General features: G+C 39.4%; 1 protein-coding gene across 1 annotated transcript; it reads left to right on the top strand.

Annotated features, from left to right (window-relative positions):
* The first annotated feature begins 19252 nt into the window (after nucleotides 1-19252).
* On the top strand, nucleotides 19253-128150 carry CAB39L (calcium binding protein 39 like). The gene is made up of 11 exons (XM_049778834.1): nucleotides 19253-19326; nucleotides 37272-37341; nucleotides 90271-90417; nucleotides 91946-92110; nucleotides 103917-104035; nucleotides 108294-108462; nucleotides 114189-114248; nucleotides 116005-116070; nucleotides 120938-121081; nucleotides 125772-127049; nucleotides 127254-128150. Exons 4-10 carry the CDS (start codon nucleotides 91979-91981, stop codon nucleotides 125949-125951), a joined length of 870 nt encoding a protein of 289 aa, XP_049634791.1. The 5' UTR covers nucleotides 19253-19326; nucleotides 37272-37341; nucleotides 90271-90417; nucleotides 91946-91978; the 3' UTR covers nucleotides 125952-127049; nucleotides 127254-128150.
* The last annotated feature ends 677 nt before the right edge of the window (nucleotides 128151-128827 follow it).

Genomic DNA, 128827 nt, shown 5'->3' with positions numbered 1-128827 from the left:
AAATTCAAGGTCTGGTCCTTTGCAAGGACAGGCCTTTAAGTCACTCAAGCAGGTCCTCTGAGATCTACCTTGCTTTGACTTAAGTATCAAGTTCTATTGTTTCTCGCAGTCTCAACATCCTTTTAAACAAATAGCAATTAAAAACTACTCTATTACTAGAAAGTTTAAATCCTTAAATTTTCCAACAATGTCAATTACATTGTAATATCAATTACAAAATAATGTCAATGCCAACTCCCCAATTACTTACAAATGGTGTTTTTCCACTGGCAATATTTATTTATTTATTTGGGGGGTTACACCCGATGATGCTCAGGGGTTACCTCTGGCTATGCGGTCAGAAATCACTCCTGACTTGGGGGACCATATGGGACACTGGGGACCGAACTCAGGTCTGTCCTGGGTCAGTCACTTGCAAGGCAAACACCCTACTGCTGTGCTATTGCTCCAGCCCCCAGGCAATATATTTTTATAAATTATATTTCACATGAATAGTATAAATATAAAATTATTATATTCTATGTCGATTGATAAAGTGATTAAGAGAACCAAAATAAAACTTAATTTGATTTGTAGAAAATAAGATTACTGGGGCCGGTGAGGTGGCGCTAGAGGTAAGGTGTCTGCCTTGCAAGCTCTAGCCAAGGAAGGGATCCCCCTGCATCCCTATGGTCCCCCCAAGCCAGGAGCAATTTCTGAGCGCTTAGCCAGGAGTAACCCCAAGCATCAAATGGGTGTGGCCTGAAAAACCAAAAAAAAAAAAAAAAAAAAAGAAAATTAAGATTATTTTAAAAATTTAAAAACCACCAAAAACCACTTTAGATTTAGTTCTTTTTAATATTCTTGCATTTAAGTTCCTTTAGGGCCCTGGGATGTGCTCAAGTGGGAAATAGATGCTTTTGTATTTGCAAAACCTGGATTTGATCTCTAGCCCTGAAGGCTACCCTGAGCACTAGCTCTGATAGTCTCCAAATACAGCATTTGAGCTCCAGGAGAGAACAGTGCTAAGCTCCAAGACAGTGGACCAAGTTAAAGTAAAATAAAATTTTGGACAAGAGAAATAGAGTTGAAGGGATAAGGTATTGTCTTGCATGCAGTTGACTGGGTTTGATTCCTGATACTACCTATATAAGCCCTAAGCACTGCCAGGAGTGATTTCTTTCTTTTTTTTTTTTTTTTTTTGGTTTTTCAGCCACACTCTTTTGATGCTCAGGGGTTACTCCTGGCTAAGTGCTCAGAAATTGCCCCAGGCTTGGGGGGACCATATGGGATGTCGGGGGATCGAACCGTGGTCCTTCCTTGGCTAGCGCTTGCAAGGCAGACACTTTACCTCTAGCGCCACCTCGCTGGCCCCGCCAGGAGTGATTTCTGAGCATCAGAGAGAAGAGGTTATCCCTAAATACAGCTAGTTGTGGCCCCAACTCACCCACACTCTCTAATTTTTATTTCCAAGTGGTACTAAAGAATATAATGAAAGGCTGTCTTAAAGACTCTGTTCTTCTAAAACTATACTAATACTGAAACTATAATTTGGGAAATAAAAGGTTTCTCTAAAATAGTTTAGTAGGGTTGCTAAGGTGACTCAAAGTGCTGGGGCTCATGGCTTGCAGGCAGAGGTCCCAAGTTTTACTCCTGGCAATGTAAGCTCCCTAATCACTACTCCCTAATCATTTCACCAGGGTGAAGACCTGGTGGCCCTAGCACCAATGGGCCTGAGCTGTGCATGACTGAGCCAATTGTTGTACTTCAGGCCTATAGCTCTAAGCTAAATGTCTCCAAAAAGCAGTCCTCTGGGCCCCCTGAGCACTGCTCTGGGAAGACCCTTCCTGAGCACTGTTTGGGAAGGACCCTTACCAAATAAAATAAAATTGCCTGATATTATTAGGTCATACTGTCATAGATCCAAAACTCTAAGGTTCCAAATTATGGTAATTAAATAACTGATTTATTGCCAATATTTATCAGTATTTATCAAATATGATCATCAAAATATATAAAATTCTATACTTCCCCAAACACATTAGCAAATGGATAATTAAGATTTATAGAACAATGATTTCTGATAAATTAATTTTTCTATTTCATTCTTAAAATAAATGACAAGATTCAGCACTCATTTTTCACCAGTCTCACTCAATTCCTCACAGTTATGGATATCCTACACATTTTTTTAAATTTCTTTTTTTTTTTCCTTTAAACATCTTGATTACATATGTGATTGTGATTAGGTTTCAGTCATGTAAAGAACACCCCCTTCACCATGCAACATTCCCATCACCAATGTCCCAAATCTCCCTCCATCCCACTCCACCCCCACCTGTACTCCAGACAGGCTTTCCAGTTCCCATCATTCATTCACATGATTATGGTAGTTCTCTGTGTAGTTATTTCTATAACTGGCACTCAGCATCTCTTTGTGGTGAGCTTCATGAAGTGAGCTGGAAGTTCCAGCCCTCCTCTCATTGCTCTCTGAGGATTGTTGCAAAAATAACTTTTATTTTCTTTAAAACCCATAGATGAGTGAGACTATTCTGGCGTCTCTCTCTCTCTCTCTCCCTCTGACCTTATTTCACTCAGCATTATAGATTCCATGTACATCCATATATATAGGAAAATTTCATGACTTCATCTCTCCTGACAGCTGCATAATATTCCATTGTGTATATGTACCACAGTTTCTTTAGCCATTTGTCTGTTGAAGGGCATCTTGGTTGTTTCCAGAGCCTGGCTATTGTGAATAATGCTGCAATAAGTATAGGTGTGAGGAAGGGTTTTTTTTTTTTTATTGTATTCTTGTGTTTATCCTACACTTTCTATGAATGGCAATAGACACCTTCCTCTAGCTTCCATCCAATGTATTAGTAGCAAAGACAGCAGGTAGTTTTATCACCCAAAGTTCTCTTCTAGTTTTCTTTTTATAATTTTGGTATGTTAGCTTTATTCAATGACTTCTCAATTTAATTTGTTTACAGTTGAGAAGATTAAAGATATAATCATATTCTGAAAATGAAAAAAAATCCACTAAAACTATTCCACCAGAACACAACTTTTATTTTAAGTTACTTTTTACAAGTGGGTTTACAATGATTTGGAGTCTTGAACACTATCTTTAATGAGAGTTTTTGTTTTTTAAGGAAGATAGATTTATTCTTTTCTTTCCCCACAGAGGTTTAGTAGGATAGGTTTTCCCTACCTCTGGGTAGGCAAGATATTTTATTTAATATAGGACAAATTTATATGACTTACCATTATAGATATTATACCATATTATTTTTAGGTCGAGACCTGGTATAAGTAAGGAAGTTCTGCTTCAAATTAAGAAAATAACACAAAGTACCCTAGACTGGGATGGACATACCCTTTATCAGCATTGCATTGTTTACTTATAGTTGCTTCATTCACTAGAATCATTGCTTGGATATATTTCTGTTAAGGAAAGAAAAAATAAATAAAAACAATCAACAGTGGCATCACTTTCATTTGTGCTGCTAGATTTGTGGCAAATATACAAAATTTCCTCAATTAATCTTCACAACTTCCTTTGAGAGTTTCTTATGGTTATAAGCCTTAGAGACAAATAAATTTAGGCTTAGCAGTTAAGCTAAGTTGTGAGTGCGGGGAAGGATATGCTTGAATAAAGACTGTTAAAGTTGAACACAGACTGATGAGAAACAAACTTGGAGTGTTGAACTGAATGCTTATATAGACGGTTCTGTTTAAAGTGGGCAAAATAAAATACATATACTTTGTGTGTGTGTGTAGGTGTGTTGTGTGTGTGTGTGAGTGTGTGTGTGTGTGTGTGTGTGTGTGTGTTGTGGTGATGCAACTCAGGGCTTCAGAGTGCTTTTAACTGCTGAGCTATATCCTCACCTCTAAATGTACTTATATGTATATTACTTTAAGTTGTATTTGAATGGTGGATTAATAGGTAATTTTGTTGTATTTTTCTATATTTACCACATGTTTGAATATATGCAGACATTCCTTTTTCTGCATAACATTCCTTTGTCTGCATAGTAGGGAAATAACTCCTACAGTTTCTTCACCACCAAAAAATGAAACAAGAATATTAAGAGGATATGAGAGGGTCATGGAATATATAGCCTAAGATCGAGTAACAAAAAGATGAAAATCAAACTGTAGATATAGCTCAATAGGCTAAGTAGGTAGAATGCAGTGGTTTGCTTGCAAGAGAGCCAGCACCACTGAGTATAATCCCTAAGTACTGAGCTAATCCTTGGGTACCTATATGTGTGACCCCCCAAACCAAAAACTGGAAGAGAGAGATCTATTAGATATTATTCAAAGCAATCATCTTTACCCACTTTTACAAATTGACCATGGTAAGGTAAACCAACTTTAAATAGAAGTAGAATATGTATGCTCACATGCACACACATGCTCACATACACAGATAAACAGAACTGCTAAATTCTGGGACTGGAGTGATGGCACAGCAGTAGGGCATTTGCCTTGCATGTGACTGACCCAGGACAGATCCCAGGTTCGATCCCCTGGCATCCCATATGGTCCCCCAAGCCAGGAACGATTTCCGAGCACATAGCCAGTAGTAACCCCTGAGCATCACAGAGTGTGCCCCCCCCCCAATAGAACTGCTAAGTTCTTAGATAAAACAATATTTGATTTAGAAGGAGGGACAGATTCACTCATATGAAGAATATAAATATTGTAAGGGAATAACAAATGGCCAAAGCAATAGTACTGAGAGCTGGTCTATGGAACTGAACTTGGGGGAATAGGACAGGAAGGAAATGGAGGAGGGAGGACTGAGAAACAAGTAGAGAGAAGTGGATACTCTGGTGGAGGGTGAGGTATTGAAATATTTTTTGCATGAAATTCTATCACTAACAGTATTATAGATCATGATGTTTTCAATAAAACTATTTAATTATTTGACCTTTGGGGGACTAGAGCAATAGTATAGTGGGTAGGGCATTTGCCTTGCATGCAGCTGACTGAGATTTGATATTTGGCATTTCATATGGTCCGGAGGCTACTAGGAATGGTCCCTGAGCAGAGAGCCAGGAGTAAGCCCTGACACTGCTTGATGTCCCCAAAACAAAGAAATAAAACCCCCAATATATTTCACCTTTCTTCCAAAAAAGAAAATAATTGGGGGTGGGATTGGGTCCCACTAAATAGTGTTCAGGGCAATTCCTGGGTCTGTGCTCATCAATGATGCCTGGTGATTGCCTAGGGGTGTCAGGGATTCAAGCCAAGGCATTATGGGATGCCTTAACCCCTACATGTTCACAGGTCATATTTATTTATTTATTTATTTATTTATTTATTTATTTATTTATTTATTTATTTATTTTTGGTTTTCGGGCCACACCCGGTGGACGCTCAGGGGTTACTGCTGGCTATGCGCTCAGAAGTCGCTCCTTGCTGGGGGGGATCATATGGGATGCTGGGGGATTGAAACCGCGGTCCGTCCTAGGCTAGCGCTGGTAAGGCAGATACCTTACCTCTAGCGCCACCATGCTGGCCCCAGGTCATAATTATTTGACTTTGAAAACAATACTCGGGGCATAGAATTATATCTTTTTTTGTTTTGGTTTTTGGGCCACACCCGGCGGGTGCTCAGGGGTTACTCCTGGCTGTTTGCTCAGAAATAGCTCCTGACAGGCACAGGGGACCATATGGGACACCGGGATTCGAAACCAACCACCTTTGGTCCTGGATCGGACTGCTTGCAAGGCAAACGCCGCTGTGCTATCTCTCTGGGCCCCTAGAATTATATCTTTAATGATAATATTTAGTATTAAAATATTTTAGTATTATAGTATATTGAAAGTTTATCTTAGTTCTTGTCTTTTTGATTTTTTGCCACATGTCAGTAGTGTTCAGGGGTTATATTCTGATTCTGCATCTCAGAAATTCCTCCTGGTAGGCATGAGGGACCATATAGGATGCTAAGGATCAAACCTGTGTCCATCCTGGGTCAGCTGTGTGCAAGGTAAACGCCCTACCAGCTGTGTTACCACTCCAGCCCAAGAGTTTATTTATTTTTGTTTTTTGGGCCACACCTGGTGATGCTCAGAGGTTACTCTTCACCATGAGCTCAAAAATTACTCCTGGCTTGGGGGCCATATGGGACGCCAGGATTTGAACCACCGTCCGTCGTGAATTGACTGCATGCAAGGCAAATGCCCTACCACTGTGCTATCACTCTGGCCACCGAAAGTTTATTTTTTAACTCACCTTTATTTGTGGCAGATCCATTTTTTTATCTTTTGTTTCAGTGCCTGTAACACATTTTGTTACTGGTTCAAATATGAAATCTATTTTTCCTTCATCTTCCAGCTCTGTCCAGAAAGTTTTTTGCATCACCTAAAAGTAAATGAATAGCCCTAGAATTATTAGAAATAGGATATAATTCCTTAAGTACATGATGATTCAGAAATTCCATTTGGTTTATTATTTAATAGGTTATGTCATTTAATAGGATTCTCTTCCTTGAAGATAAACATTTTGGTCATGATATCGCTATAAAAATAAGTCAATATATAATCAAAGAATATCACTTATATTTCCATAATAAAATACTTTAAAAACTTTAGTGATACTATTTATAATTGAAAAATGAATGGCTTTATCCAAGTATATGTATAGAGACAAAAGTAATAAAAAAGTTTTAGAGCTATAACTCCTCTGAGTATAAATATCGAATGGCTTCAAAAAGAAACAGTCCACTGTTGAAGATGTCTAATAATACTTTTAAGATTCCTTCTTTTTTAACTTTTCTTTTAAACCACTACATGAAACAAAATATTTAGTTTTAAAAACTTCTATAGATGAACTATTTTTGTTTTGCTTGTTTTTGGGCCACACCGACAGCACTCAAGCTTACTCCTTGGCTCTGTGCACAAGTTCCATTCCTGGCAGTGCTCGAGAGACCATATGGGAAGCTGGAGATAGAACCCGGGTCAGCTGTGCTATCACTTCAGTCCATGAACTAACATTTTAGATGCTCAGCAACACCTTAAAATCCTTTCATAACTAAAAAAATAATTAAACCAGCAAGTCAAATCTCACTGTGTTTAAAACAAAAATCCCTAAAGGGTTTTTGTTCCTGGGAAGACTTGCAGCATATCCAATGATGCTCACAGTTACTTCTGGCTCTACATTCAGGAATTACTCCTGACAATGCTCAGGGGACCATATCGGATGCCAGGAATCAAACTAGGTTGGCCACTTGCAAGGAAAACACCCTGCTCACTATATTATCAGTCTGTTTTCCCCAATACCTAAAGTATCAAATATGATTTATAAAATGTTACAATGCACAAAACATTTGTAGTTGATAGGATCTTTTTTTTTGTTTTTGTTTTTTTTTTTGTTTTTTGGGTCACACCCGGCGGTGCTCAGGGGTTACTCCTGGCTGTCTGCTCAGAAATAGCTCCTGGCAGGCACGGGGGGACCATATGGGACACCGGAATTTGAACCAACCACCTTTGGTCCTGGATCAGCTGCTTGCAAGGCAAACACCGTTGTGCTATCTCTCCGGGCCCCGTTGATAGGATCTTAAACTAAGCAGGTACACAAAAATAACTACATAGGAATTAAGCAAGTTTATATGAGAATCAATTGGAAGATTAAAACATGCTGAAAATTAGTTTTTAAAAAATTAAATTTTTTTGGGGGGGGCCACACCCAGTAATGCTCAGGGGTTACTCCTGGCTATGTGCTCAGAAGTTGCTCCTGGCTTGGGGGACCATATGGGACACCGGGGGATCGAACCGCTGTCCATCCTCGGCTAGCGCAGGCAAGGCAGGCACCTTACCTTTAGCGCCACCGCCCGGCCCCAAATTAAATTTTTCTTAACAAAAACTAAAAACCCAGGGACTGGAGAGATGGCATGAAGGCAAAGGCGGTGTTGCCTTGCATGCAGAAGGTTGGTGGGTCGAATCCCAGCATCCCATATAGTCCCCCGAGCCTGCCAGGAGCGATTTCTGAGTGTAGAGCCAGGAATAACGCCTGAGCGCTGCGTGGTGTGACCCAAAAACCAGCCAACTAACCAAACCAACCAAACAAACAAACAAAAAAACCTAAACACAGGGTCTGGAGAGATAGTACAACAGCAAAGATACTTGAGCTTTGCCAAGTGATTTTCTTGAGCATAATTTTATTATGCCCAAAAGCAAACAAAAAATTAACCTTAGGACCTCTAATGTAGAAATAGGAATCTTTATAAAACTTATGCTTCAGAGTTCCAGCTTTCTCTATTAAAGTCAATTTACCCAAAGGGGAATCTCTGCCTAATTAGGGCTGCTGGCGCCACTGTAATCTCAGGAGAGGTTCCTTTCTCGCTTGTTAACTAACGTTCTGACTTGACATGTATACAAGACTAATTCCCCATACACAACTTAGACATCTGAACAAATGCAATGTGAACAGAAAAAAAGAGAAAATGTGCTTAGGAGAGGGAAGTGGAGCCTTGTGAGGGGCTTGAGGGCCTGTGTGCCATCCTAAGCAATTTCACTGTTTTATGGAAAGTAATAAGAAGCCTCTCAAGTTAAGCTCAGGAAAAAATGTGGTGCAAAGCCTGTCCATAGAGCTATCTCTTTGGCCTGGCTTTATTTGTTGTTATTTATTATTTTCTTTAAAAAAAGGGGAGAGAGATAGGGACAACAATCAAGATATCTGAAACTGAGTTCTCAATTTCCATTTCCTATACAGTAAAATATGAAGATATTATCCATAAAAGAAAAGATTTTAGGAATTTAAATACATTTTAATTAAGAATATAAAGTAATCACTAGACTAAAAGAAAGCCTGAGAATCACAAGTCAAGATAATTGTCTAGGGGGCCAGAGTGGTGGCACAAGTGGTAAGGTGTTTGCTTGTGCACACACTAGCCTAGGACGAACTGTGGTTCAATCCCTCGGCGTCCCATAAGGTCCCCTGAGCCTGCCAGGAGTGATTTCTGAGCGTATAGCCAGTACCCCCTGAGTGTCACTGGGGTGTGGCCCAAAAAACCAATATATATATATAAAAAGATAAATGGTCTAGCAAACCAAAACCATGATCTGTATATTAACTATGTAATTTTACATAGTTTGTTAAGACTGCTGAACTATTAATTTACATGATACTGCAATAAACACAAAACTTTATGTACTTAAAAAAAAACAAACCAAAGATGGGGCTGGAGCAGTGGCACAGCGGTAAGGGATTCTGCCTTGCCCACGCTAGCCTAGGATGAACCACAGTTTGATCCCCCAGCATCCATATGGTCCCCCTAAGCCAGGAGCAATTTTCTGAGCACAGAGCCAGGAGTAACCCCTAAGAGTCACTGGGTGTGGCCCCCAAAACCAAAAAAAAAAGAACAACAACAAATAAAACAAAAACAAAAACAAAGAACATTAAAGCATAAAAGGTGGATCTTAATAACTGAAAATTTAATAATTAAGAGGTCAAACTTTATTTTTTTATTTGTTTGATTAAATTGCTGTATATAAAGTACTGGGGGGTTGAGCCAGGTATGTAAGGCAAATGTTCACCATTGATCCATAGTCCTAGGACAAGTCTTGGCCTCTAATTCTATTTTTAATAAAAGGAACCAGACTTCATTCAAGAAATGGTTGACTGGGGCAGACAGAGAGGTCATCAGGTAGGGGGGCCTTTGCCTTGCACGTGGCTGACTCATGCTTGATCCCCTGGCACTCTATATGGTCCCTCTGTCCTCCAGGAATGATTTCTGAGTGCAGGGTCAGAAGTAACTCCCTGAGCAACTCTGGGTTAAGTCCTCCAAACAAAACTCAACAAACAAAACAAACCAAAAATAAGAAATAGTTGATTTTAAGACTAGAGCAGAAAAGTATAAGATAAGCCTGGCACACCTTGCATCTTCTAGTATCAGAAGTGCTAAAAACAAAATAAAATAAATCCACCAACATTGATGCACTTAAAACATTCAAGAGTAAAACCTTCTAATGGCCAATCCTAAGACAATTTGAGCAATAAAAATAAGACAAAACTGGGGCCGGAGAGATAGCACGGAGGGTAAGGCATTTGCCTTTCATACAAAGGTCATTGTTTGAAATCCTGGCATCCTATATGGGTCCCCCGAGCCTGCCAGGAGCGATTTCTGAGCATGGGAGCCTAGGAGTAGCCCCTGAGTGCTGCCAGGGTGTGACCCCCCCAAAAAAACCAACAACAAACAAACAAAAATAAGACAAACTATCAGTAGTGAGAATGATGTGCATTGGTGAAGGGGGTTGTTTCTTTGTATAACTGAAAGCCCAACTACAATCATGTTTGTATTCAAGGTGTTTTAAATAAAAACATTATTTAAAAAAATAAGACAAAAACTGTAATTACAATATAGTACTATATTAGTAACTCGAAGGTATTGTCAGAATTCCTAAGTCCACACAGCTATAGAAAAAATGATTAAATAACAGGGAAAGATGATAACCTTTTCCTTGTAGAAGAATATTCCACATAATATATAGATAATCGCATTCTCAAAGAGGGGAAACATAAACCCTAATCTTTAAGAGTGGGACAATGACTGCAATCAAAAGTGACCGGTGGGAAATAAGAGGGATAAAAAGAGCAATTTGGGGCATGAACAATAGCACAACCATAGAGCATTTGCCTTGTACTGAGCTTGACTCAGGAGGGAACTGGGTTTGATCCCTGGCATCCCAATTGGTCCTCCAAACCAGAAGTGATTTCTGAGCACAGAGCCAGGAATAACCCTGAGCACTGCCACTACCAGATGTGATCCAAAAAAAAACCAAGGAAACAGGAGTAACCCTTGAGTGTCACCAGGTTGTGGCTCCAAAATCAGAAAACGAGGAGAAAAAAAAGAGAGAGAGAGAGAGAGAGATGAGAGGAGAGAGAGAGAGAGAGAGAGAGAGAGAGAGAAAGCATTTTACAGTAGATAAAGTAGATTATAGAGTATCATTAGGGTGATCAAAAGCAATACATTGTGGGGGAGTAAAGGGATGGTTGGGTCATTACCTAGTTAAGGTCAGAGATCAATTCTGCTGGTGCTCATGGAGTTGCATGAAGTGCTTGGAAGTGAAACTAAGTCAGTTATATGCCAGACAAGCTCCTTATGGACTGTATCATTTCTCTAGCCCCAAAGTTATTTTTTTAAAGTACATTCAAGTATTGACTTCCCAGTAAAAATACACAATTATAAAAGATGGTTAAAATTGTTAGCTATTACAAGAATAGAAATTTAATGGTATCTATAGAATTCAGAGAAATCACCTGCAATGAAAACCTTTAAAAACAAGAAAATTCAGCTTCATTAAATACATACTCAAAAAGAAGAGTTTAATAATTTTACTTACCATTTTTTTCTCCCATCTCTTGGTATTGTTTATGAATACTAAGTCTTTAAAATTAATTTTTATCAAAGAATTGAATCACTTTAATTGGAGAATAAAAATAAAATCCAGTGGTATTCTTCATGAAATGTGCTGTGATCAGAGAAAATATATCAAAGAATCATTTTAAGCCCAATAATCTTTTGAAACCTGAATTTCCAGAGAAACTGAGTTCATAGAAACTTTCAGACATTTTTTTTAGTCCAAACTAATGCTAAGTCCAAGCATCTTCATCAGTGATGATTTCATAGTTGTTAGGCTACTGAAAATATCTTTTTTAAAATAAAATAAACTCCATTTTTCTGTCCATAAGTGCATGAAATACCCTGTAAGGAAAAACAGAAATAGTGTATATTTGTAAAAATCAAAGTCTAAGAATAAAGAAGCTATTACAATGAGATATCACCTTATACCAGACTAGCACACATCACAAAGAATAAGAACCAGTGCTGGCATGGATGTAGGGGAGAAAGGGACTCTACTTTATTCACTGCTGGTGAGACAGTAAAACTTGGTACCAATCTTTTTGGAAAATAAATAATCATTCCTCAAAAGACTAGAAATTGAGTTCCCATATGACCCAGCAATCCCACTCCTAGGAATATACCCTAGGAACCCAAAAACTTTGCAGAAAAGCCCTGCATTCCTATGCTCATTGCACTAAGATTCAAATGGCCATAATCAGGGAAACAACCCAAGCGCTTGAGAATAGATTGAGTGGATAAGAAACATCTACACAATGAATTATGCTACAGTCAGAAAAAAAAAAGTCATGAAACCTGCTTATATTTGGATAAATAACTAGAGTATTATGCTGAAATGAAGAGAGAAATGAAAAAGAACAGGAGGGAAGCGGGGTGGTGACTGGGTGGCGGACATGCACACTGGTGAAGGGTGTTGTATATTGTATGACTGAAAGTCAATCATGAACAACCTTGTAACTGTGAAAAGAAACGCCAACTGTATATGATCAACCTTGTAACCACTTGTATTTAAATAAAAGTAATCTTTTAAAAAAGGCATATAAGGCATCTGCCTTGTACACGCTAACCTAGGACAGACCACAGTTCAGTCCTCCGGCGCATCCATATGGGTCCCCCAAGCCAGGAGCAATTTCTGAGCACATAGGCAGGAGTAACCCCCTGAGCGTCACCGATGTGGCCCAAAACCCCCCTCCCGCAAAAAAAGAACTGTTACATTAGACATACTCTTTCAGCATAATATTAACTATCATCAAAATATATACTAGTTGCGCCGGAGAGATAGCATGGAGGTAGGGGCTTTTGCCTCGCATGCAGAAGGACGGTGTTCAAATTCCGGCATTCCTATATGGTCCCCGGAGCCTGCCAGGAAGTAGCCCCAGAGCACTGCCGGGTGTGATCCAAAAACCAAAAACCAAAAAAAAACCCAAAACATAATTAGTTGGAAAATGTAAATCAGACTAGTAATATAAGAAGTTAAACTATTCAATTTAAATTTGCTAGTATAAACGATCTTTATTTGTGGGGGTAACGGAGCTTCCATACAATGCTTAGAGGCCACTGCCAGTGATTTCTAGCCAATGACAAAGTAAATTCTATGCTTTGCTAAAGGTGAGATGCTGCTTGGACTAGTGGTGTTAGGTATCACTGGGGATATACCCTGTAAAGTTTAAAGGGGACTCAGGGACACAGCTGGAGGTTCCCTCAGGAAACTCTGGATGCTTGGGAGCTATTTAATTCCAGTGACTAAATTTAGGGATCAGTTCTCTGAACTATCTCTCTTGGTTCCATTATCCCCACCTTATAAGATGATTTAAAAATTTTTTTATAATGAGGATAAAAATGCTAACTACATTAAAAGAGCTGACTCTCTTGAGAATAGTGGCCTTAGTATATATAAAGAATCCCAGTGAGGTATAACATGTATTAATCTTTCAGTACAGACACTTTAAAGAACAGAATTTTTAATTTTTAATATTTTTACTATGCTGTACTTTCTGGTCTAGTCACTAATATTCTTCTGTAACATGACTTTTAAGTTGTTTGTATAGTAATACTTTGTTCAGTAATCTATATTAAAGTACACTAAATATTTTAATATTTTGAGTTATGGTAATAATTCAGTGGGACCAAGGGACATATGCCTTCCATGTGTAGGGAAATAAGTTCAAGTTGAATAATACTGGGAATCAATCCTGCACCCCCTTTACCCACTGCCTGGATTTCCTCAATATTTAATAATCAGATAAAGCCCTATATAGTACATTTAGAGTATTCCTATTTTTTCAGTATAATAAATTATTCTGGAATATGCTATATAAAATATGACTTTTCCCTAAGAAAGACACCTAGAAGTGCTGAACAGATAGTACAGCAGGTAGGGTGCTTGCCTTGCACATAGGTGATCTGGGTTTGATCCCTAGTATCCCATATGGCTGATCTTGGTTTGATCCTCAGAGCCCCACCAGGTGTGATTGCTGAATGAAGAGCCAGGTGTACCCTCTGAGTACCATCAGGTATGGCCTCAAAACTAACAAAACCAAAAAAAAAAAAAAAAAGTGCATCAGACCCATATTGGATTCCCAGCATCTAATATGGGTACCCCCAAGCACTGCCAGAAGTGATTCAGAGTCTAGAGTCAGGAGTATCCTCTGAGCACCACTGAATTGGCTCTAAAAACAAAGACACACCACCTACAGGTGGTTATAATAGGTCAAAATAATATCAACAGAATTCTGCTTTCTTAATGTTAGCTAACATATCTCCTCCTTTTCTTTACCAAATCACTGAAATGATAGAACACATTAAAAATAAATATGCTGGGGGCCAGTAGAGATAGCATGGAGGTAGGTTTATTTTTTATGCAAAAGGTCATTGGTTCAAATCCGGCATCCCATATGGGTCCCTGAGCCTGCCAGGAGCAATTTTTGAGCGTGGAGCCAGAGGTAAACCCAGACCTGCGCTGTCCGGGTGACCGCAAAAACCAAAAAAAAAAAATAATAAAAACCTAAAAATGTAAAGAAAATTCTCTATTATGTGGCCCAGAGAGTGATAGCACAGTGGTAGGGCATTTGCCTTGCACATGGCAGACCCTGAATGGACCTGGGTTTAATTCCTGGCATCCCATATGGTCCCCTGAGCATGCCAGGGGTAATTTTTGAGTGCAGAACCAGGAGGTAACCCCTAAATGCTGCCAGTTGTGGCCCAAAACCAACCAAACAAACAAACAAGAACAAAAAAAATTGAAAAAAAGAAAAGAAGAAAAAGAAAATTCTCTATTGTCTGAGTCCCCCTTTCCTTTCTGGGGAAAGGAAACAGATTGGAAAGCTGCAGAGAAAAATGTCAACCATCATCACAAATAGCCAAGGGATAAGCAAATCTTCTCAAAAGAGCTCAATGTACAACCAAAATTATCAAAACTTCTGAGTATAGAAGACTTAAGACCTCTAAACTCAAAAGAATAGTCTATCATGAAGGAAAATAAACAGCATCCTGAAAATAATTTTTAAGACAAATGTTGTATTTAATATCCTCAAAGAACTAAGGATATCTCATCCATAAAATAATAGTATACTCTTAAAAACAAATTAGGCAGCTTATATAAAAACATTTGAAGGGCTAGAATGATAGTACGTGGGTATGGGCATTTTCCTTGTATGTGGCCACTCATATTTGATTCTCAGCACCTAATATGGACTCCCAGAGCCCAACAGGTGTGATACCTGAGAAGAGCCAGGAGTAACCATCTACTATCGCTGGGTGTGGCCCCAAAGAAAGCAAAAACAAACAAACAAAAAAACAAAAATCCCAAAATTTCAAAGACTGGGGCTGGAGAGGTGGTTGCAGTGGCGGTTTGTCTTGCACACAGCTGATTTAGGACAGACTTGTTCGATCCCCTGGGTGTGGCCCAAAAACAAGAAACAAAAAAATCAAAAGACCACATCTGAGTAAATACTCAAAAGATGACAATAATAGCAATGACCTTATTGATGAGCTAGTTAGTAGTCTGAAAGCTGACATCATTGGTTCAGTAGAACACAGTAGAGAATTAATAAAAGGGATAAAATGGAGAGAATGGAGAAGAGATTAGAATGTCTCAAAACTGGAAAATTCAGTTTTCCAAACAAAGAACACTGATTATCAAGCATGAAAAAATTCCCCAAACTATGAGCAAATTTTAGCATACAAGTTTCACTAACTCCAGAAAATTTTATTATCTCAAAGAATGAATACTAGCCCTAATAATCAGATTTCTTGACAGAAATACTTGATACAAAATGTTAAGGGAAAAAAAAATGAGCTCAAAATACAATTTCTGCCAAGTTATCTATCAATCATGATGATAAAAATTTAAAAAAGAGGGGCTGGAGAGATAACATGAGGTTTACCTTTCATGCATAAGGTCATTGGTTCGAATCCCAGAATCCCATATGGTCCCCCGACTGAGCATGGAGCCAGGAGTAACCCCTGAGCACTGCCGGGTGTAACCCAAAAACCAAAAATAATAAATAAATAAATAAAAAATAAATAAAAAGAAATTTACAAATATTCAAAATGCTTCTCAGAGGTATTCTGAAGAAAATAAAAATATACTTTATGAGTAAAAACTAATACAGAAGTACTGAGGAACAAGAAACAATAATGAACAAATAAATGAACAAAATACATTAATACTAAGGGCTTATGTGTCGGGGGACATACCTAAGTGGGGACTCAGTGCTTATTCTTGGCTCTGAGCTCCAAACCACTCCTAGTGGGTTCAAGGAACCACAAAGAATGCTAGGGATGGAACTGGATAGGTAGATAGGTGCTCTACCTACTATAATATAGCTCTGGCCCCAATATTATGGGTTTAATAACAAATGATAAATATAAATAAAATGAGTTTAATGACAAGTGGGGGGGAAGGGGAGGAAAAACTCTGCAAGAGCATAAACTATGAGAAATTATGTTCTTTTTTTTGGTGGGAGGGAGGAAAGTAGAGGGGGTTCTTTTTCTGATCAGATTAAAGGTCCTATAAGTTCTTCAGAGGGAAGATGTTAGAAACATAATTGAACTTAGGCTTGGTGCAGGAAACGATATAGACATAAAAACATTGCCAAGTGAATAGTTATACAAAATTAGATTATCATTTTTAACAGTTACCATGTATCTGTCTCCAAAGACAGAGGCAGACTGGAAACACAGAGATAGGGAGATAAAATCTACTCATGAAAAAAGGAATGGGAGGCTATTGTATGGTCTTTCGTGTGTTATATGGGTAGTTAGATGGGGGCTTTGAGGATTGTGGATTGTGTTCCTTATTATAGCTCAAAGGAGAATGTAGGTTTGCATTCATGTTATTTCAAAGCAGGACTGACCTGCATTTTAAAACTTTCTGTTATATAATGTTAAATTGCTTTTCAGAAAGCTTCAACTATTTTAGTTTTACATAAAACATAAATACTATAAGATAGTCAATTATTATTTATATTTGAATCCAGGGCTTCACTGTAATAGTTTATGTTTTAGTGCCACAGCAGGCAGAGCTCGGGGGAATACTCCTGGCACTGAGGTCAGAAATTACTTCTGGCAGGTGCGGGAGACGATTCTGGGATGCCCGGATGGAACCTGGGTTGGCCTCGTGCAAGGCAAAAGTGCCCTACCTGCTGTGCTATAAATCCAGCCTCCAATAGTTAATTTTGTTGTTGTTGTTTTTAGGGTCACACTGTGGCGGCATTCAGGTTACTCCTGGCTCTGCACTCAAAATCACTCCTGGCATGCTGGGGGTGTGGGGGAGGACCAGAAGGGATGGCGGGAAATCGAACTGGGCTCGTTCTAGGTCTGCTGCGTGCAAGGCAAATGCCCCTACCACTGTGCTATCGCTGTGGCCCCCCCAATAGTTAATTAAAAAAATGCTCTCCACACTGTTTGTTCACGTCATCCTTGAATTAAAATAATGTAACTAGGGCCAGGAGTGATCTCCGAGTGCAGAGCTAAAAGTAAGACTTGAACAATTCTGATGTGGCCTAAAACAAAAACTAAAAAATGATCCTGACAAAAGTAGTAACATTTAACTTTTGAATATTTTTGCAAAACAATATAGTAAAGTGTAAGAATGTTCTTCATTCATTACCTCATCCTCCAGAGAAAACTAGTGTTCATATTTGGGAGGCATCAAAGGGCACTTTTAAATTTTGTTCATTTCCCCTTCCTGCGATTTTCACTTTGGCTGTTCAATTAACGCTTCCTCTTCGATTTGTAAAAACAAGCTCTTAATACCATGGTGACCAATTTCTCCATTTTAATTCTAACAGAAGATTTACTGAACATAGGCCAAGTGTCATTAAACTGCACGATAATTACACATGATCAATTAGTAGGTCTCTTTCAATGTGAAAGCTAAAGCGTGTAGCATTGTGACAGAAACACAAAAATGAAGCCAGCAACGAGTTTCAGAGTTGTCCTTTATCTTTCAATATTTATTTTCCTTTACTGCTTAAAATTCTTCCTTTTGTGTGTTTTTTTTTTTGGGGGGGGTCACACCCAGTGGCGATTGCTCAGGGGTTATTCCTGGCTCTGTGCAGCAGAAATCGCTCCCGGCAGGGCTCCGGGGACCATATGGATCGGGTCGGGTCTGTCCCGGTGGGGCATGCATGCAAGGCAAAAAAAAGTCCTACCTCTGTGCCATCACTCCGGCCCGCTTCTATCTGCATGATCTCGTTAATAAATACACAGAGACGTAGCTGACTTTCCCCCGTGCTTGGCCACGAGCATAGTTAGCTACCTATCTAGCATCTTAATTACTCATTGTGCTTGGCTGTGGCTAATTCAAGTCCGGGGCCGCAACAATCGCCGTCTCAACTCCGTTGGACAAAGGACAAAAATGTGCATTGGACGAATGACTGAACCTGCATAGAACTGGTGGAATCTTACCTGAGAAATGGGCCAGTAGTAGTTGAAACCTTCGGCCTCAGGAATTTTGAGCCTGTGGTGCATTCATTGCCTGCAGCCCCTTCTGTTATAACAGCCTCGGATTGGTTTTCTGCGGCTGAGGAAGAGACCGAAATGCGGGTTGCAAAATTCAAAAGTGTGCCCGGGGGAAGTGGGGGCGGGGGGAATCCCCTAGTCAGTAGAAGTGCACGTGGGTGTGACCCTTCGTCGGTAGAAATGCACGTGGATGAAACGATAAAAGGGGGTGCTCCAGAGCTGTGGGGTCCACCTGGCAAATGCACTGTTGCATTCGTCCCCAAGACCCCAGGGACCAGTGCAGACGATAGATGGCTGGCCTCCCACGCTGTGTCTCCACTACATGAGCTCCACTGCGTTATTCTCGCAGCCGGTCAGATCCGCAGCAAACTGAAGGCCAGGCTGGGTCAGTGTCTCCCTCCACGCGTCGGGTTCCTCCTCTGCACGTAACCGAGATCTCCCGCAGGGCCCCGGGGTGTCGTGTCCGTCCCCCCACACGGGAAGTGCTTCACCACTTCCTACATAGAAGGACTCCACCTCAGCCACAATAGTCCCTGCACACAATGCCTCAGGTCGTGGAGGGAAGGAAGAAGACCTTTCAATAAATAGTTCAGGCCTCAGCTGAGTAGTAGTAGTGCTGAGTACTACAGCACGCCGATCCCAGCAGTGAGAATGAGCAGAGGAGCTGGAGGCTCCACCTCAGCCCGAGCCTATTGGTTGCACACACACACACACACACACACACACACACACATACACACACACCTCAGGGTATCCACCCTTTGAGAGCACCTAGTGCAGAGCTGTTCCGGTGTCACGAAAGCGCTTCGCTGATTGGTTGACGGAACTCTCGCATAATCTCGCGTGATCTTGATGGACCAATGAGAATCCCCGCAGTCGTGAGGTCGGCTTCGCTCGGGCTGGTGGTGGCGCAGCTGTTTCCTCCGGTAGGTGCTCGGCTGCCATCTTGTGTGTGGCTGTGGGGATCGCTCTGTGGTGGTTGCAAGCAAGCTCGCTTTAAAGCAACTGTAAGGATCCCCCGAGGGAGCCGTGTGGGAGAGATTGGGGGGAGGTGAGGAGACAGAACCGGCCCCCCCACCCTCTCGCGTTTGCATCTAATGGGAATCGTTTTGTCCTGGGCTTCAGTTGTAGCTCCGTCTAGGGAGACCTTTGGATGAATGGGTGGGTGGTGGTTGAACTCAGGGTTTTTTGAGTTTTCATTGTGAGGGGAGACGGGGATGTCTTCCTACTGATCCTTTGGGTTCCAGGGAACTGTTGCAGTCATTTTATTTTTCAGGAAGCTCCTCTACCACCTACTATGTCTAATGGATTGTGTGATTGAGAAAGGCGTTGAAGGCTAGTAATGGGGAAGGGAAAGGAAGAGGGAAATGCATCACCTATGTGTGTGCCCTCTGGTTCACCAGAGACGTTTTTCATTTCTTGTCGTTTTTCTAGGCCCGACCCCTCTTATCTAGGGAGCGGTTTTCTCGGTCGTTTTCTCTGACTCAAGCAATTCTTGGGATAGCAGTCGCTTTGGGGAGCTTTATTTCATTGTATGCAGCCAGCATTCCTGCACCCTTCCTTTTGGAAACTGCTAAAGGGATTGGTAGTCTTTGCTTAAACCGTGCTAATAATAAGGGGGTTGGTAGTCTTTGCATTACCGTGCTAATAATAAGGGGGCTGGTAGTCTTTGCATTAAACCGTGCTAATAAAGGTACAGTTTGATCGGATTGCTCTGGCCAGGACCTGTTGAAGATTTTAAAAAACATCTGGGTCCGCCTTGCATGCTAGCTTACTTGTTTGCTCGCTTCGTCATGGGTCCGGGGAGCTTTTGCTTCTTGCTTTATTTATTTATTTATTTATTTATTTTTTTATTACGGTGTCAGGGTTTATAGTCCTTAAATGTTTATGCTATGGGCGTAGGCTGTTACTGCACCACACCCGCCACTGAAGTGGCGCTCTACTTCCATGGCTGTTCCAGGGGCCTAGCAGAGTTGACCCCTGCCCGCTTGCTCAACTGAGTTTTGTTATCAAGGTCTCAAATTTTATTTGTTGTCAGTGTGCCCTGGGATTAAAAGCTGAGCTCTATGCCAGTCCCCCAGAATATAAGGCTTTTTTTCGGATATTGTCTTGTGGTCCCTTTCTTTGTTTCCTTATATACTAAGAATGAGGTGGTATTTTTTTTCCTCCTTTACTTTAATATGATTCCCCTCTAGTTTATGTTGAGCCAACGGCAAAATATCTTGTTGCTGAGTTATAATTCATTGTGTATATTTTCACAATTTTATCTGCTCTGTATCCACTCATCTTTGGCACATTTGAGATGTTTTCAGACTTAGGCTCTTGTAACTAGTGCTACAGTGAACATAGGACTGCATGCATCTTTTTGAGGACCCATGTGTTTACGTTTCTCGGGATAAATACCAACAAATAACATTGTTAATTCATATGGTAATTATTTTTAGTTTTTGAGAATTCTGCACACTGTTTCTACCAATTTACAATACCTTCTGCACTGAATCAAATTTCAGCGCTGGCTGTCTCTGGCCTTGACAGGAACCTTTCTCACTGGTGTGAGGCTATAGAGCTCATTGCCTTTATATTATTATTATTATTATCATTATTATTATTATTATTATTATTATTGTTATTATTATGTCTTTGGGCCACACCTGGTGGTACTCAGGGGCTTACATCTTCTTGTTTCTGCACTCAGATATCACTCCTAGTGGGCCTTGGGAACCATATAGAATGTCAGGGATTGAGCCTGGGTTGGATGCTTGCAAGGCAAGCTACCCACTGTACTATCTTATCACTCAGGCTCCAATAGCACATTGTCTTTTCCATTTTTATTTTCTTCATAAGCAGTGATGATAGTCACTTATTCATGTACTAGTTGGCCATCTGTGTATCTTCTTGGGAGAAATTTCTAGTCAACTCATTTTTTAAAATAAATTGCTATTTTAAAATGTCAGGTCATTTTTTAAGTTGTTTTTATGAGTGGATATGTATACATATGCACATATGTATATGAGGGATATTAGCTCTATCAGATGTATATTGTTCAAATAATTTCAAGGGAGGCTTTTGTAAGGATAAGTATCTTCTATCTAATCTTTCTAGAGTGAGAGAAAGGAAATGAGAGAATGATTCCCTTTCATCATCATTATTATTATTATTATTATTATTATTATTATTTGTTTTTTGGTCCACATTCAGCTGTTTTTGGGGGTACCTTCCAACTATGCTGTAACAGTGGTGCTTGGAGATGTAGTAGTGCTAGGGATCAAATCTGGGCCCCCAGCATAATTAAGCATGCACTTAGCCCTTTGAACTACCTCTCTCATTCTCCCTCAGCTAAAAAAAATTTAGAGGGACCAGAGAGATGGTAGAGAAATTAAGGTATATGCTTTACCTACACTAGGCATGGGCACTTGAACATTACCAGGCGTGACCCTGAAGAGCCGTTTCCCCTATTTCTGTCAGGTTTGGTCCTAGGAACCCTTAATAACCTGTATTCTCAATCACTAGCATTGAATGTGTAATCTGATTGGCTCAGGATTTTCTGGAGTGTACTCTCAGGCTCCCTAAACACCACTTGGTTAGCCCCCTTCCCCAACATACACTACATACAAAGGAGAAATAGCATTGTGTGATTTCAGGATAAATTTTATGAGATCTGAAAACCGAACTGTTAAAAGATAGTATTTTTTAATTAATTTTTTGAGTGACTTTGATTTGTGTGGAAGAAAGGATGCATATACTTATTATCTCATTTCTTTTCTTTCTCCGTCCTTCCCTTTCTTCCTTATTTCTTCCTTCTTTCTCTTCCCTACTATTCTATCACTCTGGTCCAAGGTTGAGATTCATGTGGTTAGTCCATTTGTAAGAACCTGAATATAAGATGCTACTGATATAAGATATAAGATAGCCAGGTACTGTGACTTACAAATCTCTTTGGAAGGCAGATCATTCTCGTTATTTTAGGATATGTGTCATCCATGTTCTGATCTTGGAATGTTCATTAAAGAACCAATTTCCTCCATTTTGAAAGCTAGTCCATCTCAATACTTTTGTTCAGTCATGGGCTATTATCATGTGAAATATTTAATTTGGACAGACAGGTCCAAGTGTAGTCAGACTTCTGAATAGGATAGTCTCCATGCTTAATTCAAGTAATTAAGTAATTAAGAAAAACCAGAGAGACATTTGCTTTGGAAAGCCAGAGCCAAATATTGAAAAGAATCCAAATCTAATTCAGCTCACAGATTAAAAGCAAAACTTCAAAAATGATTAAGAGGACTAGAATTATCTTTATAAAAATGATATGTAACTGCAGCACATTTTAAAAAGTGTATATTGAATCACTATGAACTACAACATTATAAATTTACTTATAATTGGGTTTCAGGTGTATAATGTTCCAACACCAATCCCTTCACCAGTGTCCTTCCTCCACCCTGTTTGAATCCTGCTCCACAGTAAACCTCCTATGGCAGACACATTTTTTCCTTTCCTTCAGCTTTCTTCTCCCTTTTGGGCACTGTGGTTTATAATATGGTTACTGATAGTGTATCAGGTATGTCCCTTTGGCTGTTTGTTAGCACCCAGTCCTCAGAGTCTTCTCTCTTTCATCGTCATAATATTCTCTTACCTGATTTCTCCTTTCCACTTCTCCCCTCTCAGTGGCAATAGTTTTTCCCTGACTATGTTTCTTTATATCCTGCACATGGGTGGGATCATTATGTGTCCCTCTTCTGACTCAGCTCACTCAGTGTGATACTTTACAGATCCACCTATTTATCAGCAAACTATATGACTTTGTCTTTTTTATGACCAAGTATTATTCCAATCTGTATTTCAATATATATTATTCCAATAAGTACATGTATTATTGTTTCTTTATCCAGTCATCTATTCTTAGGTACTTGGATTGTTTCCAGATTTTGGCTAGTGTGAAATACATTTTTTTTTTTTTTGGCTTTTGGGCCACACCCGGTGATGCTGGGGTTATTCCTGGCTCTGTGCTCAGAAATTGCTCCTGGATTGGGGGACCATATGGGATGCCAAGGGATCGAACCTCGGTCCATCCTAGGTCAGTCTTATGCAAGGCAAACGCCCTACCATTGCGCCTCCACTCTGGCCCCTGTGAAATACATTTTTATCCACATTCCTAAGTACAGTAAGAATAGAAATAGCCATATAATCTTTTTAATTTGTTGTCATTTTCATTAAGAAATTTACAGTCAAGCTTTTAGTGACTTCTCATGACTCAGGAGGCCTTTCTTTCTCTGTTCTTTTTTTTTTTGGGGGGGGTTGGTCCACACCCAGTGATGCTCAGGGGTTACTTCTATCTCTGCACTCAGAAATTGCTCCTGGCTTGGGGACCATAGGGGATGTCAGGGTTTGAAACCAGGTCTGTCCTGGGCAGCTGCAAACACCCCCACCACTGTGCTATCGCTCCAGCCCTTCTTTCATTGTTCATTTTTCAGATGTCACCATCTGCCTATAAGCCTTGTTTCTTGAGCTTCCATATGTCCTGGGGTTTCTGGTCTTACCAAGCCACAACCTTTGCTGACCTCTTGGTAGAAAGGAACCTTGTGAATAAGATATCAGACTGTTGCTACTTTCTAGTCTGAGATAAATGTTTATATGTGTATATAATTTTAAATTAAGGCACCATGATTTACAAAGTTGTTCATAATACAGTTGTTTCAGGTATATGGTATAATCAGCACCAGTCCCAGCACCAATGTGGCCTTCCCTCAACCAATACACCCAATTTTCTAACTACTCCCCAGCTTGACCCCTTAGCATATAATAAATTGATTTTATATTGCTTGTTTCTTTTCTTTTCCTTTCTTTTCCTTTTTTGTTTTTGGGCCACACCCAGCAGTGCTCAGGAGTTTCTTCTGGCTCTGTGCTCAGAAATCTCTCCTGGCAGGCTCAGGGGAGCATATGGGATGCTGGGAATTGAACCTGGTCCATCTGGTTCTGCCGTATGCAAGGCAAACGCTCTACTGCTGTGCTATCATTCCAGCTCCTATATTGCTTGCTTCAACAAAACTGAAAGGAATGGCAAATGGAATTTTCAGAAAATATTTGAATAGAAGTCAATTTGTGATGATTGATTCTGATGGTATTTTTTTTGGTTTTTCGGGCCACACCCATTTGATGCTCAGGGGTTATTCCTTGCTAGTGCTCAGAAATTGCCCCTGGCTTGGGAGGACCAGATGGGACGCCAGGGGGATCAAACCATGGTCCTTTCCTTGGCTAGCGCTTGCAAGGCAGACACCTTACCTCTAGCGCCACCTCGCTGGCCCCTGATTCTGATGATTTTAACCTATGTAAATAAATTCAAATCATTTAATACAACATAATATAATGCCTATTTACTTATTAAGTTTTTAATTCTGGTATCTAAAGTACATTGCATTAAATTCGAGTCTCATTATGGTAATGCTCATGTCTTCTCTATCACTGATAACAGTTTAAAAAATGTAAGTTTTAGTAAGGGTGAAGGGAATTAAGAACATTTAAAGATTTAAAGGGGGAAATCTGTATAGGCCTATAAAAGTACAGTGTTTATTTATTTATTTATTTATTTATTTTCGGTTTTTGGGGCCACACCTGTTTGATGCTCAGGGGATACTCCTGGCTAAGCGCTCAGAAATTGCCCCTGGCTTGGGGGGACCATATGGGACACAGGGTGATTGAACCGTGGTCCTTCCTTGGCTAGCACTTGCAAGGCGCCTTACCTCTAGCGCCACCTCTCCAGCTCCAAGTGTTTATTTTTTTTAAACTTCATTTATTGATTCATTGATTGATTGGTTTCTGGGCCACACCCATTGGAGGTTCAGAGGTCACTCCTGGCTCTGCACTCAGAAATCACCCCTGGCAGTCTGGGGGACCATATGGGATGTATGGAATTGAACCGGGTTTCTTCTGGGTTGGCCGCATGCAAGGCAAACGCCCTACTGCTGTGCTGTCTCTCTGGCCCAAAAGTACAGTATTTTATCCTAAGAGAGAAAATATTGGTTAGGCAAATGAAATTATCTAAACTTAAATCAAAAGAAAGTCAGTAGTGATTATTATATGGTGTTATTAATGCATTGAAGATCGTCTGTACTGTTTTGTGCTAGTTGAAATTTCTGTGTTATTTAGGTTCATTGATCTTGGTGGTTTAAATAACTTTTTTATCAGATTTGCTGTGATGACAGTAATGTAAATTTGGAGTCATATGGCTGCATGGTCCAGGATCTATAGATCTGGAACAATTTGCTTGCCTGGCAGTTTGATAAGGTCAATTTGTGGGCTGCTCTGTGGGACTGTGTTGGGTGTGACTGAGGACTTAACTGTACCTTTAGGCCGAGAAAGTAATCTACCTGCCCACATCTGGAGAAGGTCTCACACGCAGTTGTAGCCTGGACCAGTCTACCTGGGAAGATTTGGTGATATTGTGTTCTTTTGAAGATTAATTGTGGAGCTGGGCCATTTAGTAAAATAAATATTAATTTCAAAAGCAGTATGCTTTCTGACATTGCAGTTAAAGCTCGGTAACAACCATTAACTGCATTATCTATTACAACAAAAGAGTAAGATTTCTTCCAAAATTTATGTGTATACAAACGTTGTCATGATAAATAAAATACTAATTATTGGGGTAGAGAGATACTATATGCATTAAAACAAGATGACTACAGTATAATCCTGGACACTATATGGTCCCCCAATACTGTTGGGTTCTATCCCAGCATAGAACTAGGGGACCATGGAATGCCATGATTGAACCTGGGTCAGTCTTGTGCAAGGCAAAAGGTCTACTTGCTGGCTCAAATCTCTTATAATTTTTAAGAATCCATTTTTCCCCCCAGTAGCTCTATAATATCCTTTATTAATTTATAATCTGGAGTATCTATCAGTCTTCCTGTGACTACCTATAGAGATTAATATTCATTAGAATCATAATATAATAAAAATTTAGAAGTGATTCAAGCTATTAAAAATATACATCGTTATAACACCTTTTAAATGAATTCTGTTGTGACCAAATATTGAATAAAATTTAATTTAACATAATGAAATTAAACACTGCTCTCAGGTCCTACTTGGAATGCTTACATTTTAAAAGTTAAAGAAGAGGCTAGAGAGATCGCTCACTGGGCTAAGTATATGCATTGCAAGAATCCTGAGTATTTACATGTCCCCTGGACACAGAGCTTATACTAGTTCCCAAGCTCTGCTGCATATGACCCCCAAACCAAAAATAATACCAAGTAGTGATTAAAGGCCAGGGATATAGATGAAGGGGGTGGAATACATGTTTTACGGTCAGAGTCCTGGGTTCAATACCTGTACATGGTCTCAAGCATTGCTAGTAGCATCATCTTAGCACTATCAGGTATGCCAGCTATGTGCCCAAAAGGAAAAATTAAAAAACCCACTGAGAAGCAACAAGATAGAAAAATTAAAAATGAGTGATAATAATGTAATAATAATAATAATGTAATAATGTAGACAACCTGAGCCTATCTATTTTAATCTTAAAATAGATTATAAGATGTGCTGGAAAGGTTGCTGTAAGAACTGAGAGTATACTTTGCAGATAGGAGGTTTGGCCCATGAGCACCACCTGGAGTGACTCCCATGCACAGAGTTGGGGTAGCCCACAAGCACTACTGGGTGTTGCCTTCCTCCAAATAATAAAATATATTATAAGCATAGACACTGTAGCCTAGCATACATAAAATGCTGAGTGGGCTGGAGTCATAATATAGTGTGTAGGTGCTTGCCTTGCACACAGCTGACCTGAATTTGATCCCTGGCACCACATACGTTCCTCTGCACCTCTATAGGAGTGATCTCTGAGTACAGAGCCAGGGATATGCCCCAAACAATGCTGGATATGACCGAACAACAACAACAAAAATCAAAGAAAAATAAGAGAAACAAACCATTAGATTTTGACTACAGAAAAGTAGATAAAGGGAGCTGAAGGGATGTCCAGTAGACTATAATAGAGGGTTATTGGTACATTGGTAATGGTATGATGTGTTTACATACAAATGAAGAGATGATCCTATATTTTAAGATATACAACAAAAAACAGTATAATATCAACAAAAATTAAGCTGCATATAAAGCCCAATTTCAATCCCTAGCACTACATATAAACTCATTCACTTAACTAATTAATTTTTTTATTTACTTCTACTTGACAAAAAGGAAGTTTCTGCACAACTATAATTCTTGCAATTATGTAATTGAAAAAAATCGATCTATCAATTATTCATGCATTTTCTATTTTTCTTTCTTCTTTCTTTCTTTCTTCTTTCTTCTTTCTTTCTTTCTTTCTTTCTTCTTTCTTTCTTTCTTTCTTTCTTTCTTCTTTCTTTCTTTCTTTCTTTCTTTCTTTCTTTCTTTCTTCTTTCTTTCTTTCTTTCTTTCTTTCTTCTTTCTTTCTTCTTTCTTTCTTTCTTTCTTTCTTTCTTTCTTTCTTTCTTTCTTTCTTTTTCTTTCTTTCTTTCTTTTTCTTTCTTTCTTTCTTTCTTTCTTTCTTTCTTTCTCTTTCTCTTCTTTCTCTCTCTCTCTCTCTCTCTCTCTCTCTCTCTCTCTCCCTCTCTCCCTCCCTCCCTCCCTCCCTCCCTCCCTCCCTCCCTCCTTCTTTCTTTCTTTCTTCTGTTCTTTCTTTCTTTCTTTCTTTTCTTTCTTTCTTTCTTTCTTTCTTTTTCTTTCTTTCTTTCTTTTCTTTTTCTTTTTCTTTTTCTTTTTTCTTTTTTTTTTTTTTTTGGGTCACACCCGCAGCGCTCTCGGTTTACTCTGGCTCTCTGCTCAGAAATCGCTCCTGGCAGGCTTGGGGGATCATATGCGATGCCGGGATTCGAACTACCCTCCTTCTGCATGCAGGGCAAATGCCTTACCTCCATGCTATCTCTCTGGCCCCATATTTGTGCATTTTCAATCATAGGCTATATTATGATTGATGACAACTCTACATTTCTCCCAAAAATTATAGTGCAAAGAGACTATAGAGATAGTAAGGCATTTGTCTTGCAAATATCTAACTGGGTTTTGATCCTCAGCACTATGTAGGGTACCCTCAGTATCACCAGGTATCACTTCTGGAATATCATGGCTGAGTAACGCTAAGTGACTCCAGGACTTGACTCTCCAGTTTAAAAAAAAAAAAATATTTATATAATATATATATACATACATATACATATATAAATTATTTAAAAACCATATATCACATAGTTGGCATAGTTGATCATAATACATTTGTTTCCAGGTAAGTGGAGCAAAATAATGAAAAAAAAAAAAAAAGAATGGGCCAGAGAGATAGCAGAGTGGTAGGGCATTTGCTTGCATGCAGCAGATTCAGGATAGATGGTGATTCGAATCCTGGCATCCCATATGATCCCCCGTGCCTGTCAGAAGTGATTTCTGAGTGCAAAGCCAGGAGTAACCCTTGAGTGCTGCCGGGTCTGACCCCAATACAAAACAAAGCAAAGAAAAAGTATAGCAACAAGAAAATTAGAAAATTTTTGTATCTTGCAAAGAGGTCATGATTAAATCATTGTCAGAAGGTTTAGGTTTAGTAAGCTCTTGCTGTTATTTGATCTTTTTGTTACTTCTTTTGTTTCTGAATATTAGGTGGCTTCAAATACACATTGGCATTTAAATTGGTGTTTTGTTTGTTTGTTTTTTGGTTTTTGGGTCACACCCGGCAGCGTTCAGGGTTACTCCTGGCTCTATGCTCAGAAATTGCCCCTGGCAGGCACAGGGGACCATATGGGATGCTGGGATTCGAACAACTGTCTGCATGAAAGGCAAACGACTTAACTCTATGCTATCTCTCTGACCCCTAAATTGGTGTGCTTTTATGGTGATGAAAGTATTAAAAAAAAGTTGGAGTTGCTCCAGGAATTGCTGTCCAGGAATTCCAAGCACTATTGCTGATACTGCAGCTTTTGTGTGGCATATTTTCAGTTGCCAGGCCTTCAGGGATTATGAGAAGGATGGGAAAGTTTCTACACTCACTCCAAAAAAGTCCTGATATCAGCCCAAATACTGGCATACCTGGAGTTTTGATCAGATCTGTATCTCTGGAGAGAGTTGTAGATGAGTGGTGATGGTGGGCAAAGTCGCAGTTGGTGCTGCTTTAGCAAGGCAGAGACTTGGTTGGCCCTCTCCTTCTGAGATTTCCATTTTGAAACTGTGAGTCAGTGGAGGAGGGAGGAAGGGAGGGAGGGAAAAGGGAGGGAGGGAGGGGGAGAGAGAGAGAACATCAGAGAGAGGAGAGAGAGAAACGAAAGATTATTGTCATGCTTACCTAGAAAATTTGGTTGAACTAAAACTTTAACCCAATAGTTTTTCATTTTTCTTTTCTTTTACATTTTTTAAAAGATGGAATCACTGTGAGATACATAGTTACAAAGTTGTTGGTAATTGAGTTTCAGTTGTACAATGTCTGAGCACCCATCGTTCACAGTGTACACTATGTTCATTGAAGCACTATACACAATACCCAGAAGCTGTAAATGACTCAAGTGCCCAAGAACAGATAATGAAACTATGGATATTAATACAATGAAATATACTAGAGAACTATCAGAAAAATTGAAGTCATAAAATTTAATTATTTTTTATATACTATAGTTGCATAAATATTTGTCTTTTTTCTTTCACATACTAATATTACCTATTAAGAAATGAAAATATTGTAAAATGATGGAAAATGTAAGAGAAAATCCATGTTTTTTACCAGGAGAAAACACAATGAGTAAAAACATTTCATCTGATGACTGAGGTCTCCCACAAAACATTTACCTGTCAACCTAAGTAAACAGTCTTGCAATAGTTCTGCCTGAACTAAATATCCTCCAAAAAACTTTTCTAGGGATAAAGTCTTAATCTCAAATTAAATTGTCACGTAGACAATATGAAAGATAGAATAAGTGAATTTTCTGCTCAGGAAATGAGGGAAAAGAAAACCATTAACATAAAGCTGAAATTCAAGGTTTTTAAGGGAGAGAGAATAGATTTAGTGACTATAAGGAATGTTGAAGAAAGACATGAAGACTAAAAAAATGAAAAGTTAGAGTTGGAGAGATAGTACAGTAGGAGGAGACTTGCTTTGCATGTGCCAACCCAGGTGCAATACCTGTCACATCATATGGTCCCATGAACACCGCCAGGAGTGATCCCTGAGCACAGAGCCAGGAGTAAAACCTGAGCACAGCTGGGTGTGGCCAAAAAAAAAAAATGAAAGAAGTTTAATCTGTGTTAGGGAAAAAGCTCAAAGGGTGGAATTAATTACTTGCTTTGCATGCAGGAACCTCAAGTTTTCTCCCTGGCTACATGGTCCCCTGGATGTGACCTTATAAGGAAATACATGGGGCTGGAGTGATAGCACAGTAGTAGGGCATTTGCCTTGCACGCAGCTGACCCACAAGGACCTGGGTTCGATCCCTGGCATTCCATATGGTTGCCCAAGCCAGGAGCGATTTCTGAATGAATGAGTGTCACCAGGTTTGGACCCCACCCAAAAAATAAAACAAAAAAACAGGGGAAATAAATGATGCCAACTGTAATTAGAGATGATTAATGAAGAAAAGGTTTTTTTTTTTTTTAAAGCAGAAAGTTATTGAGAGAGGTATGTAGTATTAGAGTTCCTAAGAAAAATAATTTATCATAATTATTCCATGGAAATATCTTGAATGTTGTAGCAGACATAAATCAACATATTGAAAAAGACTACTTGGAAAGTTAATTCAGGATGGCCAGCAATAAATCAAGTCTTGTTAAAACTTTTTTTGTTTTGTTTTGTTTCTTGGTCCTGGCATCACTCAGGGGCTACTCCTGGCTCTATGCTCAGGAATCGTCCCCAGCAGGCTCTGGGGACCATATGAAATGCCAGGATTTGAACCACTGTCCTTCTGCATGCAAGGCAAACACCCTAAACCTGTGCTATCTCTCCGGCCCTCAAGTCTTGTTAAAACAACTGGACTTTAAGTATATTAAAAACTCAAGGCAGGGGGGCTGGAATGGTGGCACAGTGATAGGGTGTTTGCCTTGCACATGGATGACCTAGGACGAATCTTGGTTTGATCCGTGTCCCATATGATCCCCGAAGCCAGGAGCGATTTCTGAGCGCATAGCCAGGAGTAACTCCTGAGCATCACCGAGTGTGGCCCAAAAACCAAAAACAAAAACAAAAAAACAAAAATCCTCAAGGCAGGAAAAATGACATTTTTTGGTTGGTATGTAGCTTGAAGGGAAGGTGCTGGTGCCCTGTCATCCTTAGGGGTTCTAGCAGGCAGTATTTGTCCTGAGTTGTCTTGTTATGATGCAGTTTGAGATTCTGCCCCAGGAATCTATAATGGAAATGTGCTTGCTCATCTCCAGAATGGCAATAGCATGCATTCATTAGGTTCTCTAACCAGACCAAGGAAAGACTTTAGAATTTGATGGAAAGAGGCAGATTGTCTCTGGAGTTAATTCTTACTATGTTAAAGGATTTGAACATCTTGATTAAGGAAATCTTTTCTTAGAATATGAAAAAATAACATACACATCTACCCTTACTAGAAAATTGTGCCACATATTATGAAATCTGCAATGTTTTACATGATGTTTTATAAAAATAAAAATTAAGAAAATAAAAGGATGTGGAACAAACTTCTCAATAGCAACATGCAAAGTTATAAAACAAAGATTTTCTAGAATTTCTCAATCCCAGAAAAAATTAAAAGAGGGATTGATTTCACTAAATTTTTTGTTCTGTTTATTTTGTTTTTGGGCCAACCTGCATATGTTCAGTGCTTACTTTTGTTTTTTTGTGTTCAGGCATTACTCCTGGCAGTGCTCAGGGAATCAAACCTGGGTTGACTGCATGCAATGCAAGTGCCTTAACCACTGTACTGTTGCTCTAGCCTCCATAATTCCACTATATTTAAAGTCATGTTTACATGATTTAAAAAAAATGCCATGAGTGGAACTGGAGAGACAGCACAGCGATATGGTGTTTGCCTTGCATGTGATCGACCCTGGATGGACCCGAGTTTGATTGCATCTCATATAGCCTGAGCCTGCCAGGAGAAATTTCTGAGTACAGAGCAGCCAGGAGTAACCCCTGAGCATTGCCGGATGTAGCCCAAATTCTTCCCCCCTCCAAATGCCATGAACAAAGTTGAAAGAGAAATGATAAAGCTAGTATTTTAATTTGTATTACAAAGAGCTAATCTTGATTTTTAAAAGTCCCATAAAATAAATGACTTTATTATTTATTATGACTATTAATAGGAAATAAAAGGGTTTAAAATATGAGGCTGGCGAGTTGGTAGAGGTAAGGTGTCTGCTTTGCAAGCGCTAGCCAAGGAAGGACCGCAGTTTGATCCCCTGGCGTCCCATATGGTCCCCCCCAAGCCAGGGGCAATTTCTGAGTGCTTAGCCAGGAGTAACCCCTGAGCATCAAACGGGTGTGGCCGGAAAAAAAAAAAAACATGAAGAGTTTGTAGAAAAAAATGCTGGAACGAAAGAGTTAGTATAGTTGGTAAGGCACTTATCTTGTATGTGATCAACATGGGTTCAACTCCCAGTACCACATATGATCCCCTAAGTGTAACACCAGGAGTAAGTCCTGAAAATCATTAGGAACCCAAAAACTTAAAAATAAAAAATGATGGGCCGGAGAGATAGCATGGAGGCAGGGCATTTGCCTTGCATGCAGAAGGACGGTGGGTCAAATCCCAGCATCCCATATGGTCCCAAGAGCCTGCCAGGAGCGATTTCTGAGCCTAGAGCCAGTTATAATCCCTGAGTGCTGCCGGGTGTGACCCAAAAACCAAAAAATAAATAAATAAAAGTAAAAATTGAGGAGACTAGAGCAATAGCATAGCAGGTAGGGCAATTGCTTTGCATTTGGCCAGACCAGTTATAATTCCTGGGATCCCATGTGATCCCCTGAACCTGCCAGGCGTGATTTCTGAGTGCAGGGCCCGAAAAAACACCTGGGTGCCACCAGGTATGGCCCCTCAAAATCGAATATAATTAATTAAAAAAGAAAAATGCAGATGACATGTTATATATTAATTTGCCATATACGAGAAGTATATGTTATAGATAAACTAAAACTTGTAGCTAAGTTGAAGCTTTTTCTCCGCTCCAAAATTATAAATTTGGATTATGGAGAAACTTACACTTTGATTCATTACTGTTCAGGATATAAAGCCTGGGGAAGATTTTTGACAATATGTAGCAAAATGACACATGGATTTGTTCGTTAGACATTTAATTTCTCATAATTTGTTCTGTAGACATTCTACTGTCCCAAAATTTAAACAGGCAATTTTAGAAAGTCAAAATAGCATTTCCTTTATTAGAGTAAATGATTGGGACAACTAGAAATAGACTGAGTTCAGGATATCCAACATTGGAACACCTTTTCTCCCACTAGGTGCCTGGAAAGTAGTTTAAAGTGTCAATGTGCAATGCCTCACATGCCTGAGGTCCAAATTAGGTCTGGGCAACTTTGGTCCCCTGAGCACTAATGGGTATGGTCTTTGTGGATCTTCAACTCCACCAAACATGGCCCTGGTGGCCCCGACACCTATGCTGAAACAAGAACTGTTTCTTTTGTTGTTGTTGTTGTTGTTGTTGTTGTTGTTGAAATAGCACTGTTTCACTGACCCTTTAGACACCGCTAGTTCAGACCCCTTGGGTCCTGGGAAACTCCACCCCCAATAAATAAATGTCGAAAATCTCACAAACTGAAGCAGAATGATATGTTTAAAAATTATGAGATGTGGGGCTGGAGAGATAGCATGGAGGTAAGGCGTTTGCCTTTCATGCAAGAGGTCATCGGTTCGAATCCCAGCGTCCCATATGGTCCCCCGTGCCTGCCAGGAGCAATTTCTGAGCATGGAGCCAGGAGTAACCCCTGAGCACTGCCGGGTGTGACCCAAAAACCACAAAAAAAAAAAAACAAAAAAAAAACAACAACAAAAAAAATTATGAGATGTAACTAGGAGGGAATAAGAACAGGACCAACATGAGAGATTTCTATACGTAGCATGGAGAGTTTTGTGACCTAGAATCTTGTATGTTTTCATAGTCACACATAAAATTTTGGGATCTAAGGAATGTGACTTAGTGGTAGAACCTTCTGTGCATGAGGTGGTGATTTTGTATCTCAGCACCATCCTTCATTGGGAGTGCAGTTCCTGCTGGCATTGTCAGTGTCAATCCCAGTGCCACAGTGTTTGAATCCCAGTGTACGTCAACTAGTGCATGTAAACACTGAATACAAGTGTGAGATCTTTGGACATGGCAATATGGATAACAAAGGGAGTGAGGGAAATTAAATAAGTTAAATAGGTAGTATGGAAATAAAGATTAAATAGGAACTGAAACAAGTTTATATAATATAATTCTAGCATTTTGGTGTTGTAACTACACCAGAAAGCAGCTCAGGAACATAGATTTTGGCATAAGACTTCAGCCTTCATGGTGAAATATATTTTAAATTAATATTACAGTGCTATTTTAAGTATATTGTCGCATTAATTGTTGAACAAAACCAAAACTTTGTCAAGGCTATAAATTTAGAAAATTTTCTCTGGTCCTTTAACATATTGAACAAAGTGAAAATCAAGTACAGAATTACATTAAAGAACAGCTACCATAATATAGTACACGTACGGTGGCCATTTTATTTGTACTCTATATTTACATATTTATGTATATAATACGCATATATATGCTATGGTTTTTAGGTTTTTTGTTTTTGTTTTTGTTTTTTGTGTTTTGTTTGTTTTTTGGGCCACACCCAGTGATGCTCTGGGGTTATTCCTGGCTGTGTGCTCAGAAATCACTCTTGGCTTAGAGGACCATATGGGACTCCAGGAATCAAACCCAGGTCTGTCCTGGCAGCCATGTGAAAGGCAAGCACCCTACCACTGGGCTACCACTCTGCCCCCTGGTTTTTGACTTTTACAATCAGTCATTGAGATTTTTGCTATTATTTTCCTAAGAGGTTTGGAGAGGTCAAATAATCAAATAATTTGCTCCAGATTAGAGAGTTACTAAGTGGGAGGTTGAAATTTAAAACCAAATCCATGTAATTCCAAAGCCTTTACTTTTTCTACCACATTATTGCAGGATATACATCAAATATTGAGAAGAAAGACCACCAGGAGCTAAATATTCTATTTAAACCTGTACATGCTGCTCCGAAAATAAAGATGCAGACCCAGAGTCAGTGCTTTATATGTTCTTCATGCAAGAGCAATGTACTAAAGGAGAGAAGTGTAAGTTTCCTCTGTTTCTGATGGGAAAGTACAACAAACACTTGTCAGTTTTACATAAGTGTTGGAGAAGGAAATTTTACAAGTTGTCGTTGATGACAGAAATTAGTGAAAGATGAAAAATGAAAGTTAGAAGATAAAGGGAAAAATTTAGTAGGCATGAGTTTCCATAATGCTGTTAAAAGCATAAGTAATCTTTAAAATCTCTTATTTTAGAAGTCTAAGTTTTGCACAATCTATTGGTAAACATTGACTTTAAATAAGTTGTTTCCTCTTATGGAAAAAAGAACTAAATGGAGATTTACTCTACATCTTAATTTGTTTTTATTTCCTCTGATAATACAATATTTTCACTCAATTTGTTTGAAAGAAGCAAATTGAAACTTTTATATAGGGGTGAGATGTTACTAGGAAGCAACCCCCTGGCCTCAAACACATGGTGCATACATTTTGCCACTGAGCTATAGGTCTGGCCCCCAATGCTAATTTTTAAAGGTTAACCACCTAAAGATGTGGAGACATAATACATAAGGAGAAGCACTTGCCTGGCATATGTCTGAACCAAGTTTGATTCCTGCCTCTGCATATAGTCCCCTGAACACTGCCAGGAGCGGTCCCTAAGCAAAGAGCCAGGAGTAAGCCCTGAGCACTGCTGAGTGAAAAACAAATAAACATGGGGCCAGAGTGATAGTACAGTGGGTAGAGTGCTATGGCCAACATGGGTTTGATCCCTAGCATTCCATCTGGTCCCCTGAGCCTGCCAGGATTGATTTCTGAGATCAAAGCCAAGAGTAACTCCTGTGCACCAAACAGTGTAGCCCAAAAATAAAAATAAAACAAAACAACAGCTTTTAGGCCAGAGCTATCTAGGCTAAAAGTGGTATTGATATTGTTTTACAAAGAAACCAGAAGTGGTTTTTGTTTTGACTGAAACCAAGTTATAAATTGTAAACCAACAATTTGCCTCTTTTTTTTTTTTTTTTTTTGGTGGTTTTTGGGTCACACCCGGCAGTGCTCAGGGGTTACTCCTGGCTCCATGCTCAGAAATTGCTCCTGGCAGGCACAGGGGACCATATGGGACGCTGGGATTCGAACCGATGACCTCTTGCATGAAAGGCAAACGCTTTACCTCCATGCTATCTCTCCAGCCCCAATTTGCCTCTTTTTAATCACATGTCAACATTTTTTTTTTTTTTTAGTTTTTGGTCCACATGGCAGTGCTCATGTGTTACTCCTGGCTCTGCACTCAGAAATCACTCTTGGCAGGCTCTGGGACTATATAGGATGCAGGAGATTAAACCTGAGTTGGCTGTGTGCAAGGCAACACCCTACCCTCTGTACTATTGCTCCGGCCCTTTATTAGGTGGACAGTTGGTTTACAGTTTTGTTTATATAATAGTATATGACATTTATTATAAATTACTTTTGTGTGTGTGACGCAGGACAGTTTTTATTGAAACTTATTGAGAAAGTTTTGAGAGGTGAGAGAGGGGGAAATAAGTGTGTGCTTTAAGAGAAAGGACAGGCTTTTCTGGAGTGGAAATAACCAAGCAAAGAAATAGACAAGCAAGTGAAAGATATGTTCAAGAGATAATGACAGAGACTTAAAGAGCAAGCCTATTGTACATTTTAAAAATTAATTTTGCAACTTTTCTTTTTTTCAGAGACTGTGTTAATTATCAGTAAAGGTTGAGAAAGTTGAAACACAGTTCCACATGAATTACAACTTTTAAGGTAAGCTAATTAATGTTCCTCTTAAGATTCTAAATGCTCTTAACAGAATTGTGCACTATAATAACACAATAAAAATTTATCAGTAATATTGGGACCGGAGCAGTGGTGCAATCGGTAAGGCATCTGCCTTGCCTGCGCTAGCCTAGGCAAAAATAAACTTATTGAGAAAATTTTGAGAGGTGAGAGAGGGGGAAATAAGTGTGTGCTTTAAGAGAAAGGACAGGGGGCCGGGCGGTGGCGCTGGAGGTAAGGTGCCTGCCTTACCTGCGCTAGCCTAGGAGACGGACCGCGGTTCGATCCCCCGGCGTCCCATATGGTCCCCCAAGCCAGGAGCGACTTCTGAGCGCATAGCCAGGAGTAACCCCTGAGCGTTACCGGGTGTAGCCCAAAAAAAAACCAAAAAAAAAAAAAAAAAAAAAAGAGAAAGGACAGGCTTTTCTGGAGTGGAAATAACCAAGCTAGCCTAGGACAGACCGAGGTTCGATCCCCCCCAATGTCCCATATGGTCCCCTATAGCCAGGAGCAATTTCTTAGTGCATAGCCAGAAGTAACCCCTGAGCATCACCAGGTGTGGACCCCCAAAAAATATTATCAGGAATATCATTCAGATTTAAATTTACTAAGCATTTGCATAAATATTAATAGATTTTAAAATTTTAAATACATTTTTTTTAATTTAATTTTTGTTTTTTTGATCATACCTGGCAGTTCTCAGGGGTTACTCCTGGCTCTGAGCTCAGAAATCACTCTTGGCAGACTCGGGGGACCATATGGGATGCCGGATTCGAACTACCGTCCTTCTGCATGCAAAGCTTGCTATCTCTCCTCTGGCCCCTAGATTTTTAATTTTTAGCAATATGAATTGTTAAGAGATATTGAATATGCATCCTCTAATTTAAGTATCTAATTTAATAGTTTCACTAATTTTATTTGGCTTTGGTCCATATCCTGCAGTGCTCAGGATACCTCTGACTCTGTGACTCAAAGATTATTCCCAGCAGTATTTGGGGTACCCTGCGAGGATTTGGTATCAAACCTGTGCCTCGCTGAATTCAAGGCCAGAACCTTAAATCCTATAATATTGCTCTCGCACCTCAGTCATGGAATTTTGTTTTCCTCTTAACTTGTGCATGTAGAACTGTAGACTGGAGAAAATTGCTTGGATTCCTGCAGAAGGTTGAAGTCCTGATCAGACCTTGAAGAGGCATATAGCTTTGGGTGAAGTTAAAAATCTCCCCTCAGAGATGCAAATCACAGCAACAATAAGATACCATCTCATGCCACAGAGACTGGCACACATCACAAAGAACAAGAACAGTCAGTGCTGGCAGGGATGTGGAGAGAAAGGAACTTCTATTCTTTGCTGGGTGGGAATGCCATCTTGTCCAGCCTTATGGGAAAACAATATGGAGATTCTTTTAAAAAGCGAGAAATTGAGCTCCCATACGATCCAGCTATATACTCCTAGGAATATACCCTAGGTACACAAAAATACGATTCAAAAGTCTCTTCTCACACCTATATTCATTGCAGCACTATTTATAATAGCCAGACTCTGGAAAACAACCAAGATGCCCTTCAACAGATGAAAAGCTGAAGAAACTTTGTTACATATACATAATGGAATATTATTCACCCATCAGGAGAGATGAAGTCATGAAATTTTCCTATACATGGATGTTCGTGGAAATTGTTACGCTGAGTGAAATAAGGCCAGAGGGGGGGAGAGAGACACACACACAGAATAATCTCACTGATCTATGGGTTTTAAGAAAAACAAGAGACATTCTTTTTTCTTTTTTTTTTTGGTTTTGGGGCCACACACCCGACAGTGCTCAGGGTTACTTCCTGGGCTGTCTGCTCAGAAATAGCTCCTGGCACAGGGGACCATATGGGACACTGGGATTCGAACCACCACCTTTAGTCTGAATCGGCTGCTTGCAAGGCAAAATACCCGCTGTGCTATCTCTCCGGGGCCCAAGAGACATTATGTTTATAATGCCCAGAGATGACTGGAAGGACCAGCTCACAATATGAAGCTCACCACAAAGAGTAAGTGAGTGCAGTTAGGAAAATAACTACACTTACTACTACCATAACAATATTAATGAGTGACAGAAGTAGAATGCTGTATCGAATCCAGGCAGGGGGTTGAGGAGGAGGGAGATCGGGGGCATTGGTGGTGAAAATGTTGCAATGTTGAAGGGGTGGTGTTCTTTGTATGACTGAAACCTAACTACAACCATGTTTGTAATCACAGTGTTTAAATAAAGACATTATAAAAAATAAAAATCTCCCCTTGAAATTTACCCAGAAGATAGTTCATTGGCTTAATGTAATTGCATAGCGAGCAAGATCAAGAGATACAAACTCTGGTGCTTCCCAAGTGCATGAAATGATCAGATGATAAAGAAGATGAAGATGGCAGTGATGAAGGTGAAGTTGTGTTTGCATTTGATACAGCCCTGAAAAAAGCAGCTGTTGTTGATCCTGCTTCAAATGACTAAGACAATAATAAAGATAAAAAGGAGGAAGATGCAGTAGCACAGCAGGTAGGGCATTTGCCTTGAATGGTCCAACTCCAGTTCTATCCCTGGCATCCTATATGGTCCTCTGAGCCTGCCAGGAGTGATTTTTGTGTGCAGAGTCAGGAGTAACCCCTAGTGCCAAAGGGAAAGGCCAAAAAAGGGAGGAAGATGAAGAGAACTTCAAAGAAAGAACCTACTGATACTCATTCTAGCCAAAGAGGAGAAAGTTCCTACAAATGCTTTTCCTTCAGTGGCTAAGAGTTCAATAGAGGAGGAGGAATATAAGGATGAGGAAGATGAAGATGAGGACAATGAATCAACTAAGTCTTTCAGTCTGTTGGAAGTCTGAACTTCCACAAATTTTCTCCTGAAATAAAAATGGTTGTCAGAAGTCTTTTTGCTGAACACGACCTTGCTGTTCTAGATGTTAGAATTGGTATATCAAGGGAAATTTGGCTTTGTGGATTCTGAGTCAGCTGAAGATCAGGCAAAAAAACTTTGGAACTCATTTATTTTGTAAATATGTCTTTAGCAGTAAACATTAAACAAGAAAAACCTATTAAAAAAAAAAAAAAAAGAGAGACACTGGGGCCCGGAGAGATAGCACAGCGGCGTTTGTCTTGCAAGCAGCCGATCCAGGACCAAGGTGGGTTGGTTCGAATCCCGGTGTCCCATATGGTCCCCCGTGCCTGTCAGGAGCTATTTCTGAGCAGAAAAGCCAGGAAACCCCTGAGCAGCGCCAGGTGTGGCCCCCCCCCCCACCCCCAAAAAAAAGACACTAAGGCCAAGATGCAAAAATGCTTTTTGACTAAAAATCTACCTTACAGAATTGCTCAGGATAAATTCAAATAAGTGCTTGAAGACTCTAGGAATCAGATTAATCAGCAAGGGTGAAAGAAAAGAAATCGCTGGCATTGAAATTAAACAGAAGCTGATGCAGAGAAATCTTAGAAGAAAAGCAAGGAGCAGAGGTAGATGAATAATCCTTTCCTGTATGAGCACTGGAGAGAAAGGACAAAACTCAAGAATACAGAACTGAAAAGAAGAGTACTTGGAGTGGGGGATATCAAAAACTGATTTTAAGCAACCTTTCCTAGAGTACAGCAGAAGAAAGTAGCCCCAGAAGTTGAGGAGGCAACTTTTATCAAATTGCCCAAGCATCAGAATAGCAAGTCAAAATGGTTTGTGAGAGGAAACCACACAAGAGCCATTAAAGAGTCATTTGATGGTTCCATTTGAGCAAGGATTGTCCCCTGGTAGGGGAGGGAAGTTGTTCCTTCAAAGGGTTTAGTTTTGTTGAACTCATTAGTGAGGAAGATTCCAAAGCTGCCTGATGTGCTTGAAGGAGATGTTCAGTAGAAATTGCTTTCATAACTTGACTGTATGATCCTTAGCCTTCCAAACATCTCAAGACAGGCTCAAGGTTGGGAAGGGCTTCTCTGAAAAGGATATTTGTGTATGTGCTTTGTCTAATGGAAGGAAACCCTGACTTCCAACATTCTTAAAGAGAGCTTTAACAACACATATTTTTTTTTTTTTTTTTTGGTTTTTTGGGCCACACCCAGTGACTCTCAGGGTTACTCCTGGCTATGCACTCAGAAGTTGCTCCTGGCTTGGGGGACCATATGGTAACAGGTCACAGCCCCCCACCCCAGATTAAGGAAGACAATACAAAATAGAAAGAAGCATCAGAAACCCCAAATGTATAAAGCAGCAGACTGAGAAAAAGCATTTAGCTGATAACATCTCCCTTGCAGGAATAAGGAAAAATGACTCAGAGTCCAATGTGTACACTGTAGAGGGTAGAGTCCAGAGTAAGTGAGAGTCATTTCCTGCTAAAAAATAGAACCAAGTTGGGGCTGGAGCGGTGGCGCAAACAATAGGGCATTTGCCTAGGATGGACTAGCACTCTGGCCCATGTCTGTATTTGAAACTAATTTTGGAGTGATGTGTTATGAAGCAACAAAGAACTAATAGAGCAACTTCCTACTGCAAGGCTCCAAGCCTAAGAGGAGAGAGATGAGGGAAAGGTAGAAAACAGACATTCATTGAGCTGCTGAAGAATTCACATGATAACTGCTCACCTCCCACATTTATATGACTTATTGAAATGCCATTTTTTTTCTTTTTTCTTTTTTGGATTTTGGGCCAGACCCATGACGCTCAGTGGTTATTCTGGCTCTGCGCTCAGAAATCACTCCTGGGGGATGGAACCCAGTCAGCTGCATTCAAGCAAATACCGATTCATTATGCTATCAGTCTGTCCCCCCAAAAAATCGATACTAATTTTTTTGCTGGGTTGGGATAACCTATGACCTTTTTAGGGTGGAGGGGTTAATTGGGCCATACCTGGTTGATTTTAGGGGCTTACTCCTGGTAACCTAGGACGGGACTGTGGTTCGATCCCCAGTCGTCTCATATGGTTCCCCAAGCCAGGTGCAATTTTTTTTTTGCAAAAATGACTTTTTCTGGGCCTGAGAGATAGCACAGCGGCGTTTGCCTTGCAAGTACCAATCCAGGACCAAAGGTGTTTGGTTCAATCCCGTGTCCCATATGGTCCCCCGTGCCTGCCAGGGAGCGATTTCTGAGCAGACAGCCAGGAGTAAATCCCTGAGCACCACCGGGTGTGGCCCCCCCCCCAAAAAAAAGACTTTTCTTTTTCTTTTTTTTTTTTATTAATTTTTTATTTTTAATTATGAGAACAAAGATGCAAAGAAAGAGGACAAGGTAAAGTTACAGTGGAAGGACAATCACCCATAAACAGAATTCTCAGTAGTCCCATTGCTGATATCTTAACTTTGAACTTTCAGCCAAAGAACATTAAGAAAAATAAAACAGATCCCATGTACAATCCCATGTACTTTGTCCCTCAAGCCCCCAGATTGTAGTACATAATATTTCTTAGCAGCACACAAAGCAATCTAAAACCATAAAACTTATGTAACTCCTTAAACATTGAAGGCAAAGTACTTTTTACATTTCCATGCACATGCATATTAGTTTAAGTTAACCTCAAAAGTTTAAGTGGGTTTTTTTCTTAAGGATTAGAGTCAAAGAAGCACAGTAAAAACGATGTTAGAGTGGCAATTACTGTTTGCATAGGCCCACCAAAATATGAGGGACATGGAAAGGAAAAGCCTTGGCCTAAATACAAGGATACTCTACCCCTGAAGTTTCCTGGCATAAGACCAACTCTAGGCTTCAGGCAAACTAGTTTGTCCAATCCAGGTCATTGTCTGTAGTGCCAATACACTTTTATTTTTCACACAGTCTCTGTTGTTGGTATTATATTTCTGTATTAATGATCCTGGAGTCTGCCTATTTTATATTGCAGTCAGGATGGTGCAGAGAGTCCTCTCGTTTCACCTCATAATTAAAGGGCAATGCAGAGAACCCTATCCTGTAAGCAGGTCGTTGTTGTTGTCAGGTCTTTTTAGTGTTAAGGGAAGTCTCTTTTGAGCAGGTCGATGTCAGAGCCGTGGTACAGTCTTCCCTGATAGAGGATTGCTTCAGGTGTTGTTTATAAAAAACCTTGGATGTTTCGTAGATAGCTTCCCTGGTTCAGGGGTAAATGGAGGATGCCCATTCTTCTGAGCCTGTGCTAAGTCATTATATCAATGTTCAGGTGTAAGGTCCCCATTGCACTACGAGATTAGTGTGTTCCAATCTCTATTAGATAAGAACTTATTTGTATGTATAGTATTTTTCCATTTTAATTGTGCCTATGCAAACAAGGAACAATGCCACGTGGCATTATTGGCGCATATGGGGGCCATAAGAACAAGTCCAACAATCCCCATGACATGGTTCAATCATAAGCATTAAACAGAGGTACTCTTCCACCAAAATTCCTTATTGAACAGCTCACAAAGAGAAGACAAGATAAAAAGTGGTAGAATTGTCATGGTAAAAGAATATTTAGAAAGAGTTATAGCTGTTAAAGAAAATACACATAAAATATTCAAAAGACATATGTGTCCATTTTATGTCTTTTGAAATAGTTGGGGGTTGTTTAATCCAATGCACGACTTTGGTCTGGATTAGAACTGTGTAGTACTGAAGTTAAAAAAGGGTAAATGTGGAGTACTGATGGTTGGGGGTGAGAGAGTTAAGGAGTAATAATGAGCTTTGTAGGGGTGTGCGAAAGGGCGGAATCTGTTGGGGCAGGAGGTCGGTCTTGGTGCCTAACAAATTAAAGAACTGAGGGTAAAGAGGGTTAATTAAGGGGAAGATAACAAATCCAAATTGGGAGATGAGGGAGTAGAAGGGGCTCTGCTGTGGGGGAGAGGAAATATAACAGAGGGGCTATATGCTTTGTTGTTTATGGATTAGGCTTGGCAATCAGAGAGGGACTACTGTATAGGAAGTCATGTCTACATATACACTTGATTTTAGAGACCTATTTGAATATTATCCTCCAAATCTAGGGAATTCCATTTTTTTTTCCTAGAAACAGTCGAGAATTAAGAATATTTTTGGGTGTTGTTAAAAAGTACTTATGTCGTGCGGGCACATTTGAAAATGAATACTAGTAAGAAAAGAACTCCTGAATGAGGTCCAGTATGCATAGGGGAGGAATTTTTCTCCCCCACTTTCCCCCCAGGGCCCGATTTACCAGGCGTGGCCCTGAAGACCCATCTGGCGTGGGGGGGGGATCTCAATCCCCTGGACTAAGTGGTCAGCCCAGGGGGGCCTAAGGCTAGCTGTCCTGCCCAGAGCCCCCAACATACCAGCTGAAGAGAAACAGAAGAACTGGCATGTGGAGTCTTCTGGGTGCAGCCCCTGCCTCTGTAGTTTGTGGATGCACAGGGGAGGAATTTCTTGCCAGGAGCAATTTTTTGAGCGCACAGCCAGAAGTAAACCCTGAATATCACTGGGTGTGGCCCAAAAAAGCAAAAAAAAAAAAAATTCTTTTTATTTAAGCACCATATTTATAGCTCTGCACTCAGTAATCACCCCTGGCAAGCTGGGGGACCATATGGGTATTTGTATCGAACCGGGTCCCTCTAGTGTTGGCTGTATGCAAGGCAAATAAATGCCTACTCCTTTGCTATCTCTTCAGCCCCTAGCCTCTTTGTCTTTCACTGCAGAAAAGAGTTTCAAAAAGTGATCTCAAATATTTTTATTTAGAGGACCATTTTATTCTGAATGTGGAATTCTCCAGAGAGGAAGAAAAAATGAGGAAAGGCCAAAAGTAAAAGAAATCTTAAAAAGGTAGGTTTTCAGGCAATGCCAGAGAGGTAGGTAGTACAGGGAGTAGGTTGCTTGCCTTGCATGAGGCTGATCCCTATTCAATCCCAGCACCACCTGCAATCCTCAAGCACTGATGAGGGTCCCTCTTGAGCAGGAATAGTCGATAGGCACCTCTAAATGTAACCCCAACACCTAAAATTTAAAATAAAAAAGACTGGCAAACATATGATAGAATGCTATAAAAGCAGGGGTCTCAAACTCAATTTACTGGGGGCCGCAGGAGGCAAAGTTGGGGTGAGGCAGGGTCACACACATAAGGGATTTCGCTTACCGAATGTTCGCAATAAAAAATTGCATTAGTAAGAAAAAAAAATCACATTAAACATTTGCATACCCCAAACAAAACTGCTCAGGGTATGCGAATGTTTAATGCGATTTTTTTCTTACTAATGCAATTTTTATTGTGATTATTCGGTAAGCAAATAATCTCGAATACTGCGATATTTGAAGGCCGGCCCGTGGGCCACAAAATGTTGTATAGAGGGCTCAAACGGCCCATGGGCCGCGAGTTTGAGACCCCTGCTATAAAGTATAAAGAAGATTATGTACCCATGCTGGGGTGGTTGAGCTGTGTCCCCAGGAAACTACTAAGTTTTTCCTACTTGCCTTGAACTCTCTATACAGGCAAAAGTCCTTTACTAGGGCATTGTCAGGAGTTTGATTATCTTAATTTCAGCCGGGCTTGGTATCTGTTGGATTGTCTCTTGAAGGGAGGTCTAGCCATTGAGTTAGGTTGGGCTCCTGAGTTACCTTAATTTGGGGCATCAGGCTAGTCTTAAATCTGGACTGAGTTTATTTTGCGAGTTTTAAGGCGAGGGATAGGTCAAGGCAGGACAACTTCTTTTTGCCTCATGTCTTGGTCTTTCTGTTTTGGTTATGGCTTTTGATTCTTTGCAAAACGTCCTTTCTGACTATCTACTTTAGTGTTATCTTTTGTAGTCATTGCAAACAAATTTTAACACTATGAAATAGTCTCTTGTAGAGAACTGCAAATGGAGTGGAAAGGAAAAACTTAAAAAAATATATTTACATATGTAGTATAAAGAATAAAAAGAAGCTATCAATAGGTAACTATACGACTATCTAGGGGCCACACAGTCATTCTGTTTGGCATGAGCAGGTTCAGAGTTGGCTTGACATTTAGGGATTAGCTGAACATTCTGCTTCTGACCAAGCATAGTGTTTAAAGAACTAGAAAGTTGAAATATTGCTAATGTGGTACCTAGGAGAAGGAGCAAGTAAATCTTGGGCTTAGAAAGTTTTTTACACATTGGTGGTTCGAGTCCTGGCATACCATATGGTCCCCTGAGCCTGCCAGGAGCGATTTCTGAGTGTAGAGCCAGGAATAACCTCTGAGCGCTGCCGGGTGTGACCCCCCCCAAAAAAAAAAAACAAAAAAAAACAAAAAAAAATAAAAGAAGAAAGTTTTTTACACATTAATCAATATTTAAACAATTTTTTTTGTTTTTACACAGTGTTCTATTTGCTCCAATACATATGATGATCATCTCCTCCTTTTCCTCCTTCCCCTCTTCTTACTCTTCTTCCTCCTTTTTTTCTTTTTCCCCTCCTCTACTACTCCCCACCTCTGCCCTCCCCTTCTTCTCCTCCACTTAGACACCTTTTTAGCTGTGTTAGTTTTCTGATTTCATTGTTAACTCTTCACCACCCACTCCCATTTACTTTGTCCAGGGCAATTTTGAAGACAACTAGTTAGGTACATTGGAGACTGTACTTCTATTCTATTTGGCTTTGTTTGATTCTTTCATAAGTATACAGAGGTTGGTTAAGAGGTGTTTTTTTTGTTGTTTTTTTTTTTGTTGTTGTTGTTGTTGTTTTTGGGCCACACCCGATGACACTCAGAAATTGCTCCTGACCATATGGGACACTGTGAGATCAAACCACGGTCCATCCTAAGTCAGTGTGTGTAAGGCAAATGCCCTACCACTTGTGCCACCATTCTGACTCCTAGTTATGAGTTTTGAGGAGGAAGATACAAAGGTCAATGCTGTTTTATGACATGACTTTTGTGTGACATCAGTGTCGATACTGACCTTGATGACCTGAAGAAGGCAGGTTGTTTGTTAGATTTCTTTGTTATTAGGTTACCACCATCCCTTTTTCATGATGAACTCTCAAATGAAGTCACTGATTATGGGGTCAAGGAGTTTTGCTCAGGGAGAGAGCACTAACTTGCTTTGTCCAGGGGTCTCAAACTCAATTTACCTGCGGGCCGCAGGAGGCAAAGTCGGGGTGATCCTTGAGTGCAAAGTCAGTAGTAAGCCTTGAACATTGGGGGGTGTGACCCAAACAACTAAAACAAAACAAAACAAAACAAGATTCCTCTAGGGCAGGCCACAAAATGTATGGAGGGCCACAAACGGCCTGTAGGCCACGAGTTTGAGACCCTTGGTATATGTGAAGGTCTGGGTTCAGTTTCTGAAAATGGCAAAAAAGAAAAGTGGGGAATTAAGGTCCACTTAATTATTGGGAAATTTTGCTTCAGAGATGCTTTTCTTCTCCCCAATTTTCTTATTCAATTATTTATATAGTGTGGTTTCATCAGTATTATATTTTATAATTTTTTATTAGTATTGGAGTTGTTTCCTTTTTCTTCTTGTTATGAAAGAATAAGAATGCCAATTTGTGGTTGGAGACATAGTACGGTAGTTATTTTCCTTGCACGAGCCAAGCAGTATACAATTCTCAGCCCACCATACAGTTCCCCACCTCCAGGATTGTTCCCTGATAGCAGAGCCAGGATTAAGCTCTAAGCACTGCCAGGTATGACACAAACTATCTCCCTACCCCTTGTGTATGAAAACAAATGCTATTCTTGATTTAACTTGGTTTGTTTCATATATTTTGGGTCAGGGAATTCTCTTTTTATTCTTTAACAAAGATGTGAAATCTTTACTCTGCCAAGAGCCATTTGGATTTTTATAGCATCATTTGTGGGTAGTACAGGCAGATGGGCTGCTGGCATCTGGTAAGCGTCTATATCTGTTCCATCAGTGTACCAGTACTAGACTCCAAGATTTTGTAGGCCTATTGCTGAGCATTGCCCCTGGTGCTTTAGAGAGCACACTTCTTAGTCACTAAGACATATTTGTTTCTATGTTCTCAGTATGATGGATGGAGTCTGGCACATTGTTTTCTTTTTTTTCGGTGGGTGGTTGGTTTTTGGCTCATACTCGGTGACGCTCAAGGGTTACTACTGGCTCTACACTCAGAAATCGCCCCTGGCAGACTCAGGGGACATATGGGACGCTGGGAATCGAACTATTATTGGTCCTGGATTGGCTGCATGCAAGGCAAATGCACTACTACTGTGCTATCTCTCCGGCCCTACATTGTTTTTGTTATAAATGTTAAATAAATGGATCAATTAGACTTCTTTTATTAGGGTGGAATTGTGTTTGCTTTTATTTTCTCATTTGGGGGGGGGCACAACTGGTGGTGCTCAGGGGCCACTCCTGGCTATGTGCTCAGAAATTGTTCCTGGTGGGGCCAGAGAGATAGCATGGAGGTAGAGTGTTTGCCTTTCATGCAGAAGAACGGTGAGTTTGCCAGGAGTGATTTCTTTTCTTTTTTCTTTTTTTGGTTTTTCAGGCCACACCCATTTGATGCTCAGGGGTTGCCCCTGGCTTGGGGGGACCATATGGGACGCCGGGGAATCGAACCGCGGTCCTTCCTTGGCTAACGCTTGCAAAGCAGACACCTTACCTCTAGCGCCACCTCGCCGGCCCTGCCAGGAGTGATTTCTGAGTGTCGAGCCAGGAGTAACCCCTGAGCTCTGCTGGGTGTGAATCAAAAACCAAAAATCAATCAATCAATCAATCGCTCCTTGCAGGCTCAGGGGACCATATGAGATGCCAGGAATTGAACCCATGTCCATCCCAGTTCGGCCGTGTGCAAGGCAAATGCCCTGCCACTGTGCTATTGCTCCTGCCCCTATTTTCTCATTCTTAAAAACATTTAATTTCACTAAAATTTAAGGTTTTTCTCTCTCACTAATTAATATTTGGGGGGGGGGCTCTCACCTGGTGGTATTCAGGGGTTACTCCTAACTCTGTGCTCAGAAATCACTCCTGGCAGGCTCAGGGGACCCTATGGGATGGCAGGGATCAAACCTGGGTTGGCCATGTGCAAGGCAAACGCCCTACCTGCTGTGTTATTGCTCTGGCCCCACTAATTCAAATTCTTAAGTCAGAATTAAATTCTATTTGCTATACCAAAGCGAACTTTCAACCAGTGATCTCACTTTCTAAATTCTGTGAGTAACATGAAGATTATCTCATATAGAGCTGGCTCTCAATTGTGGTTCCTGCCCCAGCAACATCAGTGTCCCTGGAGGATTAAAGATCTCTGTTGTAGATCTTTTGCTTGTTTGTTTTTGGGGGGCACACCCAGAGGTCCTCAGGAATTTATTCCAGACTCTGTGCTCAGATTACTCCTGGCAGGGCTCTAGAAAACCACATGTAGTGCCAGGGTAGATGCTTGGAGGCAAATACACCCTACCTGCTGTACTATTTCTCTGGTTCTCCTTGATTTGCATTTTTTATTGAAGCCACATATAAAGCAGCTGTATGTTTTTTTTTTTCCCTCTCTCCCAGCATACTCCTCCAGCACCTGCAGCCCTATGGCTCTTATTCCCCTGGGCTTTGCCTCAGGCTCCCACTGATGTCAGGACTCTCCCACATGCCTTTCTGGCAGCAGCTTTAGCTAAATCACTGGCCTTTCCCTGCTCTCTCTTGGCCCAGAGCAGTGGAGAACTCTTCTACCAGCAGCTTATCTTAATGGGTGGGAGCAACAAAAATCTAATAGCAGGGATTGCTAGCTCACTCTCCCCAGACAGCTGCTTATTTTTTTCCCCCCAGCTCCCCAGCTGGCCTTATAGCTGCTAAGAAAACCTGCTCCCCTCCTCCATCTCTCCTTTTACCTTTTCACTGCCAGTCTATTTTCTCTCTGGGGTCATGGACCCCTCCACTCTTTCCCTTTGGGAGGGCTTTCTTGGCAGCCGACAACCCTCCTTAGCTGACTACACTCCCCTCACAAGGCATTGAATACTTATGGGGAAGGTAATAGTGTCAACACAGTGCTAAGTCGTCTATGTAAAGCTGGTATGCACATATAAAACATTTATTCAGGTCCCACTGTTTTATCTAATCTAAGGACTCTTTTTTTCTTTAAGCCAAGAATTTAATCTCATCCTGTAGCCCCTTTCAAGACAAAGGTCTAATTGTGTTAGTGTGGAAGAAAAGCCCAGTACTATTGCCATATGCTCTCCAAAGAGGTACTCTGAGTTTATAAGACATTTTAGCCAAGAAAGACAATAACATAATTATGCTAATCATATGCATTCTTGTCGTATTTCAAACATCTTCCTAGTGATTATCAACAAAGAAACATGCAGTCTTGGTCTAATTTTATTTGCAGTCTGTTAGGTGGCTATCATAGTTGTTTTAGTGAGAGGTGAGTTTCATAATTCAAGATACAGTTATGGGGCCAGAGTGATAGCACAGCTGTAGGGGTTTTCCTGGCAAGCGGCCTATCCAGGACTGAATCCTGTTTGATCCTTGACATCCCATATAGTCCCCTGAGCCTGGCAGGAGCAATTTCAGAGCCAGGAGTAATCCCTAAGTGCCACAGGGTGTTGCCCCCAAACAAAACAAAAAAAGACCAAGATACCGGTTTTTTTTGTTTTTTTGTTTTGTTTTGTTTTGTTTTTGGGTCACACCCAACTGCGCTCAGGGGTTACTCCTGGCTCCATGCTCAGAAATCACTTCTGGCAGGCTCAGGGTACCATATGGGATGCTGGGATTCAAACCAATGACCTTCTGCATGAGAGACAAACGCCCCTCCATGCTATCTCTTCAGCTCCAAAGATACAGTTTTGCCTACAGGAGATAAGTCCACTGTAACATGGTAAAAATTCTGATTAGAGTGAAGTATGTGTCTACACTAATGTAGTTTTGTATGTCTGTATGTATCTCTGTATACTTATTTTTAAACATAAACAAATTTAGCAAAATGACCTAACTAGACTTACTCAAATTAGAAAATTATTTGTAATAAAATTTCATTCATTACTAAAAGCAAGCTTTTTCTAGCAATATACCTGTCAAAGTCTGTTCTCTTCTGTCAGGGATGGAGAACATCAGCTGTGAGGAAGGAGAGAGAGCTGATAGTGATTACTCCTAAGTACCTTCAAGAAAGGATAATGTTTGCCCTGTTCTCTCTTAATTCCCAGCATGAGTATAGATTTGGCATTAATGGAGACTGAAATATTTGTCAAATGATGAGTGTGGCTTTGTTTTAGAAAGATTTCATGAGAAATGTAGATTGAATGCATTTTAGCTGAGTAATACACATCGAATCTCAAAACTGGAAAACTTTAGTGAGACATGAAGAGATTATCTTGGAGCATGAAGTTACGAGAGCAACACTGTTGGTCTGATATGATATGAAGGGTTACATGTAGGTAAGTGGAATAGAAAGATTTGGTTCAAATGGAATGTCAGAGTCAGGAATTCAGGCTAATTCTGATGGGTGCTGGCAAGCTATTATAATTGTTTCAGATGTAGAATAACTGAAAGTGGTATTTCCACAATATCTAAGTGTTATGTTTAAAAGAAATGGGATTAAACAAAATAGAGGAGAACTCTTGGCTGGTCATTTCAGAAATTCTTCAATAATAAATGATCAAAAATTTGACTGGGATGGTCAGTAGTGAGAATGATAAAAAAAAAAGTTTCAAATATGTTAGGAATGACAGAGCAATAGTACAGCTGGTAGGGCTTTGCATACAGCTGACATAGGTTCAATTCCTGGCATCTCATGACTGCCTGAACCTTCCAGGAGTGATCTTTAAGTACAGAGCCAAGAGTAAGCCCAAAGCACTGCCATGTGTGCCCTCTACCCCTCAATTATATGTATATATGTATATATATTTACATGTATATGTGTGTATATATGCTACATGTAATTATATATATTAGGGATAATTAAGAGGCAAATTGTAGAGCACAACAGAGAAGAAAGTAGTAAAGTTAACTTACAGGTCTCAAGACACACTCTGGAAATAGGGCAGAGCTGTGAGCACAGTCTGCAGGCATCAGAACAATATTCCAGAATGAGGTTGGCCTGCTTATACTGAAGGATTGTCTTGCTTAGGGTTTTGGTTTAGGCTCTTTTGTGGGGGCTCCATCTCTCAGTGTGCTCAGGATTCAACACAGCAAAAGGACAAAACATACAATCCAGTCCTCTGAACTATCTTTTCAGCTCTTAGTTTAGTTTTAAAGTTAGACACAATTCTACCCAATACCTAGAGCCTGAGAAAGCCTTTCTGGAAAGATGTGAGTAATTTATTAGCCAGAAACTTAATGTATTAAGTTTTTACATTTACATTTTTATGCACATGGAAAAATCTTAACATGCCAATGGTATAAGGTAAGCAAGCAGTTCTATATGTTCTAGGGACTTCTGCCCTATAATTTTCCCATCACTACCAAACACATCTGCTCTATAAACAGGGTATGTGTGGACTATGAAAGGTTCACCTCTTTCATTTAACAGGACATAGGGATCATCTGGTCCATGGATACTGATAGCAAAAATTTAAAGAATTTACTTAGATATATTTTACATAGGTAAAACATTAAGTTTTAATATTATCCTCTTTCCCAATAGATGGTTCATAAAACTTTTCACCCTTTCTGTATGTTTTCTTATAATTTTGTTGTTCTGTTTACTCTGCAGACATTTTGAGTTTGATCTAGATCTATTTATTTTTGCTCTCATTTGTGCTATTTGGGGGGGGGTGTCACACCTGGCGCAACTCAGGGGTTACTCCTAGCTCTGTACTCAGAAGTCACGCCTGGCAAGCTCGGGGTACCATATGGTATGCCGGGAATCAAACTGAGGTCTGTCTGGGGTTGGATGCATGCAAGGCAGATGCCCTACCACTGTGCTATCACTCCGGCCCTTTGTTTGTGCTTTAGGTATCATTTTTAAAAAAGATTAAACTAGACTAATACTGATAAATATCTTTAGGAGTTTTATGGTTTCAAGTCTTATGTATAAGTTGATGCATTTCAAGTTAATTTTGTGGTTAATGTTAGCGTTCTAATTTCATTGTTCTGCATGGTGTCTCTTAGTTTAGGAGAGATAACTATTGATGGTGGTGGTAGTGGGGTATTGTTGAGCAATACCTGATGATGCTCAGATCTTATTTCAGGAATAACTCCTGCTTGGGCTTGGGGAACCAAATAAGGTTCTGGTGACGGAGTCTAGATGGGCTGTATACAAGGTGAGCCCAGGCAATAGCATAGCCGCTGTGCTTCACTCTGGCTGCATATTTTTTCTACTCAAGGAGCTCCCACAACAACACATAAAAAACATCACCATACTACAAAGGTTAAATTGGGAAAATGACTCAGAACCCCACCACATCTTGTGATTGAAGATATTAGTTCTGAAGACTTACGACATCAGCATAATCTCTATATGGAAATGTTAAAGCAGTTCAAAGAGCTCAAAGAAACCATGGAATGGACATCCATAAGACTCAAGAGGCTATGAGAATAGAAATGAAAAAACTTCAAACAAATATCAGGACTGAAAAACATGATAGATTAAATGAAAATCCACTAGAAAGTTACACCAGCAGAGTAACAGCTGAGGAAAACAGAATCAGTGAGTTAGAAGATGAGCTGCATAAACCTCTATTAAGCAGAAGAAATTTGGATAGTCAGAATAAACAAACAAAAGATGGAAAATATCTTCAGAATAAGTGAAGAGACTGTAGATGTTTGGAATAAATTTTAACAGGAACAACGTAAGAATTGTTGAGGTCCCATAGAACCAGGAACAAAATCCCTACGAAGAAGCAACAGTCAAAGATATCATCCCTGGAAAATTCCCAGAGCTGAAGAATGCTTGCATATACATCCTGGAGGCCTGCAGAGTACCAGCTAAAAGAAATTCAAGTAAGCACCTCTACACATATTCAATTCAGAATGATAAAAATCATAAATAGAGATAGAATACTGAAAACAACATTATCAAAGTTGAAAATTATATACAAAGAAAAAAAATTAAGATTTTATAGCAGATTTATCACAAAGCAACCCTCCAGGTCCAAGGCAGAGATGGAATATAGTGGAAAGAAACCTCAACAAAATGAATGCCTCATCAAGAATATTTCACCCTGCCAGAATTTCTTTCAGATTTGATGGAATGATAAATAGCTTCACAGATAAACAACTCAGAAACTTTATGACTCAGAGCCAACCTTAAAAAATGAATTGAGGGGCTGGAGCAATAGCGCAGTGGTATGGCATTTGCCTTTCATGCGACTGACCTAAAGCAAACAAGAGAAAAGTATGTCCATGGAAGGAAGGAAGGAAGGAAGGAAGGAAGGAAGGAAGGAAGGAAGGAAGGAAGGAAGGAAGGAAGGAAGGAAGGAAGGAAGGAAGGAAGGAGGGAGGGAGGGAGAAAGGAAGAAGGGAGGGAGAAAGGAAGAAGGGAGGAAGGAAGGAAGAAGGGAGGGAGGAAGGAAGAAGGGAGGAAGGAAGGAAGGAGGGAGGAAGGAAGGAAGGAAGGAAGGAAGGAAGGAAGGAAGGAAGGAAGGAAGGAAGGAAGAAGGAAGATGAGTGTTTCAAAATCAAACACTCTTGAAATTTATTTGGAACAATAATAGCCATGAATAGCTAAAGCAATCCTTTACTAAAAGAAGGTGGGAGGCACTACTTTCCTCAACTTTAAATTATACTATAAAGCAGTAATCATTAAAACAGCATGATAGGGGCCCGGAGAGATAGCACAGCGGCGTTTGCCTTGCAAGCAGCCGATCCAGTTCAAAGGTGGTTGGTTCGAATCCCGGTGTCCCATATGGTCCCCTGTGCCTGCCAGGAGCTATTTCTGAGCAGACAGCCAGGAGTAAGCCCTGAGCACCGCTGGGTGTGGCCCAAAAACAAAAAAAAAACAAAAAAAAAAACAGCATGGTATTGGAATAAAGACACACTCAGATCAATAGAATAGACTTAAATATTCTGAGACTGACCCCCACAGGTATACGATTAATTAATCTTTGATAAAGAAGCAGGAAAGACAAAGTGTAGCAAGGAAAGCCTCTTCAGCAAGTGGTAGTGGGGGGAAATTGTTCAACTTTATGCAAAAACATGAACTCAGACCTCTCTTTAGTGCCATGCATGAAGATCAAATCAAAATGGTTTCAAGACCTTGATACCAGACCTGAAACGTTAAAGTACATAGAGGAAAATGTAGGCATAACACTTTGTGACATTTAAGCTAAAGGCCTCTTCAAAGATGAAATACCACTGTTTAAGCAAGTGGAAATAAAGATAAATGAGACACATTAAGCTGAAAAGCTCTGCACTTCAAAGAAAACAGTGACTAATATATAGACTACTCACTGAATGGGAGAAACTATTTATCCAATAGCCACCATATAAGGACTTAATAGCTAAGATATGCAAAGCACTGGTTGATCTTAGCAAGAAGAAAAAACATCTAACCCCATCCAAAAATGGGGAGAAGGAAAGAATAGACATTTCCTTAAAGTAGAAAGAAATACAGATGGCCAAAAGGCACATGGCAGAATGTTCCACATCACTAATCATCAAAGAGATGCAAATCAAAACAACGAGATATCATCTCACACCACAGAGACTGGTACACATCACAAGGATAAGAACAGCCAGTTCTGGCATGGATGTGCAGAGAAAGGGACTCTCATTTAGTGCTGTTGGGAATGTAGGTTGATCCAACCTTTTGGGGAAACAAGATAGATACTCCTAAAACTAGAAATTGAATTTCCATATGATCCAGCTGCATCACTTCTAGGGATATACCCTAAGACTCAAAATGAGTCATAAACTAGATTGATAAACCATTAGCAAGAGTCACAAAAAGAGATAGAGAGGCTTCATAAACCAAATTAGAAAAGTAGGGGTCACTACAGATACTACAGAAATTCAAAATCACCATGCAGAAAAGCCATATCTGCATTCACTGCAGCACTCTTTATAATATCCAGAATCTAGAATCAACCCATGTGCCTGAGATGAGATGAGTAGCTAAATAAACTGGTTCGGCAAAAGCTGGCTCCCTGTGTGTGACACCAGGCAGGGAAAATCCACGAAAGTACACCGGCCCAGTGGGGCTCAGCTGTGAAAGACTGTGAGTGTGACCTGTCTATGTCTGTCTACTGTCCTCTTGCGTGAAACTCTTGCGAGTGGGGCAAAAAGAGGCTCCGCTCCGCTTCGCTACGCGGCCGTGCACTCTTTCTAAGGAAAGAACTCCATTGCAACAAGAAGGAAAAATCACACTAAGAACAGCGCTATATCACAGAAGCAAACATTTCTCTCTGGACTGTCTTCTCTGTTGCATGCTCGGGCCTAAGATTTGACCCAGTGTGAGGCTTCATCCACGGAGGACTCCCCTCCCTTAGAGGCAAGTCAGCCCATCCAGAAAGGGAGGAGCCAGAGGAGTGTGCTGCCTACATCATATAGACAATGAATACCACTACAACACGTAGAAAAACCCACAATACAAGTGTGACAATGGGGAAACAACGCAGGCCAGCATCAGACATAGAGAATGAAGATGACAATTCTGAGGACCAGATAATGACTGAACAACTAATCAATCTCTCAGATAAGGACTTTAGACTAGCAATATGGAAGGTGCTCAACAGACTCCAAGAAACCATGGATCGAGTTGAACAGAACACTAATAAGAACCAAGAAAATATGAAGGCAGAAATGACAAAACTCCAAACTGAAATAACATGTCAACTAACAGGACTGAAAAAGTCAGTAAACGAAGTGAATGACAAAATGGATAAGCTCTGGGACAGGGTATCAGAAGCTGAGAATAGACTTGGTGCTGTGGAAGATGAGATACATAACAATTCCATACAGCAGGAGAGATTGGACAAAAAACTTAAAGCAAATGAGCAGACAATGGAAAAATTAGTCAAAGAATGGGAACAGACGAAAATAGAAGTCTATGATAAGATCAACAGAAACAACTTAAGAATCATTGGAGTCCCAGAGACCCAGGAAGAAAATTTCCAGGAAGAATCAATGGTCAAGAACATCATTAAAGAGAAACTTCCAGAGCTAAAGAATATATGTGATCAAATCCTGCATGCCCGAAGAGTACCAACCAAAAGAGACCCCAGAAAAACCACCCCAAGACACATCCTAGTCACAATGACAAATCCCACAGATAGAGACAGAATTCTGAAAACAGCAAGATCAAAAGGGGAAATCATGTTCAAGCAAGCTTCCCTGAGATTTACAGCAGACCTGTCACCAGAAATGCTCAATGCCAGAAAGCAGTGGTGGGATATTGTGACAAGACTGAATGAAATGAATGCTTCACCCAGAATACTATACCCAGCAAAACTCACTTTCCGGTTTGATGGAAGAATACATGGTTTCACAGACAAAAAACAGCTCAGAAACTTCACAGACACAAAACCAGTCTTAAGAGAAAAACTGAAAGACCTAATCTAAGACAAGACTACCCAAAAGACACACCAAATTTTGAAATAAAGATGGCGTTAAATCCCAGGACAATTCTTTCTCTCAACGTCAATGGACTAAATGCACCAGTTAAGAGACACAGAGTGGCTAAATGGATCAAAAAACTCAATCCAACCTTCTGCTGCCTACAAGAAACGCACCTGAATAGTCAGAACAAACATAGACTCAAAATAAAAGGCTGGAGAAAAGTTATCCAAGCAAACAACACCCATAAAAAAGCTGGAGTGGCCATACTAATATCAGAGAATGCAAACTTTATACTCAGGAAGGTTGTTAGGGACAAAGACGGACATTTTATATTAATCAAGGGGTACGTAGAGCAGGAAGAATTCACTCTCCTAAACATATATGCACCGAATGAGGGGCCAGCAAAATATTTAATACAACTGTTGACAAATCTGAAAAATAATAACAACAACACAATAATTGTGGGGGACCTTAACACGGCTTTGTCAACACTGGACAGGTTAACCAGACTGAAACCCAACAAGAATATACTAGACCTGAGGAGAGAAATGGAAGAAAGAGGCCTAGTGGATATATATAGGACACTCCATCCCCAGAAACCTGGATACACATTCTTCTCCAATGTACATGGGACATTCTCCAGGATAGACTACATGCTGGCACATAAAACATACCTCCATAAGATCAAGAGGATAGAAATTTTGCAGACTACCTTCGCTGACCACAAGGCTCTGAAATTATTTGTGAACTCCAAAGGGACTCAGAAGAAACACTTTAACACCTGGAAGTTAAACAGCCTCATGCTCAATAACCAGTGGGTTCGAGATGAAATCAAGGAGGAAATAAAAAGGTTCCTGGAAACAAATGACAATAAAGACACAAACTCTCAGAACTTATGGGACACACCAAAAGCAGTACTGAGAGGAAAATTTATAGCTTTGCAAGCACACATCAGGAAGGAAGAAGGAGCTTACCTGAGTAGCTTAATGACACAGCTAATATAACTAGAAAATGCTCAACAAAAGGACCCAAGAATAGGAAGACAGAAGGAAATAACAAAGCTGAGAGCAGAAATCAACGAAGTGGAAACTCAGAAAACAATCCGAAAGATCAACGAAAGCAGAAGTTGGTTCTTTGAAAAAATAAACAAGATTGATAGACCACTGGCAAACCTAACAAAGAAAGAGAGAGAGAGAAACTTGATAACTCGTATCAGGAATGAAAAAGGAGAGATCACTACTGATATGACAGAGATTCAAAGGGTAATCAGAAACTACTTTGAAAAACTCTACGCCACTAAAAATGAGAACCTGGAAGAAATGGATAAATTCTTGGACTCTTATAATCTTCCACGGTTGAAGGAAGAGGATGTAGCATATCTAAACACCCCCATCACCATTGATGAAATTAAAACAGTAATCAAATGTCTGCCGAAAAACAAAAGCCCAGGTCCAGATGGATTCACTAATGAATTCTATCAAACTTTCCAAGAGGAACTACTGCCAATCTTGGCAAGACTCTTTCATGAAATTGAACAAACAGAAACACTTCCAAATAGCTTTTATGAAGCCAACATCACCTTGATACCTAAACCAGACAGAGACGCTACCAAAAAAGAAAATTACAGACCAATATCACTGATGAATGCAGATGCAAAGATCCTCAACAAAATCCTGGCAAATAGGATTCAATGCCTCGTTAAGAAGATCATCCACTACGATCAAGTAGGTTTCATCCCAGGAATGCAAGGCTGGTTTAACATCCGTAAATCTATCAACATAATACACAACATCAATAACAAGAAAAATAAAAACCACATGATCATATCAATAGATGCAGAGAAAGCATTTGATAAGGTCCAACACCCATTCTTGATCAAAACTCTCAGCAAGATGGGAATGGAGGGAACCTTTCTCAATATAGTGAAGGCCATCTACCACAAGCCAGTGGCAAATATTATCCTCAATGGAGAAAAACTGAAAGCCTTCCCTCTAAATTCTGGCACAAGACAAGGCTGTCCTCTCTCACCACTCCTATTCAACATAGCACTGGAAGTACTTGCTATAGCGATTAGGCAAGAAAAGGATATCAAGGGAATCCAGATAGGAAAGGAAGAAGTCAAGCTCTCACTGTTTGCAGATGACATGATACTCTACTTAGAAAACCCTAAAGACTCTATCAAAAAGCTTCTAGAAACAATAGACTCATATAGCAAGGTGGCAGGCTACAAAATTAACACACAAAAATCAATGGCCTTTCTATATACCAATAGTAATAAGGATGAAATGGACATTAAGAAAACAACCCCATTCACAATAGTACCACACAAACTCAAATATCTTGGAATCAACTTGACTAAATATGTGAAGGACCTATACAAAGAAAACTATAAAACTCTGCTCCAAGAAATAAGAGAGGACACACGGAAATGGAAACGCATACCCTGCTCATGGATTGGCAGGATTAACATCATCAAAATGTCAATACTCCCCAAGGCATTATACAGATTTAATGCCATCCCTCTAAAGATACCCATGACATTCTTCAAAGAAGTGGATCAGACACTTTTGAAATTCATTTGGAACAATAAACACCCTCGAATAGCTAAAGCAATCATTGGGAAAAAGAATATGGGAGGAATTACTTTTCCCAACTTTAAACTGTACTACAAAGCAACAGTTATCAAAACAGCATGGTATTGGAATAAGGATAGGTCCTCAGATCAGTGGAATAGGCTTGAATACTCAGAAAATGTTCCCCAGAGATACAACCATCTAATTTTTGATAAAGGAGCAGGAAATCCTAAATGGAGCAGGGAAAGCCTCTTCAACAAGTGGTGTTGGCACAATTGGATAGCCACTTGCAAAAAATTAAACTTAGACCCCCAGCTAACATCATGTACAAAGGTAAAATCCAAATGGATTAAAGACCTCGATGTCAGCCCCAAAACCATAAGATATATAGAACAGCACATAGGCAAAACACTACAGGACATTACAGGCATCTTCAAGGAGGAAACTGCACTCTCCAAGCAAGTGAAAGCAGAGATTAACAGATGGGAATATATTAAGCTGAGAAGCTTCTGCACCTCAAAGGAAATAGTGCCCAGGATACAAGAGCCACCCACTGAGTGGGAGAAACTATTCACCCAATACCCATCGGATAAGGGGCTAATCTCCAAAATATACAAGGCACTGACAGAACTTTACAAGAAAAAAACATCTAACCCCATCAAAAAATGGGGAGAAGAAATGAACAGACACTTTGACAAAGAAGAAATACGCATGGCCAAAAGACACATGAAAAAATGTTCCACATCACTAATCATCAGGGAGATGCAAATCAAAACAACGATGAGATACCACCTCACACCCCAGAGAATGGCACACATCACAAAGAATGAGAATAAACAGTGTTGGCGGGGATGTGGAGAGAAAGGAACTCTTATCCACTGCTGGTGGGAATGCTGTCTAGTTCAACCTTTATGGAAAGCGATATGGAGATTCCTCCAAAAACTGGAAATCGAGCTCCCATACGATCCAGCTATACCACTCCTAGGAATATACCCTAGGAACACAAAAATACAATACAAAAACCCCTTCCTTACACCTATATTCATTGCAGCTCTATTTACCATAGCAAGACTCTGGAAACAACCAAGATGCCCTTCAACAGACGAATGGCTAAAGAAACTGTGGTACATATACACAATGGAATATTATGCAGCTGTCAGGAGAGATGAAGTCATGAAATTTTCCTATACATGGATGTACATGGAATCTATTATGCTGAGTGAAATAAGTCAGAGAGAGAGAGAAAAACGCAGAATGGTCTCACTCATCTATGGGTTTTAAGAAAAATGAAAGACACCCTTGTAATAATAATTTTCAGACACAAAAGAGAAAAGAGCTGGAAGTTCCAGCTCACCTCAGGAAGCTCACCACAAAGAGTGATGAGTTTAGTTAGAGAAATAACTACATTTTGAACTGTCCTAATATTGAGAATGTATGAGGGAAATGTAGAGCCTGTTTAGGGTACAGGCGGGGGTTGGGTGGGGAGGAGGGAGATTTGGGACTTGGGTGATGGGAATGTTGTACTGGTGATGGGTGGTGTTCCTTTTATGACTGAAACCCAAACACAATCATGTATGTAATCAAGGTGTTTAAATAAAAAAAAAATTAAAAAAAAAATAAATAAACTGGTTCAATGGAATACTATGTAGCTATTAGAAAAAAAATGAAGTCATGAAATTTGCTTATTCATGATGGATACAGTGAGTGAAATGAGTTAGAGAGAGAGGAATAGACATAGAATACTCTCAATCATCTGTTTTATATAAGAAAAATAAGGGGTCTGAGAGATAGCGCAGCCGTAGGGCATTTGCCTTTCATGTTGCTGACCCTGGACGGATACAGGTTCAATCCCTGGCATCCCATATGGTCTCCCGAGCCTGCCAGGAGTGAGTACTGAATGCAGAGTAACTCCTGAGTCTGCCAGGTGTGCCTCCCCCCCCCCCCCAAGAAAAAGATAGTATTGTAATAATAGCCAGAGACAATTGAAATGAGGATCAGGAGGACCAATTCATGATAGGAAGCTTGCAACAGAGTGGTGAATGCAGTTTGGGCAGTGAATGGTCCAACTGTGACAATGATAGTTGAAACTGAACACAAAAATTGGGTGCTGAAAGGGGATGTGGTACGCATGGTACCCCATCATTAATAATAGTGCAAACAATGGTGTCAAAAACAAGGGAGCAAGAGAGAGATAGTGATATAGAGAAGTAAAATGTCTCCCCAGAAAGTGGGAGGGAAAGTGGGGATATTGGTGGCAGGAAATGTGTACTAGTGGAGGATAATGTACATTCTATGACTGAAACTCAGTCATGAACAGTTTTGTAACCACAATGCCTAAATAAAGTAATTACATTTTAAAAATATAATGCTAGCCGGTTTAAGTATCACAGCTGCATTGCAGCTCTGTACCAGCAGGGGACAATAGTTATGCAGGACCATGAAAGACTTTGTCTACTTCATGAAAAGGCTCCAAAGTTTAGAAATAAAGCTAGTTAGAATAAGACTGCTGGATACTAATTAAACATTTGGAGAACATACAAGAATAAAAAAAATCACTACTGTTCCAACTAATGTAAACATTTGAATTCTATTTTACCACATGTAACCACAAGATTAATTATAACCAATCCCACAATTATAGATTTTAAAATTGCTTTCTTTTGTTTTTGTATATAAATAATAGTGTTACCATGGACATACTTTTCTCTTGTTTGCTTTTGGTTTTTGTTTTTGACCTATCCCTGTCTGTGTTCTGAGAGTATTCTTGGCTCTGCTTGAGGCTTGCTTACAGAAGGTTTGGAGGATCCTAGAGTGCTGGGAATTGAACCTGGGCCTTCTGCATATACAAAACATGTTTTCAGCCCAGAGAGCTAGTTCTCTGACCATGGATGTGCTTTCTTACATATTTGTTATTATTAAGATAAATATATATGTTGTAAAATAATGTAAAAAGGTATGACAATTTTAAGTTTTGATTTACTTTTATTGCTGTAGGAAAAATGCTAATGTATGTTAAAGAAAAGGGACCCTGTGGAATACTTTCACACTGTAGAATTATAACTACACACATAAACGAAGTTTATATGTTTAGGTAGTACAATATTATTGATTAGGAAAAATTATGGAGAAAATGTTGACACTGCACTATTTTGTGGGGAGTTAAATATAGAGAGATAGGTACAATGGATGAAGTAATGAATAGAACTGAAAAATGGGGGTTTAATCTTTTAGGAAACATAGTTGAATATTGTTTGATTGACCTTATAAAAGATAGGCAAAATAAGGGTAAAGGGGGGTTCTATGAAAGTACTGCCTTTCTATAGTCAAAAATGCTGTGGTCCATTAATATGAATAAAGTACAATCAAATGAAATGCAATAAGATTCTATATAATCTATATATATACTATATATATATATACTATATATAGATTATATATATAAAAATAAGATTTTTTTGGCCACACCCGGCAGCGCTCAGGGGTTACTCCTGCCTCTGCGCCCAGAAATTGCTCCTGGCTCAGGGGACCATATGGCATGCCAGGGATCAAATCAGTGTCTGTCCTGGGTCAGCCGCATGCAAGACAAATGCCCTACCACTGTGCTACCACTCTTGCCCAGAAATAAGATTATTTCTATATTTCTTATATAGATCTAAGATTCTAAAGACATTATTCTTTTTGTCAGATTTTTTTTTTTTTTGGTTTGTTTGTTTGGGGGGTAATACTTGGTGGTGCTCAGGACTCACTTCTAGCTGGCTTTTGCACTACGCTCAAGGACTGCTACTGCCAGGTTTGGGGGACTATATGGAATGGTAGGGATCAAACTCAGGTATGTTAGCTGCATACAAAACAAGTGCATTGCCTGCTGTACTTTCTCTGGTCCCTTCCCATGGTCATATTTTAAAACCTTCTCTTTTCATGATGTTTCTATAAATGAGCAATGTCATAGGTAAAGGTAGTGAACAATATTTAGAAAGTAAAAAGAAAAGGTTTTCAAATATCTGTGTAGAATTTAAATTCAAGAGTTTGAAGTAGGAAACAAAGAATGAGCATGAGGAAGACTAAAGAGTCATTGGGCTGCTTTGCAGGCTGGAGAACGTGTGTGTGTGTGTGTGTGTGTGTGTGTGTGTGTGTGTGTGTGTGTGTGTGTGTGTACACTGAGTACTGAGGAATGACCCCTAGCACTGAGCCAGGAGTAGCCCCTGGCACCATTGGATGTGACCCAAAATTTTTTTAAAAATTAGGACAGGGTTGGAGTGATTGTACAATGAGTAAGGCACTTGCTTAGTACGTGGTCAACCCAGTGTTGATCCCAGGTAGCCTAGGTTCGATCCCTAGTATCCTATAGGGTCCCCTGAGCACCGCTAGGAATAATTCCTGAGTGCAGTCAGGAATAATCCATAAGCATCACCCCCAAATCAGAACAAAACAAAAAGAATAATATGAGATAGGAAAACCAAAAGAGCATATGCACAGAGACCTCGAGAATTTCCATGGTTTTAATCTCCATTCCTTGCCTCTCAGTGTGGTCACAGCCCTGAGCTAAACTAGTACAGTATTCACAAAAACAAGGAGGTAGAATATTTGAGATCTGTAAAATTTTACTGGTAAGGAAGGCATGAGGAAGGACTGAATGACCCAAACATCTGCTGCCATGTCTTTTCCTTGGGCAGAGTGAGCTACCAGCTTCAGAATACAGAGCATTGTAGACTTGTATAAAACCTATAGGAATCTAGGATGTTTAAAGGACAAATTTGTCCCACTTGTTGGGTTGGTTGTTTTGTTTTGTTTGGGCCATACTCAGTGGTACTCAGGGCATACTCCTGGCTGCTCAGGGCTCACTCCTGGCAGCCTCAGGGGACCATATGTGGTGCCGGATTGAATCGAGATCTGCCATGTGCAAGGTATGTGCCCTACCTACTGTGCTATTGCTCAGGTCCCGTGTCCCACTTATTTGAAGGAAAAAAAAAAAAAAAAAGACCAAGATAGAAGCAGTTTAACATGGACAGAGAAAGCACTGAAGTATTTTAGAGACAGAAATCCTTGCAGGTTAAATTTAAAGCTTCTGAATTTGATTAGTAGAAAATTAGAGGTAAAATGACTAGCGCATTTGAGAATCTAAGACAGTTGTTAAGGAAATTCAAATCAGAGAAATAAAGACCTGTGACTTCCCTCTCCTGCCAACTCCTAGACCCTTAAGTTTGATTGTAAAACAAATGAATGCTTCGTTAGGAAAGCCTCAATTAGGTTATACCTTCAAAGATCCCATCAGAGTCTGGAGCAATACTGTGGCAGGTAAAGTTTTTATTTTGTATGCAGAGGACCTGGGTTTGATTCCCAACATTCCATATGGTCCTCAAACCCACTAGCAGTGATACCTGAGTGCAGAGCCAAGAGTAACCCGAGAACACCAAACAAACAAACAAAAGATCCTCTCAGATATGATTCTGGGAGATAATTGAATAGTGAGGAATAACTCACAGTTTAAAAATATTAGAACTAGATGGATCCAGTTTGACAACTAAAACACTCTTCTTAAGGACTGGCAGCTTACTTTTCAATGGAACAACATGCTATATGTTATTGATTGATATTTCTTCACCTCCCCATATTCATGTGGGAGTTTTTATTCTCTGTTCTGTTTGTCCTTTTCCTTGCTTGGTTTATTGTATGTCTTAGGGCAAGAGGGGAAGATTAAGCATATATGAATGAGCCATGGGATGCTCAACCACAAAGAGCTACTTCCAACTAGATTGAGAAACAAATAACCAACAGAAATCTTTGAGCTGGATGCAGTAAAAAACAAGTTTGAGCAAGGATGAGTGCCCTCTTAGTCACATTTGGAAAACTTGCCCCCTGGTAGGCAGGATTGTTCTTGAAAGTATAGATGTGGGAAAAGGGCAGCAATGGATATTGAGCAACCAGGTTGGATTGAGGAATGGTATCATGTAATGCCCAGATGTAATTAAGTGAATCCACTGATACATGCTTTGCAAGTAAATCATAGTGCAGTTAATCTCCCCCAATATTTTCCTTATTGACTCCAAGTAAACTTGATAGAAAACTTCAGGTTGCTCTTTCATAATCTTTCACTGTTCCTTTTTTTTTTGTTCTGCACCAGACACCCCTGAAACACTTGGCAGTGAGTGAAGCTGTTTTATGAGCACCCCATCTAATGGTTACTGTTCCACAGTCAGTAACCTGAGCTGGATATCATTACTAAGAGAAAGACCCAGGGGTTCCTCTCCTTTAGAGATCAGTGACCAAAGCTAGGCTATATTAATCTGGCAGGAGTTATTTTTGCCACCATGGAGAGATCCTAGCTACAAATGAAGATTATCAGAAGAAGTATTGCATAAAGAGAGAGAACATTGTTCAGTTCAAGTTCAGGCTGACGTTAGCTTTAATACAGTGTTTCTTGGTCTTGGCACATGACATTCTGGGCTGGATAGTTCTTTGTTGGAGAGGATTTTCCCTGATTGTAGTATACTTAGCAGTATCTGTGATCTCTGCTTACTAGATAAACCATTATCCTAGGCTTTCGATTACATGCTCCTCAATTTCTCTTTTTGACTAAATTGCTTTGCATTGGGTCACTGACAATCCAGAAGTTTTTACTTTAAAACACTTTACTTTTATTTGTCAACACAATTTAATGATTAAACATGAACAGTTCTGCCATATTGTGATAATGTACATATTTTATCATTCAAAATATATTTCTTTTTTGGGGGGGGTTGGGTCATTCCTGGCGGTGCTTAGGGGTTATTTCTGGCTCTGTGCTCTTTTTTAATTCACTGTTCCAAGGCAACCAAATCTTCTGAATTTCCAAAGTGTAGAGTGATAAAGGCTGCTTTTTTGACTATTTGTATTTCTCATTTTTTGATAGGGTTGGATGTTTTTCTTGTAAAGCTCTACCTATGTCTTGGATATTAATCTCTTATCAGATGCAGTTGGGTAAATAATTTTCTATTCCATCTATGTCTCTTTTATCTGGTTGTCAGCACTTGTACTGAGTGATCTGAAAAGTGAACAGGTTTTCAGAATTCTGAGTACACGCAATCTAATAACTTCTTAGTAAGCCTTATATTTGGGTGATTTGTCATTGAAAGAGTTTATGCATTTTGACTGGAAATAGGAGAAACAGAAAATAGAACTCTTTGGTAGGGGTGGAGAGGCAGAGCAATAGTATATTGAGTAGGGCTCTTGCCTTGCACATGGCCAGCTCAGGTTTGATTCCCAGCATCCCATGTTGTTGGTCCCCAAGCACTCTGGCTCTACCCTCAGAAGTCACTTCTGGCAGGCTCAGGGGACCATATGGGATGCCAGGAATCAAACTGGAGTCTCCGCCTGGGGTTGACTTTGTGCAAGGCAAATGCCCTACCGCTGTGCTATTGCTCTAGCCCCTCCTTGCCTCCTAATTTTAAAGAACCTTACAAATGCCAGACAAACTAGTTATTAATCTTCTCATTTAGCATTCTCCCTAGCTCCTTATCCCCTTAACTGGCAGAGAAATCCTTAATTTTAAATATTTTGTTCTATAATGAAAACAAATCAATGTTTTAATATCTAACCTCTTTTTTTTAAACTGAGAAAGTATTATGCATCATTACCAATAATGCAAGGGTTGTTAAGGACACTTTAGAAACTAAATTATATTTGGTTTGTACCTGGATGCTATAAATACCTCTAATATTTCAGGTATCAATATATTTTTTGTTTTTATAATTTTACCCTTGGTTGGTTATAAGTTTTAAGATATACCATATTTTGATATACATTATTTTTTACAGAATTGTATTTTAACATTAAATTATGAATACTATCATTTAAGATCTTTAATATTTTTTAAAATCTCAATACTAAATTAATATTTGAGATGTACTTGCCACACTTTCTTATAATTGGAACTAGCATCTTCCCTGAGGAAACAATGTATTAGCAGCTGAGGTTTATTTTTACTATCAACATGCCTTTGTTAGAAACCTTTATTTACATTTTTAATCAGATGATCAGACCAGTTTCATGTTGACAAAACCCCATGCATGAACTAGTATACAATGTAAAGAAGAGAAATGTGATAAAAGAAAAAAATAAGTTCTTTATCTTGGACTTTTTCTCTTTTTAAGTCAAGAATTAAATCTGTCCTAGTTGAATTGCTCTACTCATTCCTATGACGTTGCAAGATTGGGAGGGAGGAGGAAGAGAGGGAGCTGTGACTGTGTCATATGTATTTGAGTTTGTGCTGGAGAGGGAGAAAACTCATAAGCAAGCTGGTTTGACCAGAAACAGAACTGCCTGTGACAGATTAAAAGACAAGCAAGGCTTGGAATCTGAGCGCAAGCTCAGAGAGTGGAAATTTACAGCTGCCCTGTGTGAGCGTTCAAGTGGTCCTTTTCTGCTAGCTTTTTCCCGTGGTAACTGTTACTCTTCAGAGAGAGACAGAAAGTCAAGACCGGATCGTGGAAACTTTTTCTCATGCTTTGGTGATAGGAGGCACCCTCTATTAAATGGACGATAAAGGCTGCTTCATCTAAAGAGCTTTGAGTTAAAGAGAGAGCTGTCTATAGTACCCCACCATGTATCAACTTTTTGTTGCTTAGACAAGCCTGGACTATATAACAGTTGGTGAGTATCAACCAGGTTAACTTCACTGGTTTTCAGAAATAGAATAAAAATTAAGACTGTAACTTTAGTTGGGATTTTAAAGCTAATGCTTATATGTTCATTTTAAACTATGCTGTTGCCTTGTTTCTTCTTGCATGATGTACTGCTGTTACTAGGAGAGATTTAAAAAAAAACAACAACTACAAAACAATATTTCTCTGTTGCCTAAGGCACTTGAACCATTACCAACTATTTTCTGTCCATGGAATATCTCACTTTGGAAATGGTTTTTTATCTGTTATTTATCAGTAAATAGCAGTATACTCTTTCATGTTTCTTTTTCAAGTGAAAATTCAAGTGTGATCTGTTTTAATATACTGTTGTCTGTATATTAAAGTTGATCATTATGTTTTGTATTATGAATTATTGTGAGCTGCAGCATTCCCTCATAATTCAAATATTAGGGATAGTAAGGATATCCTTAAATTACCCCTCTTATCTTATGTAAGATACAGTTACACATGCTTTTGAACTTTTTCTGTAATGGAAATTCAAAATTATATGATACCAAATTAAAATGAGCTCACATGAATTTCAAGTTAATAAAGTAGTGATTATGTTGTAATAGTTAATAAAGATCTCACATTATTTTTTCCTACTGAAGAACTTTTATGGCCATATATACATATTTATTTAAATGATAGAACTGAAAAATTCCTTTAATATGTATCTATATTTGAATAAAATCATTTGTATGATTTACAGAAGAGTATATGCTAATTTTATATCTTTTAATGCTATTTATACTCATTCTTCTGTGGGAAGAAGGAAGTATATAATGTTAACTGCTATACTGACTCATTGCATAAAGATTCACTATTCTAAGCAGTTTTTAACTTCTAAGTGTTTTTACTTCTAAGCCTCAAAAACTATGTCCTAAGTTATTGATTCAAGTGAGTCCTTCAAGGCAGAATAATTTAGCTGAAACAAAAACTAGCAGAGTATCAGTAAAATAAATTAAAGAGTTTTTATAGTAGGCATAATATGAAACGGCTGTACTTTTTCTAATATTTCCTCTATGTTTGCAGAAGCTGTAGAACAGGTTCTGTTTTGTGGATTTTTGTAGGGTTTTTGTTTTTTGTTTTTTGTTTTTTTTTTAGTTTATTGACCTATGCATAAGAAAGAAGAAACTCGGCTGGATGGTAGAAAGCTTTACTGGACACAGTATCCTGAGCTTAAAGTGAAAAGTAAATGCAGCAAAAATAATATAACAAACTTTTACTGCTTTATAGATTTCCCACACTCAGTCCTTAAACTATATCAAAGATTTGTATACAGTTTTATAATCTTCAGAATAATATTTTTTTATTTTAAACTAGTCACTGGCATTTCCTTAAGGGTATCATTTCTAAGATCATTGAGTATAATTACAAAAATAAAGAATGACTCATTTCCAATTTAAAAATGTTTTCTATTATAAAAGTTTGTGAGTAGTTTGTTAGCAATTTGGAACCTAACTTTCTCAGGGGAACAACTTAACTCATGATTGTTTGCCTTTTCCCATAGCTTATGAATATACTTTATTCACACTTTGAAATGCTCTTGTGAGACCTGAGCGATAGTATAGCGGATAGGGCATTTTCTTTCATGAGACCAACCAGTGCTCAATCCCTAACTTCATATGGTCCCCTGAGCCCACCAGGAGTAATTCTTGGGTGTAAAGCCAGGAATCACCACGTGAGACCCAAAAACCAAAACATATTCTTTAGTTAAAAAAATAAGTAAATAAATACAGATCTCTTATAGGACTGGTGTCATCATACTGTTTAGGACATTTGCCTTGCTCTCAGCCCTGGGTTTGATCCTAGCTTCTCATATGGTCCTCAAGCACCACCAGAAGAAATTCCTGGGTCAGGAGTAACCTCTGAGCATTGTCAGGTGTGGCTCAAAAACAAGAAAAAGAAAAGGTTCTTGTTCCCTTGAAAACTTTTTATAAAATCAAATATTAAAACATTTGTGTTGCTATTCATTATTTCTATCCTAAATTATTAATGCTTAGAGAAAAGCAAATTTGATAAGAGGTGGATGGGTATTTGGAAGGATGGTTATAAATAGAATCTCTAGGTACTTAGGTACTTTTGGGATCTTACAAGGTTGAAAGTACTATTTATGAGATCTAATCTGCATTTAAACCAGTGACTTTTTTCCCTATCCTTGTTTGCTAAAGGAATATTTCTAGTTGTTGCTTTTAAAAACTTTATCAAGCCATTTCTGGCAAACTGCTAGTACATACTTAGTAAATAGTTACCAGATGAGGACAAACTCTTTGACTGAAATGAAGTGAGAAGCATTTCCATATGTCCCCAACCTCCTTCCTAAAAAGGTTGGGGACACATCATTTTAATATGAGATGTCTTGAAAAAAATTAAGGTGGAAGCTATGAATGAATAGGGAAGTTGATGAGGGGAGGCAATTTCCAAATTAGTGATCTCTTGAGAGTACATGGAACATTCTAATGTAAGGTTTCAACTAACTCAAGAGTTCTGTATTTACTTATGTACCCAAAGACTACTAGAAAGAAATGGGATCTGTTTGGAAAATTCAAATTAATAACTACCCAAATTAAGTTTAGTTATACTGACACCAGTGGGGTGTGTGTGTGTGTGTGTGTGTGTGTGTGTGTGTGTGTGTGTGTGTGTGTGTGTGTAAGAGAGAGAGAGAGAGAGAGAGAGAGAGAGAGGTCTCTGGACTTAAAACTAATGCAATACACATAGATATTTGATACATATTCGTTGAATTATTGAAATAGATGAAATAATTTTGAATTTTTCTACTTTTGAGATATGAATATCTGTGGTTAATATACATTTTTGTTTATAATGCAGCTTAAGGATAATATTTAGCTGATATTCCATTAGCAAGGAAAACTAATTAAAGCTATGTTAGCATTTGTTTAAATGATAAGCGGGTTTTTTTGTTTGCTTTGTTTGGGGGTCTTACACCTGGCCATACTCAGGGCTTACTGTTGGCTCTGTACTCAAGGATCACTCCAGGCAGGGTTGGGGGTACTATATGTGGTGCAAGAATCAAACCCAGATTAGCCATATTTAAGGCAAGTGCCCTACCCACTGTACTATTTTTTCAGCCAAATGTTCATAGCATTCAATTGTCACTTAAAAACTGATTTACTGAAACATTCACATTACTACTTGTAAATTAAATTTTAAAAATATTTTTGTTTTGTGATGCTATGTGTTTTAAATTTCTAGTTATTTAGTCCCTTCCAACTTTGGAAGCATGAAATACCGTATTTGCCGGCATATAAGACGACTGGGCATATAAGATGCCCCCCTAATTTTGCAGTTAAAACATAGGTTTAGGCTATTCACTGTATCAGACAGAACGTTTCTGTGCTGCAACTGTATGTACCACAGTGAGCCAATCACAACAAGCAAAGGTTCAAAGGTTCTACTGTAATAGACTTCCTCTCTGACTCTGGCCAATCTGAGTAGGCTTTTTACAGTGTAGATTCGGGTCTAAAACATTGTCTAATTTGCATGCATAAAAAGCCTGCTTGGGTTGTCTGAGTTAGAGAGGCATCTGAGCAGCCTTGCAGTAATTGGTACAGGATCGAGTTGGAAAACTCGTTTTGTGGCAATATTCAGACAATTTTTGTTTAGTGGCATATTGAAACATTTTTCGGGATATACTCGGCGTTAGAAGGCGACCCCCGATTTTCGGTTGACTTTTTTTGTTTCAAAAGTCATCTTATATGCTGGAAAATACGGTATATGAACCTCCACAATCAAAATATATAAAGCCAGAAGTCTGTCGGTTAAGATACAATTTAAGCTAAATCACTTTCATATCTTCTCTCTTAAATTAATGTTTTTAATAGATTGACAGTTTATAGAGAAGCTCAGGTTTAACAAAGCTATGATATAGTTATAGCTCAGTATAACTATAACATGGTTATTAACTATTATCAGATACCTAATTATAATTGTAGGATACATGGTATTAATATCTAATCATAATTTAATCATCATATGTGCTTATAGGAGAAACTAAGTAGTTGAATTTTGAGATTTTGAGTTTCTCCAGATAATTTAGTTTTGAAGAATTACCATTTGTAAATTTTATTGAGGTCTGTTGCTTTGGTGACAGTAGTTTTTGAGAATTTCAACATAGCCTCAAAACTCAGCTATATAAAACCAGTGTCAAAAAAAGGAGGGAGAGTGAAGAGTTTGTGGGAGAGGATAGGGCATCAGGGAGAGTGGCAAGAAATACACACTGGGGAAGGTTGTGGTACATCATTTGACTGGAATTCAATAATGAACAACTTTATCTGTGGAAAAAGAAAATTGTATTATGAACAACCCTGTAACCCTGGTGTTTAAATAAAAAATAATAAAAACCCTGCTATATATACATTAAAACTGAAATTATCATATCAAATTACCATTCATTGGCAAGCACTGATAGAGATATGGAAAACTTATCTGTTAGAAATTCTGGAGCTGTCAAGAAATATTATTGTGACGCTAATGAATAAAGTTACTGGTTATATATTTCCTAAGTTCAAGTACTGAATTGAATTGAAAATAATTGTAGTTGTTACATTAGAACTAAGGAGTAATTTACATTCTCCTCTTCTTATAAAAGTTTTCATTCTGATATAAGTCTGATTTTGTCTACTAGATGATAACAGGGACATAGTGCAAAGACCAAAAGCACAGGCTTTGCATACAGGTGCCCTACGTTTGATACCTGGCAGTAGAACCATCTGATCACCTCTGAGTCGCCACCCCATGGTCTGAACAGAAAAAATAAACTTCTAGATGAAAGAGAGTACATTCAACAAAGCTTTTTGATAAGGTTTTCATTTCAAAGTAGATTGTTTATAAAAACCTATAAAAATGGAATAATTTTTAGTCTTTTTATTTTTGTTTTTGCCTCTATGGTAGTGTAGAGGCTTTAAGGCCCCATTAAGTGTGGATTCATTAAGACCACACTGCCTGATGAGGGAGGTTGCCATTTGTGGTGCTAGGGGCTGACCCTGGAGTATCTGCACATAATTCTGCTTCTCCAGCCTTTTGATCTATCTCCCCTTCTTGATCATTTGGAAATGAGAAAAAGGATAATCAGAGGGAATTATTCCTTTATCGTCTATCACTATTCACTCACATCTACACAATACATGATAGGCTTTGATTCAAGTTGTTAGTTTCCAATTAGATTTCAGATACTTGTTTTCAGATGGAGTAATGGTGATGGGGGTACAGCTCAATGGTCTAGTCATTGGGCCCTGGATTTTATCCCTAACACAAGTAAATAAATAAAAGGAAAAAAAGACATTGAATGGAATATGCTTTAGAATGTATTGTATATTTGGCGCCTTAACATGTATACTGTATGGTATACTTTCTAATTTATTTTGTCTGTAAAGGCAATTCTAAATTATGGTTTGGGTGGGGAGAGGAAGTCCTATGGAGATATTACAATCAAAATTTATAGTTGTATTTAAAAATATATATATTTAGGGTCGGGCATGGTGGCACTAGAGGTAAGGTGCCTGCCTTGCCTGCACTAGCCTAGAATGGAACACGGTTCGATCCCCGGTGTCCCATATGGTCCCCCAAGCCAGGAGCGATTTCTGAGCACATAGCCAGAAATAACCCCTGAGTATTACCGAGTGTGGCCCAAAAACCAAATATATATATATTTGAACATCTAGTCATGCACTCCACTTGAATTATCTTTTGGCCTATGGATAGCTTTTTTTTTCTTTTTTAATTTTAAGAAATAGAAAAATTGGGACTGGTGCGATAGCACAGTGGGTAAGTGTTTTCCTTGCATGTACTGACCCAGTTTCGACCCTAGGCATACAATATTTTCTGGAGTAATTTCTGAGTACAGAGCCAGAATTATTCCCTGAGTGCTGCCAGGTGTTGCCTAAAAACCAAAAGAGAGAGAGAGAGAGAGAGAGAGAGAGAGAGAGAGAGAGCCAGGATTATTATACCCTGAGTGCTGAGTGCTGCCAGGTGTTGCCTAAAAACCGAGAGAAAGAGAGAGAGAGAGAGAGAGAGAGAGAGAGAGAGAGAGAGAGAGAGAAGAGAGAGAAGAGAGAGAAGTTAATTGATAAATAGAAGACAAAGAACATCCCAGCAGGGTGTGAGCAATAGTACAGTGGGTAAGGTGCTTATTTTGCACATCAACCTGGGTTTGATAAGTCCCCTTTGCACCATCAAGAGTAATTCCTGAGCACTGAGCCAGGAGTAACCCTGAGTATCTTCTGGTATCACCTAAAAACCAAGAAAGAAACAAAAAACAAATTAAGCAACAAGCAAACTCCCCAGTAGGGAGGAATTAAGTATAAGGACTCAGCTCTCATAGATGTACTTTTTTTTACATGATTTCTGTTAAAATATAGCCAGATGTCTGTACGTTCTATTTAAAAGACATAATAAAATGATAAATCCTTTGCTTTTTATAATTTTATATGATGAAGTTTAGATTGGTTCTGTTTATGTCTGCTTAAAAAAAGTGGTAACCTGTACCTTAATTTTTAATTAGCAATTAATTGAGAATGAATTTCAAAGATATTCTCTCACTTGTTGATTGAAAATAAACTTACTGGAAGGGGAAGAAGGCTCATTTTTCTGTTATCTTTCCTAGGTGACCTGGTTTTTTTGTTTTTGTTTTGTTTTTTTTGTTTTTTTGACTTCTCCTATGGAAGTCTTGAGTTTTTGTCTTTTGGTTAGTTGTTTGTTTCTCAGAATATACATATATATATATACATAGCATTTTTTAATTTTCTTTGAACACCTTATTACATACATGATTGTGTTTGGGTTTCAGTCATGTAAAGAACACCACCCATCACCAGTCCAACATTCCTATCACCAATGTCCCAAATCTCCCTCCTCCCCAACCGACCCCTGCCTGTACTCTAAACAGGCTTTCCATTTCCCTCATACATTTTCATTATTAGGACAGTTCAAAATGGAGTTATTTCTCTAAACTCATCACTCTTTGTGGTGAGCTTCCTTAGGTGAGCTGGAACTTCCAGTTCTTTTCTCTTTTGTGTCTGAAAATTATTGCAAGAATGTCTTTCATTTTTCTTAAAACCCATAGATGAGTGAGACCATTCTGCGTTTTTCTCTCTCTCTCTCTGACTTATTTCACTCAGCATAATAGATTCTGTGTACATCCATGTATAGGAAAATTTCATGACTTCATCTCTCCTGACAGCTGCATAATATTCCATTGTGTATATGTACCCCAGTTTCTTTAGCCATTCGTCTGTTGAAGGGCATCTTGGTTGTTTCCAGAGTCTTGCTATGGTAAATAGTGCTGCAATGAATATAGGTGTAAGGAAAGGGTTTTTGTATTGTATTTTTGTGTTCCTAGGGTACATTCCTAGGAGTGGTATGGCTGGATCATATGGGAGCTCGATTTCCAGTTTTTGGAGGAATCTCCATATCGCTTTCCATAAAGGTTGAACTAGATGGCATTCCCACCAGCAGTGGATAAGAGTTCCTTTCTCTCCACATCCCTGCCAACACTGTTTATTCTCATTCTTTGTGATGTGTGCCATTCTCTGTGGTGTGAGGTGGTATCTCATCGCTGTTTTGATTTGCATCTCCCTGATGACTAGTGATGTGGAGCATTTTTTCATGTGTCTTTTGGCCATTTGTATTTCTTCTTTGTCAAAGTGTCTGTTCATTTCTTCTCCCCATTTTTTGATGGGATTAGATTTTTTTTTCTTGTAAAGTTCTGTCAGTGCCTTGTATATTTTGGAGATTAGCCCTTTATCTGATGGGTATTGGGTGAATAGTTTCTCCTACTCAGTGGGTGGCTCTTGTATCCTGGGCACTATTTCCTTTGAGGTGCAGAAGCTTCTCAGCTTAATATATTCCCATCTGTTAATCTCTGCTTTCACTTGCTTGGAGAGTGCAGTTTCCTCCTTGAATATGCCTGTAGTCTCAATGTCCAGGAATGTTTTGCCTATGTGTTGTTCTATATATCTTATGGTTTTTGGTCTGATATCGAGGTCTTTAATTTATTTGGATTTTACCTTCGTACGTGATGTTAGCTGGGGGTCTAAGTTCAATTTTTTGCAAGTGGTTAGCCAGTTGTGTCAACACCACTTGTTGAAGAGGCTTTCTTTGCTCCATTTAGGATTTCTTGCTCCTTTATCAAAAATTAGGTGATTGTATGTCTGGGGAACATTTTCTAAGTATTCAAGCCTATTCCACTGATCTGAGGGCCTGTCCTTATTCCAATACCATGCTGTTTTGATAACTATTGCTTTGTAGTAAAGTTTAAAGTTGGGGAAAGTAATTCCTCCCATATTCTTTTTCCCAATAATGGCTTTAGCTATTCTAGGGTGTTTATTGTTCCAAACGAATTTCAAAAGTGCCTGATCCACTTCTTTGAAGAATGTCATGGGTATCTTTAGAGGGATCGCAATAAATCTGTATAATGCCTTGGGGAGTATTGCCATTTTGATGAAGTTAATCCTGCTAACCCATGAGCAGGGTATGTGTTTCCATTTCCGCATGTCCTCTCTTATTTCTTGGAGCAGAGTTTTATAGTTTTATTTGTATAGGTCCTTCACACTTTTAGTCAAGTTGATTCCATGATATTTGGGTTTGTGTGGCACTATTGTGGATGGGGTTGTTTTCTTAATGTCCATTTCTTCCTTATTACTATTGGTGTATAGAAAGGTCATTGATTTTTGTGTGTTAATTTTGTAGCCTGCCACCTTGCTATATGAGTCTATTGTTTCTAGAAGCTTTTTGGTAGAGTCTTTAGGGTTTTCTAAGTAGAGTATCGTCATCTGCAAACAATGAGAGCTTAACTTCTTCCTTTCCTATCTGGATTCCCTTGATATCTTTTTCTTGCCTAATCTCTATAGCGAGTACTTCCAGTGCTATGTTGAATAGGAGTGGTGAGAGAGGACAGCCTTGTCTTGTGCCAGAATTTAGAGGGAAGGCTTTTAGTTTTTCTCCATTGAGGATAATATTTGCCACTGGCTTGTGGTAGATGGCTTTAACTATATTGAGAAAGGTTCCTTCCATTCCCATTTTGCTGAGTTTTTATCAAGAATGGGTGTTGGCCCTTATCAAATGCTTTCTCTACATCTATTGATATGATCACGTGGTTTTTATTTTTCTTGTTGTTGATGTTGTGTATTATGTTGATAGATTTACAGATGTTAAGCCATCATTGCATTCCTGGGATAAAACCTACTTGATCATAGTGGATGCTCTTCTTTTTTTTTTTTTTTTTTTTGGTTTTTGGGCCACACCCGTTTGACGCTCAGGGGTTACTCCTGGCTATGTGCTCAGAAATCGCCCCTGGCTTGGGGGGACCATATGGGACGCCGGGGGATCGAACCGCGGTCCTTCCTTGGCTAGCGCTTGCAAGGCAGACACCTTACCTCCAGCGCCACCTACCCGGCCCCGTGGATGCTCTTCTTAATGAGGCATTGAATCCTATTTGCCAGGATTTTGTTGAGGATCTTTGCATCTGCATTCATCAGCGATATTGGTCTGTAATTTTCTTTTTTCATAGCATCTCTGTCTGGTTTAGGTATCAAGGTGATGTTGGCTTCATAAAAGCTATTTGGAAGTGTTTTCATTTGTTCAATTTCATGAAAGAGTCTTGCCAGGATTGGTAGTAGTTCCTCTTGGAAAGTTTGAAAGAATTCATTTGTGAATCCATCTGGGCCTGGGCTTTTGTTTTTGGGCAGACATTTGATTACCATTTTAATTTCATCAATAGTGATGGGGGTATTTAGATATGCTACATCCTCTTCCTTCAACCATGGAAGATTATAAGAGTCCAAGAATTTATCCATTTCTTCCAGGTTCTCATTTTTAGTGGCGTAGAGTTTCTCAAAGTAGTTTCTGATTACCCTTTGAATCTCTGTCATATCAGTAGTGATCTCTCCTTTTTCATTCCTAATATGAGTTATCAAGTTTCTCTCTCTTTCTTTGTTAGTTTTGCCAGTGGTCTATCAATCTTGTTTATTTTTTCAAAGAACCAACTTCTGCTTTCGTTGATCTTTCAGATTGTTGTTTGGGTTTCCACTTCGTTGATTTCTGCTCTCAGCTTTGTTATTTCCTTCTGTCTCCCTATTTTTGGGTCCTTTTGTTGGGCCACTTTCTAGTTATATTAGCTGTGTCATTAAGCTAATCAGGTAAGCTCCTTCTTCCTTCCTGATGTGTGCTTGCAAAGTTATAAATTTTCCTCTCAGTCCTGCTTTTGGTGTGTCCATAAGTTCTGATAGTTTGTGTCTTTATTGTCATTTGTTTCCAGGAACCTTTGATTTCCTCCTTCATTTCATCTCGGACCCAGTGGTTATTGAGTATGAGGCTGTTTAACTTCCAGGTGTTAACGTTTTTCATCTGAGTCCCTTTAGTGTTCACAAATAATTTCAGAGCCTTGTGGTCAGCGAAGGTAGTCTGCAAAATTTCTATCCTCTTGATATTATGGAGGTATGTTTTATGTGCCAGCATGTGGTCTGTCCTGGAGAATGTCCCATGTACATTGGAGAAGAATGTGTATCCAGGTTTCTGGGGATGGAGTGTCCTATATATATCCATTAGGCCTCTTTCTTCCATTTCTCTTTTCAGGTCTATTATATTCTTCTTGGGTTTCAGTCTGGTTGACCTATCCAGTGTTGACAAAGCCGTATTGAGGTCCCCCACAATTATTGTGTTGTTATTGATATTATTTTTCAGATTTGTCAACAGTTGTATTAAATATTTTGCTGGCCCCTCATTCGGTGCATATATGTTTAGGAGAGTTATTTCTTCCTGCTCTACTTACCCTTTGATTAATATAAAATGTCCATCTTTGTCCCTTACAACCTTCCTGAGTATAAAGTTTGCATTATCTGATATTAGTATGGCCACTCCAGCTTTTTTATGGGTGTTGTTTGCTTGGATAATTTATTTTCAGCCTTTTATTTTGAGTCTATGTTTGTTCTGACTATTCAGGTGTGTTTCTTGTAGGCAGCAGAAGGTTGATTTGAGTTTTTTGATTTAGCCACTCTGTGTCTCTTAACTGGTGCATTTAGTCCATTGACGTTGAGAGAAAGAATTGTCCTGGGATTTAATGCCATCTTATATCGAAATTTGGTGTGTCCTTTTGGTTAGTCTTGTCTTAAATTAGGTCTTTCAGTTTTTCTCTTAAGACTGGTTTTGAATCTGTAAAGTTTCTGAGCTGTTTTTTGTCTGTGAAACCATGTATTCTTCCGTCAAACTGGAAAGTGAGTTTTGCTGGTTACAGTATTCTAGGTGAAGCATTCATTTCATTCAGTCTTGTCACAATATCCCACCACTCCTTTCTGGCATTGAGTGTTTCTGGTGACAGGTCTGCTGTAAATCTCAAGGATGCTCACTTGAACGTAATTTCCCTTTTGATCTTGCTGTTTTCAGAATTCTGTCTCTATCTGTGGGATTCGTCATTGTGACTAGGATGTGTCTTGGGGTGGTTTTTCTGGGGTCTCTTTTGGTTTGTACTCTTCGAGCATGCAGGATTTGATCACATATATTCTTTAGGTCTGGAAGTTTCTCTTTAATGATGTTCTGGACTGTTGATTCTTCCTGGAAATTTTCTTCCTGGGTCTCTGGGACTCCAATGATTCTTAAGTTGTTTCTGTTGAGCTTATCATAGACTTCTATTTTCATCTGTTCCCATTCTTTGACTAATTTTCCATTGTCTGTTCATTTGCTTTAAGTTTTTTTTCCAAATCTCTCCTGCTGTATGGAATTGTTATGTATCTCTATCTTCCACAGCACCAAGTCTATTCTCAGCTTCTGATACCCTGTCCAGAGCTTATCCATTTTGTCATTCACTTCGTTTACTGAGTTTTTCAGGCCTGTGTAGTTGACATGTTATTTCAGTTTGGAGTTTTGTGATTTCTGTCTTCCTATTTCTCTTGATTCTTATTAGTGTTCTGTTCAACTTGATCCATGGTTTTTTTTTGAGTTCCTTGAGCATCTTCCATATTGCTAGTCTAAAGTCTTTATCTGAGAGGTTGATTAGTTGGTTGGTCATTATTGGGTCATCAGAATTGTCATCTTCATTCTCTATGTCTGATGCTGGCCTGCGTTGTTTCCCCATTGTCCACACTTGTATTGTGGTTTTTCTACGTGTTGTGGTATTCATTGGCTAAATGATGCAGGCAGAACACTCCTCTGGCATTCGCCCTTTCTGGATGGGTCCACATGCCTCCAAGGGGAGGGGAGTCCTCCGTGGATGAAGCCCTCACAAATCTTAGGCCTGAGCACACAGCAGAGAAGACAGTCTGGAGAGAAATGCTGAGCTTCAGTGATCCAGCACAGTTCTTAGTGTGATTTTTTTTCTTCTTGTTTGCGATGGTGTTCTTTTCTTAGAAAGAGCGCAGGGCTGTGTAGCGAAGCGGAGCCAAAGTGGCTCTGCTGGAGCCTCTTTCTCGGCCCACTCCCAAGAGTTTCACGCAACAGGATAGTAGACAGACGACACACAGGCAGCACTCAACAATTTTTCACAGTCAGGCCTCACTGGGCAGGCGTAGTTTTGTGGATTTCTGATATATAGCATTTTTATATATTTATATAGTATTTGTGGAAAATCTCTGAACATTAGAACTACTATTGAATATTACAGTTAGAAATTATACATAAAGTCCTAGAAATAAGTACCCATTTGCATCCTAAAAAATAAGTATTCTCATTAAAAATTTGGGGGGGGCATACCTTGTGACGCTCAGGGGTACTCCTGGCTATGCGCTCAGAAAGCGCTCCTGGCTTGGGGGACCATATAGGATGCCCGGAGATCGAACCGTGGTTTGTTCTAGACTAGTGCTGGCAAGGCAGACGCCTTGTCGCTCCATGCCACCGCTCCGGCCCCTAAAATATTTTAAGGGACAGTTGTGAAGGCCAATATAAACCTCAAATGACTCTCTCTTCTGAGTTCTCCCCCATTTCAGTCTCCTTTCAGTTATTCTTATTCCTATTACTGAGTATGTTCAAATGACTCACTCCCAGTGACTGCCTCTGGCTGATCTTTGATGGTGTTTGCACATATATTAGGAAAAATGAAATACTTAAGTGTTATTAAGAAAGGGGAATGCTGCCAAAATCTCTTTAAAATTTGTAGGAGCTGAGTTCACTGCGCAGAGCTGAATAATCATTTTTGACTTTCCTTTTAGATTTGAGCCAAGTACTGCTTTTCATGGAACTTCATAGCCAAAGTAACAGAATCGTATTTGTTTGACTAATGCTATGAAAGATCATGGTGATCAAATAGTCTATGTTGGAAACTTTAAAAAAGTATTTTTTAATAATTGAAATTATAATTTATGAAATTTTAATTCTAAACACATTTGCATCATCTACTAAACTAAAAGTTTGACGAAAATAAAATAAGAAATCTATGGCCAATTACTTAGAAGGCAGTTGCTAGTTAACCTTTCTTACTTATTTTTCTAATTTCTTTTTATGTGTGTGTGGTGTGTGTGTGTGTGTGTGTGTCGTGTGTGTGTGTGTGTGTGTGTGTGTGCTGTGTGTGTGTGGATTTTGGGTCACACCCGGCAGTGGCTCAGGGGTTATTCCTGGCTCCAGGCTCAGGAAATTGCTCCTGGCAGAAAGACTCTTGTGGGTTAGATTGTGTATAGAGCATTCTTAAAAACAATCATAGTTTTTCAAGTCCAGTAAACTAAGTGATATGCTAATAGGCAGTATAAGAGTAGTCTATACCATGAAATATTGTCTAGCACGTCTTGAACATTCAGTTTTCTTTCCCTAAAAGCAATCTAAAATTATGAGCATTATGGTAAAATGGTGAACTACCTACAATTGTAAAACAGATTACCAATAACATATTCAATGAATGAGCTATGTAACAGTTCATGGGCATGCAGTTTCAATTCCATTGCTATCTGTGGACATAAATGCTAGATTTTATTATCAAGCATAATCAGGCAGAAAATGAATAGATTAGAATTTTTGTCCTGACATTATCATAATGAGCCCTTTCTTCTGAGTCTATTATCCACTGACATTTAAGGAAACTATTGACAGGAAGGGCTATTGTGCCATTATATTGTGTAGGATTGTTGTTACAATTGGGGATTTGGTTGTGTAATTGCTCTTTGAGTAGCTCATTTAGGGTTGGTTGGGTAGTGCAAAATTGCGAGTTCTTTCTTGTCTGAGAATGTTTTTAATCCCCCCTCCCATAGTGGACTCTATGTTGAAAATTTGTTTCTGGGGTGCTAGAGAGATAGCATGGAAGTAAGGGTGTTTGCCTTGCATCCATAAGGACAGTGGTTCGAATCCCGGCATCTCATATGGTCCCCTGAGCCTGCCAGGAGCGATTTCTGAGTATAGAGCCAGGAGTAACCCCTGAGTGCAGCCGGATGTGACCCAAAAACAACAAACAAAAAAAAAAGTTTCTTTTTTTTTTTGTAGTTTGAATATGTCATTCCACTCTTTTCTTGCCTGCATTGTTTCAAATGGGATATCTGGTTTGATTCTTATGTTATTTCCTTTATACTCGAGGTTTTTTTTTTTTTTTCCCTTACTGCTTTAAAGAGACAATCTCTTTCTTTGTGTTTTTGCCATTTGGATTCCTAAATGTCTTGGTGTTGTTCTGTTATGGTCTATTTTGTTTGGCACTCTTTTGCCTCTTGGATATGTAGAGAACCTCTTTCCTGAGTGTAGGGAAGTTCTCTCCTATTATCTCCCTCACTACTTGCTCTTCCCCTTTTCCCATTTTCTTCCCCTTCTGGAATTTCTATAATTCGGAGATTATTTCTCCTGACTTTGTTTATTAAGTACCTTATTTTTTCTTCCAGGGTTTTGTGTCTCCTTTCTCTTTCTGACTTCTTTATCCAGGCTGGGCTTGTAATTTGTCGTTAAGTTTCTCAAATGATACTAAGCTAGAACAGATAGGACTAGAATAGAAAATTCCCAGAGTGGCAAGTATATAGTTAGATGAAACAATTACAACAATCGTTGATATACATTCTTTTGTTCTGGGTTAAAAGGTATTAAGAGAAAAGAAAAGAAAAATAAAACCAGTACTCTTGAAATTCTCATATAAATGTACAAGTTAACATATACATTAATGTGTATTGCATTATACCTGTAATAGAAAGTTGTTATTTTCCCCAAATTGGGAAAAATGTGATAGGGTCATACAGTTGGTTGCTATATAATAAAAGTCACCATGAATAAACTAGGGGTTTGTATATTAACATCTATAAATCATAAACATAGTACTGATGTAATTGATGTATAATTGAATGATGATATTACAATGTCTTTCATCTTTAAAGTGTATTCCCACAATGTCATTATGACATTGTTTAGTATTAATAAAAATGTGGAAGCAAGTCTAGAAAGGACAGAATAAATTGACCACGGTATGAACCAGCTGGGAACAAGTTCATAAGAGAGGAGTATTAAAGGAGTTGCTTCTGTTATTTATTATTTACTTCTTACTTTTTTTTTTTATTTACTTGGGGTCCCTACCAAGTAGTGATTAGTGATCTCGTCGGGACTTAGCAGTGTCTCAAAACGGGTTGCCCAAACACTCAGGGCCCAAGTGCATGCAGCGGTCCCTCTGATCCCTGAGCTGTGTCACTGCGACCTTTCTAGTTGTTTTTTGGCGGGTGGGAGTGGGTGTTCTTTTTGGCTTCCATGCAGCTATGATTAGAGCTTATTCCTGACTCAGTGCTCAGAGATCACTCCTGGTTGGGACATGGGACAATATGGGGGTGTGCTGGGATTGAACCCCAGGTCAGTAGGTAAAGGCCCTACCCACTGTACTGCTCCTTCTGGTCCTTTTTTTGATAATATCCAGATAGTAATTGTCTGGAGCTTTCTCTATTGTCTAGTTTCTTCTTCCATATGCTGAGACTTTAATGGAGAATACTTAGTGGAAAACAAACAGATCCTGTTGAAGAAACATTTTTCGGATTAGCTTGTCTGAGTTCATAAGTCAATTGGTAATCCAATTACTGTATTCAGAGCAGTTGAAAGGAATCATGAGGCCACTCCAATTGATCATGTTCCCACCCTCTTGGATTTTTCTTTTGTTTTTAATGTCCAGATGAATGAATTCTATTAATTGTTGATTCTATCACCTCCCCCTTGACTCTGACCAACAATAAGTCAGGCTTCCATCTTCAAGAAACTGATTTTTCAGTTCTTGATTCTTATTTTCAGCAATTTTCTCAGTACTTAGGGCCTCTGTTCCCATCTTAATCATTTGCAAGATTTTTAGTGAAGTGTAGACAGTCTATCGTCCCACATAAATATGTTGATTAGAGTTTTAATTAAAGATGGTCTACATCAGGGGTGGGCGAACAGGATTTTTACCCTCACTCAAAATGGCAAAATGCATATATGTGTTTAATATATTTATTGTTAAAATGTTATACTTCTGTGTGAGTGTTTGTCTTTTTTGGCAGGTCACTGCGTGGTATGGCCTCTGACTCTCACAGTTTAAAATGTTGGCTCTTTGTGTCGAACTTGTTTGCCCACCCACTGGTCTACATTCTCTCTCAGAAATCTGGTTTTTTTCTTTGTAGTCATGTGTTTTATTTCAAAAACAACTTGATTTTTTTATCATTGTTTTATTGTTTGTTTTAAGTGATTTTGTAAGGAATGTCCTTTGAGGAGGAATGTTACTTTTAAATGTTACGAGACAGGAGCTGAAGAGATAGCATAGAGGTAGGGCATTTGCCTTGCATGCAGAAGACAGTGATTCGGTGGTTCGAATCCCGGCATCCCATATGGTCCCTCCGAGCCAGGAGCAATTTCTGAGCGCAGAGCCAGGAGTAACCCCTGAGAGTCACCAGGTGTGGTCCAAAAACCAAATTAATAAAGGCTTGGGACTATTTAAATCTGTACATGAGCTGTGCAGAGGGGGAGATCTCAGCACTGTATTGAACCCCTGAGCATCACCTTATATAGTTGTGGTGGGCACCCAAAGATCACCAATTTCAACACTAATGGATCTGAATCCCTTTCCTTAAAAAATTATTAATACATATAAAAATGTCCAACTGCTGGGTCCAGGGCAATAGCACAGCAGGTAGGGTATTTGCCTTGCATGAGGCTCTCCTAGGTTCAATTTCTCAGCATCCCATATGGTCCCCAAGCCCGTCAGGGAGTAATTTCTGAGCACAAAGCCAGCAGTAACCCCTTAATGGTGCTGGGTGTGACCCAAAAATACAAACCAAAAAAAAGTCCAATTGTGTATAAAAAGTTTATTCATTTAAAATCGTAAGCAGTATGTGACTGAATGATAGCCACAGCAGGGTAGGGCATTTGCCTTGCATGTGGCCCGACCTGGGTTTAATCCCTTATCCCATATGGTCTTTTGAGCCTGCCAGGAGGAGATTTCTGAGTGCAGAACTAGGAGTAAACCCTAACCACCACCAGGTGTGGCCCAAAAAAACAAACTAAAACAATGTACTAAAAATTTAAAGCAGGTTTTATTTCATTACCATTTTCCCATCTAAATGTCTCTCAGTCTTATATCCAGATGCAGAATGTATGATTATAGAAGCTTGAAACAAAAAACTAAAGTATGTTAAAGCCATGAAATAATAATATATCCAAAATAAATTTCTGATAATATGAACCTTTTCTAGGTAAGTGATTTTTTGCATATAAGCTTAGATCTTTTTTTTTAATTATCTTTATTTAAACACCTTGATTGCAAATATAATTGCTAGCTGTATGATACCAGTCATGTAAAGAACACCCCCCCTTCACCAGTGCAGGATTCCAACCACCAATTTCCCAGATCTACCCTACTCGCCACCCCCACCCACACCTGTCTTAAGACAGCTTTCTCTTTTTCCCTCATTCATTCATATTGTTATGATAGTTTTCAGTGTAGTTATTTCTCTAAACTGCACTTATCATTCTATGTGGTGAGCTTCATGTCATTAGCTGCACCTACATGGGAAGATGGGGGGAAGTAAGTGTTGGGACTGAGGAAGTAAAATATTAGAAATGAGCTTTGTAGGGCAGTATCAGGTCACAATACAAGATGGATATATAGGATATAATATGCATACAATGGCTATTCAATAGGAAAAACCAAGGAGAAAAAATTTCCACTGACTGGCCCAATGTAAACCAGTGCGATAATTGGCTGGTCCGCCCTCCTCCCAAAGCCGCATTCCCATTTAGTGTAGGGGGAGACAGGAAGAAAGCCTGTTTATCCCTTAAAGAGTTCCACCTAGACCGGCCGTCACAGGGAAGCGACTGAAGTCCAAGGGGGAGAAAAACCCTATACCTGGCAAGATCTGGTCTCCAGAATCATTGACGATATCGGAAGCCAGTATGTCTGCCCCGCTCCTCCTCCCCATCAGCACCTTCCCCCTGGAGTACGGAGGGAGGGGGGAACCTGAGGACCACTAAGAGTCCACCTGAACCCACTTCTGGCCATCTGAGCTGGCACCCAGGGAAGGCCTGGAGTCAGGGGAAAAAGACAAGGATGGCTGGGGGCCTGCCAAGCCTCCCAGCTCTCCCCAGGCTAGGGAGAAAGGCTCTGGTATGGGGCCTCCCCAAACCCCATACCTGGCAAGAGCTGGTCTCCAGAATCAAAGAGGAAACCAGAAGGCAGATGTCTGCCCGCCCTCCTCCCCATGCACCTCCCCCCTGGAGTATGGAGGGACGGGGGAACATGAGGACCACTAAGAGTCCACCTGAATCCACTTCTGGCCATCTGAGCTGGCACCGAGGGAAAGATCTTAATTTTAGCTTTTTGTTTAGGGATCCTCACAAGCTCGAGGGACCATATGTGGTACCAGTCTTTGAACCCAGGTTGGTCACATGCAGGGCACCTGATTACTGTCACTTTGGCTCTGCTTTTTCTTTGTTTCTTTCTTCCTTTATTATTATTTTTTTAGATAAAACCTATATTTGGTCTGGAGAAATTGTATAGTGGATAGAACACTTAATCTGGAGAAATAGTACAGTGGATAGAACACTTGTTTTCTATGCCTTCAGTTCATGTTTGATTTCTGGTATCCTAAATGGTCTCCCAAGCACCAACAGGAGTAATTCCTGAGTGAAATGTCCCTGAGCACTGCTGGGTTTGGCCTAAAAAAACAAAACTAAACAAAAATCTGAAAATAAATAAGTAGAACCTATATTGGTGGCTCGTTTACTTAGTCTTGATAGTGGAAAGTAGCACCAGGGTCCTGTGTGTTCCTGACCTGCTTCCAGCACTTGCTGGAAGGCTAGTTGATGGACAAGGTTCAGCTTGGCTATCAAGATCTGCCCATTGTCATTGCCATGGCATCTTCTTCTCCTCGCCTTTTATTTATTTTGCAAAAATATACTGTATGTATTTTATATATATATATATATATGTACATATAATTTTACATTTTTATGACATCTAATGATTCAAACTTGATAGGACAACACTTTTTGACTTAGTTCATTTCCGTTGATTCCACCTGAAATGGCTTTTGTGTATTTGGGCTTCTTTTTGGGGGGTTGAGCCACAGCTTTGCTTCGTCTTAGGAGGGTGTTACGTTTCGGCTCTGAGTGCTCAAGAATCTTTTTTTTTTTTTCTTGGTTTTCTTTGGGTCACACCCGGTGACGCTCAGGCGGTTACTTCTGCCTTGTCTTCTCAGAAATCATTCCTGGGTGGGGACCTTATGGGACATACCGGGGATCGATACCTCGGCTTTCTTAGGTCAGTGTGTGGAGTGCAAACGTCCTACCACATTGTGCAACCACTCTGGCCCCAGGGAGTCATTCTTGAGATGGGGACTCTGGGAAATGAATATGTCCCTACTAACTAGAGTCTTCTATTATATTTCCTCAAGAATTTAGATTTTTTTAAATAGCAAAACAGGACATTGACAAGCCATATTGGGACGTTCTTTTGTTCTATTTGGAGTAGTCATATTCTCAGAAAAAAACAAGTAATACATCTTTTCCCCTATCCCCTCCTTCTTTTTTTCTTCTCTAGTGATTAGGACAACTAAATAATTGAAGACTAAGTAAAAACAATAAATTCTTAGGGGCCAGAGCTATAGTGCAACGGTAGGGCATTTGCCTTGCACGGGACTAACTCACACGGACCTCTGCTCAATTCTCCCGGTGTCACATATGGGTCCCCCAAGCCGGAGCAATTTCTCAGCCTATAGCCAGGAGTAACCCCTGAGCATTAACCGGGGTGTGGCCCAAAATCTCCCCCCCCCCCAAAAATAGATTCTAAATATTTTACATTGTAATTTTGGGTTTGCCATGGGGTATTATTTTAAATATTTTATTACCATAGTATATGAAATCTAGTCCCACTTATTTTTGTTTTAGTTTATTATCACTTTTTGTGGATAAATGTCTAGTTTTTAATATCTGCTTTTTTCTCGTTCCTCTTTTTTGCATGATCATTATTTTTTCTCATATAAAAACATTTTAAACTTCAAGTTAAACTTTCAACAAACTTATTGGGGCTGGAGCAGTAGCACTTACCTTGCATGCGTTGACCCTCTTTTGAATTCCCAGCATCCCATTGGTCACCCTGAGCCCACCAGGAGTAATTCCTTAGTACAGAACCAGTAGGTAACCCATGAGTGCGGGATATGGCACAAAAACAAAGCAAAAGCAAAAAAAAAAAAAATTTTCAGCAAACTTTAAATATGTCTTCTTAAAATTTGGGTGGGGGGGGTGGCGGATTTTTGTTTTGCTTTTGAGTCAGCGACACCCGGAGTAGTGATCAGGGGTTACTCATGGCTCTACAACTCAGACATCGCTTCTGGCAGGTTTGGGGGACTATATGGGGATGTCGGGATTCGAACCCACCCAACCTTCTGCTTGCAAGGCAAATGCCTTAGGTTCTTGGGTCGGCTGCTTGCAAGGCAAATGCCACTGTGCTATCTCTCTGGCCCCCTTCTTAAAATAATTTTATGTGGGGCAACCTAGGGTATAAGTCTGTGGTAAAATATATACCGTTCATGAAGTAGACACTGGTTTGATCTGCAACACACACACACATACACACACAAAACCTGTTGGCATTATTATTTGGTGAAACTCAGTTTAATTGATTTTGAATGTTTAAATTACTAAATTGTGTGGTTAATATTATACAAAAAATTTTCGTCTAACAATTTAAATCATGTTGGGGCCGGGCGGTGGCGCTAAAGGGTAAGGTGCCTGCCTTGCCTGCGCTAGCCTCGGACGGACCGCGGGTTCGATCCCCCTGCATCCCAGATGGTCCCCCAAGCCAGGGGCAATTTCTGAGCACATAGCCAGGAGTAACCCCTGAGCGTCACAGGGTGTGGGCAAAAAAGAAAAAAAAAAAAAAAAAAAAAAAAAAAAAAAAAACAATTTAATCATGTTTGAGTTTGAGTTTATGGTTTTTTATATATTTGTTTTTTAGCATTCCATATTGGAAGAAGAAATCTCTATAGATGAAGAAAATGCCTTTGTTTAGTAAATCACAACACAAAAATTCCAGCAGGAAATTGTGAAAACTTCTGAAAGATAATATGCCATTTTGGAAAAACAAGACAAAAAGACAGACAAGGTAATGAGCTAAAATAATAACTTTTATTTTTAAATCATGTATTTTAAGACCGAATCTTAGTGCAAAAGCTTAACAAAAAATTCCAAATATGTATATGATAGAACAGTAGTATCTCTTTAAATACATTTAAATTTATTCCAGTTTATTAACTGTAATTTTGTCTGTTGTCCTTGAACTGTAGGTTATGAACTGCCAAACTCTGACCATCTTGAATCTCCCTATAGAACTTAGAATCTCTAAGGGGTTATGCTAGTAGTCAACATTATATTTTCAGGAAGTAGGAAAAGCTTTAAGAGTCAGCTGATAACTTCAGTGCAAATGTAATTTTTCCCATTGTTTCAAGGTCCTAATAAGTAGGAATTCCTCAGAGGAAGAATCTTTTAATAGTTCAGTTCTTCCTGCAAAGGGACAATTGAATCATACATTTTCAGTTTGTCAACCAAAGGACTATTTATGGAAAGAGACAAAAGTACTATCCCTTCCCCACTTCCTTCTTCTTCCTTCCTTCCTTCCTCCTTCCTTCCTTCCTTCCTTCCTTCCTTCCTTCCTTCCTTCCTTCCTTCCTTCCTTCCTTCCTTCCTTCCTTCCTTCCTTTCTTTCTTCTCTTTCTCTCTCTTTCTCTCTTTTCTCTCTTTCTCTCTTTCTCTCTCTTCTTTCTTTCTTTCTTCTTTCTTCTTTCTTTCTTTCTTTCTTCTTTCTTTCTTTCTTTCTTTCTTTCTTTCTTTCTTTCTTTCTTTCTTCTTTCTTTTTCTTTTTCTTTCTTTCTTTTTCTTTCTTTCTTCTTTCTTCTCTTTCTTTTTTCTTTCTTGCTTCTTGCTTTCTTTCTTTCTTCTTTCTTTCTTTTCTCTCTTGCTTTCTTTTTTCTTTCTTTCTTTCTTTCTTCTTTCTTTCTTTTCTTTCTTTCTTTCTTCTTTCTTTTCTTTCTTCTTTCTTGCTTTCTTGCTTTCTTGCTTTCTTTTTCTTTCTTTCTTGCTTTCTTCCTTCTTGCTTGCTTGTCTTTCTTTTCTTTCCCTTTCTATTTTATTTATTACTTTTTGGTTTTTTGAGCCACACCCGGCAGCTCTCAGGGGCTACTCTTGGCTCTACGTTCAGAAATCGCCCCCGGCAGGCTTGGGGGACCATATGGGATGCCGGAATTCGAACCACCATCCTTCTGCATGCAAGCAAACGCCTTACCGCTGTGCTATCTCTCCGGCCCCCCTTTCCCTTTCCTTCTTTTTCATCACCCCTTCTCTATTTTTCTCTGCCTTCTTCCCCTCCTCTTTACTTTTGTTTCTCTTCCTTCTCTTCCTTGTTTTCCCTCCTCCCTTTCTTTCTCTTCCTCATCTTCCTCCACATACCCCCCATGCCCATTATTTATGTTTTTGGTAATGGGTCCTTAAAATTTAAAAAAAAAAGCATTCACTTGATCTTTTCTTCTTTCTGTCTTTCCTTTTTCTTCTGTCATTTATAAAATAACTGTTTTGTTTTTGCTTATAGTTTAAAATTTTTTATTTCTCTCAACTATTTGCATATGTATGGTCATTAGGCTTCAGAAGAAGTGTCAAAATCACTGCAAGCAATGAAAGAAATTCTTTGTGGTACGAATGAAAAGGAACCCCCAACAGAAGTGGTAGCTCAGCTGGCACAAGAGCTCTACAATAGCGGCCTCCTCGTGACCCTCATAGCTGACCTCCAGCTGATAGACTTTGAGGTAAACTGTCTATATAAAGATGATGTCACTACTTTAGTTGCTTAATATCTAGACTCAGTATTTGACTTATATTTTTATATTAATTTAAAAAATTAATTTTGTACGGAGATGTCAAAATCATTTTAATCTCTTTTTAATTTTATTTTTTGAAACCATTGTGATTTACAAATCCTTCTTAGTTGGGTTTCAGACATACAATGAATCAGTTCCAATCCCATCACCAGTGTCGACCTCTCTCTACCAAATTCCCAAGTCCATCCCATCCACTACCCACTGGACCTCAGCCTGCCAGTATAACAGGTCTAATTTAAGTTTAGATTGTTAAAGTTTGCATCTCTTAATTCCATTGTTTGTTGACTTTTGCTTAGATATTTAGTTCTATCTATTTTTGTAGTTCAGTCTTGCATGGTCATGTATGGTTATTGTGACAAATAATAACAAGAACAATAATAATCATATCACTTTAGAAAATTTCATAAAATACCATCATCCATTTGATTATTCATTCCATTTATACTTTTTGTTTTTCAGTCATACCCTGTGGTTCTTAAATGCTATTTTGGTCCCTTTGCTTGGGGTGAAGGGGTCACTCTTGGTGATGTAGAGGTATAGGACACAGGCATGCAAAACTTAAACATGTGTTCAGTTATATTGAGTCATCTTTTCTGGCCCCTCGTGTAATTTTTCTTTTTTCTTTTTTTTTCTTTTTCTTTCTTTCTTTCTTTCTTTTTCTTTCTTTCTTTCTTTCTTTCTTTCTTTCCTTTCTCTTTCTTTTTTCTTTCTTTCGCTCTTCTTTCTTCTTCTGTTCTTTCTTCTTTCAAATCATTCTTTCTTTCTTTTCTTTCTTCCTTTCTTTCTTCCTTCCTTCCTTCCTCTCTTCCTATTCATCTTCCCTTCCTTCCATTACCTTCCTTCCTTCCTCCTTCCTTCCTTCCTTCCTTCCTTCCCTTCCATTCCTTCCTATCCCTTCCTTTCCCTCCCTCTCCATCCCCTCCCCTCCCTCCCTCCCTCCGCTCCCCTCCCTTCCCATTCCCTCCATCTCCACCCTCCCTCCCTTTTCCTTTTTTTTTTTTTTTTTTTGGTGTTAGGGTCTACACGCGCAGACAATGCTCCTAGGGTCACTCCATGGCTGTTGTGCTCAGAATATGGCCCTTAGCAGGGACTCTATTGGGGATGCCGGAATTTAAACCATCGTCTGTCCCTGGATAGGCCTGCATGCAAGGCAATACGCCCATCCCACTAGTGCTATTTCTGCTGCCCCCCTCATCTAATTTTCAAAGCAATCTTAGTGAGGCCAGACAGGGAACTTATTATACTGAACGCATACTTCGCATACAGGCCTGAGTTCAACACTGAGATTGATTTTCAAACACATAACCAGGAGTATTCTTCAGGAACGTCCAGGTGTGGCCCCAAAACCAAAACAAAATTAAAAAACAACCAAAACTTCCATAGTTTGTACTGCTTTTAGCCTCATTTTATAGATCAAGAACTTGAGTTCAATGTCGGCATGGTAATTTGCCTCAAATCATTCTGTAGCTAAAATTCTAAAGTAGAAATTAAAACAGAAAAACAAAAACTACCCATCTTCCAATTCTGTTTTTTTAATTTATTATATTGGTATTTTAAGATATTAAATGATTGAAGTACAGTATTTATCTCATTTTAAAAGTAATTAAAAGGGTACAGGGTTAGGGCACTTGCCTTGCACACAGCCAACCCAGGTTCAATCTCCAGAATACCATATGATTCCCCAAGCACAGCCAGGATTCCTATGTGCAGAACCATGAGTAATTCATGAGCACCTCTGGGTATGGCCCAAGCCCACCACCCCCAAAGAAAGTAAGTATAGCTAATTTATAAATGAAACCAAAACAGAAAGCATGAATGCAAGAAACATAAAATAAGCAATTTTTTAAAAAATTAAAACATTGGACTTAGGTCATAACTTTTCAGTTAAAGTCTTTCCAGTAAGGCAGGTTTGAATTTTTACTATTTCAGAGATAGTAAATGTCTTTGGGGGCTGGAGATAGCATGGAGGTAGGGCGTTTGCTTTGCATGCAGAAGGATGGTGGTTCGAATCCCAGCATTCCATATGGTCCCCTGATCCTACCAGGAGTGATTTCTGAGCACAAAGCTGGGAGTAACCCCTGAGTGCTGGCGGGTGTGACCCAAAAAAACAAAACAAACAAACAAACAAACAAAAATGTCTTTGATTTTTTTTTTTTGGTTGGGTTTCAGCAATCAGACTTTTGTTGTTGTTGTTGTTGTTTAGGTTTGGTTTTGGGTCACACCCGGTGGTGCTCAGGGGGTTACTCCTAGCTCTTCGCTCAGAAATTGCTCTTGGTAGGCTAGGGGGACCATATGAGATGCTGGGAATTGAACCAGGGTCCGTCCTGTGTTGGCTGCGTGCAAGGCAAAATCCCTACTGCTGTGCTATCACTCTGGTCCCACAACCATCAGACTTTTGAATCCAGCAGCTAAATGCTTAAGTCTCTATTGCTTCTCAAAGATAGAGAATATACATTTCTGAAGTAAATTGCTTTCAGTTTGTTCATGAGGAAGTGAAGGGAACTAATTACAGTGATTAGACCAGATAGGTGAGGACTCTGGGGAATCTGTGGAAATACTAGTCCACAGCTCTGAAAGGCTGAGATGGGGAAGATTTGATGCTGGCTGGAAGGAAAGGATTGGAATGCAGCAAAACTTCAGAAATGTGAAGTTTACTTGTGTCAGGGGAGATAACAGCAGAACAGAGCAGGGATCTGAAAGGCCCGGTTTATTCCTTCCTCTCAGCTATATTTAACTTTTTCCCCCTCCTTTACTTCCCCTACTTTATTACTCATTTCCCCTAAAATATTATTATTATTATTATTGTTGTTGTTGTTGTTGTTGTTGTTGTTGATTTCAGTTGGGAGCCTAAGCAATTCTTTTTTTTTTTTTTTTTTTTTTTTTGGTTTTTGGGTTGCACCCGGTAGCACTCAGGGGTTACTCCTGGCTCATGCTCAGAAATCGCTTAGCAGGCTCTGGGGACCATATGGGATGTTGGGATTTGAACCACTGACCTTCTGCATGCAAGACAAATGCTTTACCTCCATGCTATCTCTTCGGCCCTGCCTAAGCAATTCTTTTTTCTTTTTCTTTTTCTTTCTTTTTTTTCTTTTTTTTGGTTTTTGGGCCACACCCAGCTGCACTCAGGGGTTACTCCTGGCTCTATGCTCAGAAATCGCCCCTGGCAGGCACAGGGGACTATATGAGATGCCAGGATTCGAACCACTGTCCTTCTGCATGAAAGGCAAATGCCTTACCTTCATGCTATCTCTCTCTAGTCCCATCTTTTTTTTTTTTTTTCTCCTAAGCAATTCTTAATGGAACTGGGGCCATTTGTACCAATAACCAGCTAACCAAAACAGGTGGTTCAATGCTCTCACCCTATGATATGGTGATATTCAGGCTGAGAGGTGCTGGAGCCACCAGGGCTATAACCCTGCACCATTCATCCTGTGATGTGATGCCTTACCTACATACTATCTCTCCAGCCCCCAAAACTTAGGGTCTTGATGATACAAAACATGTGCTCAAACCCTTTGAGTTATCTCCCTGCCCCCATGCAGTTCACTTATGTTATATTTGATGTTTGAATTCCCTTGGCCTAAGAGATACAAGGTTTCTTTGCCCTTGAAGTATACTGTCATGGGAATAACTCCAGGCTCCGTACATGCTCTTTTACTCTCCCCTAGTTCCTTTTGTGGGGACACCCTGTTTTTAGGCCAAAGATTTTTTCTTTTATTTTCCCCAACTTTAGCTGTGCCTATGAAAAACTGCCACTCCTTCTTAATCTCTTTGATTGGTGCTCCTGCCTTTTTATAGAACCATGGGACACAAATTACTTTGCTTTAACTTATATTTCTGTATTTTTCATTTTGTTTTGATTTGTTTTGGGGTCATATCTGGCAGCGCACATAGGGTTACTCCTTCATCTGCACTCAGAAATCTCTTTTTTTTTTTTTTTGGTGTATTTTTTGGGTCACACCCGGCAGTGCTCAGGGGTTATTCCTGGCTCCAGGCTCAGAAATTGCTCCTGGCAGGCACAGGGGACCATATGGGGCTCCGCGATTCGAACCGATGACCTCCTGCATGAAAGGCAAACGCCTTACCTCTATGCTATCTCTCCGGCCCCACTCAGAAATCTCTTGTTGTTGGCTTTGGATTTGATGTTTAAGTCTGATCATTTTTTATTTCTACTCAATGTTCAAACGACTGTTTGGTCTTGGTACCCTCCATTATTTTCCTCTCAATTTATGAGGCAGAAGATGATTCAAATTATGTAATTCTGTTCGACTGCATGTAAAACAAGTACCTTACAAAGATTGTACTATCTCTTTGGCCCACAGTTTACCTTCTTAAGCCTAATATAGCCAGAGGCTGTATGATTATGAGCCATAATCATAGGCTAATAATAGCTTAATAAAATTCTTTCCATTCTCAAAACTCAGTCTGATTATATAGAACCCGATTTACCTCAGCTCTTGGTTCACAAGTACCATTGATACAACTCTGCTGATTGAGAATATTTTGTACTATGACTATTTCCTACATGCATCAGTTGATTGATTGATTGATTGAATAAATGAATGAAGGAATGAGAATGAAATCAAAGCAAGGTAAGAATTGCAAATTGTATCTAAGGGAGGTATCCTTCACACAGTAGTAAGACACTTTTCTCAAAGAATCAGAACATTGTTTACAAGATAATTTATTCAAGAGTAATAATATCATGCCAGTAAGCAAATAAATTTTCAGAATAGATTTTCACAGACTTCTTTGAAAAGTGCAACAGTCATTTGACTGCAGTATTTTTGGTATATATTTAAAACCTGAAGAAAAAATATTATTTTAGGGATGGGCTGCAATTTTGCCATATAACCTAAGAGGGAGCATTTCTTACCGAGATAAAGATGAACTGTTGGTTTACAACTTTCAATTTGGTTTCCCCAAAAACAAAGACCATCCCTGGTTTCTTTGTATTTGTTTCTTTACAACTTGCTTTCACACAAAATAAAGATTTTCCTCTACATGTCTAAAGTGTACCTGGGTGGAACTGGCTCAAGATAGGCCTTTTGTCCTTTCTACCCCCACCGAGAGGAAGTCTCTGTACTTAATAAAAAAAACTGCCGTTTTGGCCAGCAGCTCTCTCCCTTGATGAAACATAAAGGTTCCCGAACATGCATGTTTCACACATGTTTCGCCCTCTCAAATTTGGCCTGGTTTATTTCCTGCAGCAACCCCTGCTTCAGATCTGTTTCCCCAAGGTAGGATTATGGTGAGTGGAGTCTAACAGTGAACTTCTAATTGAAAGATACTAGATGGGTTTTTTAATTAATTGAGAACTTTTAATTCTCTAGGCAGTATCTGGAAGGAAAAGACTGAAATAAAAGAGCTTGAATATCTTTTACAAAACAAAATTCATCTATGTTGCTGTAAAATCCATGATTGTATCATTTCTAACTGCTATGTAGTATTTCATTGTGTATAAATACCACATCTTCATGATCCACTCATCTGTTGTTGGGCATCGAGATTGTTTCCAAATCTTGGCTGTTGTACTGAGTGCTGCGATAAATAGTGGAGTGCATACATACTTTGTAATGAATGTCCTTCTGTCTTGGGGATAGATACCCAGTAGTGCTGGGTCGTATGGCAGCTCAATTCTGAGTTTACTGAGCACTCTCCATACTGTTTTCCCTAGGGGTTATATAAGGCAGCATTCCCACCAGCAGTGAATGAGAGTTCCTTTCTTACCACATCCCCACAAAGATTAGTCCTGTTATTTTTGATGTGTGCCATCCTCACTGGTGTAAGGTGTTACTTCATTGTTGTCTTGATTTGGATTTCCCTAGTGATGAGTGATGGTGAGCATGTTTTCATGTGTCTATTGGCTATCTTTAGGTCTTTCTTGGAGAAGTGTTTATTCATTTCTTCTCCCATTTTTCTATAGCTGTATTAGGTTTTTTTGAGCTAACCTTTCTGAGTGCTTTGTATATCCTAGATAGCAACCTTTTATCTGATGTGTGGAATGCAAAAATTTTGTCCCATTCCATTAACTGTCTTCTAGTTTTAACCAGGGTTCCTATACTCTGTGGTTAAGTATGATGCAGGCATTCCCTTCTAAGACTGACTTGTTTTTTTTTTTTTTTTTCAGTCTGAACAGGTTTGAGATCTGATCAATATCACTATGTATAATGAGGATGGGGCAAGATAGCTTACAAACTTTTCTTTTTTTTTTTTTTTTTTTTTTTTGGTTTCTGGGCCACACCTGGCAGTGCTCAGGGGTTACTCCTGGCTATCTGCTCAGAAATGGCTCCTGGCAGACACAGGGGACCATATGGGACACCAGGATTCGAACCAACCACCTTTGGTCCTGGATCGGCTGCTTGCAAGGCAAACGCCACTCTGCTATCTCTCCGGGTCCGTAGGTTACAAACTTAAGACAGATCATCATTCATTGTCTTGTACCTGTTTAGATCAACTCTCATCCTTTTTTTTCTGAACATTTGTTTTGGGAAGCTGTTCCTGGTAGCAGAACTTGTTTTGATTATTAGCAGGGAGCCCACTTTGCCTTGTACACATTTGCTAATGAACTAGAAGAATGTTTTCCTCTGTAAAAGTTGGATAGAGTTCTGTGGAGATTTCATTTCTTCTGTTCATTGGAATGCTGTATGGAAATGTTCTTGTGGCACTTGACCGAGGAGTATGAAAAACAGTCTCTTATGACATTTGGAAGATAATTATGATTTGCAGTATTAGTGAGTCTGGAAAGGTTGGAACAAAACAGATGACTTCTGTCATTTTAAAGTTCTTTAGTCTCCTGGCAGGGCTATGGTACTGTGAGTAGGGTGCTTACCTTGCATGGGGTCAATTTGGGGTCAACCTTGGTATTCCATTTAGTCCCCTGGGCCTACCAAGAATAATTCCTGAGTACAGAACCAGGAGTTAGGGGCTAGAGAGATAGCACAGTGGTAACCCCTGAGTGCCACCGGGTATGGCCCAAAAACCAAAACCAAAAAAAAACCAGGAGTTATCCCTGAGGACCACTAGGTGTAGCCCAAAACAAAACAAAAAATTAAAATAAAGTAATTTGGTCTTTAAAAGTTGAATTTTTTAAATACCTTTTGAATAGCAAATGTATTAATTAACATTGTACAATTAAAAAACCATTTATACAATGAAATTCATGCAGCATGAACTTTTTTTTTGTTTTGTTGGTTTTTTTGAGGGGGGGCCACACCCGGCGGTGCTCAGGGGTTACTCCTGGCTATCTGCTCAGAAATAGCTCCTGGCAGGCACAGGGGACCATATGGGATAACGGGACTCGAACCAACCACCTCAGGTCCTGGATCGGCTGTTTACAAGGCAAACGCCGCTGTGCTATCTCTCCGGCCCCATGAACTTTTCTTTTAATTAGGAGAGCAATAGATTCTTAAATATTCTTTTAAAATGAAATCTTATTTCCTAATTTCTATTTAGATTTTGAATTTGGGGCCTGAGTGATAATATAATGTAATATGCTTGTCTTGGTGTAGCTGAACACATAGAACACACACCCTGCCTTTCCCCCAGAGCTTCCTCTTTACTTTTCAAGACCCAGCTAGGCTTGATTAGCATTAGATTAGTGCCTTTTTCTGTTAACTATGTCTGCCCTACCCCATCCCCATTGTGTCTGGAAAAAGACAGTCAGGTTCCCGCAGTCCTAGAAATTGGAAGCCCCCAGATTTTCTCCCTTAAGTCTGTCTTGTTTTCTTAATCCTTGTGATGCCCTGCCTGGGGTTGGATTATGGCAGGTTGAGCCTCTGCACCTTGAATCTGATTTTAATCCTCAGCACCCATATCGTCCCCCAAGTCCCACCAGGAGTGGTCCTGAGTAAAAAACCATTAGTAACCTCTGAGTACTACTGGGTGTTGTCACCAAACTTCAAATAAATTAATAACAATGTGATTTTGTGTAGTGTTCTTATGTTCCTGTACATGTCTCCTATGCAATTGTATTTTTTTTTTGTGGGTGGGGAGAATACACCCAGGGGTTGCTCTTGGCTTTTCACTCAGTAATTACTTCTAGTGGTGCTAGAAGCAACATATGAGGTGTTGGGGATTGAACTTGAGTCAGTTGCATGTAAGGCAAACACCTTACCTCCTATACTATTACTCTGGCCCCATCTGTTCTTTATCTTTCCATCCCCCTTTTCCTTAAATCTTTCTTTGAATCTTCCTTCTGATTGATACTTTATTTTTCACTCTTTCCTTCCTTATTTTCACCCCTCTTTCACTGCCATGAAGTGAAAAATGGATAGCCATAAGTATTTAATTGGTTTTACTCTCGTTTTCTTTCTTCCTTCCATCCTTTTTTCTTTCTTTCACAAATGTCAGTGTTACTGGGAGTGCAGTTGGCATGTGAGACAATGCTGTGGATCAAACTCAAGGTTTAATGCCTGCAAGGGAGATGCTTTATCTGGTGTTGCTCAGGAGAAATTATGGGATCCCAGGGATCAAATCTGGGTCAGCCACATGCAAGGCAAGTGCCCTAACCACTGTACTATTTCCCCAGCCCCATTGTAGCCAACGATTAAATATTCTAGTTTCTTCCAGCAACCTTTACTTTATTTAACTTTATTAAATAACAGTACTAATCATTTCTAACTATTATCACAGCTTGTTCTTGGAGATGAGGAGTTAGCTCAAGGAGTGCATGCTTTGCATACTGGAGGCTCCAGTTCACGCCCCAGAACCATGTGTTCTGAGTAATGCAGTAGTGACCTCTGAGCACTGAGCCAGACGAGCCTCTGAGTAATGTGTGTGGCTAAAACTACACCAAAACAAAACCAAAAATACCTAAATACGCAAATAACCAAAAATACCTTTGTTAATTAATCATTTTCTGTGCTTAAGGATGTGGTTAGAAGGTCATTTTCTCAGGTTGCATTTTCCAGGATATCTGGTAAGTACTATTAGATTGGTTGCCAAAGGTGCTTGAGAATCAACATTGAATTTTATTCATTTATTTTTTATTTTATTTTTTAAATTTTATTGTTTAAGATTTTATAAGGATTCTCAATCTGATGGAGGCTTCTGAAGTTCCCTCCTCCATGCTTTCCCTACATGTGCAGTTACACAACAGTAATTCCCCTGAGAGCAATCCAGAAACTAGTTGAATGACTCCTTCTCAGTGAGCAACAAAGAAAATATCGACATTGAAACTGGTAGGAGATGTTGAGACATATTTTTGGCAAAATCTCCACTATTAGCTATACTTCAGGAGTGAACCCCTAATCAGCACTCTGCCCCAACTCTCAGCTTCTCCCTGAAGAAGGAAGAGTTTGAACCATACATCTAATTCCCCAAATTTAGGACTGCTAATTGAGGGACAGCTTTCAGATCATCCATATCGGAAAGCTATCAGGGCTTGCAGTTTTGCCACAGGAATATAGAAAACAAAGAAACTGTTGTTACTGGGCATGTAAGCAATTATTGCAGCCATCCGTCACTCCTCCAGGGCCTAGGGAACAGATAGAAAGAAAAAAATAAAAAACTCATGGGGCCAAAGTGTTTGTCTTGCACATAACAGACCCAGATTTGATCCCCATCACCCTATATGACCCCCTGAGCACTGGCCATGAGTGATGCCTTAGTGTAGAGCTAGGAGTAAGCCCTGAGCATCTATGGGTAGAGTTCAAAACAAACAAACAACAAATGCTCAGGCTTTTCCTGGAATGGTTTGACTTTGTACTTTGGAAACAGCTGCCTGAGGATCTAGCTGGCTAGTCTCTTCCCAGGAGATGTGGAAAATTATGGGACAGGAGAAATAGTACAGTATGTAGGGTGCTTTCCTTATGCTCAGCCCAACTCAATTTGAACCCTGACATCCTATACAGTCCTCCAACTCTTCCAGAGGTAACCCTTGAACACTTCCAGGTATGGTCCCAAAACAAAAACAAGAGCACAAAGAGACTAATGAGCACTTTTCTTGCCTTCTTCCTTCATATATTCCAACAAGAAAGTAAAATCTCTTGTATTTTCATGAAAAGAGCTTATTTTCACATCTGACATTCCTAAGGCCCCAATTCAAGAGCATACATTCACAGGATGTATAGCACTATTGTAAACAAGTCAGTTTTCAAATGAGTACAGGAAGATCGCTGTGAGTAAACACTGAGGATCAGTGCATTGAGAGCAGCTAAAGCATTCATCCACCTCCCATTTTCTCCTTGGATGGTGTCTGGTGATTGCACATTTTTCTGTTACTGCACGAAGGTCCCACTGCCAATCAGCCTGCATCTAGGTAAAAACAATGACTGGCATGAACAGCCTCAGGTTTTGATGTGCCATATGTTTAGGTCAGACTTATTGACAAGTTTCTTATCCTACACAAGAACAGTGGGGTCACAACTAGGAGAAATAGCTATTTTATCTAATATGCAGAAACCAACATAATGAGTCAAGGAAGATGAAAGTAGGAGATAGAAAGCACAAAGGTAAATAATAGAATTACTTTTCTGATTCCTCTTTGGAAAGACCCAGTGGGAAATGAAATCAAGCATTGGAGCATTGGCATTAATAATGAAGCAAAAATTTAAAAGGAAACACAATCAAGCTTGCAAACACCACAACCACGTTGTGGTTATCACATAGCAATAATAATAACAAAGGTAAGGGGGAAATAGCATATAAAGTAAAGAAAGTAAAATGAAACCCATATAATGGGAGAGGTTGAAGAGCTGAAGGGAGGGTAATAGCATAGTTAGATTCATATTTAGAACTAACTGCAGAATTCATTGAAATGGATGATATAACTAGAAAATGATCATTAATAATTAGTTGAGAGATGAGAGTTCAAAGTAGTGCCATTGTGATTGTGATTGTGAAAGTAGTATCATTCTTGACTTTATTTTCCATGTAATAATCTGGAATTTCAGTTGGAGAAACAGGCTAACCATAGCTCTTTCCTCCTTATTTATGAAGCTTTGAAACAGTTAATCATTTTCTTTTCTCCTCCTCCTCCTCCTCCTCTTCCTCCTCCTCCTCCTCTTCTTCTTCCTCCTCCTCTTCCTCCTTCTCCTCCTCCTTCTTCTTTCTCCTCCTTTTCCTCCCCCAAGTTACTCCTGGCTCTGCGCTTAGAAATCGCTCCTGGCAGGCTCAGGGGACCATATGGGATGCTGAGATTAGAACCGGAGTCTGTCCTGTGTTGGACGCATGCAAGGCAAACGCCTTACCTCTGTACTATTGCTCCGGCCCCCATTATTTTCTTCTTGAATAAAAGCAATGGGTAAATAAAAAAAAAGCTATTATGATTTATTTATTGTAACTTTATACATATTTAATTTTATAGTCTGTTCTTTGTTTTGGGAGGGACACAACTGATGGTGCTAAGTGGTTGCTCCTGGCTCTAAGCTATAAGGGAACTACAGGGTGCTGAGATCAAACCCAGGACTTCTGCTTGCAAAGCATATGCTTTGGCCCTTAGAGCAATCTCCATGGCTTGTAGTCTATCCCATTTTACTTACTACTGTGAAAATAGACTTTAGTTGTCAAATATCTTATAGTGCACATCTTGTGGAAAAGAGAAGTATGTCCATTTTGTAGATTCTGTGTTTGAAGACACAATTGATTGCAGATATCTTGAAAAAAAAGTAGATTAATGTGTTTGCATATCACAAAAGACATCATTTTGTTTATGATGTGCATATGTATGAACAAAGTTTGAATAAAAATTTCATGCCATTCAACTTTCCTGTTATGATTGTTTCTCTTATAGGGGAAAAAAGATGTGACACAGATATTTAACAACATCCTGAGAAGACAGATTGGCACTCGGAGTCCTACTGTGGAGTACATTAGTGCTCATCCTCATATTCTCTTTATGCTCCTCAAAGGGTAAGTGCATGGCTTCTTTTCAAGTAAATTTGAGTTTAGAGTATTTGTGAAAAGTATATAGCATTGGTCTTATTAAGATATGGTAGGTTTGAGGGCTGGAGTGGTAGCGCATGCAGTAGGGCCTTACATGCCTTACATGCGCTAACCTAGGACCATGGTTCGATCCCCCGGTGTCCCATATGGTTCCCCAAGCCAGGAGTGATTTCTAAGCACATAGCCAGGAGTAACCCCAGAGCGTTACCGGGTGAACCCCCAACCCCCCAAAAAAAGATATGGTAGGTTGGAGGCCAGAGAGATAGTACAATACAATAAGACACTTGCCTTGCTTGCAGCTGAGTCGGGTTTGATTCTCTGTATCCCATATGGTCCCCCGTGCCTGCCAGAATTATTTCCTGAGTGCAAAGCCAGGAGTAACCACTGAGCATCACCAAGTGTGGCCCAAACAAACAACAAAAAATATATGGCAGGTTCTGTGCCAAATCACAGTGCAAGTGATTTTGTCATATTTCAGGTCGATTTTTCAAAGCTGACTCCCTGATATATGGCTCACTGGTTATTTAAGCCACAGCAGACTAATATGTACCTTGATTTCTAAAGTTCTTCCATAACATGTGTGTCTTTATTATCTTCTCTGTTTCTTCTATTATATTAATGCTTAAGCTTCCCAGTATGCTCTGGTTTTTTAGCTGTTCAATTATCCTATTGTTTGAGGCTGGAGAGATAGCATGGAGGTAGGACATTTGCCTTGCATGCAGAAGGATGGTGATTCAAATCCTGGCATCCCATATGGTCCCCCAAGCCTGGCAGGAGTGATTTCTGAGCATAGAGCCAGGAGTAATCCTGAGCGCTGCTGGGTGTGACCCTAAACCAAAACAAAACAATTGTCCTATTGTATGAGGCCAAACCCCCTCGTTACACACAACACACACAAACAAACACACCCATGACTACAGCTGTCAATGTGGCATGAAGGTAGAGTAGATATTATTGCACAATTTATTATATTACTTTATCCATTGCCCAGAGGAGAGCCAGAATGACAAAAAATATATAGGCAGAGAATAGAATCTTCATTTATCTAGTTAATGAAAAGTCATAAATATTTTGGGGCATTTTCAGGCTGCTTTTACTTCCTTAAGTCCAGGGTGGATCCACCACAAGTTAAGTTAGAAGGATTTCAACATATGATTCTTAACATTTTGTTCACTGCCATCTTCAACCCACAGTTAGGCGAAGATATAGGTAGAGTTTAGTAACCACACATGGGAAATGGCATAGTAATTGCAGCTCATTTTCCACTTGAGAGCACTTAGTTAATTGACCCCCCCCCCTTTATTTGTTCATTTATTTCCTCCGACTGCATTCAGGGATTACTCCTGGCTTTGCACTTAGAAATTGCTCCTGGCAGGCTTGGGGGACTATATGGGATGGCAGGGATCAAACCCAGGATGGCCGTGTGCAAAGCAAATGCCTTTCCCACTATGCTGTTGCTCCGGCCCCAAACAAAGTACTAGTTTTTATTGAAAATCATTTAGAAAGATATGAGGGGAGAGATGGAAGATGTGTGTTTAAAAGAGAATAGGTGTTTCTTCAGAGTGGAAACAGGCAAGGAAAAAAACATAGACAAGCAAGCAAAATACATGTTCAAGGAAGAACATGGGCTTAAAGAGCAAGCCTTCCTCTTAATTCTTTTTTTGTTTGTTTTGTTTTGTTTTGTTTTGTTTTGTCTTTGGGCCACACCTGGCAATGCTCAGGGGTCACTCCTAGCTCTGCACTTAGAAATTACTCCTGGCAGGATTGGGAGATCATATGGGATGCTGGAGATTGAACCCAGGTCTGCTGCATGAAAAAGCAAATACACTACATGCTGTGCTGTCTCTTAGGCCCCCTGCCTCTTAAGAGTTCTTAATGGGGTCAAGAAATAGCATGCAAAAAGGAAAATATTGTACAACTGGTGAGCAACTAATATTTTCTGCTACATATTGTTTCTGAGCATTTTTTCTGTTTTCTTTTTTCTTTTTCTTTTCCTTCCTTCCTTCTTTCCTCCCTCCCTCTCTCCTTTCTTCCTCCCTCCCTTCCTTCCTTCTTTTCTTCCTTCCCTCCTTCTTCCTTCTTTCCTTCCTTCCTTTCTTCCTTCCTTCCTTCCCTTTCCCTCCCTTCTTCCCTCCCTCTCTTCTTTCTTCCCTCCCTCCTTTCCTCCCTTCCTCCCTCCCTCCTTTCCTTCCTTCCTTCCTTCCTTCCTTCCTTCCTTCCTTCCTTCCTTCCTTCCTTCCTTCCTTCCTTCCTTCCTTCCTTCCTTCCTTATTTCCTCCCTTCCCTCTCTTTCCCTCCCTGTCTTCCTCCCTCTTTCCTTTCTTCCTGAGGGGGACTCACCCGATGGTGTTCAGGCATTACTCCTGGTCTATACTCAGAAATCACTCCTACCAGGCTCTGGGGACCATATGAGATGCCAGGGATTGAACCTGGCATGTATAGGGCAAATGCCCTACTTTCTGTGCTATCACTCCAATCCAAGGAGCAAGAGTTCTTAGTACGGAGCCTTTCCTGTAGCTCTGTCACTGAATAATTGAGACATGGCCAACCAGATATAAATAGTTCTGCTAAAGATACTTGGTATCTTCCTACCACAAATACTATAAATATATGATAATAAATACTCCAGAATTGCAAATTATGGTTGTAGTTAATTTTAAATAAATTTAAGGGCAAGAAAGATGGCTTAAGTTGTGAGCATATGCCTAGAGTGTTCAAGACCCTAAATTTAATCTGCTTTGACTGCACATTCTTCCTTCTACCCACTCCAGCACTCCTGGTTGTATTCCGAGCACCAGCAGCTTCACAGGGGTATTGTAGGTGAAACAGAACCTTGCTTGACCAAGCCTGAGCAATACCCAGCAGACTGTCCAAAGGCATGTTTACACCATCCCCAGACATGCTAAGGTGGCTCCTTTTTAAAAAATAAATCTTATTTAGGGGCCAGAGTGATATAGCACAGTGGTAGGGAGTTTGCCTTGCACGCAGCTGACCCAGGACAAACCTGGGTTTGATCCCCAGTGTCCCAGATGGTCCTCTGAACCAGGAGCAATTTCTGAGCACATAGCCAGTAATTCAGGTTACCCCTGAGTGTCACCGGGTGTGGCCCCCCAAAGAAAGAAAAAGAAACCATCAAAAAAGTAACAATTAGGGGACCAGAGAGATAGCATGAAGGTAATGTGTTTGCCTTGCGTGCAGAAGGACAGTGGTTCGAATCCCAGTATCCCCGATTGCTTGAGGTTCCCTGAGCCTGCCAGAAGCAATTTCTGAGCGTAGAGCCAGGAGTAACCCCTGAGTGCTGCTGGGTGTGACCCAAAAACCAAAAACCAAAGAAAAATAAGAAAAGAAAAAAAAGAAAAGTAACAATTAGTTTATACCCATAGACTTTGCCTGACTCTGTTCATGGATAGGCGGTTGTCATGAGGGGTTGTTAATGTATGTAAAAGTAATTTGAAGTTTATGTCAGCTCTAGTCAGTTTAGTACACCAATATTACAAAATAGTAATCTTATTCATTTTTTATAGTAGTATATATAAATATACATATGTACACACATATCCATGCTATGTTACATAAGTATATATATATATATATATATATATATATATATATGGGATAGACTCAGTAGGTACTGGTGGGTGGTATTTTAATTGTAATAAATAGGAGTTGTGCCTCCTTTAAGAATAGTATTGAAAAAAAGAATAGACTCAAGTTCATTGAGAAACTGAAGGAGGATCTCAGGTATTGGACACAGGTTCAGAAGAAGCAGAAAGCTATATGAAGTATAAAGGGAAGCAACCTATGAATAAGAATTCCACTTGTAAAACAAGTGGAATACAGAATACAGACTGGAGATCACAGGAAGAGGAGATCCTAACTTGGCATGACCCAGAAATTGCTGAGGCTTCTGCTTGAGAGCCAACTGAATTTCTAACAGACATCACAGAAAACATCTGGACATATTTGGCAGTGTTGAGGGGGTACTCATGGCTCATCTTTGGAGACAGTCCTGACACGAGAGACCATGCAGCATGAAACCCAAAATTCTAACATGCACTTCAGATACTGCTACCCATTGATCTCTGTCCCTGTACCTTGAGAATGACATGGTCTTTTTCATTATTTAAAATAATAATAATAATAATATTGAATGGTTCTTTTGATATCATTAGTATTTGCTGTGCTTAGGATAATGGAGTTCTCCATTTCTTTCTTCATGCTTTAGATATGAAGCCCCACAGATTGCCTTACGTTGTGGGATTATGCTGAGAGAATGTATTCGACATGAGCCACTTGCCAAAATCATCCTCTTTTCTAATCAGTTCAGAGATTTCTTTAAGTACGTGGAGTTGTTAACATTTGATATTGCTTCAGATGCCTTTGCTACTTTCAAGGTAATTTATAAAATTTCTGAATCAGCTAAGTGTCATGTGCTTATTTTTAAAAATACTCTAAAGAGGCCATTTGATTTTTAAAAGTACAAAATCATGTTCCGTAAAGTTTTGGATGCAGTCAACTCTGTGTGGTGTGAAACACAGAGGAAACTTTAAATGGAATAGAAATGGAATAGAATTTATTAGACCAATCTGTCACACTGTAGAAAAAAAACAACTCAAACCATTCATTATATGCTCACACAGATAAAAGTATTATGTGTTTATCAGAAACATTATTACTCACTTATAGCCTTTGTTCATTTATGTTAAATAGTAAAATTAGGGCCAGTGAAATAGCTCAAAGGCAGATGTTGTATACAGGATGCCTGCTGGCTTTGATCCTCAGAACCACATGGTCTTCCCACCTGCCATCACTGCTGGGTATATATAAAACCAAAGATGCATATTTTAATGTAAAGGACATCACATTATTCCTTCACTATGGGAATTTTAAATTCTATCATATTGAAACAAAGCACCTATCACTTATACTTTTTTTCATAAGTGGATACATTTCACATGTTTTATTTATTATTTTGGAACTAAATTCGCTTAACATTGTTTAACTTTAATTGTAGTAAAACACATATTACATGAAAACTTACTATTTCATTTTAGTAGTTTTAATCTGTCTATACTGCTGAGTATCCAGTTTAACAAAGCTAAAATTATCTTCATTTCCACTGAACAGATCTTTCTTCCTCCAGCTCTGCTGATCATGTTTTTACTGTTTCTCTGACTTTTATCATCCATAGAGCTTTTTAGAAATAGAATGGCTAGTTGGCAAAAACTTACACCTCAGTGAGTGATTGATGTTGACATTAGAGTTTCTATTGGGTATAGGAATTGTAATTAGAGTCATTTTAAATAACTTAAATACAGTCTTATTTCTCTTTAGTATCTATCAAATTGGTTTTCTGGACCATTTTATTTTATTGTCTGGCCCCCTAGTTTTTGTGTTTTTGTTTTTTTGTTTTGTTGTTTTGTTTTGTTTTTTTGTGGTTTTTGGGTCACACCCGGCAGTGCTCAGGGGTTATTCCTGGCTCCAGGCTCAGAAATTGGTCCTGGCAGGCACGGGGGACCATATGGGACGCGGGGTTCAAACCGATGACTTCCTGCATGAAAGGCAAATGTCTTACCTCCATGCTATCTCTCCGGCCCCTAGTTTTTGTTTTATTCAAATTTTTTTGTGAATTAAGTTATTTTGTGGGGTTTTTTTTTGTTTTTTGGGCCACACCCATTTTGATGCTCAGGGTTTACTCCTGGCTAAGTGCTCAGAAATTGTCCCTGGCTTGGGGGCACCATATGGGATGCCGGGGATCGAACCGCGGTCCTTCCTTGGCTAGCGCTTGCAGACACCTTACTTCTAGCGCCACCTTGCCGGCCCCTAATTAAGTTATTTTTTTAATAGAAACTGACTTTAGAAAGATGTGAGAGGAGTAAAAGAGGGGCACTATGTTCAGGAGAGAACACAATCAGCACAGACACAGAGATAAGCAAGTGAAATATATGTTTAAGGGGGAATTCAGGCTTGAAGAGCAAGCCTAAAATTTTATTTTAGACACTTTGATTTACAATATTGATTATAATAGAGTTTCCTGCATAAAATCCATTTTAGTACCACATACTCCCCAAAGTGTCAGCTTTCTTCCACCATGCCCCAGTGTACCCCTTTACATTCTCGCCAATCCTATCCTCAACCCACCCTCTGATAGATATGCTTTCTATTGAAGACCAGTTCTCTGTTTATTTTGCCTGTGAGGGTGTGTTGTTTCTTTGCGATGTTACTTTATATACTACATATGAGTAAGATAATTAAAAATCTGTCCCTCTCTTTCTAACTTTACTCAACATGATACTCCCAGATTCATTCATGTAACAGCAAATTGCATGATTTCATTTTTTCTTAATAGCTAAGCAGATTTCCATTTATATATGTATATATATATATACACACCACAGTTTCTTCATCCAATCTTCTGTTCTCGGTCACTTGTGCTGTTTCCAGATTTTGACTATTGTGAATAGTGCTTCAGTGAACATAGGAATGCAAATGTCTTTTCTGAAGAGTTTTTGGGCCCTTGGGGTAAATGCCAAGAAGTGGAATTACTGGGTCTTATGGAAGATCAATTTCTGGTTTTTTGAGAAGTATCCATATTGTTTTCTCAAAAGGTTGAACATCTTGGACATACTTTTTGTTTTGAGTGTCAGGATAAAACTACTAAATTTATTTATTGACATTTTAATGTTCTTAGTGAGTTGTGCAAATTACATTTCCTTAAAAATAGATTTCTTGGTACCACAATTTCTGACATCCCTCTCTCAACAATCTACTGGACAAAACTGGCTTGAACTCTATCCCTCACTGCCACTTGATTGGCTAGCTCTGTACCCTTGAGCAAGTTCATCCCACCTTTAGTTTTATTTGAGAAAAATAAAACCCTCATCTGTGGGAGGCAGAAAATAATCCGTTTTACAGAGTTGTGAGGATTGGAAAGAAGGTACACGAAGAGGTGCACATATTCACCACACACAATAAATCAGCAAGAAGTGGCAGTGTCTGCCTGTTGACCCAATGCATCTCCATGCTGCTGAGCCTCTTTTCACTCTACCATCAGTGGTTCCCAAGTGGCACAAAGCCACTAAAACATCAGGATCTGAACGTTTTAGCATAATATTTAAGCAGTATACGTTTTTCTATAATATTTAGTCCTGTCAGATCAGAATTATGAGGAGGTAGGAGGGAAAAGGAAGTTATTTTTAGCCTTATTTAATTTTAAATATTTAAATGTTTTTACTTTACTTTTATTTTTTTTTCAGTTTTTTCCTTTGTCAGGTGGGGAGGTAGACTTCTAGCTAGTATTTGTTTTATCCTCTCTTGCTTATGTGAACTAATAAAAAGTTATATTTATATATTAGATATGTATGTTATATTTTCAGCTTTATGCATGTACCTATTTATTTAATCATATCTTGTATATAATACATATGTAAGCATAACACTATGCATATGTTATTGAGAGAGCACACCATTTATTGGTTGTTTCCATTATAAGCACATACTCAAGGAGGTTTTTTTGTTTGTTTGTTTTTTGTTTTGTTTGTTTTGGGGTCGCACCCGGCAGTGCTCAGGGGCCACTCCTGACTGCTCAGAAATCGGTCCTGGCAGGCTCAGGGACCATATGGGATGCCGGGATTTGAACCATCATCCTTCTGCATGCAAGGCAAATGTCCTACCTCCACGCTGTCTCTCCAGCCCAGTTTTTTTATTTTTTGTTTTATTTTTGTTTCTATTTTCTTTAGCCATTTCAAATGGAGTTCTGTTTGTTTACATTATTTTTTGGGGCAACACCTGGCAGTGCTTAGGGCTAACTTGTGGCTCTAGGCTCAGGGTTATATGTGGTGTTAGAGCTTGTGTCCTAGTCAGCTGTGTAAGACAAGTAAGTATCATCCATGCCTCTTGTTAGCTGGTACTGCTTAGGAAATTGCTGTTGCTACTCAGGAGTTGAGGAGAAGAGATGTTTGAAAACTGGGCATCCCAAATATCCACTTAGAAAAATATTAGGGTCCCCAGTAGAGGTGTGAGCATATTCAGGGGTCCCCTGATGAAAGATCAAGTTTGCAATTTGGCCTAAGAGAGACCAGGAATGTATCCCTATAGAGGATTTTTATGTTTTAATAGTCTAGTCTCCACAACTTGGGAGGGCAAGGTGTAGGGTGAGGGGTCCCCTTTTGGGGCCAAAGAAATGTGATACAAGGGATAAGGGCATGTGGGCATGTTCCCCAATTCTTCCAGGAGTGGCCCCTGAGCACAGAACCAACAGTAAGCACTGAGCACAGCTGGCTGTAAACCACATCCCACACATGCTTTAAATACACACATGCTTTAAATATTTTGCCTTTTATTTAAAAAGAAGCAAATGGGTTTTTACCATTGCTGCTGCCTTTTCTCTAGGAGTATTTATTGTGTATAGGCTTATAGGAAAATTTAATTAAATATGTATTAAAATTTAAGAATTTCTTTTGGAAAACTTTTTCTAAATTCTTGTTTTTTTTTTTTAATTAAATTCTGCATGGTGCCTCAAAAGGATATTTAGCATCTAAGCATCTAAGAAGGGATTAGGTGAGGCATGTTTTCTTTCAGCATTAAGGTGAATTAAGGATATAATTGAGGTGTGAGTTGAAGACAGTCAAATGTTTCTGTGTTTGTGCAGCTTTCTGAGTTTGTATCTGTAATAAGATAGAACTACTTGTACTCAACTCTGAAAGGATGCATTGTGCTCCCTGCACAACACCTCACAGCCTATTAACCCAAGAGCAAAGCAAGTTTGAGGTGACTGTTAAATGTCACTCATGTTCCTCCCAATGTCTTAGGCACCATAGTTAAGTGGGAACACTGGTGGAGGGCAGTTGGCACCGATGGTAGGATTGATGCCGAGCATTATATGCCTAAAACTCAACTGTGAATGACTTTGGAAAAGTCATTTTACAAAACTTTTTAAAGTTGTTTACTGAAACAACTTGAAGAAATAAAATAAAAATGGTTAGAAATTTTTAAATTAAAAATCTATTTGTTTATAAGAGATAGGTCGAAATTTAGAATTCTTTTCCCAGAAACAATGACTTTTTTAAAAGCCTATTGTAAATTTTGACTTTTTCATTTTATCAAAATACAACATAGGGGCAGTGTTTTCAAATATATACTGTAGGGGTCATAATGCACGTGACCGACCCAGGTTCAGTCCTCAGCATCTCATAGGGTCCACTGAGCCTGCCAGGGAGTGATTTCTAAGTGCAGAGCCAGAGTTAGCCCTTGAGGGCCAGCAGGTATGGCCCTAAAAACAAACAAGCAAATAAACCAATTTATATATGTGTGTGTATGCATACATACTGTAAGCTTATATCTTAGCCGCCACGTTTCACTAAATTCCTTTTACCACATCAGTCTACCAGTGAGAGAAAATTCACATGCTGTGGGGTTTTTCCTTGTTTTGTTTGGTAGGCACACCTGGTATTACTCAGGGGTTACTATGGACTCTGCACTCATGCATTACTCTTGGCAGTACTCGGATCATATGGGATGCCAGGGGACAAACCAAGATCAACTAGATGTAAGGCAAGTGTGCCTTACCTGCTGTACTATCTCTCTATCCCCAAATATGATTTTTCAATTTTTCTTTCTTTTTTTTTTTTTTTTTTGCACCATGCCCAGCCTTGCTCAGGGCAAACTCCAGGTTCTGCACTCAAGAGTTATTCTGGCAGTGCTACAGAAACAAACAGGATGCCAGGGAAATAACACAACAGGGGCTGTTACATGTAACACAAGAAAAGCACCCAAGGCTGGAGCAATAGCACAGCAAGTAGGGCATTTGCTTTGCATGTGGCCGACCCAGGTTCAATCCCCAGCATCCCACATGGTCCCCAGGAAATGATTTCTGATTCTACAGAATCAGGAGTAATGCCTGAGCACCATCAGGTGGGGTCCAAAAACCAAAAAAGGAAAAAGAAGAAAAGTACCCTACCTGCTATTCTGTCTCTCCAGCCCCAAATGTTTTAACTTAAGGAAATTATTTTGTGACATAGATGAAAACACAGTGCTGAAACTTTAATAGGAAAGGGTAGATTCATAAATAAGTATTTATTACATATAATAACTTTCTTTCATTTGTTTGTTCTTTTTCTAGGACTTATTAACCAGACACAAAGTGTTGGTAGCAGACTTCTTAGAACAAAATTATGACACTGTAAGTAGAAATCATTCAAACTTTACTTCATTTTTCATTATCTCCTGTCCCTCCTCCTTTTTAGATCTTGAGCACTCCCGTCAGTGCTCATTGATTACTCCAAATGAGTTTGGGATTATATGGGACTTAGGGGATCGAATTCCGGTCAGGCACTTATAAAACAAATGCCTTGCCTGCTGTACTATCTCTCCAGTCCCCACTTACTCCCATCTGTGATCCAGAGTGAAAACCAACTATATGTAATCATACACCAAATTTTTCTACTTTCTAGAAGCAAGGTCACTTGGGAACATTATGGAAAATTGCAGACTGCAGGCAGTTTAAAGCATTCTCTTTACATTTTTTTCCTCTGGAGCTCTAGTTAACAGCAAATACCTGCTCACTTTGATTTAAGAGCATCCCTGTGATGCTCAACTCTAATAGACTTTGAGAGTCATTTCAGGGAAAAAGACATTTGCCTTTTCTAAATTACTTTCACTGGTTGATAATTGTTTTATTTACTAGTACATATACTAGTAGATATACCAGATATTTCCTACTCCTTACTTTAATGATAAACCTGATCATCTTTTCAAAGTTTGCCTAAAGTGTTTCCCCTTTGGAAGTTTTCTGAAAACTCTCAGCCCTCCCTGAACTCTCTTCTCTTCTCATCTTACCCCACTGTTATCCACTGTTCTCTGACATAACCAACATAACCAACAGTTATGTTAGTTGTCCTACCAACTACCAGTTAAGGTCTGGCCTTACATATAGAAATACTCACTAACTGCTTACTGAAGTTGAAACAAAGGTTGAAGTACAGATACCACCACAAGATTATATGGACTTAACTAACATTCTGTCAGATGCCCATTCTCCACACTCATAACAATGACTTTATGAACAAAACTGTAAGAAAACTGTTGTGGTAAGTGCCCTCTTATGGAACACTTTTTCAACTTTCTCTCAGAACCCAAAGTTTAAACATGCAAAGCAGATATTATAGGTGCATTTCTTCCTTGAAATCTTTAAAAACACATGTATATTTTTTATAGTTTGCTTTTGAATCACTGCTAGTTTGTACCTGTTTAAATGAATGATCATGTGAGACCAGAGGGCTAGTACGGGGATAAGACACTTGTCTTGCACACTGCTGACCTATCTTAGATCCCTGGCACCACAAATAATCCCTGAGCACTGCCAGGTATAATCCAACCATCCCAAACCCTCAATTGAGTTATCTTATAATTCATGTAATAGATGAGTTAGTAGTTGGAAGTTGTGGGTGAAAAAAAAATAGATGAGTTAGTAAATGTTTCTTTCAAAATGATTGGTTAGAAAGACTTCTCTTTTTATTTTTCATTTTATTTCCCATTTTTTAGAACTAAAAATAAAAAATATTTCCCTGATGTCACTTAAACATGGTATCCTCCCAGCGTTTTTATTTATAAATGATACTGTTACAAGGGGGAAATGTTACCATGTCAGCTTAGGGTTATGTATAGTGAGAATTCACTTATGAAACAAGAGAGTGGGGCTGTAGAGATACAATATAGTGGGTAGGGCACTTGCCTTGCATGTGATTGACCTGGATTTGATCCCCAGAATCCCATATGGTCCACCAGGAAGAACTGCGTGCAGAGAGCTAAGAATAAGCCCTGTGAACTGCTGGGTGTGTTCAAGATTAAAAAGAGAAATAAGAAAGAGAGCAAAGCAGACGTAATGCAAAGGCCTCATTACTGGGTATACAAGCTGATGTTTCTTTTCTTTTCATTAGATTTTTGAAGACTATGAGAAATTGCTTCAATCCGAGAATTATGTGACTAAGAGACAATCTTTAAAGGTATATTAAATTTCTTTTTTAAAATATTTTATTGAAACCATTGTGATTTACAAAGTTCTTCATAATTGGGTTTCAGACATAACAATGTTTCAGGACCAATCCCACCACCAGTGTCAACGTCCCCTCCACCAATGTTCCCAGAGTGCATCCCATGCCACCACCCTTGGCCCAGGCTGCCAGCATAGCAGACCTATTTTAAGTTTTGATCGTTAAAGTTTGGGTCTCATGATATCTTTATTGACTTTGGCTTGGATATTTAATTCGGTCCTTTTTTAACAACACCAATGCACCTGAGACTACTCAGCTTCTGGCCCTCAATATTTCCTATTTGTGTTTCTCCTCCACCACACAATTTCTTTCCTCTTTTCGCTATACCCTGGGGCCAAGAGTGTTTGAGACAACTCCCATTTAAACCATTGCATTTCTTCATACAGTTATTCTAAATACCACATAGAAGTAATATTCTCTATTTATCCTTTGTCTGCTAACTTCATTTTACTTGATATCTACCAGTTACAGATTTGCCTTAAAAAGTATCAGTAGGGGCTGGAGAGATAGCATGGAGGTAAGGCGTTTGCCTTTCATGCAGGAGGTCATCAGTTCGAATCCCAGCGCCTCATATGGTCCCCCGTGCCTGCCAGGAGCAATTTCTGAGCCTGGAGCCAGGAATAACCCCTGAGCACTGCCGGGTGCGACCCAAAAACCACAAAAAAAAAAAAAAAAAAAGTATCAGTAGACATTTTGTTAGTGAATTATTTTTCTATTAGAGGGGAAAAAAATTTGTCCTCTATCCTTTGTGTGTGTGTGTGTGTGTGTGAGAGAGAGAGAGAGAGAGAGAGAGACTGGTGAAGTATGTTTTTGATGCTCTGTATGTATATTTCAGGTACTTTTGGAATTAACAAAATTAATTACAAGCACATGCTAAATGTATGATTGTGCTTGATGATCAAATCACATTTGTGGTGTGAGTCTCTTTGTAAAAAAATGCCTGTGAAAATGATGGATTTCAGCAGAGTAGGGGCCCCTTACATGTGAATGGCCTTCCTGTCCTTAGTTAAAAGGGGCCTTAGAAGAGCCATTTTACCAAAAGGAAATGGCACACCTCTAGGAGAGTAAGGCATTGGTGATGGCTGCATTTCTGCCCTTCACTTCCTCTTAGATGTCTATAAGAATATCTTTGATTATAGTAATTCATTGTTTATTAGTTTTTTGGGGTTTTTTTTGGTCAAGCAAGATATATGATATTTGTGCATACTAATCTTATATTCTTGTTTTTACATGTTGTCATGATAATACTCATAGAACAGTGCATTCATTTCTCAATCATAGATTTGGTTTTAAGCTAAAAAATAGCAATCATGGGACTAGAGTGATAGCACAGAGGGTATGGAATTTGCAGTGTATGCAGCTGACCATATAGTTCCCTGAGCCTGCCAGGAGCAATTTCTGAACACAAAGCAAGGAGTGCCCTTTGAGTGCCGCTGGATATGGCCCAAAACCAAACAAACAAAATAGCACTGTGTCACATTTTTGTCAATTTACTTTTGTCAATGTGATATATATTTTTGGTTTTTGGGTCACACCCAGCAGCGCTCAGGGGTTACTCCTGGCTCTATGCTCAGAAATTGCTCCTGGCAGGCTCGGGGGACCATATGGGATGCCGGGATTTGAAACGCCTTACCTCCATGCTATCTCTCCAGCCCCTGTCAATGTGATTTTTACATCTGCTTTTTCCATGTCCTGCTCCAATTTTGCCCTCTAAAGGATACAGGCCAGACTGCTCTTTTCATCCAGTCACTCAGCGCTCTTTATTAAATATCCCCCAGTCCGGAAGACCATATGAAGGCCATTGCTGTAGGAAAAGTGTGACTGGACTTAACAGTTTATTTCTTAGAAGCTTGGCATTAAATCAACAGCAAGAATGATTATAATTCAAAAGAAACAGTAGAAATTGGAGGCTTTGGAGGAAGCTCTAGTCAATTTCATTAATGTGCCAAGTTTAAAAAATATGTATTTTAGGGGACCAGAGAGATAGCACAGTGGTAGGGCACTTGTCTTGCATCCTGCTGACCCAGGCATCCCATATCTTATATCCAAGCCTGCCTGCCAGGAGTGATTTCTGAGCGTAAAGCCAGAAATCACAAAGCGCAAAGCCAGTAACCTGAGCGCTGCCAGGTGTGGACCCAAAGCAAAACAAAATAAAATAAAAATAAAAATAATATATTTACTGTTTATTATGAAACATGTATTATAAAATTTAAAATAATACAAATTGTTTCTGTTTACTTAGTAGAGCATATATTTATAATATTTTGGATCATAATGAAATGTAGTTCTTGTCAGTACTATTTATAAAGACAAATATTTAATGGCTAAAAGTCTCAGTGTAGTCAAATGGCTTAATATAATTCCTTGTTTCAGAGAAGTAGGAGGAATGTATCAGCAGAGTGATAGATTGAGTGCTGTTATTAAGTGGGTAGGCAGCCCCATGTATAAAAATGGAAAAGACTTACTCTGAACTCAGTAAATATCACTTTAACAAATATTTGTTGAATGTGTACAAAAGGATGAGTTTAATGAAATCTTTGTTGCTAAATAACCTTTTATATGTGTATGTTATATATGAACATATGATGTTTGATTATTTTATATAGTTATTTATATGTTAAATATATATATAAGCTATATATATTTTTTCATGTACTGCTCCAACTTAGCCCTCTACATGATACAGGCCAGACTGCTCTTTTCACCCTGTCAGTCAACACTCTTTATTAAATGTCCCTGTGTCTGGAAGCCCAGATGAAGGTTATCTCTGTAGGAAAAGTGAGCATAGATGCACTAGTTAGATTGGGAGAAAAAGACAAACTGATCTCAGATGGATCCTTGCTGCTCAGGAATACATCTGAGCACAGCCAGGTGTGACCCCAAAAACAAGCCGGAAAAAAAAAAACAACTAACACCCACTTGTAGTTATCATTTTGTTATCTCATATTTTTTACATTCTAGGAACCTTAAGAGTACAAGTTAGGGCCCGGAGAGATGGCACAGCGGCGTTTGCTTTGCAAGCAACCGATCCAGGACCAAAGGTGGTTGGTTCGAATCCCGGTGTCCCATATGGTCCCCCGTGCCTGCCAGGAGCTATTTCTGAGCAGACAGCCAGGAGTAACCCCTGAGCACTGCCGGGTGTGGCCCAGAAACCAAAAAAAAAAAAAAAGTACAAGTTAGAGGCTTTGTACTACTTTGTATAACCTAACTCTTTATCTCCCACCACTGTGCTCCCCACAGCCCCCCTTCCTTTATTTATTTATTTTATTTTTTTGGTTTTTGGGTTATACCCGGCAGTGCTCATGGGTTACTCCTGGCTCTGTGGTCAGAAATCACTCCTGGCAGAGTCGGGGGACCATATGGGATGCTAGGAATCAAATCCAGGTCCATCCCAGGTGAACAATGTGCAAGGCAAACACCCCAGTGCCCTTTTCTTTAAATTAAAAGACATTTAAAAAAAGAGACAGTATATCCCAGCTTCTGACTGTTGTAGCTTTAGGAAATGCTACCACTATCATGAGAAGGGCTCATGGACTAGAGCGACAATACATCAGCCATGCTTCTGTAGAAATTTCAACTTCTCTGACTTGGATCTTTTTATTTTGCTTTGAAATATCCTACTCTGAGGGCCAAAGAGATAGCATGGAGGTAGGGCATTTGCCTTGCATGCAGAAGGACGGTGTTTCGAATCCTGGCATCCCAAATGGTCCCCTGAGCCTGCAAGGAGCGATTTCTGAGTGTAGAGCCAGGAGGAACCCCTGAGCGCTGCAGGGTGTGACCCTCCACCACCCCCAAAAGAAAAAAGAAATATCCTACTTTGTTCAAAGCACTATATTATTTATTTAATGCTATAGAGGTGGGTTCTTAAATACTTATTTCTCATACATGGAGGCTGGGAAATTGAAGATGAAGGTATCAACTGAAAAAGTTCTATAGGGCCTCTCTTGTGAAGGCACTGCTTCCATTTATGAGGAAATACCTCCCACTGCAGGTCAGGATATCAATGGGAAAATTTTGCAGAGGCACAGACTTTCATTTCATGACCTGAAATAATGCTGCTTTGGAGAAAGCTATTCATTTATTAGCTGAAATGTTTTGCTTTACTGTTTTATAAAAAATTATTTTTATAACTATAGGTCAGGTTTTATAATATATGAGCAAAGCTATTTTTTCTAGTAAGCTACATGAATACATATATTCAGTAAGGGACATGGCTGTGGTCAGTTATGTTTTTGTTTTGTGTTAGTGACATTGCTTGGGATCATTGATGATGAGAGGGAGGTCACAGTTGTGATGGTGATCACCCCTAGCTGTGCTGGAGGTTAATACTCAGGACCTTACATTTCCCAAGGCATGTTCCCAGAGCCACTGAGCCCCATCCTACTCTAACTTTTTCTTATACCATTATGCTAGAAAGCCATTTCCTCCAAGAGAGGGAATCAAGAAAATGTAAGCAATAAAAATAAATTCACTTTCTGGCTAGCTATTTCAGCAGTATCTGTTCTTAAAACTAACAGCACTCAAAAATGCATTAAGTTCTGTATTATACAAAAAGGTTAAAGCTTAAAATAACTTCATTGGGGCCAAGGATGTGGCTTAAAAAGCAGGGTCATGCTCTGTAATTGGAAACCACAGGTTTGATCCCAGGTACTGCAAGGACCCCTGAGTACCACTGGATATGGCCCCCAAACCCAAGGAGTAACACTTCTTTTTATGCCTGTGCAGTGACATGTCCACTTACAGTTCTGAGAGAAATGAGGTGTATTTTGTACAAAACTCCCTGATGATTTATAACCATGCTGTGTGTGTTTCCTTGCAGCTGCTTGGGGAACTGATCCTGGACCGCCATAACTTTGCCATAATGACAAAGTACATCAGCAAACCAGAGAACCTCAAGCTGATGATGAACCTCCTTCGAGACAAAAGTCCTAACATTCAGTTTGAAGCCTTCCATGTCTTTAAGGTAAAAACCCAAGAGATAATATTGCAGACATAATATTGTTGGGTTTCTGTGATCCAGTTTCAAATGGCAAATTCCTCACTTTTACTCTCCTGTGGACTTGAGACAATTAAGACAGGCAGGCATTTTGTTTTGTATGGCTTTGATGAAATTTTAGAGTCTGTTTAATGAATGCCCATTTGTTAAATGTTTGCTAACTGGTCCCTATCTCTAAATATTTTCCTGAGAAAACAAATGGATGCTGTTTCCCAAGAGGCTGAAACAGGGGTTGATCTTATGCCTTGATGTCATGTGTCAGGATTTAAATGGATTGCTTTCTGCCCCTCACTCTCTCCAAATGTTCAACAAAACCCTGAAGAAATGGTATTCAAGTTCATTACTTGTTTAGAGTGGGGAAGGAAATGAGGGATGGCTCCAAAAGCCACAAACAGAGGGCCTGCCAACTCACTTCTGGTGATACTCAGCCAACTGGTTCAACACGAAGGCTCAAGAATGTGGAGCTGTGTTGGTGCCGGGGACACCAGGCCAATCTTCAGTGCCCAGCGGCCTCTGGCCAAACACCTGGTAGCACTCATGCAGTTTCCAGGGCTAAACACACAGATGCTCAATATTTGGGTTGGGGCTTCAGGCCTTATGAGAGATGAATTCAGGAACCAAATATGTTCAAGACAAACACCTTATACCCTGGCTATATCTCTGGCTCAAGATATGCAGTTCTTAAAAGTACTTGCTTAAATTTTAAAACTCTATGCACAGATTTATTTATATGTAATTATAGTATAAAAACTTGCTGAAGAATGCTAGATATCAAATTCAAAATAGGAGCCACCTCAGAAGATTAGTAAAGAGAATGATTTCATAATGTGTCCTGTAGTCTTTAATTATAAATTATATATTTCATCTGTTGTGTTGAAAATTTGAAAAAGTCTAGGAAGATGTTAAATTTTGATGGGACATGATGCCTAATATATATTCCCTGTTCTGCTCTTTGTGTTAAAATTATTTCATAAGAAATGAGCAAAATGGGGCTGGAGACATAGCATGGAGGTAGTGTGTTTGCCTTGCATGTAGAAGGACGATGGTTCGAATCCTGGCATCCCATATGGTCCCCCGAGCCTGCCAGGAGCAATTTCTGAGTGTAGAGCCAGGAGTAACCCCTGAGCGCTGCTGGTTGTGACCCAAAAACCAAAACAAACAAACAAAAATGAGCAAAATGGGATAAAAGTACAGTTGTGGGTATGGGAAATTCCCCCAAAGTCTGGGCATGCTCCAGATCCTTCTGCTTGGTTAATTATAGAGGATTGTAATATGTTGACAATTAGTTTCTTTAAAAAGAAGGAAGCAGTGGATGGCAAGCTAGAAATAGTATACTTCATTCTCTGAAAGGGACAGAATTTTAATCACTTAATTTGACAGAGGAGGCATATTTAAAAATAACCCACTGAGGAGTGGGAAGAAAAAAATAATCCACTGCTTATTTACTTGTATGTGTATGGTCTGAGCTTCCTCTGTACCCTAGCTCCTTTCTTTCTGAGGAATGAACCGAGTACTTGACTCGCAACAAATATTTTGTTATTTGGAAAAAGTGACTGCCAAGTTCTAGAGTTGTATTCAGTTTTTTAAGTTTTCTCAGGCTGGTGCGATAGTACAGTGGGTAACTTGTCTTGCATGTGTCTGGCCAAGGTTCATCCTCAACATTCCATATGGCTTCTAAGCACTACCAGGAAGAATTCCTGAGTGCAGAGCTAGGAGTAACCCAAGTGCCGCTAGTGTGGCCCCAACACCCCAAATATATATACATATATATTTTTTTCATCAACTACTTTTAAATACTGAAAATGTTAATATGCATTTATTTTATCTCATTGTACCTACTTTTTAGTTCTTTGCTTTGGGGATGCACATGGCAGTGCTTGTGGCCATCAAGTTGAATTGCTGCAAGTAGTGATCCGGGGCACCCAGGTTTCCCAGCCCTTTGAGTTATCTTTCCAATCCCTGCACCAGTTCTGTTTATATAACAATGTGGCAGAGGACAAAAAGAAAATCTATAACTCAGACTTCTTTTCTACTTACTAAGATAGTGTGTATTTAAAATTTTGCCTTTAAAATCAATTCCATATGTTTATAGGAAAGTTTGCAATAGGTATTAGCAAAAATAATTAGCAATGTCATTATAAAAATATATAACTTTAGGTCAGAATGATAGTATAGTTGGTAGGACATTTGCCATGAAATCATCTAGCCCAGGTGGTTCAATCCCTGACATTCTATATGGACTCCAAGTACCACCAGGAGTAATTTCTTAGTGCAGAGCCAGGAGTAGCCTCTGAGCATTGCTGGGTATGACCGGAAAACAAAACTGTGTGTGTGTGTGTGTGTGTGTGTGTGTATGAACGCCAAGCAATATTAAATAAATTATTCATACCTGCCAATGGGCAGACTTTGGGGAGGTTGGGAAACTGGTAACAGTGATGGAGGGGAGGGAATGTTACATTGGTGGTGGTATTGGTATTACCACTTTGCTGCTGAATATTTTCAGTTAAAAATATTGGAGGGGAACACAGTAATAGCGCAGTGGGTATGGCATTTGCCTTGCATGCGGCCAACCTGGGTTTAATTCCTGACATCCCGTATGCTCCCCAAGGTGCTTTCTGAGAGCAGAGCCAGGAGTAATCTCTGAGTGCCACTGGGTATGGCCAGGTAGTCCAGGATTTATAAATTTGAAACAAATTTGGTGGCTTGCAGGTTTTATAACTTTAAATCTTAAAGTTAAGGAGATGGTTTAGGTTAGGTCAGATGGTTTAGGGTGTGGTATTGGGCTACTGTAGTTTATTCAGAAAGGAGAATCTGTCTCCTATCTCTCCCTTACCTCCACCTTCCTGAGAATGCTAGAGTGCTATCAGCCTGGACTGGAATACCTGGGAAGTATGGCCATTATTTTCTTTTTTGTACCCTTATATTTTCTTCTAAAAGTTTCATTGGCTGTTTTCTTTTTTTGGCAGCAGTGAGTGGGGAGGGGTGCTAGGGATCAAAACAAGGTCAGTTGCATGCGAGGCAAGCATCCTACCTATTGCATTATCACTCCAGCCCTAGTTTCATTAGCCTTTATATTTAAATATATGGTTGGCATTGCCTATTAAGCCTAATTTCTATATGGGGTATCAAGGGGGTTCTCCTAAATGTGCTCAGGAAGCCTAGAGACCCTCTCAGAAATTCTCAACCTGGCCAGTGGTTCAAAGCAAGGGACCAGAGATTTGGTGCTTGAGAACCCTGCAGTTCTGGAGTAGCCCAGGCCACTGCTGCATTGCTCAGGGGTCTTTGGGGCTTCTGCCAGTAAGATTTGGGGGACCCGGTGGTGCAGGGGATTAAACTAGGGATAGCTGTATGCAAGACAAGTACCATAACCCTTGGCTATCTCTCAGCCCCAAATCTTATTTTAATGGTGTCATACCCATTTGTCCCATGTTGGTTGCTTTTTTTATCATGAAAATGTATTACATATTTTGTACATAATTTGAAATTGTCATGTGGTTTTCTTATTCTGTTAATATGGTATCTATTTACTAGAGTTAGTAAAAAGCAAAGTTGTCTTTAAACAACAGCAAGTTCTTTTCTTATATTTCTGGAAATTAGAATTTCAAGGTCAAAGTGTAAACAGCTTAGTTCCTATTTAGAGACTCTCAAGAGGAACCTGTTCTCTCTCTCCCAGCTTCTAGTGGTTGCCAGCATTCCTTGACTTAACAGATATAATCTCTCCCTTCATCTTCACATGGGATTTCCCTGATATAAGTCAGAGGATTCAGACCCGCCTAAACCAGTATGACCTCACCTGAATTTGATTTCCCAAATAAGATCACATTCATAAGTATTAAGAGTGAGGATTTCAACCATAATCTTTTGAAGGAAAACCATTCAACCTATCTAGTGTATGTGGTATATTATTTTGGTTGCCTTCATTATAATGAATCACTCTTGTATTTATTTCTAAAAATTTCCTCCTTGGTCATAGCATATAATCCTTTGATTGTGATCATGAACTTTTAGTTTATTCAGAACTTTGCACCTTTATTTATAAAGGATATTAGTCTGTAGTTTTCTTATTGACAGTTTGGTCTGGGTTATGCTGCTTTGTTATGACTGGTGTAGAGTGAGTTAGGAAATGTTCCCTTTTATCTTTTGAAAGAATATATTCTTTTTAAAAAGTTGTAGAACATGGGCCAAAGATAGAGTGGTTCAGGCATTTGCCTTGTATGCATCAGTGACCTAATTTGATTTCCTAGCACCACATTTGGTCTTTAGTCAGGCATGACCATGAGCATAGAATCAAGTGTATACACACACAACCCAGAAAGGCTGTGTGTATGCTTTGCATAAAGCCCCACACTCATGTTCAATGCTTGGCACCACATAGTTTTCAAGCCCACCAAGAGTGACCTCTTAGCACAGAGCCAGCAATATCCCCTGAGCAATGTGGGTGTGGCTCAAAAACAAAATAAGTAAATATATTAAATAGATGTGTTTCTTATTATATATTATACCTGACAAATGGATATTGAGGAATTACTGATTTTTCTCAATAAGAACTATAATTTGGGGCTTCTTGCTTCTTCCTAACAAAAGTGACACAAAGGGACACTGACCACAAACGTGGCCTGTGTCCCTTGTCCTACATCCTCGTTTCATTATGTTTCAGGTGTTTGTGGCCAGTCCTCACAAAACACAGCCTATTGTGGAGATTCTGCTGAAAAACCAACCCAAGCTCATTGAGTTTCTGAGCAGCTTCCAGAAAGATAGGACGGATGATGAGCAGTTCACTGATGAGAAGAACTACTTGATCAAGCAGATTCGAGACTTGAAGAAAACAGCTCCTTGAAGATCTCACCTAGTTTCTTGCTAGTCACCATCTCATTTGTTGTTTGTGCAAAAAGTGTCATTTCAAAAAGTAATTGTTGGGGGAAAGCTTTGGAGGTGCCTATTTTTCACTCCATTCATTGTTTGTGGTAGATGAAATATAAAAACATTTGAATGAAAACAAATTAACCTAGAATAATATATTCATTTTAATTAAGTCTGTGATTATGTGAAATCAGAACAAGTGTATTAAACATTGATGAAAACAGTTTTAATCCTTTACTGACTAGGTGCCAAGGCTGTGAACTTGTACACCTAAGCTCAAGGTCACCGGGAACCATCTAGAAGCCCAGATGAGGGTGTCACTGAGCCCTCAAAGAGGAAGTGGACCTCAGAGGAGAACCGGGCAAACAAGGGGATAAGTGCAAAATCGATGTTTGTTTGCACTTAGATATATTTAAGGCTCCAGTTTTCAGTCATGTTCTTGTCTCCTGCCCATCTCTTTGGGCTGTAACTGATTTCCTAGGAAATCAACACCCACCTTCTTGCCTAGCCCTTTTGTATTAATCTCTTTCCCACATTTTATTCCAGTGGATCTTCTCAGCTTGTTTTAACTCCAATGCACACACATACACACCCCCACATCAATCTGCAGCCAAGTTACCCTGGAATCAACTAAGTAGGATGAATGAACAAGGTCATAATCAGACTTTGGGGAAATAACCCATTCACTTCAGAACCTGGGACCTGGTTATAAAGCACATCACTGCTACTTCACACTAAGTGCTAGTGTTTGGAGTATTGTCATGACATAGTGGTGTTCTTGTGCTCAAATTGTGCTTTAGAGTAGGAATTATTGCATCAGGATGCCCAGCATGAATGAAATTGGGTGTCTTAAGATGGTGTAGGTCTTTAGACCACTTTAATAAATAAGAGAGCATTGCCATTGGAATAGCAAGTGATGAGAAAACATTCTCAAATGAGGGGTTTTTTTTCCTTCAATTTATTTCCTAACTACTGGCCACTCCAATTTTCCATGAAGAGAGCCTTAGTGAAAAGTTAAAAAAATCTATCAAATTTTGATCCCAAGTATTCTCTTGCATACTAGAACAATTAAAGAGTTCATTAAAAAAAAAAAAAGGGAGCCAGTGAGGTGGCGCTAGAGGTAAGGTGTCTGCCTTGCAAGCACTAGCCAAGGAAGGACCACGGTTCGATCCCCCAGCGTCCCATATGGTTCCCCCAAGCCAGGGGCAATTTCTGAGCACTTAGCTAGGAGTAACCCCTGAGCATCAAACGGGTGTGGCCGAAAAACAAAACAAAAGAGTTCATAAAAAAAAAATAGACCAAAAAATGAGTTATTTTTTTAAACAACATTAAAAACAAATGTTTTCAGACTGTGTTAAATGGAATTCTAATTTTAGATTTACACGGCATTCAAGGGGATTACTAATGGGCTTTTTTTTTTCCATGATTCTTTTTCAATCATTTGTTACCTTTTATGAGACTTCTCCCTTCTCTTTAGTTTCCTATGCAGTGTTCTTCCGATGCCCCCTTGGGGACCTACCCGGGACGTCTGGATTAGGCACCAAAAGCATCACCTGGTTTCACTCTTAGCCAGACTAAGGCTCTGCATCCTCCACCCTGTCTGTCTCCTTGAGCAGTTTGGCCACAGCGAGCCAGGAGTCGATAGCAACTCATTTGTGACCTTCATTCTTTACTCAATAAAGTCAGATTATTTTTATAACATTCCTTTACAGTTCAAGGCTCTTAAAAAATGGACCTTTCTGGTTTTTCTGCTTTACTTAGAGAGGAGAGGAAATACAGTTTAAAAAAGAAGATGCAGTGACCACCAACAATTTTCCCCAGTACTATTCAAATACACTTTTTTCATGATCAAGCAAGCCCCCCATAGTTTTTAAATTATAAAACGGTAGAAACATCTGCTTCCTGGGGCTTGATTTGGTCATCCTTTATCCTAGTTTTGTACCTGTCAACCAAAAAGTTGAGTCTGCAAGGCAGAGGAGGTAGCTGAGGTTTTGTTGTGATACTGATTTGTTGATTGTTAATGTGGGAAGTAGGGCAAGAAGCTTGCTGTCCATATATGTTTGCACAAAATTTGCTGTAAATATTGTGAGTTGAATTTTTAATAGGTCCTATTTAATATGCTATTTCAAAAGCACACATTTAAATAAAGACGGACGAAATAAAAAGGTGCCACATACTCCATGGTCGACTTTATTCCTCAACATGCCCCTCATCTGCAATCTTCTTACTGCACCAAACACAGCACTGTCCTGGGAGTTGGGGGATAGTCCCCACTCTGCTCACTCTATTCCCCAACTACGGTCCTATCATCCAAGTGCTACCTGCCAGCTATGAAGCTTTATGTCCATTATCGATCCCTTAGACCAGCTGGAGTCACTTCCATTTTATACTTGAGGAAAAAGGCTCTCTCTGATCAGTTAAACATTCCGTATCAAGTGGGGCAGATCTGTGCCCCAAAACACTTCAGTCTGAAGCCAAACTTGTATTTTTCTTCCTTTCTCCCCAAAGTTATTCACCTGGTGTATGTACCCTTTGGTGCCTCCCACAGCAGTCTGCAAGGCTCCAGGGGGTACCCTGGGAAGAAAGTGAAGCCAACAAGAGTGAGATCATAATGTTCTTGGCCGAGGCTCTTGGCTTTAGACAGGCATCACCCAAACATTAGCATTACCCCAGGAGAAAGGCCGGGTGCTCAGACAACTATCCCGTCGGCCTGCTTGTTCTTCTCCCTGCAGGCCCTGGGGGAGTAGTCTGTGCCAAGCAGGGGTGAGTCAACCAAGCCTGATGCTAGACATGCTGGCCCAGAGTCCGGGCCCATGTGCAATCTGGATAAATCACCCATACCAGAGAAGTAGC

This window comes from Suncus etruscus, chromosome 8, assembly GCF_024139225.1.
Source record: "Suncus etruscus isolate mSunEtr1 chromosome 8, mSunEtr1.pri.cur, whole genome shotgun sequence".
NCBI classification, from domain to species: domain Eukaryota; kingdom Metazoa; phylum Chordata; class Mammalia; order Eulipotyphla; family Soricidae; genus Suncus; species Suncus etruscus.
Note: the sequence above shows the minus strand (reverse complement) of the source record. Positions and strands in the feature narration are given on the sequence as shown.

What these genes read in the sequence shown, in the direction of transcription:
- CAB39L (XM_049778834.1), top strand. Translation starts at nt 91,979, where the DNA reads ATGAAAGAAATTCTTTGTGGTACGAATGAAAAGGAACCCCCAACAGAA. An exon ending in TCCAGCTGATAGACTTTGAG is followed by an intron (nt 92,111 to 103,916) that starts GTAAACTGTCTA and finishes TTTCTCTTATAG; the next exon opens with GGGAAAAAAGATGTGACACA. An exon ending in CTAAGAGACAATCTTTAAAG is followed by an intron (nt 116,071 to 120,937) that starts GTATATTAAATT and finishes GTTTCCTTGCAG; the next exon opens with CTGCTTGGGGAACTGATCCT.